Source organism: Nyctereutes procyonoides, unplaced genomic scaffold, assembly GCF_905146905.1.
Source record: "Nyctereutes procyonoides isolate TBG_1078 unplaced genomic scaffold, NYPRO_anot_genome, whole genome shotgun sequence".
Classification (NCBI taxonomy): Eukaryota; Metazoa; Chordata; class Mammalia; order Carnivora; family Canidae; genus Nyctereutes; species Nyctereutes procyonoides.
The window spans coordinates 20,682,844-20,812,828 of record NW_026575082.1 but is presented as its reverse complement, the minus strand read 5'-3'; the positions used below and the strand labels follow the sequence as shown (position 1 = coordinate 20,812,828).

Below are 129,985 nucleotides of genomic sequence, written 5' to 3'. Positions count from 1 at the left end.
AAATGTCTAGGGACCCCACTCTGAAGCAAAATCCTTTTGAGGATTGTATTATATGTCCTGTGATTTGTAAGGTTTTCTGCTTGGACTGGTCATAACATAAAATATCTCTGGTCCTGTGTGGATTCAGGAGATAGCTCCCCCTGCTTTTTTCAGGTGGTTCCTTCCCCTATGTTGGGTAATTCCTTCACATGCATGTACTAATCAGTACTCAGCTGAAGATTCAAAAGGTATTCTCTCTCTAGTACTCTGCTCTCTGAACTCTAGTCATCTTGGTGCCTCTAGATTCCTGGCTTTCTCTCCTTAGTTCACAGAAGACTGCTAGGTTTTCTCTGGCTTCTCCCTTCCAGAACTCCACCTTGGAAATTCCTTCAGAGAAGTAAGCTAGGGAAATTGTCAGGCCTCATTTGCAGACTTTTCATTTTTTCTGTATATATATATATATATATTATTTAATAAACATATATAAAATATTTATATTAAAAATATATATATTTTAAGATTTTATTTATTCATGAGATACACAGAGACCTAGGCAAAGAGGAAGCAGGCTCCATGCAGGGAGCCCAATGTCGGACTTGATCCTGGGACTCCAGGATCACACCCTGGGCTGAAAGTGGAGCTTCACTGCTGAGCCATCCAGGTGTCCCTATATATGTGTGTGTGTGTGTGTGTGTGTGTGTGTGTGTATTTAGAGATCACTGGGACAAGAATTTCTTGTTCTCTAAATGTTTCTATAGTATCCTTTCTTGTTTCTTGGATACAGTATTTTATTATCTAAAATTGTTACTAATAGAAATGCCCAAGATTTCATCATACTACAAAATCTCTCTTGAAGTTTATTTTATTTGTTTCTTTAAAAGTACAGGACTAGGGACACCTGGGTGGCTCAGTTGAGCAGTTGAGTGTCTGCCTTCGACTCGGGGCATGGCAGTTAGAAAAAACACCACAATTTTTGAAAGGTGAAAAATGCAATGTCTTTAAAAAAATTTACATTATGAAAGTGACATGGAGGCCTTCTGTTTTGACTATTTTCTTCTGACAAGGCTGTGCAAACACGAGTCATTTTTGTAATGATATCGCTCAGTCTTTTCTCCAGTTTTCTGGAGAGAGAATTGTTATGGAGTTGGTGACTGGACTGTTTGTTCCAGTGCCCAGTCACTAATTCATAGATGTCAAGAAGTATTTGTGGGAGTCAAAGTAGGGATTTCCTGGTGTTTGAATTACAGCTGTAATATGTGTTCTTGCATGTAGTAGTGCCAATGTAGACTTAGAGGTAGTAGTCCTTCTGGCAGGATGCCTCCATGGTGTTCTGGGAGACACTCCTTGGCCGAGAACCTACCCATCTAACTTTTCCAACAGTGTTCTGAGTTCCAAGTTAGCTGTATTAAATCCATCCCTTTTTACTTAAAATACCTAGATTGTTTCTTTTCTCTCCTGCTCCTAGAGTGATACAAAGTTTTATTTCACTTTCTTAAAAACTACTTGAGCCTTTTCTTACACTCTGTATTAAACCAGTTTATTAGTCCTGTCTTTATTTTACTTATTTTAAACATAGTCCTATTGATTCTGGATTAGGTAATACAAATATTTGAATTCTTGGGTGGAGGACTCGGATTCTTATTTATTCTTTCTTCTTACGACTTATTCATGCTGGTCTTTTTTCTCAGGTATTCTATAATTTTGGATTGTGGATGCATACTTGTTGGGCTTTATTTGTGGGACTCCTATAAAGTCTGGGTACAGGAGTGTCCCTCCCAAAAATATTCACACTTGCTTCTGCCAGCCTTTGGGAAACCATAACCTTGGACCACCTTAATTTCTCATCTGTAGAATAAAACCCTAGATTTGGAAAGACTGTGGGGATGGTTTTGCAAAAGATACTTTTACCTTCTCCCCTCAGCCAATCCATTTGTCTTTTGTTTTATGGTCAGATTATTTTTTTCTAATTCACCATTTTACTGAAAGGATCATCCTGTGAGATTCCTGGGCCATCTTATCCCAGTTACCTTCCTTGGATGAGTCCGAGGTTTTGTCCTTTGTCTATAAACTTAGATTGATTTATTTTGTTTTCTTATTTGTCACATTTCTCCCTTTGGCATACTCTTTCCACTTGTAAATGATTGAGTTGTGTGGAATTCATTCTCTTATCTCATAGTATCATAGTATTACCTGTTCTTTCTTTTTTTTTTTTTTTGGAACAAAGAGCTATAATCTTCATATATAACCTTGTTCTCCTATAAGGTTGATTGACATTAACAATATTGCCTTTCAAAGAGTTCTGCTTTTGATATGTACAGGTAAGGCTTTCATAATTTGGTGATATTTGGATATCTTTTCTTTCCTGAATTATATTTATTATATATTAGATATATTGAAATTTAAAGTATTGAAAAAATATTTCTAAAACATGCTAAAATACTTTGAGAAAACTCTTAACTTCTTTCAAATGTTGTTTTGGTCTGGAAGATGGAACTTCTGTAGAGAGTTTAGGCAAGAATTTTTAATATAGTAAATTAGATGCTTACAAAATTTATTGCATTGCTGACAGAGTGGGTTCTGGGCTTGGCCTCCAGAAACACATCTGAGGACTAGATAGAACCAATCCACCAGGTAAGCTTTCTGATTTGAAGCCATTGGTGATACTATGAATTCAAGGAGCTGAAATTAACATGCTGTCACCACTGCCGCTGCTTGACATCTGGAAAGCTATAGAACAGTTATCTACAGTTGTGTTTCAGTGATCAGGAACAAGAAACCAAGAAGATGCTGCTGCCTCGGTCATTGATGCACCCACCTTTTGGCACAGAAGAATCTGGCAGGTGGACACTGGAACACAGAAGAAAAGGATCACTTTTCCTTGTTCTTGCTGGCCCGCAGAAACAACAAAAAAAATAGGAAAAATGGCCTCTGCCTCACTCAGCTCTCATAAGACTTCATTCAATGGGTGTAACCTCATTTGCAACCAAAGACTAGGTGTAATCAATTCCTGGGATGCATTTTTTTTTTTTAGCTTTCCATCCCCTTTACTTAGAAGCAAGATGGAATGGAGGTGAGCAAGCCAGTTCACAGAATCTGTCCATTACAGATGTGTGTGTATGTCTATGTGTTCATGTGACTATGTATGTATATAATATATATAATATAATGCATATACATAGTTACATAACTACATATAAGTACAGATATTTACATATAATTATATATGTACTATATACATATATAATGTATATATGAATTTATAAATGAATTATATAATTACTATTGAATACATAATTATATATAATATATATCATATAAATATATATTATATAACTATTATACAAATTACTATTAAATTTTTAAAAGTTATTACAATATGTTATAGTGGCAATTTTTTAATGTCATATTACAAACTTGTACTGTGATGAAATTCATCCTGGAGTTGATTTATCTAAACCAAGCTTACATGGATGCAGATATTGTAGGTAGAGAAACTTGAGAAATTGATAGAATATTTAATCTTTAGATTTAGCCAGATTGTAGTATTCTAAGTGTCATCAACTTTTTTTGATATAACACCCTAGCAGTAAAAAGAATGGAGAGCCATACACTCCCAGTATTTGTATTATTTAACTAGGGATACAATAATTTAGCTTTAGTTTTGGTATTTGGCCAAATTCAGTTATTTTGTTTTGGGACAATTGAATAATCAGCTACTTTAGCTGATTTCGGAAATAGATTACAACTACCCAAGTTGGTACTGAAGGTGGGGAGCTGGACAACAAAAACCTAAAGGATATGCAGTAGTAAGGTGAGAAACTGTTTGCTGAAGCTGGAATAATGGTGAGGAAATTGCTTTATTAAGAAGCTGTTATGAAACATTTGATAAAACAGCTGTTTGTTCCATCTTAGAAAACAAACCTAATGAACTGGCTTTGGGCAAGGATGTCTCCAGGCAAAGTGAAGAAAGTGCCACCTGGTGGTGTTTAGTTGCATAGGTTAAAGTGTACTAATGAGAAAGAGCTGAGCTAAGAAGGAAGGGAGGAAGGAAAGAAGGAAGAAAGGAAGAGGGAGGAAGGGAAGGGGAAAGGGCTGGTTAGATTGTAAGCAGAAGTTAAAGGTTATATTATAGAGAGAGCCAGAGTTACTAAATTGGAAAGGTAAAGTGTTCTTATTTCCAGCCAGCTCAACTAGCAAAGTCTCAAATTAAGACATGGACACATATCAAACCTTCAAATCAAGATTATGACTATCAGATATTTTGATAAGATGTCTGAGTTAAGGTGGTACTGAGTAGATTCTCAAGTGGACAAAAGCCTAAGGGTGTGGCCCCACAGAAGCCTGATCCAAGTAGGAATAAGAAAATATAAAGAAGCATATGTTGATACCAATTATAGGTATGGCTTTTGAGTGTGTAATGGACCATAACCAGACAAGAAAGCTAAAAAATTTTAAAGAAAGTGGTAACTAACAAAAAACAAAAACTTCTTGGGCTAAAAGATGATCATACTGTAAAAATGTCTCTTGGCCCTTGACTTCCTTCGGCAGGAAGCCGCTTGAGAAAGTAACTGAGCGGCAATCAGGGATCATTTCTTCAGAAAAAATAAAGGAGGGTGGTAGGAAAAGAAGGACACCTTAGATGGGACAACGAAAAGCTATAGGGAATGGTGAGTCAGGGAGAGACTCCCAGAGAGCAAGTAGGAGATTGGGCTCCAATCAGAAAACATTTCCCCCCTGCCAGAGAGGTAGGCGCTGTAGGGTAGCAGCTCTGTTAGGAAGTAGCGAGTATATGCTTCCCTTTCTCCCCTCTTTCCAGTGAAACTATTTATTGTGGTCATTCTGTTCTCTTTTAATTATTATATATTGTGTGTGTGTGGAGGCAGAGGGACAGGTGACTTGTCTTTGTATTTCATAGATCTCTGGATCAAGAGGAGCTGCATATGGGCCTGTAGTATTTCACAAAATCCTAGACTTGAGGGCTCATGCAGTGATTGTAGGAGAACTGTGGGGGTCCTACAATGAGTGAATGTGTTTTGCATGTGGAAAGAATGTGATTGTGGCCAGAGAGTGAACCATCCTAGAACAGTTGCATTAATTGTCTCACTTCTCCACCTCTCGTATTCATACTCCTTTACCATATGATTCTACAGTTTCACTAAAAGGACAGATTTGATTTCTTTGCTTATTGATGACGAGTTTGGCCATGTGACTTGCTTTGCCCAGTGGGATGTTAGACTTGAAAAAAGCACAGTGTTTCCACTTCCTCCCTTTGCCTTCATCATAAGAACATGCCTGGGCTAGGCTGCTGGAAGATGAGACAAAGCACAGCCCAGATTTTCCAGGTGTCCTCCTTTCCCAGATGACCCAAAGCCAATAGCTGGGCATGTGAGAGAGCCCAGCTAGCTGATGCCAGGCTAATTTCCGCACGGACCTAGCAGATAAATAAAGGCACCCGTTATGTGCCCCTGTGGTTTCGTGATCGTCTATTATACATTTACTGCGGTAATTGGTAATCATATAATAATTCATTATAGTGTATTTGATGAATCATCTTCCTCACAAAGTATATAACAAAGAAAGTGTTAGTGAAAAATGTGGTAGTTAAAACTTACTTTCTTCTGACCCATTAAATCTCAAAACAACCTTTAAATGGAGGATAAAAAAAAAACTTAAAACAACTTATTAAGATGATTATATGTAGACTGCCACTTGAACCTGTGTGTTTTATAGTATCAAATATGTATAGCGTCTGCAGGTATAGTCTAGTAGCTGACAATACTGAGAAATTATTTTTCCCTGCACTCTGTCCCACTTTAAAGTGTTGATGTCTAAATTTTTTAAACAAAGTTGTAATAAATATTTTTGGATGAAACCTCAGATTTATCCTTATATCCCAATTCATTTTATGATGGTGATAATAGAAACTGGCCCAAAACTTATTTATTATTGAAGAATAACTGACATATAATAGTTTCAGACTCATAACTGATTTGATATTTCTATACATTATGAAATAGTCACGATAAGTCTAGTTACCATCTGTCACCATATAAAGTTGTTACAATATTATTGACTATATTCCCTATGCTGTCCATTGCATCTCTATGTCTTGTTTATACTATAATGGAGAGATTATACCTCTTAATCCCTGTCACCTGTTTTGTCCATTCCTCCACCCCCTCTGGCAACCATCAATTTGTTCTCTGTATCTTTGCATCTCTTTGTTTTCTTTGTTCATTCGTTTTTTAGGTCCCACCACACATAAGCGAAATCATATGGCATTTGTCTTTGTCTGACTTATTTCACTTAGCATAATACCCTCCGGGTCCATCCATGTTGGTACAAAAGGCAGGATTTCATGCCCCTTTTTTGACTAATATTCCATTGTGTAAATATATATACATCTTTATGCCTTTGTCTTGGCTAGATTTTGGCTATTGTACATGATGCTGTGATTGAACATTGGGGTACATGTCTTTTCAAATTAGTGTTGTCATTTTCTTTGGAAAAAATACCTAGAAGTGGAGTTGCTGGATTCTATGAGAGTTTTTTTTTTTTTTAATTTTTTGAGGATGCTCCATACTGTTTTCCATAGTGGCTGCAGCAGTGGGCATGAGGTTCTTCTCACCAACACTTGTTAGTGCAGAATTGCTAAACTATTTTTGTTTTTCATATTATTTGGATGATAAAACCAAAGTTTTATATGGGATTTTTGTTATTATAGGTGGCACCTTCTACAATTCCTAGCTATTAAGAGGTAATTGAGATGGTAAAACATAATATATAGGGATAATGACAGGACAAGGAGAAGGAATCCAAGATACAGTACTTAGTTTTATTTTTTTTTGGTATTATGCTTTACCTTAAATAGGATACAAATTCATTAAATATATTATCTTCCTGTTTGTATAATGGAGAAAACAGTTTCAAAAATTGTCTTTCTTGGAATATATGTGCTGTATTAAAATGTGTAATTTTGTGATTTGTGTGTTTATGGCTAAAAGGCTCACATTCTTCTGAAAGTACAGTCTAAAGTGGAAAACGGTAAAAGTGGCATATTCCCAAAATAAGGCACATCCTAAATCACAGTATAATTGCATCTTTCATTATGTCTTCTGATAATTTTATTAGAGAAGGTAAAATACTCAGAGTCTGCAGAGTTTTAGGGAGACCAGCCTTCAAGGAGTTGGGGACAGAAGTCTGACTTCCCTTAGTTAAGCTGCTCTTCAAAACTGCAGTGGTTTTCTACATATTTCTCAGCATCTTTCCCACTATGCCCTCCCATCTCCCACCCCACCAGGTTTCCATGCATCCTTTCTCACACAAAGGAGGCTAGAAGAACTTCTGAAGCTAGAAGGTGATTATTAAAGAGGTTAGTTACTTTGCTATGAAAAATCGAATCATTCTTCATGAGAAAGGAACTTCTGCATCATCTTACACTTGAATTTTGGCATAATTTTCTGTAAAACATCAGAAGCTGTTCAAGCCACAGCTCCAAAAAGGTGTGTACCTCTCTGTATTTGAGATTTGGCATATAATATTTATAAACAGAAGCAGAGTTTTTCATGGGACTGAATTTATCCTTAACAGTCTTTCCATACAACCAGATTAGAAACTTGACTAGAAGATTGCTTATAAAGAGTGTTAAACAGGTTCTCATAATGTAAATGTACCAACTATATATTGGTAAATAATGAGCTCTATGATAGGCCATTAAAAATCAATTTTTTTGATATTGACCAAAAGATAGCCTTATAATATTGATTTTTATGATACTACAAGATAGCCTTATAGCTTATAACTTTATGACTCATTCAATTGGGGGGGGCTTGGATACGATTTTACATTTTTTTTCCATTTTGAGATAATTGTATATTTGCATGTAGTTATAAAAAAAATAATGCAGAGAGATGTGATATTCCCTTCACCCAGTTTCCCCCATCGGTAGTATCTTGTGTAACTGTAGTATGTCACAATCAGGAAATCTACATTGGCACAATCCACTGATTTTAACCAGATACGTCCAGTTTTACATGCACTCATTTATGTGTGTGTGTGTGTGTGTGTGTGTGTGTGTTCTCAACTCTGTGCAGTTTTATCACATGTAGAATCATATGACCATCATCACAGTCAACACACAGAACAGGCTTACCACAAGGATCCCTCCAACCCTTTCAAAGCCACAGCCACATGCTTGCCCCCACCTCCTTGATCCCAACAAGTCTCTATTTCTGTTTTCCATATCATTTTGTCAGTTCAAGAATGTCCTATAAATGGGATAATATACTATTTAACCTTTTGAGGTTGGCTTTTTTCACTCAGCAGTACTTCCTTGAGACCCCCTAAGTTGTATCAATAGATCGTTCCTTTGTACTGCCCAGTAGTTTTCCATGTATGGATTACTAGAGTTTGTTCACTTGTTAAAGGATATGTGAGTTGTTGCCTACTTGGGGCTATTTAAAATAAAAGTGCTGTGAATATTTGTTGGCAGGTACAGGTTTTTTGTTTTGTTTTGTTTTGTTTTTTTAGAGCGAGAGCTGAGTTGGGAAGGGGCAGGGAAACTTAATCAGGCTCCACGCCCATCTCACAGCCCTGAGACCATGACCTGAGCTGAAGTCAAGAGTCAGACACTTAATGACTGAGCCACCCAGGTGCCCCTGTGTACAGGCTTTTATATGCACATTTGCATTTGTATACACATGCAGTTGCTGGGTTGCATACTAAATGCATAGTAAATTTTGTAAGACACTGCCATAGTCTTTTTCAGAGTAGCTGTACCATTTTACATTTCCACCTGCCCTGTATTAGTGTTCCAGTTTCTCCACATCCTCACTAATTACATGTTGATGTAATCTCGATTTTTAAAAATTTTAGTCATTCTGACAAGTGGGTACCGATAACTCAGTGTGGTTATTATTTGCATTTACCTAATGGCCAGTGATCTCTTTTTGTGAATTTCTTTGCCATCTACATACCATCTTCATCTTAACTGAAATGTCTTTGGTCCATTTTCTAATAGGATTTTTAAAAAGATCTATTTATTTTAGAGGGGAGGGACAGAGGTGGAGGGAGAGACTCCCCATTGAGCACGGAGCCCAGTGCTGGCTCAATCTCATGACCCTGAAATCATAACCTAAGCTGAAATCAAGAGTCAGGTGCTTGACTGAGCCACCCAGGCAACTCTCTCATAGGATTTTTTTTTTATACTGTTGAGTTTGAGTTTTGAAAGCTGTTTACATATTCTAGATTCAGGTCTTTGACAGAAATACCTTGCAAATATTTTGTCCCAGGCTGAGGCCTGTCTTTTCATTTTCTCCACGGGATCCTTCCTAGAGTATACATTTTTAAATTTTGACTAACGTCATTGGCTACTGAAACAAATCACCACAAATTTGGTGGCTTAAGAAAAACAGAAATTTATTTTCTCATAGTCTGGAGACCAGAAGTCTAAGATCAAAGTGTCAGCAGCCTACTCCGAAGGCTCAGGGGACAATCTTCCTTGCCTCTTCCTCCTCTCAGTGGCTCTAAGTGTCCGTTGGCTTGTGGCTGCAAAGCTCCAATCCCTGACTCTCTTCTCCTCCTCCACTGTGTCTCTCTTCTGCACATCCCTTGTAGGGATACTTGATTAGATTTAGGGCCCACTCAGATAATCCAGAATGATTTCATTCTGAGGGCCTTAATTACACCTGCAAAAATCCTTTCTCCAAATAAGGTCACATTCAAGGTTCCGGGGATTTGACAAGGACATATTTTTGGAAGCCACCATCCAACACACTTACAGAGGAGAAACCATGGAATACTGGAATACATTGGGTGGGCATGGAGGTGCAGCACCCTATCCTGCTGGGCCCTGGTGACCCCGGGGATCAGGAAAGGGCAGTGAACAGTGACCCACCCTTCTTTGCACTAGCTGGCTAAGTCTTGTTGCCTCCCAGGTGGGGTTAGATGCTTACTCTGCCACCGGGCCCAAATGATGCGTGGTCACACTAAGGGAGGCGTACGGGGTCTCTATCAGACCCTGGAGGGACATCAAAGGACCACTACCTACTTTTGCTGAGTAGAAGATGGAAAATCATCTGGTTGGTCAGCCTACACCACCTGGAAGGGTAGTCATAGTGCTACTTCTGCTCAACTTCATCAGAGCAGCACCACCTGCTTCTGTGGGATGGAAACAAGGTGGAGTGTAAGATCATCTCTGCCCACTGAAACCAGAGAGTGAGTGGGTGCAGTTTTAGGTTGATGTTTGGCTGCTATAGAATTTTGTTCCATTAGGTCACCCTTTTGTTCATAGCTACTCCTATAGCTAGGAAGAACAGGCTTTTTCTGGAAGCTTTTTGTTATTGTTCCTGCCCGTTGGTGGTTCCAGGTTGGAGGCTTCTGCAGTGACTTGTCTGGAATATATGGAAGGCAATAAGGAGACTCAGACAATGACTGCTGTGTCATTCCTCAAGTCCGAAGGTCCCTGGGCAGTTTGCCTTCTTTTCACCTCTGCTTGAATCTTCGTATTCTTATATGCAGAATCTTTTAGTTTTAAGAGGAAGGATTTGGGAGGAATGGGTTACTACATCTTGGCCAGAACCAAAAGTTGATTTATGACGCAATTTTTTTTTAAAGATTTTATTTATTCATGAGAGACACACAGAGAGAGGCAGAGACAGGCAGAGGGAGAAGCAGGCTCCATGGTTCCATGCAGGGAGCCCCATGCGGGACTCCATCCTAGGACCCAGGGATCATGACCTAAGCCAAAGGCAGACGCTCAACCACTGAGCCACCCAAGTGCCCCTGGTGATTTATTTCTAATTCATCATGCAGATCTAAAAAGATCTCAAACACAGGCTAAAAACTTATAAATTTCTATTAATCCCTGATTCACTCAATTTTAAATTTTAGATATCATTCTTCATACATTCTATTGGAATTCTTTTCAGTTTTTATGTTCCTATCTCCTACAATGATCAATTTAAGCAGTAAATGAAGAAAAAACAATTTAAAATATATTTTAGTTTTTAATTAATGCTGACTTCTGACTGCGTATTTTTTCTTACTGATTCTTTTACAGAGCATTTTCCAGGGGAAAAAAGCAACAGATAAAAGTGCATTAAGAACATTTGTTATTAACATCATTCTTATAAGAGATTAAAAGCTATATTTAATGCTATTCTCTTGTACAACTATGAGTTCTTATTTTCACAAAGTGCCTTCAGTAATTTGTACAAGGATATTGTCTAGAATAGTGTAACGGTATTTATGCATACTGACTTGGAAGTAAACTGCAGTCATTGCCACACATGTTTTCTACGGCCTTAATTCTTTAGGAACGATGAGTGACCACCCTGATGGTGTCCGCATCCCGATGGACTTCTCAGTGCCTTTATTCCGTCCTTTGCATTGAGGATGAAGCTTACCAAGTTGGAAGGCATGGTTGCTTCAATTATGGATGGGGACAATTTTCCTCTCATTTCTGTCTGAATAAACATCACTAGTTTGGAATGTGCTGGGTTCCTGTAAACAAAGGAAGAGTTAAAAAAATATAAAGATTTTTAAAATTTGTCCATTGAACTTCTAAGTTTATAGATACCAGGATTCTTGTCTCGTTCACCATGGATTCCCTCCATAGTGTTTATGACAGAACAGTTACTGAGAAGGGAGGAAGGAAGGACACAAAAAAGGGGCCGAGTGGTTTGCACTCATAAACATCGTACACAAAAAAATTAAGTAGCCAGACAACCTGTTAAGTCATCAGTCAGCTTTTCCTTTTTGTCATCTTAACTTTTAAATCACAAAATTAATGTATGCTTATAAAAATTTAAACAATTTTCATAATTATTCTCCTTATTATGTTCTCCAGAGATCATCACTGTACCTTTTGCTGCATCTTCTTAGACTACTGTGTGTGTATACAGGAAGACAGCATGCATATGTGCGGATGTGGATACCTACCCCACATATATACACAATGTACAGACTTTTGTCTTTACAAAAATGACCTACTTTTCTGTAACTAGTTTTATTTTCCCTCTTAGTAGGTATCAAGCACTTTTTTCTGTTGATACATACTATCTGCTTGTTTTTCATGACTGCATATAGTATTCGTCTATGTAACCAATCCTTTATTGACTATCATTTTATTTCTCTTTTTACCACTACAAAGCTGCACTAAAACGTCTTTGTAATGTATACATATGCACTTCTACAAGTACATGAAATTTCTAGGTCAAAGGTTTTGTGCATTTAACATTTTGAAATGTTCTTTCCAAATGACATTAGGAAGACTAGTATTTTATATTCTAACTCAGTAATCTTCAAACTGGAGTATGTGAAGACTTTCCAAAGGGTATGCGACGATGAATAACACTTAAGGGAATGAATTTTCAAATCTCTAATTTCCTTTTCCCTACATTGATCTGAGACTGTCTCTGATGGAGATGAAGGCTCCTCCTTTCCCACCAGCCTGTTCATATCATCCTTCTGTTGCTTTACAGAACAAAGGTATACCTGTCATCTTCCCTGAATAGCACCAAATGATACTACGGTGCTTTACTCTGGCATATAAAAATCTCTGAGATGCCAAAGGGAAAATCTGATCTATCGGAAGTGAATTGAGAAAGTGAATGACTAATGACTGGATAATAAATTCTTACCAAGTCATGTTGTGAATTCTTTGCTTTCAATAATATTTAAGGGTCTAACTTAGTTGTCAGCTGATAAGTCATTAAAAATAGTATTTGACTCTAGATTGTTATGTAATTTATGGTACACAACACAAAAGAATTTCAAGACATTTAATGACAGTCCTGGAATTATACTCTTTTCATTTTACCACACTTATATAAACAAACCTTTTGAGTGCTTACATTCATAAAAATGCAGAAGAGTAAACAATAGTAAGTACAATCTCATTTTATCAGTATTACCAATTGCAGTTAAATTAGTTGTAATTGTTAGAAGAATGGACTCTGGAATGGTTTGAAGCTGAGCTTTGCTATTACCTATGTTTAACCTTGAAAAAATTACTTAGTCTTTCTGGACTTCCATTTTCGTTTCTGCAAAAAGACAGTAGTACTACCTACACTTCATGGGGCTGTTGGGACGACCAAATGAATCAATATATGTAAACTGTTTATATAGTGCCTAGAACCAAGTTAAGTGCTACCTAAGTTTTGCTAATAATAAAAGGTGTGTTTTCAGTAAGTTTGTTTTTATATTTAATAGTTATGTAACATCTGGTAATATATTTTTTTATTTTGATCATGTAATAATAATTTAGTACACATATATTTTGTGACATTTAGATACTTAAGATCATAAAGAAAATGGATTTTTAAAATTAAACACTTATTTTTGCAAAGAAGAATGACAGGGTGATTTTAGAATAAAATAATCCAAATATAAAATATATTCTATTAGGATTAAATTATGTGAGGGAGAAAAAGTAAGAGTGTGGGAGCAATGAGAAAATCGATGATGTAAATTTCTGACTGTTAAAGGTTGTATGCATTTTGAAGCTGATAGTTATAATAGGTTTCCAATTATGGTATTTAGAATTTATTGGATATGTTTATAAGAGTTATGTAACACTTTTTTTAGAGTGTCAATATTTAGAGTGCTAAAAATTGCACCCTATTTAATCCTATGAAAATTTTAATAACTTAAAAATGTGCAAGGTGGAGTACAGTTTTACAAAATTCTTTTGGAGGGGTATGAAGACCACTGCTTCAACAAACCACTGAGTGTCCATTTTCTTCTACTCTTGTCTATGGAGAGTTTAGACTATTTTCATAGTGTCCCAGTGGCTAGATTGAGAATATTCACTAGCTGCTGGAAAGGTCTTAAATCTCTATTTGAGTTTGCTAGGGCTTTACATGCTTAAGGAAACCTTTCCAGTATTTACTAGAGAGCACCTTTACCACTTATAAGTTTTAGAAGCTTACTACATGACATTTACAAATGTGGGCTGCCCAAAATGTTGTGCTGCATGAAAAGAGAAGGTACAAAGGAATCACTTTTTTGTCGGTACCTTTCCCTGAGACTATGAATGAGGCTATATCTTTTCCTCTGACAGGATGCTAGGCAGAGCTCGCACCCTAGATGGGATATCTAGATCAGAGCTTTTGTCCCACGTTTCTCGTAGTGGAAAGGGAAAGTTGACAAGATGCAAGAAGGGGACTCAGCCTGTGAAGCGCAGATCAGAGTGTTTAGCTTCTCAACTACAGTCCTTCCCAGCTGCTGATTTATGCAACTGATCTGAAGCAGGAATTCTTCCCTTGTTTTGTTTTCTTCTGCTGTGGAGAATAAAGTCTTGACCATAGTTTCAAAGTTAACACGTGGGAGGAAAGACCATGTATCACCATCATCACCATCTGCACCGATGATCCTATTAATGTACGTAATTGTGAATTTCTTTCAGTTCTCTAATTCAGTAGAGAAAATATTAAGAATACAGTCTATAATGTAATTTTATTTTGACTTTCTTCTCATGTTTTTTTTTTCCTTCTATTGAGAGGTTTATATCTGGCCAATATAAAATTTTACATGTTTTTATGCGCCAGTATCTTTTACTTGTATGAAATCATTTAACAAAAACTCAAACTTAAGGAATTTGTGAAATGATATACATTGAATTAATGTACATCCATTCACAAAATGTGTATATTTTATGTTACCATTCATCCCTAGGCTGCTCACCTATAGGCAGTGACTCCTTTGATTTCTCTAGCTCTTTTCAAATTTACCTACTGTAGGTCTCATTCTGCAGGTATTTGTAGGTAGTTCACTGGAAAGAATTCATTTAAGGTAAAGCATTCATTACTGATAAAGTGAGTGTATTATAATTCTATTTATTTTTAATTTACAAAAATTCCTTAAAATTAACAGAAGTAACTCTAATGGGGAAATATAAAGCATCAAGTTAAGGTTAACTGGGAGTGAGGGGACAGAAGGGAATGTATATGTGTGACTAGTCCCAGAGACCTCAAATTATACTTTATAGGGAATTATCTATTCTGATTATTAAAATACTTATAAAATTTATTTTTTAATTGCGCTTAGGGGCAATTTTTTTCCTAACAGAATATGCTGGCACACACTTCTACCAATGAATTAGGAATCCTTTAATTAAGAAATCACAAACTGAACTGAAAAACTTGTTAAAATAAAATAAATAAATGCAAGTAACACTTACTCTTGCAGAGGAGAACATATATAGCCACAAGCATGGTTATAACCACGGACATAATTTGAAGATGGAGGATATGCTGGAAAATCCACACTGTTAGCTAAGTGATTAAAAAAAAAAAGTTTTAATGAAGCCTGTTCCACAAAGATGAAAAGTTTTATTTCAAGTAGCATATTTTTAAAATTGTATGCGATAGCATTTAATTTAGTTATTTTCAGCACTGATATTAATTTTATATGTGTGTATGTTTGTACACATTCATATGTACACAGATCAAAATTGTGAATATGCCAGTATGAGCACTATTGTCCTCTCAAATTTTCTCCTGTTAGTATCTCTAAAGATGCTATTACCCTTTACATAAAACAAAAAGTATCATTTAATTACTTTCTGAGATTTGAAGCAAAAGAAGAAATCACAAAGGAAAAGACTATTCTGTTAGGATAGTGGGTTTGTAGTTCTTTTTTAGTTAATAGTTACCTATTTATTTATTATTTAGGGTTAGATCCTTTTAAATCTACTTATTTTTTAAGTTTTTATTTGAATTCCAGTTGCTTAACATACAGTGGAATATTAGTTTCAGGTGTAGAATAAGTGATTCAACATTTATATACAACATGTTAATCATTTTTTAAATAAAATATTTGATATGGTTATTTGGTCTATTAACAAAGATAGTTTAAATGCTCTTTTCTGCTGGGGCACCTGGGTGGTTCAGTCGGATAAGTATCAGACTGTTGGTTTCGGCTCAGGTCCTGATCTCAAGGTGCTGGGATCCAGCCTGGGTCAGGCTCCATGCCCAGTGTGGAGCTGGCTTGGGATTATCTCTGCAGGCTTCCCCCTGCACTCACTCACTCTTCTTCTAAAGTAAATAAATATATCTTTTAAAAAATGCTCTTTCTGCCAATTCCCTGTAGCTAATTCAAAGTATAATTAAAAGTCAGTAGAGTATGTTTTAGCAATTATGTAGCATAATTATATTGTATGTAAATGTAAAAGGGAGCTGATTTGATTATGATTAAGTTTGTGATAATTATATAGACACTTTCTAAAAATATTTTTAAAAATATATTTGTGGGACAGCCCAGGTGGCTCAGCAGTTTAGCACCACCTACAGCCCAGGGCCTGACCCCGGGGGTCCTGAGATCGAGTCCCGCATCAGGCTCCCTGCATGGAGCCTGCTTCTCCCTCTGCCTGTGTCTCTGCCTCTTTCTCTCTCTGTGTCTCTCATGAATAAATAAATAAAATCTTTAAAAAAATAAATATATATATATATATATATATATATATTTGTTTTTTCTGTGCAACTGATTCCTGCTCTTGTCAGAAAAGATCGATTTTCCTGTATGATTTTAACATAAGCAGTCAATTCTATGGGAAATGCAATGTCCAACACTGGCTTAGGAACAGCTTAAGAGACAAATGTGGCTGAATGCATTTTCCATATTCATGACCTGTTCATCACCTTATCAGAGCCTGTTGTGTTGGCATAAAGGTACGGCCAGAGGTGATATTAGTATTTTGTCTCTGTTTATAATATGGAGATTATCCTTGTCTTTCTTTAAAACTTTTTTTGTTATATCACAAACTAGTATGGGTCTTTTGTGAGGCATGTGGGATGACAGCACAGATTCTGAAAGTCAGAAGACTTGAGTTTTAATTCTGGTTCAGGTGCTTATTAGCCATATTAACTGTATCACTTAGTTTCCTCACTGGTGAAATAATGCACACAAAATATTTAGCTTAAAACAAGCTGCACAATAAGTTAAATAACAAATGGAACATTAAGAAAACCTAGTATTCATCAAAAATTCATTTAAGAAAACTGCTTAAAGCAGATTTAGTATCGATCACCAGATGATTGAGTACTACTACTATTTGTTGATTGTAACTTCCATAATTCTTTTTTACCTTCCCTCTGATCGCTAAAAAGATTAAAATGGTCTGCTTCAAAATATAGAAAACAACAGATCTAGAATGCAGACACTCAGTATTTTGTGCTGGAGGCAGTGAATAAAATTTATGTGCTCTCATTTAAGAAGGAGACAGCTCAGTGACAACTGTATGAACCTACAAGAGACAGCTACAGGGAAGGGACGAATCTCAGGCCTTAGCGGCACGCTGCAATACACTATGTTTGAGTGAGGGCTGTTAGCGGGACGATGACGCGTCTGGACTCTGAGCCTTAGAGTCCTACAGACGTAGCAGAGCAACGGAAACCGTGCTGGAAAATAATTAACAGCACTTAACTGTCCTATCCCCAAGAAGTTTACAATAGGGAAAGCTATTCAGATAGGAATGGTGAGATTAAATTGAAATCTGGAGAAAAACGGCTCTAGGCCACTGTCCTACCAAAGTCCCTTCACCAGAAGTGCCTTCATCTATGTGAGTCCAAAGATCTTTGTGGTATGAACTGGTATGTTTCAAGTGAATGAAGCAAGTTAGGAAATGATCACCTGTTTGCATTTTATAGAGTGACACATTTTTGGGAGGGCTAAGGATATAACAAAACCTCCAATTTCTGAAAGAAATATAAGGGAGAGCCCGGGTGACTCAGCGGTTTAGCGCCACCTTCAGCCCAGGTTGTGATCCTGGGAGACCAGGGATTGAGTCCCACATCGGGCTCCCTGCATGGAGCCTGCTTCTCCCTCTGCCTGTGTCTCTGCCTCTCTCTATCTCTCCCTCTCTCTCATTAATAAAATCTTTAAAAAAATAAATATAAACACATTTATGTAAAGACTTGTCTAAAGAAAATTTCTTCAGGAATTTTATCTTACTGGATATGCCCATTCTACACAATTCAAGTATAATATTATGTATCCAAAGATTAACTTTGTGTCTACATTAACTATATATCATATACATATAAGATGTATATGCTGTGAAGTTTTAGTTTATAAGCACCCATCTATACCTAGTCCTGCATGCTATAAGTTGCAAGAAGGCCAAGAGATACCATAATTATTTACTGATGTTAATGGCACCTCCGGAGTTGGGTAAAATGTCAGGCTTCCTTGTCTATACTATACATATATTTACTGGTCTCACTAAGTAAAAAAAAAAAAAATTAAAAATTAAAAATTAATTGAACACACACAGTACCTTCCAAACTGAGTTAAAGGAAAACACATTTATTAATGACTCATAAGAATTCCAAAATGTGGGCAAACTTCCAACTTACAACTGATAATATCCATATTCCCTTCACAGCGCTTGAAGTACACTAAGTCGACAAAGTCCCGGGGGGAGATTGAGCCCATGGCAAAGCTTTGTGTGATGGTATGACATATGCATGTGTCCTGCAACAAATCAAACCATAAAGATTGCAGCAGTTACTTAATATCTATTCTTTGTATCACTTCACAAAGCATTTCACTGAGTACGGTTAGCTACTTTTTGGAAAAAGCAGGGCTTTGAAATCATAAGAGCTTATCAAATCAGCTTGCATTTTCACTGTTAGAGGAACACTGTATCTATAAGTGCAAGGTAACAAAAGCAAAAGTGAACAAGTGGGACTACATCAAACTAAAAAGCTCTGTGCAGCAAAGGAAACTATAAATAAAAAGGCCATGCTACAAGGGGAGAAAGTCATTTGCAAATCATGTACCTGGTAAAGCATTAATGTAAGTGCAGAAAATTCAGAATGGAATCTTGTTATCATCTACTCTTTAAATTTTTATTTATTTTTTTAAAGATTTTTTTTTTTAAATTTTTTCATGAAAGAGAGAGAGAGAGAGAGAGAGAGAGAGAGAGAGAGAGAGAGAGGGAGGGAGAGGCAGAGACACAGGCAGAGGGAGAAGCAGGCTCCACACAGGGAGCCCAACGTGGAACTCGATCCCGAGTCTCCAGGACCACACCCTGGACCTAAGGTGGCGCTAAATCGCTGAGCCACCCGGGCTGCCCTACCCTTTAAATTTTTAGATGAAGAAATTGAAGCCTAACAGATTAAGTCACATGCAAAACTGGAGATAAGGACAGAACTAAATCCTATGTTCCTGATTCCCAGGACAGAACTATTCTGCCCAGTCCACACCGGCCAGGTAATATATTCTAAAGAATATATTGGTTTAGCACCCATGGGGTAAGGCCTAAAATTAAAGACTGGTGTTCTGTGCTGCCTGGACATCTGCTGAAATCAGGAGAGTCTTGACTGGCCCAGCTGCAAGTTACTCTCCCCATCTGTCCTCCAGGTGAGGGCCCTAAGCCAAACTGCACTCCTGAGCAGCAGGATCAGGCCACTTCCCCTGTGCCCCGCTGGGCTGCAAAACTATTCCAACAACCAAGCACAGCCTCCTGTAGGAGTCAGGTCAGGCCAACCTCTGGGTACTACAAAGTCGGTCTTGCCCAACCCATGACTATCCACTCCGGGCCTGGGTGCAACTCCCAGGCCACACCGCGTGACCTGGAACGCTGAGCCTGCATGCTACCCCTCGGCACTGCTGCCCCAGCATCCGCTTTGGGGCCACTCATGGGGAGCTAAGCATGTGCCTTAGAAGTCGCCACCGAGTCATAAGCGAGGGTCAGCTCCCGAGGGAACCTCCCCGCCTCTGGCCTTCCCCTCAGGGCTCCCTGACGGTGGCGCCTGCACTTTACAGAATGACCCGCCCTCCTAGTTGGGATCCGGCCTGACCCAGGATTCCCAGAGCGCTGCACCTGCAGGCATGGACCACGGCCCGGACTCCGGCTCCCGTGCCCCCCCGGGGCTCCTGGAAGCAGGCTGTGACGCCTTCCGGGACTGGTGACCAATGCACTTCTCTGTTTCAATTTCTCCCGTGGTCTTTGGTTGAAACGTGGCTCACCATCCGGCACCGCGTGCTCCGCTTCACAAAGGCCGATGTAAGTCGAAGGGCTGTCTCCTGGGCTATGACGATGATTACCGAACTGCTGACCTCTCTTGCCTAGTGTCAGACGTCCTATGTTTGATCACCCCCATAACCCCAGAGCAGGAATCCCTCCCGCCCTCATTTTTTTTTTTTTTAGATTTTATTTATTTATTCATGAGAGAGAGAGAGACAGAGACACAGGCAGAGGGAGAAGCAGGCTCCACGCAGGGAGCCCGACGCGGGACTCGATCCCGGGTACCCAGGATCAGGCCCTAGGCTGAAAGCAGCGCTAAACCGCTGAGCCACCCGGGCTGCCCCCTTCCCTCCCTCATTAGTGGGGATAAATGAGTCAGTAATAAACATGCCCAGAGATGCATATTATGAAATTCATAGGAAGGTAAAAGAATTCTTAGGCTGCAATGCTACTCAGAGGTAATGTAGTATATTGGGAAAGGCACAGAATTTGGAATCAGGAGATCAAGCATGAAGTCATGGCTCTACCACATATTGGCTGTAGTGACCTTGGGCAAATCACATAATTTCTCTGAATCTGTTAAGGTTTTTTGATGCCAAATCTAGTATTCTTTCCATTATTAAAGTTGACTTGCAGCAAAGCAGACATGTATGAAGTATGAATGGAACTGTGTAATTAGTATCACAGAGTCATGAGGGGAACAGTCCAGTGTTTGAATTTCATTCATGATGGACTATGTTTCTCAAACTGGAAGTTTAAATCCCAGGAGGGTAATGGACAGGTGTTTCTTGTGCATAGGAACTTCAGGACCGCTCTACAAAATGGAATATTTACCTTCCTGGGCTTTTCCACAACCTCTCCTCACTCCCAAGCTTTAAAATCAATTTAGGGGCAGCCTGGGGTGGCCCAGGAGTTTAGCGCCTCCTTCAGCCCAGGGCGCGATCCTGGAGTCCCGGGATGGAGTCCCACATCGGGCTCCCTGCATGGAGCCTGCTTTTCCCTCTGCCTGTGTCTCTGCCTCTCTCTCTCTCTCTGTATCCTCATGAATAAATAAAATCTTTAAAATAAATAAATAAAATAAATTTAATAAAAGGAGGTAAAGATAACCTACAGAGTTCTAACTAAATGATAATGTGATGGCAGATATGTGGGACATTGTTTTCACGTGTGGAATGTGGCTTGGAGACACAAAGAACCAAAGACCCAGTGACCTGAAATTTTACAAATGCAACTGTTTGTGAAAATCATAAAGGTTTGCTATATGACTCAATTTTTAAAAACAGTTTATTGAGGGATCTTTGAGTTGCTCAGCGGTTAAGCATCTGCCTTTGGCTCAGGACATGAACCTGGAGTCCCGGGATCAAGTCCCACATTGGGCTCCCTGCTTCTCCCTCCGCCTGTGTCTCTGCCTCTCTCTGTGTGTCTCTCATGAATAAATAAAATCTTTAAAAAAAAATTACATGCTGTTTGCTCTTGAGTCTTTACAGTATGTGTCTGTGTTGTTCTTGTTATCTAATGTATTATAACCAAGATAAATCTACTGACTTCCCATCAAAGAAGGCATGCTTAATCTTTTTCTTCCACCTAATGGGGGAGGTGAATACAATAACTCCCTTCAAGACTAAAGACACATCTGCAAGAGCTGGCTAGATTCAGAATGTGCTAAGCCTTTACAACAGAATCAGGCTAATTGGCATTAAACTTTTTATTAATAATGAGGGAAGTTTTAAGACTTTTATAAAGATTTCAATTTGAGTCTATAAAATATGAAGTGTCTACATCATATAAGTTAATATACTCAAATCACTAATAAAACTAAAATACATTGATACAGCAAGAGTCCAATATCAAACAATAAATTACCGAATCAATCCTGTGTACCATATTGTACACTTTTAATGCTTTATCCCATGTAATTCTGTTTTCAGGTTTGTAGAGGAAATCAGATAGGTTAGTTGTCGATTCTGGAATCACTCCTTCAACACGATATCTATAGTTAAAATAGAGAAAAATTCAAAATTTAACATGTTTAGCCTAAGCTCAAAATACAATGCTATCATAGTATAAAGTAGGCTAATTTAGCAAATAACAGGAAAAACACTTGTAGGTAGTATCAGCAATTCAAAACACTAATATTCAATTGCAATTAGCCAGGTTTATTTAAATAAGCATTAAATAATATAAGTTATTTCAAAATGTATTTTTCTACAAATCTATAGTGTTTTATAGTTGTCTTTTTAGAAGGGCTACTACCTTCTTCTAGAGATTTTCTAAAATCTTTTTCATAAATATTTATTTACCTGTGGTATTTATCATAAGCCAAATGCAACTGATGAGACGTTTGTATGGTTACACATACAGCATCTTGTAGCCCCAAATCTTTCATTTTTTAAAAGATTTTATTTATTTACTCATAAGAGACACACACACACACAGAGAAAGGCAGAGACACAGGCAGAGGGAGAAGCAGGCTTCTTGCAGGGAGCCCGATGTGGGACCCCAGGATCACACCCTGAGCTGAAGGCAGATGCTCAACTGCTGAGCCACTCAGGTAACCCTTGTAGCCCCAATTCTTAATTTAAGGATGTGATGTGGTCTAAAGCAGTAGTCAGCAATTTTTTCACACCAGATAGTATATAATTTAGGCTTTGCAGGTGACTATCATCTATGTTGCAACTATTAACTTTGCAGTAAAGCAGCCATAGACAATATACGAGGAATGGGCATGTCTGTATTACAACTTAACCTTATTCATAAACCATGACTTTTGAATTTCATTTATTTTTCACATGTCAGGATTTGGGCAACTAACTGACCTTTGTGTTTGTCCATTACTGATATTAGGTGTGAGAAAACTGGATTTAGGGGCACCTGGATGGCTCAGCAGTTGAGCATATGCCTTTGGGTCTGGCGTGATCCCGGAGTCCCAGGATCAAGTCCCACATCGGGCTCCCCTCAGGAAGCCTGCTTCTTCCTCTGCCTGTGTCTCTGCGTCTCTGCCTCTCTGTGTCTCTCATGAATAAATAAAATTTAAAAAAAAAATCCAAAACTGATTTGGTCAGTAATCTATTATCCAGGCCAGTATTTCAGAAGCATATTCCTGGTCAAAAACATTTGGAAAAGTTTGACTTAACATTAGGTTTTTTTTTACTCTAGGATTTCTCAGACCTTAGAGGGAATTTCTGCAAGAGAATACAGTCTGGAGTATTTTGAAAAACTTATCTGAGGGGCACCTGTTTGGCTCAGTCGGGTAAGCAACTATTGATTTCAGCTCAGGTCATGATCTCAGGGTGCTGGGATGGAGCCCTGTATCAGCTCCCTACTCAGCGGGGAGTCTACTTCTCCCTTTCTCTCTCCCTCTGCCTCTCCCCCTGCTTATACTCATGCACGTTCTCTTTCTCTCTTTCAAATAAGTAAAATCTTAAAAAGAAAAGAAAAACTTATTTGATAATGCAACCCATTTCCCACCTCAAGGCATTTTGAGGGATTACATTTCTCCCAGATACTACTTTGCCAATTAGCACTGGACCATGCTATATATTCCCAAAGCCTGTAATGCTTACACTCTGTTGCACATTCTAATTCATATGCAGATATTTCTCATATTTACAATTTAAATAAAATGTGAAGCTTTCTTTGATGTACTGGAAAAGTTTTAAGCTTCCCTAGATTTTCCCCATGATTTGATTGCAACCTCACTTTCCTCTCACTCCAGGCCAGGGGAAGTAAACTTTTGACTGATGCAGACCAACCTGACCAACATGTTCAGACTAACTTCCTTTGTAGGAACCTCAATATCTGCCACAGGGAATACAGAATAATAGAGGTATTTTGAAAGATATAAAGTGCTCCAGTCATACTCTCCTTGCATTAGCAAACATGGCAAATTTAGAAGCATCAGAGTTGTGCTTGAGAAAACAAGCATGCAAAATTGAATTTTATTACCTTTTACCAACCTTAATTTTAAACCTGTGTTTGATATTTACTGGACTACAGCACAACTATAAAAAAGAACTAGGGCAGCCCGGGTGGCTTGGTGGTTTAGCGCCGCCTTCAGCCCAGGGCCTGATCCTGGACTCCAGGGATCGAGTCCCACATTGGGCTCCCTGCATGGAGCCTGCTTCTCCCTCTGCCTGTGTCTCTGCCTCTCTTTCTGTGTGTGTCTCTCATGAATAAATAAAATCTTAAAAAAAACAAAAACAAACTAAAAGACAGTTTTCCAAAACCAGTGTGTGACAGGTAGTCTCTACCATGGGTCCCAGTGATCCCCACTTCCTGGTACTCACACTTGTGGATTCCCCTTCCCGTGAGTCAGGGCTGGATCTACTGATTCACTTCTAATAAACTGAATATTCCAAAAGTTATGGGAGGTCACTTCCAGGATTAGGTTGCAGAAAGGTTTTGGCTTCTGACTGGTTTGCTCCTTCTCTTGTTCTCTCCCAGAACCTCACTGTGAGGTATGCAAACTGTCATGTTGTGAGTAGCCCTATGGAGCAGTCCATATGTCAAGGAGCTGAGGAAGGCTTCCAGCCAACAACCATGTATGTGAGCCTGGAAGCAGAGCTGCCTTTAGCTGAGACCAAAGCCTCAGTTGACACCTTGATCGCAGCCTGGTAAGAATCTTTGAGACAGAGGCACCAGGCTAAGCAACATCTGGGTTCCTGACCCACAGATTCCATAGGATAATAAATGTTAAGTCCCTAAGCCATGGGGTAAGATATTTTTGTACATTAATAAATAACTACTATATAGTAAATATAAATTTCCCACTTAAAATGTGAGTGCAGAAAGTTCTAATTTTTGTTTAGTTTTGCATGCAGGAGTATAATGCCTCTGATAAAAAAAAATCTCAATAAAGCTTTAAAACAGCCCAATTGGGGCTATTCCCTGAATGGCTCTAGGCATGGCATAGCACCTTGCATACAAATATCCAAGTATTACTGAATGAATAAATAACTTCCAAAGTTTCCTTGATGCATAGGTTGCTGTCTATACTTGTCTGATCTGTAAGCACCAAAAAGCTTATCCAAGAGCTTATTCCTCTAGTATGACTGGGCTTGACTTTATCCACTCCCCTTCTTAGTCAATATTTGAAAGTGCTGCTATTAGAGTCATTAATTATTTATATAATGAAGGCAGGGATCATCTTCCTGATAATTATTAAAATGAATAGGATAAAGCATGCCAGTTTTACCTTATAGTAGAAAACTGGATTGAGACAAAAGGTAAGTAAATTCTAGTTAAATGATAAAAGAGCAAGAAATACAAAATGAAGTAGATGAGAGAGTAGACTCCAAAAAAATTGAATGTGATTTCGATAACATGATAATCTGTTTGCATTAATATGATATCATGGGCAATGAAAGAACAACTCTTAAGAATAAGGTTAAGAACGTCAGCACAATTACCCTCAGTGTAGTTGTATTTGAAAAAACAGGATCCTCAGAAATATCCTTAGAGGCAGCTTTCAGAAAACATTATATATATATCAGCAAGAGAAATAAATTGGGGGAAATAAACTATTTTTTTAGTGGTTCATTTAATGGAAAGGCTAAGTGTTTGAAAGGCCACAAAATATTAGTGTTATCAAGAAATACCCATTTGCTTTTATAGTAATTATCTCTTGAGGTAGTAATTGTTTCTTTCTTGAAAGATTTTTTTCCTAATTGTCTTCAAGTTTGAAAATGATTAATTGCATAATAAATAAAAATAAAATTTTTATTTTTAAAATAATTTAATTAATTATTTAATTAATGATTATTAATTTATTATCACTATATCACTAATTTATTAATATCACATTTCAACCCAGTGACTTTATAAGACTTTATAATTAATTTCTATTTCCTGATTACTATCAAGCAATGTTATAGCTAATGAAGCAGCACTGAATTCTATATACATCAATGCCACTGAATTCAAACAACTATAAAAAGGAACTTGTACTCACAGATTTCCATGGAATTTTTTAGAAGCCTTGCTGGAAACAGTTATCTTTTTCTCAAAGGGGAATAAAAATCCAGAAATAAATTAGCTGTCAGATATGGAGAAAAGTGAAAAGTAAAAACAAACAAACAAAAAGTAAAAATGTATTATTTGGTTCGTAAAAGAAAGTATCTTTAAAAGTCTTAATGAATCACTTCTCATTAAGAAATAAACTCTTGAAACACATTTAACTTTTTTTCTTACTGAAGTCTTAACCACTTTCCAGCCTGTTGTGTCTTGATTGTACCCTAAAATTTCTAGTGCAGTTTCTTGGGCAAGTGCCTTATAGTCCATTTACCTGCAAAGTTGTAAAAACAGACAACTGGTAAGAATATAATCATACAAAACAATTTTAAAATGCTGTATTACATTTTAAGACTATTTCTACAGTCTCTCACAGAGTAACGAACAATAATTTTTTATTAAGTTTTTACTTAATAATTGCTAAGTGTGTACATGCATGAATTCCTTCTTCCTTATCTTTCAAACAAGAAAATGTGGTATAGTATGAAGAGCAGGCTTTGGACTCAAAGAGACCCGGGTTGAATCCTGTCTGCCACTAATTGTGAACCACATTATTTAATATTTCCATTTTCCCATTTTCTGAGATACTAGCTAACTCTGCAAAATTAATGAGATAATGCACTTTAATGTCCTATCCCATTACCTGGCATGTAATAGCCATTCAATAAATCATTAATATTTCTAAGAGCTTAATCATATTTTATTTCTCTTGTAAAACATCATAATCTGTTGATCCAGTGTTCCTGGGACTAAGTCTTTTTTAAGTGACGGCAGTGGCACTAAAGAATCTGACCCTTGGCTTCCTCTCCAAAGGCAACTCTTACCTGTCTTCTCTTCCACTCAGCTCCAATCATATTGACTTGGCTGTTCCTCAAATACAACTAAGCATCTTCCTACCTCAGGATCTTTGTACTTGCTGTTCCCTCTGCTTGTAATATTCTTCCCAAATGAATGACAGACTCCTCTTCATTGGTGACTTTGTTGAAACATTGCCTCTTCAGACAGGATCAAGGTCAAATCAATTCAATATGAACATATTTACTGAACCCCTTACTAGGGATTAGGTACTATGGAGGTGTGGCAAACGCAACTGAGCAAGATACTATTTCTGTTCTGAATGAGTTCAGGAAACTGAAGTCTCATTGGTCCTTTGGCTCATTATCTAGTTTTCCCTTAGAGGAAGCTGGCTTATGGGGGAAGGAATGTGACAAAAGATGGCTGGATTCAAATCCTAACTTTGCTGCTCATCATCAACTAAATTATTTTGAATAAATTGTTTAACCTTTGAATAGATTGGGGACAGTAATATCCATCTCATGGGGTCATTATAAAGATGAATTAATATATGCAAAAGTGACTGAAACCGTGGGACCCCTTCTTGATCAGAAACATTAGTTTCTTTGCTCAAAATGACACACTTAAATCTATCTTTTAAAAAAAATTCTCCAAAGAGGGCAGCCCGGGTGGCTCAGCAGTTTAGCACCTTCAGCCCAGGATGTGATTGATCCTGGATTCCCGGGATTGAGTCCCCGGTTAGGCTCCCTGCATGGAGCCTGCTTCTTGTGTCTCTGCCTCTCCATCTGTGTCTCTCATGAATAAATAAATAAAATCTTTTTAAAAAATTCCCCAAAGAGCTGCCTCAATAAACCTCCTTAAAGTTCAATTATCAGAACTATGTCTTAACTGGCTCTCACTTAAAGCCCTAGGTTGGCTCCTAAACCCGCTTTCTCTTGTTTAGTCCTCCAGCAAGGCATAACGCCTAGTTGACATCTCTATTTGAAAAGCTTTACTAAACCATTACAACTCCTTTTAACCCAGTCGACTTTTGGTTTCTTTACCTTTCCTAATCGATCTAGTCCAGAATTTTAATAATTATTGGGACTCTTCTCCAAATCCTTGTGGAGCTCTCCATCTCTCTTAACCTGTGAAGGAACAGAGTAGAATTATTTTGATCCCGTGAATTAGGTCAGCATATTTGATCATTGCCCTTCCAATTTTCTCAGCGTCCTTTACTTTCACTTCAGGTCCTCATTAGGAAACACTTGCTATACTCGCCCGTGAGGAGAGAAAAAGGCAATAAGAGAAATGTTTATGAAAAGGACCTTTAAGAAATTATCTTATTTTTTTTTAAATTTTTTTTTCAATTTATTTATTTATGATAGTCACAGAGAGAGAGAGAGAGAGAGAGGCAGAGACACAGGCAGAGGGAGAAGCAGGCTCCATGCACCAGGAGCCCGATATGGGATTCGATCCCGGGTCTCCAGGATCGCGCCCTGGGCCAAAGGCAGGCGCCAAACCGCTGCGCCACTCAGGGATCCCAAGAAATTATCTTAAAAGAAATAAAAAAAGAAGGACGGGTTAAGAAGGCATTCAGGTGGAACGGAAATAAAGATGTGTGGGAAGCCTGGGTGGCTCAACCGGTGAGCATCTGCCTTGGCCCAGGGAGTCATCCCAAGGTCCTGGGGTAGAGTCTCGCATCTGGGTCCCTCCAGCCAGCCTGCTTCTCCCTCTGCCTGTGACTCTGTGTCTCTCATTTATAAATATATAAAATGTTCAAAAAACAAACAAACAAATAAATAAATATGCCTAACTTTTTAAGCTCATGCCATTACGAGTCCCTGACCAGTCCCTGGCCTGTGCTCTCCCGGCGTGTTCGACACGGTGCTCTATTTCCCACCAGCGGCCTACCTGAGATTAGCTGTTGTAGAAAAGGCACCAATTACCGGAACCGCTGTTGGCTCTAGAGGGTCGAGTCCTGCGGGCCTGGCACTCACCTCCAAACAACAATAAGCGCGGTGAATTGAACCGGTTCATTGCACCTCGCAGCTTGTGGACTTTCTCGGTCGCTGAGAAGCGAGGAGAGGATGGGTCTGGGGGTCGCGCAAGGGGCCCCGACGGCGGGGTTACCTGGTGGTGGGGCCTCGGAGCAGCGGGTCACACTCGGCGGGAGAGACGGGCAAGGTCGCCTTCGCCCCTAAGGTCGGCGGCACAGAAAGCGAGCCCGGCGCCGCGACGGCATCCTCCCCTGGCACCAGCACCCGGCGAGGCTGCGTTCTTCGCCCCCCGTGTCCCCGTGCACGCGGGCTGCGGCCGGGTCTGCGCGCCTGCTCCTAGAGCGTCCCTTCCTCTGCGCTGCCCGGCGGGGCCCGGCCATCCCGCCCCGGGAACCGAGGCCCCCAGGACTGTTAGCGCCCCGCGCGCCTGCTGCGGGTGGGGCCGGCGGCCAGCCCCGGGGGCCGCGCTCGGGGCCGGGGCCGGAACGGCGACCGCCCGCGCCCAGGGTCCCGGGAGCCCGCGCACCGCGGAGGCCGGCGGGCAGCGCAGCCCCGAGACCAGGGGCCGGAGCCTCGCCCTCGCCCCGCCCTCGCCCCGCCCTCGCCCCGCCCTCGCCCCGCCCTCGCCCCGCCCACCGAGCTCCACGCATGCGCGCCGCGAGCCAGCGGCGTGTTGGCTCCGTTTGAACGCGAGCGCGGGCGTCGCTCCGCTGTGACGGCGGCGCCGGCTGCGAGCGCGGGGCTCCCGGGGTGCCGCGGCGGCGGGGGCGGCGGGGGGTCGTCGCGTGCGCAGTCCGGGGGCAGGCGCGGGCTGCGGTGGGAGTCGCGGGCCGGTGCGCTTTTATGCGCTGTGGAGACGGAAAACGGTGAGCTCGGCGCGGGAGCGGGGGGGCTCAGGTTTGGAGTTTCCGTCAGGACGGCGGGGGCGGGGGGCGAAGCCGGAGGAGGCCGCGAGGGCCATCCCGGGGGGGGCGGGGGTGCCCTCGGTGACGGAGGCCGCGGGGGGGCGGGGGGGCTCTTTCCGGCTTGGTCAGCCGCGGCCTCTTGCTGTGGGAAAGCAGATGTCGGGCCGCGACACGTACCCGCGCAGCTGCCGTTCAGTCCCCGCGGGCTCCGCCCGCTCCTCTGGCGCCGAACGTTCTGTTTTTGGTCAAAGGTAAGTGCAATTTTTTTTTCTTTTTTTCTCTCCGTTTAACATTTTATTCTTCCGGAGTGATGGATTTCCTTCTGGAGACGCGAACGGACGTGTTTGCGGAAGAAACGGTAACGACGTTGGCGTTGCCTCCGCAGGGTCCCGCGGCGGAAGCGGGGGGCGGGGGAAGACCTGGGGCCCGCTGGCGATTGTCCAAGGGGCGATGATGCGCGCAGGGGGTTGGGTTTTTTTTTTTTTTCTTTTACGATTTTATTTATTCATTCATGAGAGATACACAGAGAGGCAGAGGGAGAAGCAGGCTCCACGCAGGGGGCCCGACGACCCGGGGTCACGCCCTGGGCCCCCCAGGCGCCCGCACAGGGTTTCCTTAGACTAGTCATTGTACTTCGGTCTATTTGGAAGCTTTCAACAGCAACAGAAAAATCCAATTGCGGATTTCCGTTTTTTGCCTCCTGTGAACGAAAATACATGTCCTCAGCCTCTTGCTAAGATCCGGAATCCAACAGTTTTATCTTTCAGAGGTTTGTTTCTGTTTTTGGAATGACATTGGTGGCCTGTGCCGTGTTGGAATAAGGGAAAAAAATGTTTGGTCAACCAGTATTTACTCGAGAAAATCTAAACGGCGTTAGGGAGAGGGGTCACGAAAGGGCAGGGCTGACTGTCTCGCCGTCCTTTAGAGGGAGCGCCACCTCAGGGCGTCGGGGGAAGTCAGGCGGGTGAGCGCTACCTTCTGGGCTGCTGCTGCTGCTGTCACCTGTCCTGCAAGGGCAGGTGCGTGCTCTGAGGCTAAGGCAGGACGAGGTTTTACTCCGTTTTCAAGTGGAAAACTTTCAGTATTTTGGCATCAAACTTAATAGTCACTAAGATTACATTAAACGTTGTTATGACTTAAACATTCCCAAAATTTTATAGTCCAAAGGTAAACGTATTACCTTTATAACATTATAGGATGTACTAAGTCCTAGACGTCAGTTTTTATTAGTACAGAAGATCCATTTCCACTGATTTGTTTTTTTTCAAAGTACTGAAGTAGTGCCTGTTCATTCTGTCATTTTTTTAGCTTTTCAAACATAGAGCCTATTACCATATTAAGGTAGACAGGAATTCTCTCAATTTTAGTAATGGAAAATAGTAAGATGAATATGTTGTCAATTTCCAAACTATCTATGTCTCTTTTAAAAGAGAGGTAGGGTGAATCTAACATAAGTGAAAAAATAGTAAGGGCATTGCCATCAATGAAGGTGAGAAAATGATTTAACAGTGTTGTTTTGGGGAAAGAGCATGTTGCTGGCTCAATAAACTTGGTAGTTTGTCTCTTTATAATAAGTACTGTAAATTATCTTGTTGTCAAGTTTTCCCTGGGTGGATGGAGGAAGGGTTGGCTAAAGTTACATATTGGCATTTACAGCATTGAAGGTAGATATTCTTCTGTGTTGTTTCCAACACCTCGTTTGATGGCTTTAAAAATTTATTGAGCACCTGCTATCTGTAATGCATGATGGTAGGCTTATGAATTGAAAAATATTCTGTATAGGAGAATGTTAGGTATTGTGATGTCATAGAATCTGTCCCCATAAGAAAAGACTGTACATCAGTAGATTTTAGGACTTAAAAATGATTACTCTTCCCTTGGTACTATTCTCAGATAATTATGTATATAAAATTCCAGGCACATAACAGGTACTCAATAACTATTTCTATTTCTAAATCAGTGATGAAGGAATTCGTAATAATTAAATAATAGAAAATCTATAATGCACATTTCCTAAAAAGAATAATAGAAATGAATTTTATTCTTTTTTTTGAATTTTATTCTTTAAAGTATATTATAAAAGGTTTGCATATTTAGTAATTTCTCTTTATAAGACTATTACTCCTTTTAATGGAATCTTAACCTTTTGTTTTTCTGTTACAGTTTTTTTTTTCCTGTTACAGTTTTTAAGAGAAATGAATAGAAATGACCCATTTTGAAGAAGCCATGGCAAAATCAATTCCAAAACACAGAGTTTGTTCTCGGGAATCTTCAGTGTCTTCTCTGTTAGCAAGCTGCAGCCTGAGTGGTAGTAATTCCTCTAACTCTGATGGCTCTTTTCAGTATAAGAATAAACTGTATAGTTCTGCGTCTCAGGCTCTGCAGGCCTACATTGATGATTTTGATTCAAGCCACCAAATGTATCCTGGTGCAAGCACGGGAAAGTTTAACGCTGGTAGATGTTCTGCTCATGTGCCAGAATTCTCCACCTGTATTTATAAAGCAAACAATGGTATGCTGTTATTTGTGTGTGTGTGTGTGTGTGTGTGTGTGTGTGTGTTTTCCACTGATTTAAAGCATTTGAGGGATGTATTGTAGCCTTGAAAAACTAGATAACTTTTTTTCTTCCTTTGGGGTAAAAAAAAATAACTTTCATAATATTGAGGTCTGGATACTTTTCTTAAATGATTCTGTAATTCTCTGGTTCTCAGGAATTTTCAGCTAACATCTTCTTGTGACCTTGGAGGGGAAGCTGATGAATGTAACTGATAGTAGCAAGTGGTTGATCCTAAACCCTTAAGCCATTTTATCATAGCATAATGGAAAGAGCATTGACTTGGTGGTTCTAGGTTTCATTAACCAGCTTAGTAACTTTATACAGACCTCAGTCTTTCTGAATTCATGCTTAGTCAATCCCAGTTGACAGAATAAGACCCTGTCAGCCTTCCTGATGTGTATTCTGTGGGACAGTACTATACAGTGTTAAGAGTTTCTCCTTGATAAGGCTTTCACAGAGACCAGTTCGGAGACTATATTTGTTGATGACCTAGTTAACACTTCACTGAGTACTTATAGGATGGTCCTGGTATGGAAAAAATCTGCATTCCACTCTTAGACGTATGTGGACAGTATATTCCAGAGGAGTGTTAGAATGGCTGTTCTCTCAGTGTTAGTGCTGTTGCAGGGTTAGTAGGCAGATTATTTTTCCACCTAGTTTAATAGCATATTTTTCTCCTATGTTGCAGCCAGTGTTGAGTGACCAATATTAATGTGAATGTATTGTGCATCAGGTATGTCTGGATTTAAAAAGTTGAAGAAACAATAAAGAATACAGGAAAATTTGGAGACAAAAGTCTAGGACTTAGTTAAAACAAATTAGATGTGAGAAAAAAAAGCACATTGTATTCCATCAACCTATACCTTTTATACTTTTAATCAAAGCATTAGTGAAGATAAGGGAAAGCAGCAGAAATGATTCTTAAATTCTTCATTCTATCTGCTGTTGAATATTATTAAGTATTGTTATAGGAGTGTGATATAGGAAAATAAGCAGAAGTATGCTTTGTTTTTCAGCTTTTGAAAATCTTGATCCCAAAAAGAGCTCTTCATCCTTATTTTGTAGAAGAAAGACTATTAATGACATAGACTCCATTAGCCTAACAACTGATGATCTATTAAAACTTCCAGCAGATGGATCATTTTCTTTCACTAACATTGGATTAAGTCACCGAATTAGCAAGAAAAACAAGAAGTGCATTGGAAGACTGAGTTCATGGGATACTGAAAAGAAACAAAATTTTCAAGAACCTTCCACTCCTTTGTGCAAGGATAACATAATTACTCCTGTTATATATACAAATATAAATGGAAAGCATCGTGGTAGGCTAAAAAACCCAAAACTTGTGAATAAGACTAATAAATGCATTTCAGAACCATCTTTATCATTTTCCAAGAAATTGTCTTTCAAGGACAGTTCAGAACACAATTGTGAAAAGAATTACCCAAGATGGCTCACTAGCCAGAAATCTGACCTTAATGTTTCAGGAATAACTAGTCTACCTGACTTCACATACCCAGTCTGGCTCCATCATCAAGACTTGCTACCTGATACAAAGAGTCAAAGGATTTCTAAAATATTTAAAGAAGAACAGTGTTCCCCTAGGCATAGTTACCAGGCACAAAGAACTTCTCGACTTATGAATAAATTAGATTGTTTTGAATACTCTTTTGAACCCTCAAACATTTCAGATTCCTTGAGTGATGATAAAGGATTAATTAATGAATGTAAATGTGATTCTGAACATAGCCAATGTCAGTGTGAGAATCCAGTTCTCCCAGGACCAACCAAAAAGCCCTTCAGTGGTAATTGTTTTGTTTTTAAGAACCAAACTGCTGTAAATTTGACTTCATGTCTAGGAGATGCTTTTTTTTTTTTTTTTTAAGATTTGATTTATTTGATAGCACAAACGGGGAGCAGCAGGAAGAGGGAGAGGGAGAAGCAGGCTTCCTGCTGAGCTGAGCAGAGAGCCTAACACTGGGCTCAGTCCCAGGATGCTGGGATCATGACTTGAGCCAAAGGCAGAACTTAACCAACTTAGTCACCCAGGTGCCCCTCATCTAGGAGCTTTTATTTTATATTCTTGATATAGTGATCAGATGATAAATCTTTTGAACACTTACAGTCTTCATTTATGTAGCATTTTGTGCCTAGGAAATGTCTTTTCTCCCCCTTCTTTGAAATGTTCTAAAAAAGTTGTTACAGTTATGTATGTATTCCAAATTATCTTAATTCTTATTTGTTGCCTTGAGATTTTGCTGTGCTTTGCATTTATTTTTTTTTCTTAATTCAATCGTTTACATTAGGTGACAAGATTGAATTGCTTATCCTGAAGGCCAAGAGAAATCTAGAGCATTGTACTGAAGAGTTACCGAAGTCTACAAAAAAGGATGATAGTCCTTGTTCATTAGATAAACTTGAAGCAGAAAGATCATGGGAAAATATTCCTGTTACTTTGTACGTAAGTTACAGTGGAAAAACTCTTAGTTTTCCAAATGAAAAATGTCACGTGAACAGTTGATTTATTTTTTAAGTAACTCAATGATAATTAACAATGATAATGACATGTTAATTGTACAGAACATTGCTTTTTGTTTCTTTAAATTGCATTTTTCAGTTGTTACCACAAGGTGGTGTAGTGTTTCATAACCTTAGGCACATTGTATAACCTTTGTCTTTTTTTTTTTTTTACGTTTCTTGTGTTGAATTGTAAAATATTGATTTATGTTTAATACGAGGAATCATAGCCAAAACCAACTATTTTGCAGATTGAGGAGTGTGTGAAATTCTTGTTATTTTCTTTTTACTGTAAGTTTTTTCTCCCTCTATATTCCCTCCATATATAGAGCTATGCAGTTATCCATTTCTTTACATTTTACTTTCCCTTAGTTGTTATTTTCCTTAAATGGTGTGTTTTTTTGGTGTGGTATAAATTTTTGTAGTTTCTAAGATTGTTTTCGTTTGTGTGTTTAGCCTTTCTGTGATACAGTTTCCAAGAATAATTTAAACACTGTTTACCTAAATACCTTTGAATATGAGTGTGGAGTAAGAATTGAGCTTAGGTAGGAAAGCTTTTTTTCTTAGTGATATTATTACATCTGAACTCATCAGCAGTGCGTTCTTATAGGTGACCCTATATCCTGCCTTAGGCTCAGGTAATTTCTGATCTTCTGTTGGCTAAACTTTGGTTCTCTTGTAGTCTGTTATAGACAGAATCTGTCAATTTCTGGATTCATTTTTTTTAAAATATTTTATTTATTCATGAGAGAGACAGAGAGAGAAAGGCAGAGACACAGACAGAGGGAGAAGCAGGCTATGTAAGAAGCCTGATGTGGGACTCAATCCAGGGACTCCAGGATCACGCCCTGGGCCAAAGGCAGGCACTAACCACTGAGCCAGCCAGGGATCCCCTCTGGATCCATTTTTGATCACTTCTCAGTTGAACATCTTATTTTTCTGAATGTGGACGCTGACTATAGTTCTGGTTTAGAGTCCCAGCTCCATGAGTTCTTTGCTGACACCTTATACAAGTTACACTTCTGCTGTTTTACAAATTACTACTGTTTTGTACAAATTCTACTTTGTACAAGTTACTTCTACCTTGTATAAGACCTTATAATAAGTTACTTTGGGTTACTTTGAGGATTTGTTTGATTAGAAAATATATATAAGGTACTTAGGACAATTTTTGACTTATGATGAGCTCTCGTAATTATTAACAGTGGTGATGATTATCCAGAATATTTTTTTCTATATTTAGCTTCATTTTTCAATTGTTGGTTTGATAGTATCTTTATTCACTTAATTCTTTTTTTTTTTTTTTGTATTCACTTTAATTCTTAAATTCAGTTTAATTCTTAAACTTTTTTTCTAATTTCTTATTTTCTGGTCAGTTGGTCTTTGTAAGGTACCGTAACTGTAATGCTTTGCTTTCACTTGCAACCAAAATGAGTGAGCAAGTAGTATAAGAAGTGTTTAAGAGTAAAATTTTTGAATGCATCTAGTGTGTTATGTAATTAGATATATAATTTACGCTTGTATAATTATTATCACAATCATTGGTTTGGCCCAGGACCTTGTATATAGAAGTTGACGTCTGGAAGATTGAATTCATATTGTGGTGGATATGTTTACATAAAATGAATGATAGATTGTGAGAAAAAGGAATAGATCTGACAAGTTCTGTGTGATGTTGACAACTTATTGATAATCTATCATCAAAACAGAAATTGACTAGGAAGTACTCAAGGTAGTATACTAGAAGGTAGAACACAATCAGATAATTACTTTTTTTTGTTTGACATTTTTATAATGGAAGATTTCAAAGAAATACAAAAGTAGAAGAATAGTATAATGAATCCCCTTGTACCCCACACTCCTCTTCAGTAATCCAGTAAATGCTTTTTGATGGTAGCGGATGGATGTGCAAACTCCTTTGGTAAAGAATGGGCGAAAAGACTACTTGGGAGCAAGAAAAGCTCATAGTAAGTTACAAATCAAATGAGTCAATAATGAACTAGTGTTAATAAGAAAAATTCAGAATTGTGACATTTAAATGTTATAGAAAGATTCTTCGATATCTGAGTAACTTGGGTTAGAAATACATTTTATGTTGATATATAAATAAGAGAATGAATTTGTGTGTTCTCTGTGACTAATAGAATTCGTTCGGGGAAAATTCTGACTTTTGCTGGGTTTGCCCTTTGTTCTGCTATCCCTTGAAACATCAAGAACTAATATTTGTTGAGTATCTATTATATGTTCCAGGTACATAGAGTTAATTTATATAGTACTTCTGCGAGATAAGTGGGACCACAAATGTAAAACCGAAATTTAGATAAATAAGTTACATATAGTCACATAGTGCATGGGATTGGGATTTGAACTCAGGAATTTCAATTTGAAAATCGATCTTTTTCCCCACTGTAATCTATCATCTATGTTAATACCAGTTCTGAAGGGCAAGTCCTATTGCTTTGACATGGAAGAGCACGTAACTGCCATTCCAATAGAAACTCCTATATTTGTGGGGGGTTTTATTATAAATGGGTAACTGTGTTAATTTGGAAAAATGTACTGCTTATTTAAAACAAGCTTTCGGAGTGTACCCTATAGTTGAAGGCTTATTTGTTTCATTTAAGACTGATGTTTTTACTTTATTCACAGTTTTTTCTTAAAGCTTTAAAGGAGAAACAAGGAGATAGGGTTAGATTCTGGTATCAGTTTAGGGAGAAGATGAATTACCAAGCAAAATCAATATGAATCATATCTATAATGATTGTTTCTTGGTGACTGTGTTTAAATGATAAGCATTCAATTATACACTAATTTTTACAAATTGGGAACTTGATTACTATCTTGTATCCTTAAATCCAACTTAGCAAGTCTCCTGTTCCTGTTAACTCTGATGATAGTCCTCAACAAACTTCACAAGCAAAGTGTGCTAACGGGTTCCTTGAAGATTTTTTAAATAATGATAATCAGGTGGGTGAAGTTAAATCTTTTAAACTTATTAAAAGGGAATTTTTTTAACTTCTTAAAAAAGATTTATGACTAATATACAGATTTCAATTTCTCAGATGTTGAAACAAAAAAAATGATTCAAATTCCCTTTTGGGGCAGCCTGGGTGGCTTAGCGATTTAGCATCTGCTTTCAGTCCAGGGCCTGATTCTGGAGACTCGGGATCGAGTCCCACATCGGGCTCTCTGTGTGGAGCCTGCTTCTCCCTCTGCCTATGTCTCTGCCTTTCTTTCTCTCTGTGTCTCTCATGAATAAATAAATAAAATCTTTAAAACAAACAAACACAAATTCCCTTTTGTTCAACACAATTGCATAAAACCATTGCTCCTAGAATTATTGATGATTTTGTTTTAAGTATTCTTAGAGGGACCTGGGATTGAACTCTACAGAGAGCTTAAATTATCATGGTTTTTTTGTTTTGTTTTTTGGGGTAGTCTACAAAGCATATCATTATAGAGTATGTTATATTTTCCCATACAATGGTTGATTATTGAGAGTTGTACTTCTAACTTTAGAAAATTATAAATTTCTATAATTTAAAATTGAAAAATTATTATCCAGTTTTGCAAAATCAGCATATGTGCTTGCAGTAACCCTAAAGTATAAGTGTTTATATGTGCATATAAGAAATTATATATCATTTAATATAGAAATATAGCCATAGCTGTTAAATACTAGATCATTCTTTTGGGGTCTTAAAATGTGGAAGATTTGAGAGGTTGAGCACTCAGAAATTAGCTGCAAAATTTAATAAAATAAATTCCTCCTGTGAAATTTACTAGAGAAAGTAGTGGCTGTCAGAATGTTTGACCTTAAAACTTTGTGTAAGGTACTATTACAGATATTGGGTAAAGCTTAATTATCAAATATTTCTTCGGCAAATATTTGAGTACTAAACACTTTTTATAAGAACTGTATTTCTACTAGTAAATAAGAGGGAGGAAATCCTTGGATTTTTTATTCCAATTAGACAAGGTAAAAAAAATAATATGTGATATATAAGGGAGTACTGCAAGTGTGAAGAAAAATTAGTTGGGATAGAAAAATGAGATATAATTTTAGTTAGGGTAGTCAGGAATGACCTATCTAATGAGGTGATATTTGAGCAAAAACCTAAAATGAGTGAATAAGCCAAATATACATGGGGAAATAACTTTACATTTAGAGGTAATAGTGCAGAAACCCCAAGGCAGAATTACATTTGGCACGTTCAAAGGAATGTAGGGTAGCTCAATCAGAATGAACAAGGGAAAGGATGATAAGAGGTAAGATGGAGAGGTAACCAGGAACCAGATCGATCATGTAGGGTCTTAAAAGTGATAGAATGAAGATTTTATGTTTTATTTAGGTGAGATGAGAAGCCACTGGAGGGTTTTGAGTGGAAGAATGAAACAATCAGATCTACATTTTAAACTATAAAATGACAGCTATATGGAGCATAGACTTAGAACTGGTGAATGAGCAAGGAACCCAGTTAAGAAACTTTTGTCATCTTTCTGGATAGGATTGGCTTAGGGTGGGTACATTGGAGGTAGTCAGAAACGAGTAGACTTGGCATGTATTTTGAAGGTAGACTTAGGATGGAGATAGAATTCAAAGAATGAATCCGAGATGCTTGAGTCAAGGAGCTAAAAGATTGGGTGGTGGCATTTAATTAAAGAAAACTGGTAGAGGAACAAATTTGGGGAAGTTCTTTTAAGTTTGAGATGGATGAGTGTAAAAGATTAACCAACTGGTCCCTTTTCCCCTGCCAAGATATACATAATTTCATTACCAGGGTGTTTTTGTTTTGTTTTGTTTTTAATTATTTTTAAAGATGTGTAGAAAGTTCTTGTCACCTTTTTTCAGATTCCCTAATATTATCATATACCATAGTATAATGACCAGAAACAAGGATTAACATAGGTACAATTCTGCTACCTTACACTAATTTGACTAGTTTTTCTACCAATGTCCTGTTCCAAGATCCAACATTGTGTTTAGTTTCATGTCTCTTTAATCTACTTCAGTCTGTGACAATTCTTCAGTCTTTCCTTATCTGTATAAGAGTACTGGTCAGTTGGTTTTGTATAGTTCCTTAATTTGGGTTTTCTCATGATTAGAATGAGGTTATGCTTTTGACAAGAATGCAACAGAGATCATGCTCTGCCCTTTTCAGTTCCTCATAACCAAAGGTTCACGATATATTGATATCATTTGATTTATTGTATGTGTCTTAGTCGGGCTACTGTATAAAATACACTATATTTATACTGTAATAAATATGCAACAGACCTGGTTGCTTAAACAACAGACATTTATCTCTCACAGTTCTGGAGGCTGAGGAGTCCAAGATCAAGGTGTCTGGTGAGGTCCTGCTTTCTAGTTTGCAGATGGCCATCTTCTCCATATGATCTCTCATGGCAGAGAACAGAGAGGAAGCAAGCTCTCCTGTGTCTCTTATGAGGCATACTCCATATGCCTGTAAGAAACAAATTTACTACCTACATCACATTATTTATATATAGTTCTTTTGATCTTGGCCTCAAAATATCCAAAGTACTGCTTTCAAAAGTTACTTTGGTTAATTATTTTCTTCCCAACTCCTTCAGTTGTGGTTGTGGTCCTGTTGTTCAATTTTAATACTGTCAGGTGGTTCACTTTTATGGTATATATTGGGTTTAAACCACATTCTTTTTGGTTTATATTATTTGCTTTTTTAATATGTGAAACATTACTGTAGTTCTGAGATAGCTATACAAAAAGATATACTCCAAGACATTCACTACCGGGTTTCAGTGACGAGTCTCAGGACAAATTCTATCAGACATTCAGACATACCAACATTTATTAAAAGTTCATTAGTGAATGGCCCAGACAGTTCATATAATCTGTTTTTTTAGTTTTATTTTTTGGAACTCTGATCACTAGTATGCATGAAAAATTCACTCCTGGGTGGCTCAGCGGTTGAGCATCTGCCTTTGATTCAGTGTGATCCTGGGATCCAGGATTGGGCCCCACATCGGGCTTCCTGCATGGATGGAGCCTGCTTCTCCCTCTGTCTATGTCTCTGCCTCTCATCTGTGTTTCTCATGAATAAATAAATAAATCTTTAAAAAAAAAAAAAAGGAAAGAAAAATTCACTCCAGAGGCAGGCTTTTGTAGCCCTTATGGTTGGCATCAGGCGACTAGAAATTCTTCTAAGTCAGTGGCTGGATGGAGGTAATTTAGAGATAATGCTTCAGGTGCTGTCTGCAAGGGTTAGAGTCAGGAGTATAAAGCTAATTGGATCTTTTTTTTTTTTTTAATGTATTTATTTTTATTTGGTTGGGGGAGGATGGGGCGGAGGGAGAGGGAAAGAAGAGAATCCCAAGCAGACTTCCCAACTCGGAGCTTGATCCTACAACCCAGAGGTCATGACCTGAGCCAAAACCAAGAGTCAGAGGGTCAACCAACTGAGCCACCCAGGTGCCTGAGGCTAATTGGATCCTTAAGCCTTGTTATTTTTCTTTATTTTACAAAATTTGGTGAAATATATACAACGTAATACTTATTTTAACCATTTTTAAATATACAGTTCTGTGCAGTAAGTACCTTCACATCCTTCACATTGTTGTACAGCCATCACCACTATCTATTTCTAGAACGTTTTCATGTTCCCCCAACTGAAACTACCTATTCAGTACTAACACGCCATTCCTGTTCTGCCCAGGGTCTGGTTAGCACCATTCTGTTTTCTGTCTCTGAATTTGACTACTCTAGAAATCTTATGTGTTTTAGTCTACTATGTTAAAAAACATACCATAGGCTCGGTGGCTTAAACAATAGAAATTTATTTCTCATGATTCTGAAGGCTGAGGAATATAAGATCAGGTACTGGCTGGTTCTGTTCCTGGTGAAGGCTCTCTTTCTTGCTTATAGATAGCTGCCTTCTCACAGTGTCCTCAAATGGTCTTTTGAGTTCTCCAGAGTCTCTTATCAGAAGGACACTAATCCTGTGGTGTTAGGGCCCCACCCACATGACCTCAGTTAACCTTAGTTACCTCACAGTCCTTTCTCCAAATAGAGCTGCTTTTGAGGTTAGGGCTTCAACATGAATTTTTTATGGTGGTTAGGAGCACAGTTCAATCTATAGTATCATACAGGAAGAATCTTGCAATATTTTTCCTTTTGTGACTGGCTTATTTTGCTTTGCCTGATGTCTTGAAGTTCCATCCATGTCGTATCATATGTCAAAATTTCCTTCCTTTCTTAGACTGAATAAACACTTCATTGTTTGTACCATGTTTTGTTTACCCATTCATCTGTGATGGATACTTGGGCTGGTTCTGCCTTTTGGCTATTGTGAATAATACTATTATAAATATGAGTGTACAATAATCTTTTTGAGTCTCTGTTTTTACTTCTTCTAGGTATATAACCAGAAGGGGATCATGTGGTAATTCTGTTTAAGTTTTTGAGGAATTGCCATACTATTTTCCATAGCTGCTGCACCATTTTACATTTCTACATCCCATTTCTTATACTCTATTCATGTAACTGTGGAGAGTGTGCTTAACTTTGAATCTCTTCACCATGAGAGCCTATTTCTAATATTTTTTTGTGCTTGTTAACAGCTTAAAGTTTAAATACTATGTATATTATATTGTCTATGCTGAAATCTGTTGTGTGGCTTGTTTGCCACTATGTGGATAGTTATCAGGATACAGCACTCATTTGGAAGATGTAAAAATAATAGGTTGGTAAGAAGACTTTAGAAAATAAGTTTAAAAATATCCCTTATAGATTCTCTTATGTAATGCTGTTGCCCTTCTTGGACACAGGTAAGATCAGTGATAATTAAGGTATGAGTATTTTTTAGGTAGCAAGGAATGTGTGGCCAATGAATAGGTGAAAAAGTAGCATTCTCTGTGAAAACATACTGCATTTAGAGAATGCTATATTTGAAATTCTAGTCATTGTTCAGCTGATAACCAGCTTTGTTTACATACCCAAAAAGAAAATGTCAGCTTACCTGAGCTCTGAGGACTTTTTAGCTCTAAAAATCTATGATTTTAAATGTCTAAGTGAATGCATCGCAAATGTGAAGATGTACTGTACTGTTCATTGAAAAGAGCGGAGACCAGGGCAGCCCGGGTGACTCCGTGGTTTAGCGCCGCCTTCAGCCCGGGGCCTGATCCTGGGGTTCCGGGATCAAGTCCCGCGTCAGGCTCCCTGCATGAAACCTGCTTCTCTCTCTGCCCCCCCCCCTTCTCTCTCTGTGTCTCTCATTAATAAATAAAATTTAAAAATACTGTAAGGTTATTACCCTTTAATATATATATGTGTGTGTGTGTGTGTGTAACTTTTTCCTCCGTGAATTGCTTGGTTAATGATTCATCTGTTTTAACCTCAGAGTTGTACCCTTTCTGGAGGGAAACATCATGGTCCTGTTGAAGCCCTAAAACAAATGTTATTTAATCTTCAAGCAGTACAAGAAAGTTTTAATCAGAATAAAACAGCAGAACTGAGAGAAGAGATTAAGCAAGTAAGTACAAACTTGATTTATGAATTGAAGTCTGTGAATGTGACTTGAGATCTATGTAGATATAAGGTTTCTTCCTAGATCTTTTTCGGCTTGACTTTTAGTTTTATGTTAATAAGCATGCCACATAACATATTGTAGACTTGTGCTATTATTTCTGCAGTTGTGTGTATCCCTGAATGGATTGTTCTATTTGGTTTATGGTTGTAAATACAACATCTTATGTAGATACAATAGTGTTACAACTGTAATATGAAAGAATTGTAGGTGTTGTTTTTTAATGCCCTACAAAATTATCTGTATAAATCGGACTTTTTGCATTTTTGTTTGGAGATGCCTAGAAAACCTTTTCAACCTTAGACTTCTCCACATAACCTTTGTCTTCTTGAAATTTCGTTTTGCTACTTAGTTTGGTACTTAGAGTTGATGGAAAATTTTATTTTAAAACCACTGGGGGAACACCCGGGTGGCTCAGTGGTTGAGCATCTGCCTCTGGCTCAGGGCATGTCCCTGGAGCCCCAGGATCGAGCCCTGCATCGGGCTCCCTGGAGGGAGCCTGCTTCTCCCTCTGCCTGTGTCTCTGCCTCTCTCTCTCTGTGTCTGTCAGGAATAAATAAATAAAATCTTTTTAAATAAATAAAAATTTTAAAAAATTTAAAAACATTGGTTTTTTTTTGTGTATTTCCTAGGAAGTTAGAAATCGCATTGTGCATCGGGCTGCTGTTCTGTAGGGATTGAATTTTCTTCATAATAGTATAGTGTTTACAGAGAATTTATATTCTCCCAAATCTGATTGTGAATTTTAATTCTGCTACTTAATTAGCAAGTACAGTATTTGTACAAATCACTTAACCTCTTGAGTTTCAGATTCCTCTTCTGTAAAATGAGGTTGAGAAGATAAATATAGATAAACTATATGAAGTACTATCATAGTACTTGGCACCATATAAAAACTTAATAGCTGGTAAATAATAAATATTTTTATTGTCATTATTTGGTTACTCTTATTCAGTAGAGCTTTATGAAATTCAGTTTTAATTACCAATAAATGGATCAGCTCTTGGGAACTGTCACACTCTGAATTTTATTTCTCTCTTTTTTTTTTTTTTTTAGATTTTATTTATTTATTCATAGACACAGAGAGAGAGAGGCAGAGACACAGAGAGAGGGAGAAGCAGGCTCCATGCAGGGAGCCTGATGGTGGGACTTGATCCCGGGTCTCCAGGATCATACCCCAGGCTACAGGCGGCGCCAAACCGCTGTGCCACAGGGGCTACCCCTGAATTTTATTTCTTAATTTTTGTCTATACATTTTAATTATTATATTAACATACAGAGTGTATCCCATCCTTTTTTAGACCTTGTTGAGACATAATCATCTTCTTACAGTTATAATTTCAAGTCAAGGTTTTATTTATATTGGACATATATTTAGAAGCATATGTGAAAGATGAATCTAGGGACGCCTGAGTAGCCTAGCAGTTGAGCATCTGCCTTTGGCTCAGGGCGTGATCCCCGGTCCAGGGATCAAGTACTGCATCGACTTCCCTGCAGGGAGTCTGCTTCTCCCTTTGGCTATGTCTCTGCCTGTCTTTGTGTGTCTCTCATAAATAAATAAATAAAATTAAAAAAAAAAAAAGATGAACTTAAGCAGTAGTTAGATTTTTAGAATAAAGAGAAATATATTTTTTTAAAAGACTTTATTTATTTGAGAGAGTTAACAGAGCATAAGCCAAGGAGGTGAGCCAGGAGCCTGATGTATGGGTTAGTCCCAGGACCGTGGGATTATGACCTGAGCCAAAAGCAAATGTTTAACCAACTGAGCCACCCAGGCACCCCTAGAATAAAAAAATATTTAATACTTTACTGAAAATTATTTGCTAGACTTACTTCCTTGGAAATGCAATGTTTTTTATTCTTATTCACATATTAAATAGGATTTTAATTTTATAGTTATTTAATACTTTCAATATCTTGTTATATTTGGTGCTTTGAATAATAGGTTTCAGAAGACAATTTCTCTAAATTGCAGTTGAAGGAAAATATGGTTCCTATTACTAGGTCACTTCAAAAGTAAGTATTCTCTACTAATTTCTGAATATGTATGGATACAAATCCATTTTAGCCATTCTTTTGAAATCAGAAGATTATAGGAGGAATTAAGTAGTTCTAAGAATAGATATACTTGGTATATTTAAGCTTCATGGAACATATTGTTTAATCCTGAAGTTTTCTGTTGTACTATTTCCTATTAAAATGTTCTTAGGACCTAATGAGATAACCTTAGACACCTAAGTATAATGGATGTGAGTGGCTTAAAAGAGTTCTCTTCTCATTTCTGACTAAATTTGAGATAGTATTGGTATAGATATCATGGAAGAACAACTTGTTCATGAAATACATTTTTATGTATTTCCTAGAATAAATATAGTAATCATAAATGTGTCATTATTTGACATATCTCCACAGAAACCTCAGGTGGACATAATGTTCTGGATATAAAGATAGGTCTAAATACTGTAAGGGTATTGATCAACCTTTTTCCTTAGTTGCATTATCTTAAGTAAAAATATGGAGACTAATATTTATGTTTCCTATGGTCATGGTGTTGGCAGAGGAAATGGTCTTTATTTATGGGTTTGGTTGTATGAATATGCATGTACCTTCGGAAGATGGAATACTGAACTTTAAGACATGCTAAGATTGAAATTTTTTACTTTAGTAACATGAATGTGTTACTAAATATGCAGTACCCTCGGAAGATGGAATACTGAACTTTAAGACATGCTAAGATTGAAATTTTTTACTTTAGTAACATCATTTCACTTGGCTATAAGTGGGGCTACACAAATATTGTCTACCTTTTGTCCTTTCAGAATTTGCTGAGGATTTTGGTTTTCTCAGGAAGTGGTGGAAAAGTGAAACACTAGACATGTAAACTTAGGACTCTAATTGCCATGATATGTATGCGTATGTGTGTGTATACACACATGCACACACATATTTTTTTGTTTCCATAGCTTAAAAATATATGTATGTATGATTTTTCCCCCTCTACTTATAATTTTCTGGCTAGAAGTAATACCTCTTTCTTTATAGCTTGCCATAGTACTTGGATATAGTGTTCCTATCTAGGAGTCAGTGAATAATGATAATAACTAACATTTATTGAACACTTACCAGATGTCAGTGTTCTTAGTGCTTTTGAATGTAATTCATGTGATCTTTACAACTCTATGAAGTTAAGTACTATTATTATTTTTTAATTAGGTAATAAAGATGAAGTATCAAAGTACCTTGTCCATGGTCACATAGCTGGTAAGAGTAGAGGTAGGATTCAGATCAGATAGATAGTCTGATTTTAAAGCCTGTGTTCCTAACACTCTTCACATTAATGGTAGTGGTGCATTATCTATTTAGACTGATGCAAGGGCCTCAATTGATTATCTAGGATAAAGACTTCATTCTGCTTTGAAATTTAAAGTAGATGACCTCAAGCTTTTCATGTATCTTAAAAGCATTTTTTATTAAAAAAAAAATTTTTTTTAAAGATTTTATCTACTTATTTGAGAGAGATTACAAGAGAGCACAAGCAGTGGGGGAGGAGGGTTAGAGGGGGGAAAGAGAAGCAGATTCCCTGCTGAATAGGGAGCCCAGTGCCAGGCTTGATCCTGGGACCCTGGGATCATGACCTAAGCTGAAGGCAGGTGGTTAACCAACTGAGCCACCCAGGTGCCCCTCTTAAGAACATTTATATTGAATGTGGGTCACAGACTTAAATGTAGTTTTCTATGTTAAAGTATGTAGCCTGAAGATGTTTTTCTTGGTGAAGATGAATACTGCATCATAAGTAATTAAATGAGCACAAAAATTGATACTAATTGTAGGTGCTTTTACTAATACCTAGAAATTTTTTTTAGTAGTACCAGCTTTTTTCTAGCTTAGATAATAATCTTGCTTACATATAGAATGCAATTTTCAGAGAGAGTAAGATTTATGTTTTGTTAGATGGCTTTTAGCTGTTGATTCTGTTGGATTAGCTGGGACAATCTTAATTTGGCTTTTACTTACATTTCAGAAGTATTATCAGTAAGACATTTGTACTGTTAGGAAGTAAGTTTAAACTTTTAGAAGTATGTAAGTATATGTTTTCATTGTTTATAACAGATATTTTTTATTTTTTTATTTTTATATTTTTAAGATTTTATTTATTTATTCATGAGAGATACAGAGAGAGAGAGAGGAACAGACACAGGCAGAGGGAGAAGCAGGCTCCATGCAGGGAGCCCGACCTGGGAGTGGGACTTGATCCCAGGTCTCCAGGACCACACCCCGGGCTGAAGGTGGCGCTAAACCACTGAGCCACCTGGGCTGCCCATAATCTGTAGATTTTAAGGACAATTTGAAATTCAAATTGTTCTGGTTAGGTTTATGGTCTTTTCATAATTCAAAATAAACATTTTCTTCAAAGGTTGCAGATTGGGCAGCCCGGGTGGCTCAGCAGTTTAGCACCACCTTCAGCCCAGGGCCTAATCCTGGAGACCTGGGATCAAGTCCCATGTTGGGCTCCCCACATGGAGCCTGCTTGTCTCTCTGCCTGTGTGTCTGCCTCTCTGTGTCTCTCATGAATAAGTAAATCTTAAAAAAAAAAAAAAAAAGTTGCAGATTGTATTTTGGGTGGTTTAATGACTTTTCCTAGGATGAAAGTCCTATTATATCTTCCCCACCTCTCAAATAACAATTTTTGTTTTTAACAGTTTGATTGCTAACCAGTTTTAAAATATCTTTCATTAGCCTTAGTAAATGCCAAGCTCTTACAGTATGGGTTCTATTTACTCTGTTTGCCACTCAGTTTTCTTGTGTTCTTCCATTAGAATTACCACTTTCACTGGACCTGAACCTGAAGTGTAAATGATTGAGTAGCTTAAAATGTGGGGTTTTTTTTCCAGAGGGATTTTGCTTTTAGTAGGAATCTAAGTTGTAATTGTTTTGTATCCCTAGAATTCTTAGCTTTTCTTATGCATTTACATATTAGTAACTCAATAAAAACTTACTAACTGAAACCTCCATAAGAATAATTTGCCGGGCAGCCCTGGTGGCGCAGCGGTTTGGCGCTACCTGCAGCCTGGGGTGTGATCCTGGTAGACTTGGGATCGGGTCCCGCATCGGGCTCCCTGCATGGAGCCTGCTTCTCCCTCTGCCTCTCTCTCTCTCTGTCTCTATGAATAAATAAATAAAATCTTTAAAAAAAAAAAAAAAGAATAATTTGCCATCTTAGCAAATGAAAAAATTGTAGTTTTTGAGCAGGGGCTTTTTTAGAATCTTATCTGTCATGTAAGCCACCAGCCACTCTACCCAGGCTTTGAAGAATGAGCAATAGTATATTGCTCATATACTATAAAGGTGAGCAGCAGGAGATGATTGCAAAATCATCAATCATCCAAAAATAATTTGTATTGGCTTTGGAACATATTGGAATTATAATTTGGAAATGAATGTGTAAGATTTTATAGTTCTTAGTATTAAAGGCCATGCTGTGCAGACTTAATGATAGCTGGAAAGTTGTCCTGTTTCTCAGTTCTCTTGCTAAATTTTCTGGTCTTTGTTCTATACTAGGGGTAGAATTACCTCTCAGATTTGCAAAACATCCTAGAGCAAAGATTTTTCTTTTATTCTGATGTTCTTTACTAAAACCAAGGGAATGGTCGCAGTTTGCTGAGTTGTTGCTGGATACGAGGCTGAATATAGGCCAGTAAACAGTATTTAACAACAGCCAGTATAGCCGTACTAATAGGAGCTTTGGCACAGAATATCAGTAAGATAAAATATAGTTAAGTTGCCTTCATTTATTCAATCCTTATTGAATTTCTGTGAGTGGATTTCTATTTATTCTAATGTTCATTGATAGATACATTCTTACAATAAGATGAAGTTTTTTTTATTTTAGTTGTTAAGGTGACTTGTTCAGCGTTGTATGTAACATAACTCTTAAATTGATATTTTCCCCATTAGCTTGCTTTTTTGCTTTATAGAAAAGAAACTCAAGAATGATTTCCTTCTATAATTTTATCCTGTGCTTGTCCCTACACATAATAGCAAATCACTTTTGATAGTGTCTTCTCTAAGGAGATTGTCTTATTCTTAGCAAGCCAGATAAAGGTTAAATGAAAGGAACTGCTAGCTGATTGTGTAGCCGAGGTACAGAGACTGAAGAGTTCACATTTCTACTTAGCTTTTTTATTCATTCCCATCATACTGCACCCCTCTTTTTCCTTCCCATCGTTCTTATTTTTCCCTAATGTTGGTTTTTAAAGACATAAAATAGGACTAAAAAGGAAACCAGTTATATTGAGTTATAGTTATGAAAATATCAGAATGAATTTCTAATTAGTAATATGTGCTTCTTTGCTAATCCATTTAAATAAGACATTTGAGAGGCTCCTGGGTGACTCTGTCGGTGCGTATCTGCTTTCAGCTCAGGTCATGATCTTGGGATCCTGGGATCAAGCCCCAGAGTGAGGCTCCCTGCTCAGTGGGGAGTCTGCCTCCCTTTACCCCTCCCTCTGTTTGTGTTCTCTCTCTGAACAAATTAATAAATAAAATCTTCAAATAAATAAAAATAAGACATTTAAAAGGTAAGTTAAAATTTATTTTGTAAAAACATATTAGAATGAAGACCTCTTAGGTAACTTGAATTAAAGTGTTAAACCATCCTGTGGTCTTTTATTTACCTTTCACATACTGATCAGCAAACAGAGAAGGGGGCGAGGTATTGGAAAGCTTCAGTATCTCAGTCACGAGTGACTGCTGTTCGGTGGATGAGCAGCAAGGCTCAAAGTTGTCTAATATTGTCATATGAGTGTCATGTCATATGAACTTTTGGACTGTAGGCATTTATGTCATATGTCAGAACTTTTGGACTGTTGGCAGAAAGACTACATATGTTCTAGCATTGGGGTTAATAATTTAGTTTTCTAACTATTATATGTAACTATTGTAATTTTGAAGTGATAAATATAAAAGATATTTTGAGATCTATGCAATGACCACAATATGATTGAAAATATCTCGGATTTCTATGTCATATGAGGTCACAGATTTTGGTCTATTGCTTGCATTCATAATGGAAAGAAATGCTAATTACAGATAGCATTTAGTGAAAATAGAGATGAGGAATTTCCCCCCATCCAATTTCATAATCCCTCTAAATCCATGGATCTCTGGCCCTCAGAGTTGTAAACATTGAGATAAGACTCTAGCTGTTTGCCCCTTGCTGTTTCCTTCCTCTCTTCCCCTTGCCTCTCCTCTCCCCTCTCCCTTCTTCCCCCCCTTTTTAAGATTCACCCAGTGTGGGGCTTGAACTCACAACCCTGAAATCAAGGGTCTCATGTTCCACCGACCAAGCCAGCCATGTGCCCCTTTGTTTTGAATTCATAGGTTGCTAAATAATAAGCCTAAAAAGAAAAATATAGATCTAAGTCCAAAGTATATTCACAAATTATATTCTTTCTCATAAATGTGTCTTGAGAAAGAAAATAATTTTTTAGATAAAAAGATAGTACTATAGGATATAGAAATGATAATTTCTGATTGCATAGTAACTTTGGGTAAGTTATTGTAATCTAGTTAATGAAGATGACCATCTCAAAAATTAACTAGAGTTGCCAAAAAGGGTGGCAAAATCCAGTTTCTTAATACATTTGAGTAAAAGTGTCCAAGAAGTAGAGTACAGGGAAACAGATATAATGCAATAAATAACAGTACTAGTTTCTTGCATCTGTATATCCTGGGTAAAGTGGAAGATACATCTTATTTAAAATACATTTACCAAACCTCTCTTAGAGACTGTAGAAGAGGGTATTGTAGTTACCACCTTTTTTATTTTAATTTTTAAAGATTTTATTTATTCATGAGAGACAGAGAGGCAGAGACCTAGGCAGAGGGAGAAGCAGGCTCCATGCAGGGAGCCTGACGTGGGACTCGATCCCAGGACTCCAGGATCATGCCCTGGGCCAAAGGCAGGCGCTAAACCGCTGAGCCACCCAGGGATCCCAGCCACCTTTCAACTCAACTTAAAAATTACTAACAGATGACTGTACATCATAATTGTTAATATTATTTGTTTTTGTTGGTCTCTCATTTATCAGACATCTGAAAAATGGTTAACAGATTTTCTGATAAATCAGGTCCTTAAGGATCTGAATGAATGGTAGGAGAGAGGAAAAAGGAAGAATATTTTTAGAGGAGGACTGGAAAGCTAAGGGCCTTCACTTTTCTTGTTCTGTTTGGGGGATAATTAAGTTTTCTTCATTGAGACCTGACCTATAATCTTAGTTTTATTTTAGAGAAAAAAACCAGGTTGTTGGTATAGTACCACATAATTGTCGTTTGTTTCCCCTCATGCTCAATAAAAATGAGTTTTCCTCAATTGTAACTGATTCTTCAGTGCTTTTTTTAAATTTTAGCTATCCTGAATATACATCTTAATGAAAATACTTTGTTAAATGATATAAACAGTATTCCAAAAGAAAAAGGTATAATTTCACAGAGCTGTTGTGAAATGACATGAAAAAAATGTTAAGTGTTATACAAATAAAACCTATCATTAAACTTCTTGGCAAACTTTCAAAGAAAAACCTCTTACCTGTCAAAAGTATATTTTTTAAAGTAAATGTTTAATTAAATGAATTATTTTAGCCCTCAGTTATTCAAATCTCAAAGTTTTATAAAGAAAAATTATAAATGCTTGATACTAATTCTATAAATTCATTTCTATACTAATTTTAAACAATATAATCACCATTTGTTGCTGTCTGCATTGTCTGTTCAGTCCTTAATATTGCTTTATAACGTGTTTTATACTTTTTAATGAAGGGCTTTGCACCATTTATCTCGCCTGCGAGACCTGGTTGATGATACCAGTGGGAAACAGTCACCGAAAATGTGAAGAGGAAAATAAAACAGTCCAACCAATAAATAGTCACCACAGAACAAAGATGTATTTTTTTCCTAGTGCTTAAACTGATAAATTATAAGCCATATATTATTCTGTGATTGGTTCAAGTAGTATATATTTTTTAAAAAAACAAACTTGAAAACGTACATAGATTTTGTGACCTATCTTCATTTTATGCCAAAATACCAGAATGTGAACTGGAAGGACCCACACTGTGTCCTGCAGTCGGACTTTGGTTTTCAGGCCAGCACATATCGAATATTCAGTGATGGATGATGTCTGTTATTGAAGCGTATGTGGACTTAATCTTGAGCATCTTCATCATTTTATCATCTGGTTCTGGATTATTAAGCAACTCTTCCTGGTTTCTGTCCAAAATCTCTTAAGTAGACCTTTTTATACAATTAGCATCTACTTTTAAGTAGGTTAAAGGAGTATCAAAATTGTTATGGTGTATCTTATGCATGTGGAAGTATGTTACTCTTAATTTTTATAAATATTTAATATAGTTTTTGCAAATAAGAATGGGGTGATGCAGTGGTAAAAGATATGTTTTATGTTGTGAAATCCAAGAGAAAACCTTAATTAATGCTTTGATTTTGAATCTATGTAAGATAATTTTGATACTACTGGACAGTTTATAAAACATTTTTGGGGAGTATATTTGAGAATTTAATATTTTGATACTATATTATTTCCCACATTTTAGTTTTGGGGTTAGCTCCAAAAGTTATGAGTAAAAGTAAAAGTTATGAGATCAGTGCCTAATCTCTTTATGCAATTTTTAAAGTAAACTTAAAATGAATGTAAAATCCAAAAGCAACTGTATTACAAAGCTGTTTTGTAAGAGCTGAACTTTCTTTAAAGCAATCTGTAGTTTGTCTCTAGCTGGAACTGAGCAGAGTTCTGTAATTTTACATTTTCTACCAAGTAAACATCTAATACGAAAGCATCTTTGCCAACAAAACTAGGAATTAAATCATAACGCATGTTTAAAAAGCCCGATGAAATGAAAAAATTTGTATGTATGCATACAAACAGTACAAATTAACACTGCCCAAATTGTAGCATCTTTGCTAGGTAGCTTTACTGTCAAATAGAAATTTCTAAGTACATTGTGTTGAAGAATTTTTTTCCTCCAAATTGGAAGCATTATTTAAGACTTTTGCTATAAACTTAGATGTCAAAACTGTATAGAGTGAACTCTGTTATTTTTTTCTTGGCCAGTGAGTCAGAATTCCCACTATACAGTTGTTTTTACCCAGTTTGAGAGTGACTTGCCATTAAGTTTTGTTTACTCTGTGGAGGTATTTCTGCCACTAACATTTTATTTTCTGATTATTGCCTTCTACTTCAAAACACAGTTTGCATGTAATCGAACATGGTTACTTGGATGATGAAAGTATGGCTGGCTGTTAAAAATGCAGATTTTAAGTGGGTGAACATGAGGTGGATCTGAGTTGATCATGTTCCTTCCAGGCCTTGCTAGATCCACCGTTAGACAAATTCTGTAGAAGACAGGGAAGGTGACTACATCAGATAATTATTCTATTTGCATAGATGTTGATCAGACCTACTATTTAGTATGCCTGAAAAGCATTTCCAAAGGATTATGCTATACTGACTGTCAGGCTGTTCATGGATTTGGTTAGTGCTGTCATTTCCAAGAAAATGTCTCCAATGCTAAATAAGATAAGCCGCCTAAATTTTTATATTTATAACTAATATTCTAAGAAACTTGATTATACTTAAAGGAGTATTTTTCCTATTGTGTTAAATATGGAAGCCTAGTCATTTACCTTAAAAGGGAATTAACTTTATTAAAATGATTAATTCCATCTTTTTTAAAAAAGAAATGTATAGGAGAGTCAACTAAGAACAATCTAAATGATAAATGATCATGAAATTCTCTAAAGAATTAGTTACATGTTAAATATTTAAGTATTTTTTAGTGTGAGTTATCCAGAGGTAAAAGGGTGACAACTGTATGAGACTGCTGAGTTGTAAATTAAAAGCAGAACAATTACAAGTTTTAAAAATTGGAGTGGGAATATAAATTTTTATTAATCCATTACTTTTAGGTATATTTAAAAGTGTTAGAAAAAGAATTTTAATAAGATTTCAGATTTTTAGCTGAGTATGAAAAAAATTTAACAATCCTAATTCCAAAATTTTTTTGGGATAAAAGTGTAATAAGTCTATGAAGACTTAAAACTCAACTGTATATTATTGTCCTAGGAACTTTACTTTCAGTATTTCTGTGTTGGCACATTTCAGCTTCATATGGAGACTTCTGACCAAATAGAGGAACACTATCTTGGGTTTGTTTGGGTTATATGTCTCTCTAGTTTTGTTATTTCTTATTTAAAGTTATAAATGTGGATTTTTTTGGTATTCTGTTTAATGTTTAGAGTAACATTATATACAATTCTACAAAAATATTTTTTAAAGAAACATCATGAAAGATATTCCCCCTTAAGTTTCAAACACATGGAATCACTCATAGATTTGAATTTTTGTTTCATCCTTCCTGTTCCAAAGTTCACTGTGTCTCAAAAACTGTTTGGTGGAAGTGCTATCAAGAAGTGAACGTGCCAAAAGGCAAGTATTATGAAAAGAGATAGGCAAAAAGCCAATAAAATTGATAATTTCTGAGCAACAAGTTTCTTCAGGTGTGAAAGACTTTGTATCTTTCTATCCCATTTATTGATTGGATGTTTTATCATGATTATATGTCCTGTTGGGTTGTGATACTTAATCTTAAAATGACTGATGCAAACCTGGGCTTAAACCTGAACCATATATTGAGGTTTATATTGTTCCATCTTTCCCCCTTGATATTTGAAATTATTCCCTTCCTATTTCTCTGTATTTTTTCTTCTTATTTTCATCTGTGGCTAAGATCATCTTCCTTTTTTGAACAAAAGTTTCTTTGCTTTTTACCCTCCCAGTTTGTTCTACATTGTTTTACGCTAGACCCGACGTATGTAACAGCTTCTCTCCCAGGGTAGCAGCCTTTCTACCTGTGTAACCACTTCGTCGTCCTTCATAACCTTGACTAGAAGGAGCCTGTTGGCCTCCTCACACCTCTTTCCACCTGGAACATTCCTTCCCCTCACTCCGCCCTTGCAGTGAGGACAGGCTGGCCGGTTCGTAAGACACCGTTGCAGCACCACCGCCCTGACGTCACTAATGCATTTCAGAAATTTGCTGTGGTTCAGCTGCTTTACCCCTATCCTCCCAGACTTTCTATGTATGTTCTCACCTCTGGGCGTATTATTTCCTATACTTGAAATAGTTTTCTTTCATTCTGGTTTTGTAAAGCTTACTCCACCATTTCTTTTAAAGCTCTGACCAAATGTGCATTTTTCCCAAAATATTCTAACCTTTTTTCAGGCTTGGTACTTTGGCTTCCTTTTTCCATACCCATCACTCATTTAGCTATTATATTTGTTTTTGTATTGAAAAGTGTCTCTATCACATTGTATCCCTAGGGGAGAAAATGTCTCAAAAGTTAAAGGACTAGGGCAGCCGGGTGGCTCAGTGGTTTAGCGCAGCCTTCAGCCCAGGGCCTGACCCTGGGATCCGGGACCGAGTCCCGCATCCAGCTCCCTGCGAGGAGCCTGCTTCTCCCTCTGCCTGTGTCTCTGCCTCTCCCTCTGTGTTTTCTCATGAATAAATAAAAATCTTTAAAAAAAAAAAAAAAGATTGCTTTTTATCTCCTTTGTGATAACTTTTCTTACATTGTATAACCTGGAACGTGGAAACTTAAAATGGTGACTGATGATTTTAAGCCTAGTTCTCTCTCAGATTGTAAGCGCAAGAAAAGAAAGACCATGTTTTTTATTTATCTGATGTTCTGCAAATGCTTAAAATGGAGTAAATTAAACCTATTTTTTATGTTAATGCCACTGTTTATCAAATAGGATCAACATATGTGTAAGTGTTTTGGAAGACATAAGCCTTCTAACTACTCTTGAGCCAGCTAAGATTTGATATGTCTTGCATTTCATCAGGTATACAAGTTATTTTACAGATCTTGTACTACATCCAGGGAAACTCAGTGGCTGATTTTCACTGTGTTGCTTCTTTGAGTGTGGCTTGGTGGCTGTCAGTCTGGGTCTAGTCTAGAAACAGGACCAAATAGTGACTATAACGAAGTTTAATATAAAAAGATTTTAAGCTGATGAAATATGATCTGAGCGTGCTCTATGGTACTCCAGAGTTGGGGGAGCGTACGCAAGGGAGAGGTACTTGGGTACTTCTTGGGAGTAGGAGAGCCGAAGATTCGGGCTTCGGCCTCCCTGAAGATAGGGTAGCTGCAGCCCACTGGCTGGCCAAGTTTACTGGTTTGCATAGACCAGGGTTGGTCGTCGTCACTAGGCAAGTGGGAAGCCACCCTCCAAGGTTCAGGAAAGCCGTAGCCAGTTACTGGGTGTGTGAGCACACGGACAGGAAGGGATCTCGGTGTGGCCAAGACTCAGAACATGAGGTGTTGGGGACGCCTGGTGGCTCAGCGGTTGAGCATCTGCCTTTGGCCCAAGGCGTGACCCTGGAGACTCAGGATCGAGTCCTGCGTCTGATCGGCCTCCCCCCGCAGGGAGCCTGCTTCTCCCTCTGCCTGTGTCTCTGCCTCTGTGTGTCTCATGAGTAAAATCTCCAACGGAAACCTGAGGTGCTGGTGCTGGCAGGGTTGAAGGGTGATCACCAGCCTGGTCCAGGTCCCTGAGTGCCAAGGAGAACCCGATATGTTCTGAGCTAGTCTGAGATTGTGACTGTGGAAGAGCACCACATGTCCTCATACCCAGCTTGTCTACTGATGGCGCAGCTGCCAGCAAACAGCGGGAGAGCCCCTTAGGGATGAATTTGGAGTGGAGAGGTGGTAAATTGATAAGATTCTAGAAAGGTTCTGGTGGGAGAGGACATATGGAAAAATCTAAGATGCCCCATCTGTCCACCTCTGCTGTCCGTTTTGCGTCTTCTGTAGCCTTCGAATCAGGAACTGGGCATAAAGGTGTAAGGTGGCAGAGAGGCCAGGTCATCCAGAACACAGGCTAGATGAGAACTTGGGCCTCGGAGAGAGTCTGTTATGCCAGAGCCAGTGCAGGGGGTGGGGCGGAGCCTCAAGCAGGATCCGCGCTGAGCTTGAAGCTGACGGCCGGGTCTCCCGACCCTGAGGTCGCCACCTGAGCCCAAACCTCAGTGGGTGCTTCACCGACTGCGCTGCCTGCCCGCGAGCCCCTAAACGTCTAATGAGTTTGAGAACTTGCTAAGCTGGGTCCGAACTGGAGCTCCGGGACACCTGCAAGGATCCTGGGATTATAGGAATTCTGCTCCATCAGGTCAGAGAGGAATCCCGTATGTTCCCTCCGTTATTTTTCATCAAGGTAGCCACGTCGCTTTTGTAGGAATATCTCTGGAAACAAGTTTCCTGCAACTGGAATGCATTGTTTTATAGTATATTCTTGCTTCAATTAAAGCACTTTTTGCTGTTCTGTGTTTCTTCATATTGCTCTTAATTTTGCCCCCCAAGACAATCTCGCATGCACATTTCAGCCTTCCAAGTATTGAAATCAAGGGTAATGCTCTTTCTATCTTTCAGATTGTTTCTAATTTCTAAAATATTTCTTTGGACAAAGCTTTGTTTCTTATTGTCTCACTTTTTGGATGTTCTCTAACTTTAAATATTTTGATTAAAAGGCTACATTTACAAATGATCCAGAGCCCTACTTCATGGCGAAGCCTAGAGTAATATGCTTTACTATTTTATTTTTTAAAAACTGAGTTATAACCTCTTCATATATACATAATGATTTGATATTTGTGTATGTTTTGAAATGGTCACAATAAGTCCTAACACCCATCCACTTTTTCTTTTTCTTTTTTTATGAGTTTTAAGTTCAGTATGGTTAACGTACAGTGTTACAGTAGTTTCTGGTGTACAATATAGTGATTGAACAATTCCATCACTTGGTGCTTATCAGGACAAGTGCACCCTGTCATCCCCATCACCTATTTCACGCACCCCCCCCCCACTTCCCCTCTGAGAACCATCAGTTCTCTACAGTGAAGAGTAGAGTCTGTTTCTTGGCTTGTCTTTTTCTCACTTTGTTTTTTCTTCTTGCCTCTTTTGTCTAAAATTTTTTAAAGCTTTGTTGAAGTATAATTGACAAAATTGTAAGATATTTAAAGTGTACACTGTGATGACTTGCTATACATGCACATTGTGAGGACTGCCCTCCCCCCATCTAGTTAATTCATCCACCATCTCATATTTATTTTTTCCTTTGGGGGGTTTCTATTGTGGCACCAACATGTAAGATGCAAAGAGTAGAGTGGGGGCTCTACATTTGATTCTTTCGTTTTATTTTTTATTTTATTTTTATTTTATTTTTTAAGATTTATTTATTTATTCAGTCATGATAGACATAGAGAGGCAGAGACACAGGCAGAGGGAGAAGCAGGCTCCCTGAGGGTAGAGCCTGATGCAGGACTCGATCCCGGGACCCAGGGATCACGACCTGGACCAAAGGCAGATGCTCAACCACTGAGCCCCCCAGGCGCCCTTCTGCATTCGATTCCTTAATAATTTACTGCTCCACCCAGCTAGCATTTATTTGGCTCCTGGATATGCTGGGTGTGTGTGTGGACGGAGGAGGGCGGAATAATGGGGTGAGAGAGGTGACGAAGAGTAAGAAGGCGTTCTTCCATGAGGACTCAAGAGTGGAGGGAGACAAGTGGACACGCGCTGTAACCAGCAAGTATTGTTTCACAGAAAGATGGAGAAAGTGCTGTAACGGCACAGAAGATGGAGCAGCTAAGTGGCCTGGAGAAGGCCAAGAATGACTTCACTCAGGAGAGAAATGGAGTTGATCTAGAAAAAGGAACAGGTTTGCCATCAAAGCAATTGGGTGCGAGGGTGTTGTAGGCAGAGGGTGACGCACAGACCCCAGAGTGGAGAATGGTGCGACTTGGGGTTCCTGGGCCAGGGCGGTTGTGTGTGTGTCACATTGTAGCAGGGGGAACCGCACTGCGAAACTGGGCCTTGCCTGAGTTGTCTTGGTTTTCCCGCCCATTTGTTGTTACAGCTACTGTGTGGTTTGAGGATGAAGAGGTAACATGCGCGGCCGCGAGATTCGGTGGCTCCTGGCCGTGTGTGGGGCATCTGGGGGGATGTGCCAGCGGGGGACGCACATGTGCTGCTCCCCTGGACTGCCCTATTCTATCCTGCAGACTCCTGCAAGACACGTCTGCGATGGGCCTGTCCTCAGAATTTCCGGGCTTCCCACCTCAGGGTCAGTGTGAGGCCTCGGCCGCAGCCCAGGGATCCTAGGTGGGTGTGACGCTTGTCCCTTCACCCCCAAACCAGAATCCAGGCCATGCCCTCGCTGTTCTCCAACAACCACAGATCCACCTCCGGCCCCAGGCTTTGACCTGTGTCCCTCATTGGCAACCCTTTCCTCAGGTAACCGGTGAGGAAACCGTTTCCTCCGGTATCTGCACAAACGTCCCTTTATCAGAAAGGCCTAACCCCCCACCAGTCCCCACCTGGCGTTACTCCTACTTTATTTTTCTTCAAGTTGAGAGCAGAGACTTTTTTTTTTTAATTCACTCTTTTCTTCCCAACAACTAGAATTGTGCCTAGCATTAATTTGGAGTGAAACATAAATATGTGTTCTCTGAATGAATGAGGGAGAGAAAGCGGCCTGGGGGCCCATCTAAGACCCTTGAAAATCCAGCTAAGAATTCTGGATTTCATCCTGTAGGCAAAAGGAAGAGAACCGATGTTTCCGGTGCAGTCTACAGTGAATGTTAATCTTTTGTGTTAGTCCCTACATTAGTTGGTGGTTGCGGTCAAATTGAACTTTTTTCCAAATACTAAAACCAACCTTTTGCCTTCTTTCCAGTAGTTACTAGTCCTTAAAACCTGGTACCATGGCAAAAATGCATTGTGTTAGCAATGTCGTTAGGTAGTAAAATTAGAATGCAGGCTTTATTTAGTTTTTGTTCAGAGACACAGATACTTTTACTGAGGCTCCTGTGGTGTTTTAGTGTAAAGTTCTCAGAATGTTTTATTTTTTATAATATTTGGAGGGCTGTTGACTTGTGTTAGCTTGCAGTAGTAGATGCTGTGTGATTTATTGAATAATTTACTTGGGTTTCTGGACAAGCGTATAAGATGGAAAGAGAAATGAGCATAAAGTATTCTGGAAGGGAATTCAGAAGCTCTGGTGATAGAGGAGAGTATTGTGCAGAACTTGGCTCACCCAGGGGTTAGAAGGAACGTGATGATGCCCCTGACAAACTAATGATTCAGCACCCCTCGTATCATTTAAATCTTTAATATTTTGAGAGAGACTTAGGAGAAATATGAAGAATTTTATTCATTAACAGATTTGCTTATTTCATTATTGCAAGTTAGAACAGAATCAGTATGTATTAAAAATAAGCAAATTGTAGCAAAGTTTTCCAAATTTCTGTATTCTTGGCCTTTAGTGTGTGAGCATTTCTTAGGACAGTTTCAAATTTAAAGATCATGGGCAGCCCTGGTGGCTCAGCGGTTTAGTGCCGCCTTCAGCCCAGGGTGTGATCCTGGGGTCCCGGGATCAAGTCCTGCATCGGGCTCCCTGCATGGGGCCTGCTCCTCCCTCTGCCTGTGCCTCTGCCTCTCTCTGTGTGTCTGTATCTCTCATGAATAAATAAAATCTTTAAAAAAAATTTTTTTGAAGAGCATTTCCTTCCCCCTGCCCCCACTGCAGCCCTTACTAGCTGGGGGACTTGGGCAAATTGCAGCTCTAAGATCAATTTATAAAGCAGAGTTAATGGTACCTGCCTCACACAGTGTTAAACGAGATAGTACTCGTGAAAAGCTTGCTAAGCACAGTGCCTCGCACGTATTGAGTATCCGGCGTCAGATATTGCTGGTAAATACAATTATTTCAGAATTTCAGCTGATCATAATTGCTCTGTAGCCGCCTGTTTTGTAGAAATAGGGCTGTTGGTAAGGACTGCTTAAAACCTTTTTCTCACTAGAGGGCACTATCTTCTTTGAAAATAACAAAATTAAGACCCTGCTTTGATTGGTTTATTGCCCCTAATCTGGCTCCCCCCTCCCCCCCCAAGTCTGGTTTTGAGCTCAACCCCTGCCATTCATTCTCCAGTTACAACTCTTCAAGACTGTGCAGGAGTAGATTAAGACAGGGTCTTTCTCCCTCTTCCTTCCCACTATAAGGTATAATTTTTTTTTTTTTTTTTTTTTTTTTTTTTTTTAGGAGTGAGAAGCATCCTTCTCTATTCTGTAAACTGGATCTATCTTTAGATGTAAGACTTTATGATTAAGACCCTGACTCTCTTCAAGCAGACTTGAGCCCCAGGATTCCTGTTGGAGCACCGTCGACGTGCGTCGTTCCAGGTCTCTGGCTCACCAGCCACCCTAGAATTGCGTAACGGGGAAGTGTGTGAGCCTAGGCACATGCTTTGGCCTTTGGCCGTTGTAAAGGGTCGTCATAAGACATAGGCTTGCTGTCGTGCACTGGGAGGGGAGGTCCAAGGGAAGTGCCCTTGTTACTGATCATCCTTGCAGCCTCTTCCCCACTCAGAGGGTTAAAGCATGTTCATCTGGTTCCCTGAGCCAGTGACCACAGCTTCCCCAATGTCTCTTCATTTTAAGTCAGGGAGAAACGAGGCGGGAAGGGACGACAAAGTGTAATACAAAGTTTGGTAACATCACTATTTGGAACTAACAGATGCTGCTTAGGGTAGGCTTTTCAAGGATTAGTAGAAATTTCGGATTGCTACCTGGAGCCTGTGCACACGAAGTGACTTTGCTGGGGGCGATATGACATCCACATCCTAGCCTGCATGTGACTTAGTTCCTGCCTCGTTTTCATCTGTATACAGTGGGATGTCAATGTGAAGGGGCTCCACCTGGCGATGGCAACGAAAAGGAGCCCCCAAACATGAAGGGGTGAGTTAGGTATAGAGATAAGGGACAAGAAGGAGAGGGGAGGATCTTTCAGGATGACTGGAATGCTAGGGATTTCTCTAATGCCCACTGGGAATAGTGCTGGGGAAGCTCCCCGTTGAGCCATCTTTGTACAGTTCTGACATATAAAACTAGGAGCTGGAGTCCTTATAGCCCAGTTTTAGGTACTAGAAATGCTTAGATTTTGTAGCATATATTTTTCATAGCATTCTCTGTGACCCATAGTGTCAGATTCAAATAAAAAAGTCCAAATTTAGCATTACCTGCATAACGGGGGCTTCTCAGGCTTTTGGAAGGCCTCACTGGTCAAGAATGACCCAAACCTGAGCTTTGGTTCAATAATTCTAACAGTATCTCACCCAAGGGCCACACATTCTGTCCTCAACTGAAAAGGGCAAGTTGAAATAAGGGGTAAAATCAGACACAGCGATGGAGTTTCCTGAAAGCTACGGACTCACTTAAAACTGAGCAACCAGTAGTTCTGCAGGATCTAGATTATAAACAATCTAGTAGAAATAATTATCCTTTTAATGAACCAGGATCCACCCTTCTTGGAGAAGAAACCAATAAATGGTGACTTTTTTTTTTTTAAGGGAGAGATTGTTTTTTAGTTTTTAGGGGTTTTCTTTCTTTTTTTATTTTTTTTAAATTTTTTTGAGAGAGAGATTAGGGGGAGGGGGAGAGAGAGGAGAATCTTAAGCAGGCTCCATGCCCAGCACACCTGTGGTAGCCTCAATCTCACAACCCTGAGATCATGACCTGAGCTGAAATCAAGAGTCAGATGCTTAACTGACTGAGCCACCCCAGTGCCCCCAATAAATGGTGGTTAATGGATTCTTATCACATACCTTTCTAGACCATGGGGAGAAATAATTGTGTTCTAGAGCAGAAGTAGGCAAACCTTGACTCAGGTCAAACTTTAGCCTGCTGCTGGCCTTTGTACAGTCCACAAGCTAAGAATGTTTTGGGTTTTTTTTTTTTTTACATTTTTAAATGATTGAATAAAATCTAAAAGAATATTTTATGACACAGAAGTAAGATAATACAATCTACATATCAACATTACTAGACTAAGTACTCTTCGCAGTATTTCTAATTCACAGAAAAGCAACAAATTAGAAAAAAATTGTGATAATCACAGCAGTATTTCTTCACAAAAGTAAATATAAAAATGAGGTTGAAGCTGCACTGTTTTGAGTGGCTTTGTTAGCCAAATAAAGAAAACTTATTTATTGATGGTGGGTTAATTAAATTGTAATTGATTACAACAACTGAAGGGATGTGTCCAGAGATAATAAGCTTTTTTTTTTTTTTAAGATTTTATTTATTTATTCATGAGAGACACAGAGAGAGAGGCAGAGACACAGGCAGAGGGGGAAGCGGGCTCCATGCAGGGAGCCTGATGTAGGAACTCGATCTTGGGTTTCCAGGGTCACATCCTGGACCAAAGGCAGATGCTCAACCGCTGAGCCACCCAGGGATCCCAATAAACTTGTTTAAGACGATTAGCTTTTTGGGGAGAATAGTTGACCAAAGAGTTGATGACTTTAGAAGCAATATCAATAGTAAATTAAAAATCAGGGCAAATGAGGGGCACCTGGGCAGCTCAGTCGGTTAAGCGTCTGATTCTTGGTTTCTGCTCAGGTCATGAGCTCAGGGTCATGAAATGGAGCCCGTGTTGGCTCCAGTGTGGGCGTGGAGCCTGCTGAAGATTCTCTCTCTCCCTTGTGCCCCCACCCTGTGCCCCCCTTCTTGGTTCTTGATGAGTACAAAAGACGTAACATACTAACTTGCTTTTTATTCCAGAAGTCAGTGCTGTGTTTGAAGTGACAAAAGAATTAGCCTCTATGCATAGTCTTCATGTGTTACATAAAGGAGGACTATTTCAGAGAATTAGAATAATCAGTCATGAAAGTTAAACATGAAGTGGAATCTGCTAAGATGTATTACAACTTCCAGTAATTGAAAGATGCATGAAGCAGGAAGAAAAAGCTTAATAGTACAAGTCTTGTGAAAATGTAAGATACCTGAAGCTTATTTTTGGTTATTATTCATTAGCAGGTGCTTTGCAGAAAGTATTTGGGTTTATGCGTGTTGCTGGACTAGTAATGTTAATGGTGTCCTTCACTTGCTCTTGTGGACTTAACCTTCAGCAGTTCTGTGAATTTTTGTAAATCGAAGGTAGGGCAGCCCAGGTGGCTCAGCGGTTTAGTGCTGCCTTCAGCCAGGGTGGTGATCCTGGGGTCCCAGGATCTAGTCCTACATTGGGCTCCCCGCACGGAACCTGCTTCTCCCTCTGCCTGTGTGTCTCTGTCCCTCTCTGTGTTCTCATGAATAAATAAATAAAATCTTAAAAAAAAAAGAGAGAGAGAAATCTAAATCTCTCTTGCTCCATCACACATGAGTTTGATGGCTCTGCAGTAGTAAAGTTTTCTTGCGATTTTTTTTTGCCTTAGGGCCAAAATTGTAATTTTTCTTAATGAGAAGAACCAGCCTCAAACATAATGGAGCACCAAATGGCTTTGGAAGTTAGCTTTTAAAGCAGATTTCATAGTGTTTCTTAATGAATTCCACCTAAAACTGCACGGTGAAATATCAGTTATGTGCACATCTTATACCATGGTGAAGGCATTTTGATTAACTCATGTTTGAATCTTGTAATGTCAAACACTTCCTGTACTTTCAAATGTTAAAATAAGAAGCAAGATCTCAACTCCTACACACATTTTCAGGGGATGTATTTTGGAGCTCAAACTAAACTAGTTTCAGCAACTTTCTTTCTTTCTTTCTTTCTTTCTTTCTTCTTCTTTCTTTCTTTCTCTTTCTTTCTTTCTCTTTCTCTTTCTTTTCTTCTTTTCTTTTTTTTTACGTCCTAGCAAATGCTAAAGAGATTTCCATATTTTAAAAAATCTATTCACCTTACTTTCAGTTGGAGGTAATAAATGTAATGACAAGCTAAAAAGGGCAAAATATCAAGTGAAGACTATTCACCTTACTTTCAGTTGGAGGTAATAAATGTAATGACAAGCTAAAAAGGGCAAAATATCAAGTGAAGACTCTAATGGAACTCCATAAATGCTTCCCAAATGATATATGCTCAACTAAAATAATATCCTTGTGGATTGGTATCAGTGTTTGTCAGTAACTATCTGTGTGAAAAGATGTTTTCAAAGATGAAATATGTAAAATTTCATATGGGTCAGCATTAATAGATGAACATGTATAATTTTTTTTCGATGATGAGGGGCATTAATTTTGAATCCCAATAAACAAAATGTTATCTCCCTCCAAAGAATCCAGTTTTCTTCATTGATTGATTTGGTCATAAAAAATTGTACTCATTATATTTTGAATTTCAACAAAAAATTGTTTGAAATTTATTTTCTTTCTTGGCGTACAGGCACTTACATAATATCTTTGATTTTGCTTCTTGGACCACAAGGACTAAAATATTTACTATCTGGCCCCTTACAGAAGAGTTAGGAATGTTTCTGGAATATAGGTTGAGGAATAACCCTCTAAGTGTGTATGGAATACCTATAGCCCTGTGGGACTCAGTTGCAGCCTAATGCCTGGAGTGCCTGAGCCATTGTCCTGTTATTATACTTGATTGACCTAGTGTGTTGGCATTTTTCAAAATGTACCCATTCTGTGGTGTCTAAATGGGGTGTCTGCTCAGAGGGGGGCCCCCAAGTGCGGAGCAACAGTCGGGTGGAGGCCTATGGTGCTGCAGTGAAAGGATTCACCTGAGGCAGAGCAAAGGGGATAGAAGTTTCCTGAATAAGGGAGCAGTGGGCAGGATGGCAGAGGAGAGGCTGTTTTCAAGGCAGTGGATGGGGGCTATTCTTAAAGGAGGAAGATGAGGAGGTATGGTGACATATGGAATCCCCCCTTTTCTGGTAACACTTCCGGATTGTAAGAGGCCCATTGGTCAGTTAGGGCCTATGGATATTTTGGGATGGGTTGCCTGACGGGCCTGAGTGTGTTCCAGCCGGCTGGTCTCTGGGGGACCTTTCTACATTCGCTCAAGCCTGTTTGCCTAAAAGCAGCCTCTACAGATTCTGTAAAGAATCTTATTATAATTAGTAGGACCATCTAGAAGGTTTTTTTCCTCCTGGGAGATGAGGATTGGCTCTATAATTATGGCTTCTTCTTAGAAATGTATCCTTTTAGAAGACACAGGTAAACCCTTCTTTTACTGGGTAATTGTGTGTAAGCACAGGGGCTGAGTAGCTATTGAGACGCTCTTCCTTCCAGTTTTACATGTGACCCCTGGTGCCCTCAGTCCTTCCTGGTTTGAGTATAGTATCTGCTTTCCCTACGATCCCTCAGGTCACTCAATGTTCCCTTCCCTGTGTTTGCTGTGGTGTCTACATAGAAATACACATATGTCTGTAGTTTATGAATAGAAATATTATTAATAGAAGAACCAGTTCCCTGTATATTAATACTTTTCTACTTACTAAAATATAGAATATATTCTATTAATCCTTTCATATTATAACTACTTTATCCACCCTTTATATTACCTTTAATCCTTTGAGTATCATTGTGGACTTAGAGTATCACTGAACATTTTACAGGTATGATATGTCCCAATTGGCCATAATAGAACTTACTCGACACTCAAATTATCACAATCTGGCTTGTGAAAGTCTCCTTTGTGTTGATATTATTGAAAACATCATTGCTCTCTGGAAACAAAGGGATATTTCAGATCCCCCCCCCTTTTTTTTTCCTGCCATGAGACATAGTTATAGCCTCCTTTCAAGGAATGAGGGGTTCTTGTTCCTTGTAGCAGAGAATTGTATTATAGACTAAGGTCTGGACTGATGAAGTTCTGGAATATAGGTGAGGTCTGGAGCCAACGATCAAGAAAGAATTTTTGAGATGTCTTCGGTGCAAAATGCTGGTTTTATTAAAGCCCAGGGACAGGACCCGTGGGCAGGAAGAGCTGCTGCCCTGGGCCTGTGAGGGGCGGCTGATTATACACCTGGGAGTTGGGAGGGGTTTGGGGATAGCGAACCCTCTGAGGAATTTTGGGAGCAAGGTTTCCAGGACCTTGAGGGGGCTGGTTATTATTGGGAAAAGGTCACTTATTACCGTCTAATAAAACCTGAGACCCTTCAGATGTGTATCAGTGGGCCGTGTGCTTGGGGGGTGATCGCCAACATGTATCTTGGGGGGTTAGAGATAAAGGGAAATTTCTAGAGGAATTTTTATATGTTAAAGTAGACTCACAGGCTGCTGGGGGTCGGACTAGGATTGCCTCCTGCCCTTAGCAAAGTGTGAACATCGAGGCAGTTGAGTCCGCAGAGGAAGTTCCCTCTGCCTATTTCAAGGACTTGTCACTGTGCTACCCAGGCTCATGCCTTGTCCTCAGCTGGCCCTCTGTTCCCCATCATGGACTCTAGGAAAGAAAAGAGTGGGATGGAGGGCAAAACTCCAGCTGCTGCAGATGCTATGGGCTGTTTTCAGTAGTGACAGAACTTGGACTGTATGAACCAATTTACACGAATGTTTCTTACTAAACTCATCATATTGCTAAGCCATACCTGTTTTGTTATGTTGTGTTTTTTAAAACTGTTCTGTGTACAATTTCTTGACTACTTCGATTGTCTTCTATTTAACAGCATTCTAGAAGGGTAGGACAGGGAGACTGATGACGGCTGGGCACATTGGTTACTAGTAGGTAATGGTTTTGGGGAAGAAGTATGATCGCATGGAATGTGAAGAGCATGTAAGAATGAATCATTTATTCACGCCTGCCTACTAAATGTCCCAGGTCTTACGCGAGGCTTGGGTGATGATGTCCCTGCTCTATGTGGTCTATAATCTGGCAGTGGAGGCATGGATGTAACAAACAATTTTACAATTAACTGAAATGGGAACTTCAAATGAGACCCACAGAGTGTTCTGAGAATGCATTATAGGAGCACTTACCTAGTTCTGGGGGGGGTTAGATTGGACAGAAGGGAGCAAGTAAATGGCACTTGGCAGGTGAGGGGTCAAGAACAGGGAACCATGCACGTTCAGATGGAGCTTGCTGTATTTAGGGGCATTATGGGCCCACACAGACGGGAGATGAAACTGTAGCTATTAAAAGCTTGTTGTTTTTAAAGAAATAATTTATACTTTTGCTTCCAAAGCCTTGTGAATTAAAAAAAAAAAAAAGAAAGAAAGAAAATATCATAGGATCAAAGTTTACGGGCTGTGTTACAAAGGAAAACACAGGCCCAAAATGGTATTGCTTCCGTTAAGGCCCTAACTCAGTAAACCAAGACCTAGTACCTAACTTAACTGTAGTTTCAACCCCCCCCCCAACCCCACCCCAGGAATATAACCTGTAACCAATCAATCACCATGGAATTACCTGGTCACTACTAGGAAATGTACTGATAGGCCCTTCAGCTCCCCGTAGGAGGGCAGCCCGGCCTAAACAATGTATTCCATGCTAATTCCTTCTTTTCTTATGCCCTCTCTCTGCCTTTAAAAACCTTTCTTTTGTTTACCTCAGTGGAGCTCTCCTCTCCCATTTGCCCGATGGGGTGCCGCCCATTCATAAATTATTTAATGAAGCCAATTAGATTTTCAAATGGACTTGGTTGAATGTTTTTTAACATTCATCTAGCCTAAGAGTTAGAAAGACGCAATTTATATTCCTTTCCTATAGGCACATAGCTTGTCACCAATAAAGCTGAGCCTTTCTTTTCTAGGAAATTTTGATCACTTTAAAGTTGCTCCCTTCCACACCACACACTTCTGCTTTGCCCCATAGGATGAAAACTACCACTTTAAAATAATAATAATAATAATCTATTGGTTCTGATTCTTCTACTAGAATGTAACCTGCATATGGGCAGGGAACTTTGGTCTTTTTCATTTACTGATATATCCCAAGCAACTAGAATGACGCTTGGCACATATGGGGCATTAAGTTAATATTTTGGGGGGAGAAAAAATTTTCCTCTGCCCTTCAAGATTATTCTGGCTGTTCTAAGAAGTAATGAGATAGATTAACAAGAGAAAATCAAACAAAAGTTGATAATTACACGCATACCTCCAGCAAAGATGGGAGAGACCCAGGAAAACTGAGTAGCTCCCCATAATGATTGAAACCATTACCTTAAATACCATCTTCCGCTAAAGAAAAAAGAAGGTGTTGGTTGCAGATGGGGAGTCAGCAGTCAGCGATGGGAGGTTACTGGGAAAAACACGGTAAATAGAGTAAGATTGTTATGCAGATTAATTCTGCGTCTTCTTGATAAGAGTTTCTAAAGCCTGAGTCACCTCTGCCCTGCCTGGCCTAGCAAGGAGGAAACACCCTTACAAATGAGATTTGCCCTTACAAAGGCAAATCTCTTACAGAAAGGTAACTTCTTGGTTTTCAGAGTTTCTCTCATTTCTGCTGTTTATGAAAAATAACCAGTTTAAAATAATCAATATGCCAAAGAGGCATATCTTAGGCTGGCAAAATCTGCTCCCCTTAAGCTGTAACAAGAATTCTGGAGTTGGACTCAGCTGACTTTGTTGTTTATATAACCACTCAGTGGCCTTCTGGAGTTCTCTTTCTCTGCTAATATTCTGTTAGATTGACACTATAAATTATATATGAAGCAACTTATTTTGCAGAAAAATAACTGGAATGTTGAATATCTTGAATCATTATGTCAACAGAATCTTGAAAAACTAGGACTGTTGGGAAGCTAGCAATTTAATGCTTTCTTAAAATAACTACATCCTTAACCCAAGGGAGTAGAGCTAGACTGTCATACAGCCATTTAATCCAGCTTTAATTTTATACACACGAGGAAACTGATTTATAGCAAGGTTAGTCCAAGATCAGACTGTCTCGTGGACTTGAACGAATAGAATATTTTCATTTTCTTAACTTCGCGAGTTCGAGCTCATTCATAGTGTTGTCTAACCTAAGCTCCTAACCACATAACACCTGTAATGTTAGAGTTCTTCCTGAGAACATTCTGGAACGGATAATGGTGTAGGAGCAGGGAGGGTCTGTATTGAGCCTTTTTCCACTAAGACCTGGAATTTAAATATATGGCATTGATTTTGAAGATATAAAATACTTAAATTGTTTAGGTTTTATCTGTGGGGCTAGTAAGGTGATTCCCTCATCTTATCAGGGTGCCATAAAACAGCACATTTTCTCTGTTCGATTTTCCTTGTGCATCTGCTGTCTGGAATGAATCATTACGTTGTAGAGTCTTTGAGGCAAGGGTCTGTGGCATCTAGGATTTTGGCCATCTCCGTAGTGTCTGGTCCATCCTCATGTATCTCATATCCAGTGGTCATCTGGAAGTTGCAAAGCTGATAAGAAACATTTGCATAATGAGAGCATTGACCTATCTTGTTACTGGTAGAGATTTCAAAAGAAGTAATCAGAAAGAATTGCCCAACACTGGCTTATCAGCCTTTCCCACTTGAATTATTATAGGAGGCAGATAACTTAGAGTTGGGGGAATCTGGGGAAATGTTCCTATTGGAACATGAAGCACTGCCTTTTCCTCCTCATCGGTATGGCATACAAGATCGTGTAGGCCCCATTTATCCAAGGAAAAGAGTATTTTTTTGTGACTGGATGTGTTCCAGCAAAATAAACTCCAGTCGTTTAATGAAGAGTTCTATCTTAATTACATTCAGTTTGCCCCTTTGTAGATTTTTTGAGAGAAAGAGAGAGAGAGAAAGAGGAGAGGGGTCGAGGGGAGGGAGAGAGAGAGGCTCCCAGGCCGACTCCTACCCAGCATAGAGCCTGACGCAGGGCAAGGTCTCACGGCAGAGAGACCATGACCTGATCTGAAGTCAAGAGTTGAACACCCAACTGACTGAGCCACCCAGGCACCCCTGTTTGATAGATATTGCAATCAGCATCACTTAGCACTTTTGCCAGATTTATTGTTAGTATGCTCCTAGTGCTTGTGATGGAGAGAAACGTCAAAAAAAAAAAAAAAATCTGGCAGCAAACCTTAGGAAAAAATAAGGGCTAGAGAGGGTATAAATGTATTTGTCTTTGTTTGTGGTAAAAAATAAACTGCCCAGATGTATCCTGGTATAACAGAAAAAAACTTGATCTTTTGTTTATGCAGGAGTTTAAAATGGGAGTTCTTGGTTGGCAGCTGGTTGTGTCTACACAGTGAACTGGGGACTTAGACTCCTTTTGTCTGGTGGCTGTGCCATCTCACGGGGCATCTCTGCATCTGGCTGTGAAAGGCAGAGGGGCAAGGTGGGGGCTCACCCTCTTTTTTTTTTAAGTCTTAGCTCGGAAATGGCACAGAGCACTTCTGCTCGTAGGTCATTGACTATAACTCAGTTATGTGGCCGCATCTAGCTGTTAAGGATGTTGGGACATAGAAATTATTCATGTGCCCCAGAAGGGGGTAATGGTTATTGATGAAGTTTTGGAATATAGGTGAGGTCTGGAGCCGACGACCAAGAAGTCCTAGAGATGGCTTTGGTGCAAAATGGTGGTTTTATTAAAGCAGGGGGACAGGACCTGTGGGCAGGAAGAGCTGCTGTCCCAGGGTCCGGGTGGGGGGTGGGGGTGGGATGGCTATATACCCAGGAGTTGAGGGAGGTGAGCAAAAGGAATATTTTTTTTTTAAGATTTATTTATTCATGAGAGATGGGGGGGAGGCAGGAGGCAAAGAGGAAAAGGAAGATTTCAAAAGGATTTTCATATGCTAAGGAGGACCTACAAGATACTGGAGGCCTTGCTGTTGTCAAGGTAAAGATTGCTTTTCCCTCTAGGCCCCAACATTAAGACAATTGGAAACTTCCTGAAGAAAGTCGCACCTATCCCACCCTGGGGGGGACAGGGTCGTCTGTGGGATATCAGCTGTGCTTTTCCCTCAGCTAGCCCTGTTCCCCCATCAGTTATTTTTCAGGATTTTCCTTCTTTCCCTCTCTCTTCCTTCTTCCCTCCTCCTCCTTCTTTCCCCTCTTCTGCTCACCCTCCCTCTTTTCTTCCTTCCTTCCTTTTTGCTCTTCTTTTTTACTTTTTATTTTAAGGTAATCATAGACTTTAGACCTTGGAGTTGCAGATACTCCGGGTGGCTTTCTCCCAGCTTCTTCTTATATTAACGTCTATATAACCATAGAACAATTTTCAAAATCTGGCGCAATACAAGTAACTAAACTACAGATCTTATTCAGATTTCACTTGTTTCTCCCCATAGTGTCATTTTTCTGTTCCAGGATCCAGTCCCTTTAGTTGTCTTATTTCCTTAGTCTCTTGTAATTTGTGACAGTTCTTGTCTTTTCATTGCCTTTTATGACCTTGCCACTTTTGAAAGTGTTACTCAGTCTGGGTTTATTTCATGTTTTGTCATGATTAGACTGAGAGTCCTGCCTTGTTGGAAGGCTCCAGAGACAGACAGGTCATCTGCCCTCCGTACAGCATAGCAGAGGTCGCGTGATGTCAGGATGTGTCACACGTGATGCTGACTCTATTCACTTGGCTAGGATGGCACTTTCCAGGATCCTGCACTTGGAACCCCCCCTTGACCTTTGTGTAATTATCAAATGTTTGAGAGTGACCTTTTAAGAATATACATGCTGTTTTCAGCGTTTTTGACCCATAATTTTAGTACTTTTGAGGGATCTTGCCTGCAGCAATTATTACTGTGGTATTCTAATGATGATTTCTATTTCTTCCATAAAAAAAATAGATTTTGGGGGATCCCTGGGTGGCTCAGCGATTTAGCATCTGCCTTCAGCTCAGGGCGTGATCCTGGGGTCCCAGGGTCGAGTCCCACATCAAGCTCCCTGCATGGAGCCTGCTTCTCCCTCTGCCTGTGTCTCTGCCTCTCTCTCTGTGTGTGTCTCTCATGAATGGATGAATAAAATCTTTAAAAAAAACCAGATTTTTGTCAGATATCTGATGGTTACTGATAGATATTAAAGATTCCCACTCTCTTCCCAGCACTTTGTATTTTGGGGATTAAAGCGACCATGGTTTAAATAATATTAAAAATAATAATAATATCAAATGTGGGAAGGTAGATTAGAAGATGAAGGGATTAAAAGAGAAAGATTAGGGGATTCCTGGGTGGCTCAGTGGTTTAGCACCGCCTTCAGCCCAGGGTGTGATGCTGGGGTCCTGGGATCGAGTCCCATATTGGGCTCCCTGCATGGGGCCTGCTGTTCCCTTGGCCTGTGTCTCTCTGCCTCTCTCTCTCTCTTCTGTGTGACTCTCATGAATAAATAAATAAAATCTTTAAAAAAAAAAGGTAACAGATAAGGATGTAGTACTTTGAATTATTGTGGAAGGTCATAGAGGGTTCATGAACTCAAGGGTCCTTATACTGTATTAAAATAAAGGTATTATGTCTGAAACTAATGATATAATGTATGTTGGCTAATTGAATTTAAATTTTTTTAAAAAGCTAAAAACAATATGTAGATATTATAGCAAGTCTACTTGCATTTATTAAAAAGGAGCCAGAGGGGGAGACTTGATGGGATGAACAGTGGGTGTTGTACTGTATGTTGGCAAATCGAACTCCGATAAAAACATATATATATACACACAAAATAAATAAATAAATAAATAAATAAATTAATTAATTAATTAATTAAATAAATAACAGTAACAATAATAAACAAGTAAAAAGGAGCCAGGCAAACATTAATTGGGCATTTACTGTGTACAGGCACTATGCTAAATGCCTTATTTATTTATTTGATTTTTTTATGTATTTATTCATGAGAGACCCAGAGAGAGAGAGAGAGACACACAGGCAGAGGGAGAAGCAGGCTCCCTGCAGGGAAGCCCGATGTGGGACTCGAACCCGGAACCCCAGGATCACGCCCGGGGTGGAAGTTGGCGGTAAACTGCTGGGCTACCTGGTCTGCACAGCTACATGCTTTATATATGTTAACTAGTTCAATCCTGTCAGGCTTCTATGAAGGCAACTGCGTTAGTCCCATCGTATAATTAAAGAACTTGAAGCCCAGGGAGGGTGGATAGCTTGCCCCCAGTCACACAGCTAATAAGTGCAGAGTTAGGGTTCAAACCTCTGTGGTCTGGCTCCAGAATTTGCACCTTAACCACTTGACTCTAAAATGGTGCCCTGGTTGTACTCTGGGCAGGACTGATGTTCATCTAGTTCGCGTTCATCTAGCGGCCACGCCAACTAGCTACTTCTGTTCTGACTACTCAGTGCTGTGCCCTGTGGTGGTTGAATATTTTGGGGCCACTGGTGAATAACAAATGTTCGTATCTCCTAATTATGTTTCAATTGCGCAGTTATTCCATTTGACAGTGTAAGTGAACTTTAGGGAATATTTTCAGGTGTTTCTGTTTGGAGGTGCAGTAGCTTGAACATTCTGACATCCAAACCAAAGTGTTTGGCATGCATTTGTTAATTGTTCTTCCCAATTTTGTGGCATTAACCCAGGTTTGTCTCTGGCCGCAAAGTAGAAGTAGTATGGCTCTTGTTTAAAAGAGATAATTAGGGGCCCCTGGGTGGCTCAGGGGTTGAGCGTCTGCCTTCAGCCCAGGGTGTGACCCTGGAGACCCAGGATCGAGTCCCATGTCGGGCTCCCTGCTTCTCCCTCTGCCTGTGTCTCTACCTCGCTCTCTCACAAATAAATAAATAAACTCTTAAAAAAGGTGGTTACATGTGTGATTAGGTGTGTTACGAAAATGGGGTGTTTGAAAAATGGGGTTACCAGTGTTCTACTCTCTATATGTGCCTGGCACTGACTTGGTGATTTGGCTACTGCTTGTAGACTCTGGTTCAGTGAGCAGCCCCACCTACTTCCTTCCCAGCCTGCCAAGCATTTCTGGTCTAGTAGAAACTACTGGACTCCTGAGGGTGATGGGAATGGCTAGCTACCCCCTACTGAGCAGCCTTTGGGCTGCACCTCAGTTACATTCATATGTCTTAAAATTATTTTGATAATATTCCTTTTAGCTGTTTTTGCTTCAATTCACCTTGAACTATTTACACGTACATCAGAGACATGAGGTTTTCTGGCAGCAAATGGAAATGGGAAAATCTCTGGCAGAAAGTGAAAGAGCTGGACATTTGTTTGGCTCTGCCAGTGACTTACTGTGTTACTTTGGGAAAAATACTTAGCCTCTTTGGGCCTTTTCTTTCTTTCTTTCTTTCTTTTTTCTTTTCTTCTTTTCTCTTTCTTTCTCCTTCCTTCCTTCCTTCCTTCCTTCCTTCCTTCCTTCCTTCCTTCCTTCCTTCTTTTCTTTCTTTTCTTTCTTTCTTTCCTTTCTTCTTTCTTGATGTATTTATTTATTTTAGAGAGAGTGCAAGCATGAGCAGGAAGGGCATAGGGAGAGGGGGAGAGAATCCCAAGCCGACTCCATGTGGAGCCTGACGCAAGGCTTGATCCCATGACCCTGAGATTATAACTCTGAGATCACAACCTGAGTCAAAACCCAGAGTCTGCACCACCCAGGGCCCGCCCTCTGTTTTCTTATCCACAAAGATCGAAAGGACCTCATCTGGCTGCAGCATGCTTTGATTTAGTGCTGAAGTGAGTTTTTATATAGGCTGGATGATGATTTGCTTGTCTTGCCATTTAAATAAATGCTAAATGTAGCTCCCAGATAATGCTGGTGACAGAGGATTATATTTTCGTACTTCTGAGAAAGAAAAATGGCAAAATACAAAATTGTGTAAAACTTGCGTTGGAGATTCATATAGTACCATTAGCTGATAAGACCAAGGAAAAATAGCATGCTTTCATTCGGTCTTAGAGACCCTTCATTATAAAACATGTCCCATTTTCAGAAATGTTAAGGTGTGGAATTCATTCCAGTTAACAAATGCACAGGGAAAATCAAACAGGAAAAACATCGTATTTTATGGTACCCTGATAACAAGATGATGTCACTTTACTGGCCCCACAGATAAACAATTCAAATATTTTATGACCTCAAAATCAGTAACATTCATTGAAATTCCAGGTCTTTGTGAGAAAGGCTACACTGGTGTGACGCACTGCTGCATCTTAGACTTGATGAAATATGATAGGAAGGCCACAGTGTCAGCATAGTGATAACCTGCATCTTTGTTGGCACCTGAGCTGCCCAACCCAGATAGGGTGTACATCTCTATCATTATGTTCCGGAACTGCTTATAGACAAGCCAGAGATGGGAAATAGAACGCAACTGACTAACCGTGCCTACCTCCTGAAGCCGTGTTGGGACTCAAAGACTCAGCTCAAAAAAATGATTCCAGAGAAGTCTCATCTCCGACGCAATCCCTGTCTTCTCTGTCCTCACAGGGCATCATGCAAGCTTGTGTCATTACACGGCACAGTCTTTGATAGTGGTTTCCTTCCATTTCTCCTACTAGAAGCTATTCAGAGGCCTCATGAGATTGCACAGGAGTAGCAGACAGTCTGGAGTATAGTTTGCATTCACCTATGTTCACTGAAGGAAGACAGATAAGAAGATAGAAAGCAGAGAAGGATGGATGACTGCTTTATGGATTATAGGAATGGTTTTTAGATGACTCAGGCCACCATTTGTCACCAAGAAATATGATGCAAGGGAATTTTGAATGAAGATTTAAATTTCAGGGAACATAATTGTTCAAGAAAGCACACGGAAAATCAGTCCATTGTTTAGCGGCAGGACCGATTTGGGTGAAAATAGATTTGGGTGAAAATAGACTAAGCACCCACCATGAAACTCTGCAGAGAACCAGTGTCATGAAAAATCTTCTGATAGGCAGCACTTTGCTCTGATGCTAATATCAGCTGGGCAGCTACTGTACCTCCGTCTCGGTTTCCTTATCCACAAAATGGCAAGACTCAGAGTACGTGATAGGATTGCTGTAAGCAATCAGTCACATATATATGTGATTAGTACCCTGCCTGGCATACAGTGGAGAAGGAAATCAGTATCAGTTGTTATTATCTGTGTATTCGTCATCAGTTGGCAAAGAGTTGAGGACCAACGGAAGTGTTTTATTGGTCTCTAATTTGGCAATTCTTTCTAGGGGTTTTTTTGTTTGTTTGGTTTTTTTTTTTTTTTTTTTTAAACCAAGGTTGTAGCTTCCTTATTTTGTTTCCTTAACTTTCAGCTCTATATAAGTACTCCGTTACTTAGGGGTTATCATTCTTCACTTCTCAGGGATCTCCTCATCAGCTAAAGCTACGCTTTCCCCCTTTTTCATTTTCAGTGAATTGATTGCTTCTTTTTGCAAATGGACAACTCAGCATTTGAAATGCAAGAAGATTCTGCCCAGAATGCTTCATCTATGGGGAAGATGAACACCACCTACAGAATGGTAAGGTGGAGGTTTACTCCTTGAGATGAGCTCCCCCTAACCCTTTATGCAGAGCTCAGGGAAGGAGCCCTTTTAGACCAGCTTTCCATAGGTGATTCTCTTTAGAAAGGTAGCATCTCCTGCTCTGAGCATTTCTTTTTATTTTTTTATTTTTTTTATTTACTTATGATAGTCATACAGAGAGAGAGAGAGAGAGAGGCAGAGACACAGGCAGAGGGAGAAGCAGGCTCCATGCACTGGGAGCCCGACGTGGGATTCGATCCCGGGTCTCCGGGATCGCGCCCTGGGCCAAAGGCAGGCGCCAAACTGCTGCGCCACCCAGGGATCCCCGCTCTGAGCATTTCTTGATTTGCTTTCTGTCTCATAAACTCTTAGCTCATGTATTTGTAATGTGAAACCAAGAAATAGTAACAAAAAAATACGTGGACCTGTCACGCTAGTTACGTTACTTTCCCCGTGCTTATTACTTATACATGTAAGTGCTTATGTACATTCTGGAACTAAGAAGTTTTTAGAATATAGTCTTTATAACTTCTTTAATTTTCAGGCGAAGAAGTTGGTAAATAGGGACTAATTAGCTGCACTGGAATGCATTTTATAATCAACCTGAACTGGCTACATCATTTTCTAGTAATTTATTCTGTGCTTCAGCGTTTCATAGGTTCATTTTTTTCCTTATTTATTTGGGTGTCAGCGAAGTGTATGGGATATGTTTGTGTGTATGTTTGTATTTATTTATACTCATATTTACACATGTATTATCTTACTGAGTATATTTATTCGACAAATGCATTTTTTAAGTAAAAGAAAATATAAGCCAAATTGAGAAAGGAGGCCATATTTTTAACGCATCAAGAATAGAAAATAATGGCTTCATAATTTCTCTTAGGAGAAGAAGAGGCAGTGGTCACTGATGCGCATTTTCCTGGTGTGTCTCTTGGCGTGCACCGTCACCACAGCAGTAGGAGTGCTGATACTTTCCTTGGTTTATCTTCAGAACTCTCAGCCACATTCACAAGTCCATCTAGAACTCCAAGCTGGGCCTCTGCAAACAACGGTTCCCCTAGTGCAAAAGGCTGTTGATCCAAAATTCCAGTTTCTTAATCATTTGCCTAAATCCAAGGTATGAATCACACATTTAGGAAAAAGAATCATCTATTGTAACAGTGATTTCAAAACAAAGTTTCCATTGCGTGTGTACTAAGCTTTGTTCTCTCCTCATGACAAGGAGCCAACTGTTGGCCATCTAGAGGAAGGGAGGTGAGCCATCGGGAGAAGGAAGGGCTGGATTCCTGTTGGCCCCAGGCAGAGATTGTCTCTCATAGCCAGCTCTGTGTCCAGTTAAAGGGGAGGACTGTGGATAGACAAATGCAAAGCTCTCTATTCTCTTGTCAGGACAGGTGTTTCTTTCACGTCTGTCATGGGCTGGACTGAAAGCCCAGGGGCTACTACTACTGTCATTCCTGGAGTCTCGCAGACCCATCCTTCCTCTTCTGGGATGCTAGTCTTCACTCCTCACCACAGCCTTTTCTGTCTTGCCTCCCACTTACTCTGCAGGCCCCAGTGGCCTCATGTCCTTCAGGTGGCTTGCATATGTTGACGGTCGCTTGCCTGTGACTTTTCAGGTGTTTGAATTCCCCGGTGGTGCAATCCAGTGGGCCCGGTACAGGAATGACGTCAAAGAGTATCTCAGCGTTGAAGAAGAGGCCTTTGGCAGCAGCTTGAACAGTCAGAGATCACAGATGACTCTGGGGACCCTGAGAATAAAAAGCAATGGCCTCCGGGCCCCTCACTGGCACTTCAATGCTAATGAGCATGGCTACCTTGTACAGGTATAACCAGTTGGCCTGTGTTCTGCGCCTCAGTGTTTATGCTGTGTGTCCTCCAGCTATTATTTTAGTTGTTGCAAAACCTACTCAAATAAGTGACAGGCAACACCCAGGTTTTGGCGGTGTGTTCAATTAGATTAGTTAGCAGTGCCCTGAAGCAGTAACCTGTTTGTTGTAATTAATCTTGGCATCACTTTGAACTTCTTTCTTCAGTATGAAATCATTTTTCACTCGCTATTGTTAAAATAAGATTAATGTTCCATCCTTTGAGCCAAAGCTGAAACTCGTAGCTCTGATCCAGTGATCAAAGAAATGGCAGCTTTCTTCTAAGGAAAAAAAGCAATTTGTTGGTGTTCAGCCTGTGGAGTCCCTAAGATCAGGGCAATTGGATGCCATTTTATGGTTCAGACTTTTTAGAATTTCTGGGAGTCACGTGAAAGAGAGCTGGGGTGATATGAGCATTTTCCACTTGAATTTCAAATAATTCATTAATTCTAAAAAGTATTTGTTGTTACCTTCTGTATTCCACATACTGGGGGAGGAGCAGTGACTAAGCGCTCATGGCACTTCCAGAGTTTGGTCTTGCCCCCGTGACCTTGTTAAGAGATCAGCCAGTGTCATGTGACATATTTCTGTTGTGTTACTAAAACTCCTTTTTTTTAAGCAATTCATTCAGTTTTAGAATTTTCGATAGGAAGAGAGATTAGAGTTTCATCTATCTGAGACCAAACACTTCTTATTCTTAGGAGAGAATGGAGGCTCAGAAAGATTCACTTTTCTAAAGGTAAACTGTAGTTGTTGGCTGGACTGGGACAAAGTCGATGTTTTCTGACATTTTGTCTTTTACCACATATATAAAATATGTAAAAGAGGATAGTCTCAGGGCATCTGGGTGGCACAGTCATTTAAGTCTCTGACTCTTGGTTTCAGATGACATCATGATGTCGGGGTTGTGAGATTGAGGCCTGTGTCAGACTCCACGCTCAGTGTCTGCTTGAGATTCTCTGTCCCTCTTCCTGGGCCCCTCCCCATCTCCTAAAATAAATAAATAAATAAATCTTTTTTGGGGAAAAAAAAAGACAGTCTCTAAAAGGTTAGTTCCCATGGCTCTGGCTGAGTAGTGGCAGGGTAGTAGGAGGAAAGAAAGGCAGGTAAGTAGAAGGGGACCCTTAAAAACAGACCCCAAGGTTGGGAAATTAGTCTGGAGTGTGTTCCAGTAGATAAAAGGCCAGGAATCCAGCTCAGTCTGGGGAGCTGTTCTGGATGTCCAGTTTATAATCTGAACTTCTAAGTGTGGGCTAGAAGTTGGTCAAAAGTTACAACTTCCAGTTCCAAACTCATATTCCAAAATGAATATATCATGCAATGTAATATACAGCATGGTGACTTTAGTTAATAATACTGTATTATAAATTTGAAAATTGCTAAGAGAGTAGATCTTAAAAGTTCCCGTCATAAGACAAAATTCTAATGAGGCAAGTGGATGTTAAAACTAGACTGGTGGTGATCATTTCATGATATGTACAAGGATCAAATCTCTATGTTGTACACCTGAAACTAATATAATGTGAGTCAATTATATCTTAATTATAAAAATATAAAAAATTCAACTGTAAAGGAAATACATGTGGGCTAGAATATTGTTTAGATCCCAGGAAAATTGTAGGATCTCTCACTCACATGGTAAGGAACCAGCCAATAGAATGTGAAGGAAGCCCCTTTCCTGCATATTCACCCATGGAGGGCACTTTGTTTCTGAGTGTCTTCAGGAAAGCCTTGGAAGGAGTGGCCTCAAGAGGAGTGGGCATCTGGGGTGGCCAGTGTGCATGGCCCTGCAGTGCCTACCCCGCTGGCTACTGTGCTGTCTCTGCTGGGCATTTGGAGTAGTTGGTCCCTTGAGATGAATAGATACACACTTTATTGCTGTTCTCTGCCTGTGGACTTGGAGAGAGCTCTTTAGAAGTTTACCTTTCCCCTGGATCTTTTTATCTTTTTTTTTTTTTTTTTTAGATTTTATTTATTTATTCATGAGAGACACACACAGAAAGAGAGAGAGAGGCGCAGCAGAGGGAGAAGCAGGCTCCACTCAGGGAGCCCAATGTGAGACTCGATCCTGGGACTCCAGGATCAGGCCCTGGGCTGAAGGTGGGCGCTAAACCACTAAGCCACCAGGGCTGCCCTTCCCTGGATCTTTAATACCCATCTGGAACTGAGTTGTACATGCCTGTGTAGACACAACAAAGACTTATTTTTTAAAAAATGTTTAATTTATTTATTCATGAGAGAGAGAGAGAGAGAGGCAGAGACACAAGCAGAGGGAGAAGCAGGCTCCATGCAGGGAGCCCGATGGGGGACTCAATCCCAGGACTCCGGGATCACGCCCCAGGGGGAAAGCAGACACTTAAACTGCTGAGCCATCCAAGATCCCCACATCTGTAGTGTTAAAATTTCATAGGGTGGTGACTAGTGAAAAAAAAAAAAGACTAAAATGGTACCTTATAAGAGAGGTAGTGAAAAAAGTTTGAGAAACATTACTCTAAAGTGGTGTAAAATATGTTTTCTGTTTATGTTTCAGGGCACAGCATGGATTGGGGTGGTGGCTAATGGTGGTGAAGTTACCACGTACAATGTAACAGCCGGCCAAGTGATCTTCTTCCCTAAAAATACTCTACACTGGATAAAGAATGTGGGAAATGAAGACTGCTTTTTCTTGCTCTTCTTTTCCACACATGATGAACTTCAGACCCTGGACGTTGATGATGTATTTTTTTCTGTACCTGAAGACATTGCTTCCAGGTCACTTAAGGTCTGTACCACTGCTGAAAACAAATCCCTCCTTGAGGGTGTGCATTACATAGGCACAAAGAAAGCATGAGTATTTGTTTCTAGGGTAGCAATTAGTAGGGTAAGAGTTGGGTAATGAACTCAAGAACATAACCTGTATTCCTGCTAAAGATATAAAACTTGTTGAAATTGACTTAGCTTTTACTTTCCTTTATGAAGGATTTCCACAGGAAACTATAGTGAATTGGTCAAAAAGTTTTGATAGAGTTAATAACAATTACTATAATTTATGTCTCTGAAAAGCCTTAAGCTCATTCAGGGAGAAGGTTGCTACAGATGATGTAATTCTGTTTTCCTAATCTAATGTAGAGAAGCTCATTGTTTTCCTGAAGGAAAGCTACTCTTGTTCTCTAAATACTTCTGTTATCATGGAGGGACTGACTGCTCATAGGGCCGGGCGCGACGGAGAGGGCCAGATACGGATGCTGACAATACAAATGGGGGATCAGAAGAATTGGTGATGGCCCGTGTGTGGCAACTGGAAGGGGTTCTGTGATAAATTTAGAAATTTATTTGGGGGGGGGGAGGGTGAGATTTATGTTGCAGCAGATCCTGGTCTAATTAATGTTAAAGGGAGAAGAGGAAAAAAATGAGTCATTAGGAGAATATTGGTAAATATGAGAACCAGTGTATCCTTTTGTAGGAGTTATGATGATTATAAAATATCAACACATTTAAAGCCAAAATGCACTGAGAACTTGGAGGATTGTCATAAATATCACAAGGCTTAGGCTGATTGAGGTCAGTCAGCCCTTTGACTAGGCCACTGAAAAGCACACTGGTTCAACGCTATCCTGTCCTCAGCCACCTACCCTTCTATTATGAAAATTTGCAGAATGTCTCACAAATACTTTATACAATGTTTTTAAAAATATTTTATTTATTTATTCATGAGAATACACAGAGAGGAGAGAGAGAGCCAGAGGCACAGGTAGAGGGAGAAGCAGGCCCCATGCAGGGAGCCCAACATGGGACTCAATCCAGGGTCTCCAGGATCATGCCCTGGGCTGTAGGTGGCGCTAAACCACTGAGCCACCGGGGCTGCTCCTACATTATACAATTTCTTCTGTGTTTCAGCCTGAAGGTGGAATTAATTTCATTAGAACGTTCCAGAAGCAACAAGAGGATCAGGGGGTCAACCTTCCTCCCAACTTGGCAGAACTGGTTATAAATCCCAGTTATGTACAGTCGCCAGACAGTCTTGTGTGGAGATATTTTTATGACCTTAAAGGTATAGTATGTTATTCTATGAAACCTTTTTAGTTAAGTGTTTATATATATGATTATATAGGTGTATTGGATTGGGATGTAAGCTTTTTTTTTAATTTTTGATTTTTAAAAATTTTATTTATTTATTCATGAGAGACACAGAGAGAGGCAGAGATGCAGGCAGAGGGAGAAGCAGGCTCCATGCAGGGAGCCCGATGTGGGACTTGATCCCAGGTTCCCAGGATCACACCCTGGGCTGAAGGCAGGCACTAAACTGCTGAGCCACCGGGGCTGCCCTCTTTTTTTTTTTTTTTTTTTTTTAATAGCGGGTCACAATCAGGAGGAGTTTGAAAAAATACATTTCTCTACATAGTAGGAAATGAGAGGAAAGGAAGAGAAGCAAAAGAGAATGTTGCAGAGGATTTCAAAGGGTGACGGGTGTGCGTTGGGGCTAGAGGTGCCTTGGGAAAGAAGGCTGATGAGAGAGAAGTGTCTAGGAATGCAGGTATTGGAAGCTGTGCTAATGAATTTATACTTTACTTTGATGGGAAGAGCAATTAAGGGATTTTAAATCGATTTTAAATTAAGTTTGAAAAACTTTTTTAAAGATTTTATTTATTTATTCATGAGAAACACACACACACAGAGGGAGAGGGAGAGACACAGCAGAAGTAGAAGCAGGCTCCATGCAGGGAGCCCAATGTGGACTCAATCCCGGGTCTCCAGGATCAGGGCCTGGGCTGAAGGTGGCGCTAAACCGCTGAGCTGCCCAAGTTTGAAATTTTAAATTAGGTTTTGTATTTATTTTTAAAAATTATTTTATTTTGAAGTTAATTGACAAGAAAACATTAATTTTAGGCGTTCAACATAATGATCCATTATTATTGTGAAATGATCCACTACAGTCTAGTTAATGTCTATCGCCACACATAGTTACATAATTTTTTTTCTTGTAATGAGAACTTTTAAGATCTTAGCAACTTTCAACTATGCAATACAGTATTATTAACTATAACGGCCATATGAAGTACATCCCCATGACTTACCTATCTTATAACTAGAAGTTTGTACCTTTTGACTCCTTTCACCCACCCTGCAGCTACCTTACTCTCTCTCTGGCAGTCACCAATCTGTTGTCTGTATCTATGAGCTTGTTTTTTGTTCATAGATTCCACAAATAAGTGAGATCATATGGTATTTGACTTTCTCTGACTTATTTCCATTAGCATAATGCCTTAAGGTTCATCCGTGTTGTCCCAAATGGCAAGACCTCATTCTTTCTTCTGGCTAGATAATATTCCACTCTATGTATATGCCACGTTCTCTTTATCCATTCATCCACTGATGGACGCTCAGGTTGTTTCCATATCTTGGCCGTTGTAAATAATGTTGTGGTGAATATGGGGGTGCAGGTATCTTTTCGTGTTAGTGTTAGTTTTTTGAAGTGATGGCTAATCTAGCTGAATTGTGGATTGGAAGAGGACAGATGAGAGGCAAGGAGATGAGTTAGGGGCTCCTGAAGTGTCCCTCAAGTGAGGGATGGTGGTGGTGGCCTGCAACGTGGCAGTTTTGAGAGGGAGAGAATTATTATGAAGCAGGAGAATTTAAGAGGTAGGACTGATGGGACTTAGTGGACTGGCTTGAGGGTGAGGTACAGATTGGCCTGTAGGAGGACTCTCAGGTCTGTCTGAAAGAGTCACTCTATGTTAGAAATTGCAGGAGAGCTTGGAAGGTAGGACACTGATCTGACCATCTCAGGTCAGTGTCTTAGGGGCACATAGGATGTGGTGGCAGTGGTTCCTACACACGTTTCCTGTAACTACAGAAGAGCTTATGTACCTTAGTGGGACTACATTTGGTTCTCCTTTTGTACTACCATTTTGAAGTATTTTATCTTGTTTTTTTTTAAACTTTCTCTCAGGTTCAAAAGAATATCAATTTCCAGGAGGAGTAATACAACTGGCACAATATTGGAAAAATGCAAGTGAACTAAGCAACCTTGAAAAAATTTTTAGTGAATTCCTGAATCAGGTAATTGAGAAAAAAAATTTGTAAATATTTATATTGAGACAGAGTGCTCAAGAGAGAGCATGAGAGGAGGTGGGGGGGGCAGGGAGGGGCAGAGGGAGAGGGGGAAGCAGACTCCCCACTCAGCAGGGGGCCCACCTCGGGGCTCCATCCCAGGACCCCAGGATCATGACCTGACCCAAATATGGATGCTTAGCTGAGCCACCAGGAGCCCTGAGGAAAAAAATTAACAATCATTAAGATGGATGAAATATGAGATTTAGATCGGATTCAGCCTTCTTTTGGAAAAAAGGAAAAGGAAAAATCTAGTCAAATGTTACTTGATTAATGGAAACTATTGACTGAGGCCTCTGTGGATGTGGGAGCTTTACTTCTTGGCATGGGTAGTTACATTAATGAGAAGACTGGATGCTTGTGAGACTTCTCTTTCATTTGTTTTTAAATGTTCAACTGGCTGCATTGCAAGAGTACAACGGTGGCATCAAATTCCCTGAGTCAAGTCCTAGGGCTACTACCACTGTGCGACCCTAAGTAAACTACTCAGCCAGTCTACATTTCAATTTCATCCCCTGCAAAAAAGAGGGGGAATAATAGTACCAACCCTACAAGATTGTTGTAAGGAAAAAGAGACATCATAAAAATAAGGGATATAAAAAATTACATGTTCTCAGTGAGGGCTGCAGAAAAGTTATAATTAGGATTATATAAATGGTTAAGTTGCTGAGTCGAGTGTTTGCTGAATAACTGGATTTACTTTTTCCCCCCTTTTTCAAGCATCAAAATGCCCTCACTTTGAGTACACTCAGAATTTATAACAATGGATTACGACAGCCACATTTTCATTTTAATGCAAATGAAATGGGATACGTGATAAGTGGATGCGCAAAGGTAATTTCTCCAGGAACAGCTTTTTGAACTTTCCTTTTTATTGTTTTAAGGATTTATTTATTTATGAGACACAGAGAGAGGCAGAGACACAGGCAGAGGGAGACGCAGGCTCCCTGTGGTGAGCCCAATGTGGGACTAGACCCCAGGACCCCGGGATCATGCCCTGAGCCAAAGGCAGATGCTCAACCAGAGAGCCACCCAGGTGTCCCTTGAATGTTCTTTTTTAATGTAGAAAGAAGGAAACAGGAGGTTTTTGTTTTGGTTCAGATGTTGGTAACATTTAAAGATTTGGTGCTAATGGCTTTGGGGGTACAGGATCCAAAGAAGACAGGCCATGCTAGATAGCTTCTCACTTTGATGTTAGCATGAGAAGAGGCTAAGAACGCATCAGAAATGATAAAGAAGTGATCACTTACAGTGAAGGGTTTGAAACATTTTACAGTTTCAGAGTTTCACATGTTTAGGTATTGCAAGGTTTACTGTGCTGCCCTTTGGGGAATATGAAGTAGCCCTTTGCCTCTCAGAGTAATGTGAGTGGGATGGCTGGGTAAGTGTGGAGCGGCAGCGGTAGGAAGGCCACGTATCCCCGTTTCTGCAGGATCCTTCTGATGTACGCTGGTCTTGATGAAACTGGTGATTCTTCAGAGAGTCTTGGTTTGGATGATCAGTTATATGGTTACCATAAAAAAAGCCAAACTGAAGAAAAGCCATATTATGGTAGTGACTTGACCATAGTTCTTCTGGACTTTCCCGGGACTCCCTGGGGAACTCTCCAATGGCCTACACAGGTCAAATGGATGTCTAGCTTGTATTTGTCTGTACCTTTCCAACAGGAAGAGCCAAACCAGACTGAATTGTGCTGGTTATGTCATACATAGCAAAAGTCTTGTTTTATGTTTTGAGAGGTGAAGGCTTTAATACAATGGAAAAGGGCATTATGATCTCTCACAAATTATATTTCAAGGATCAGATTTTATTTTTGGTTTGCTTGTGTGTTCATGAGCGTGCATTTGTGCACGTTTCATCTCTGAGCCTTTTAAGGAAGACTGTTAGGATGCTGCAGTCCTGGAAGGCTGAATTTTCCTAAGTAGAAAGGAGGGCATGAGGACAGTAAAACACCAAAATGTAGGCTTTCTGCCTAATTGTAGAATTTATAACCCTTAATTAGAACATAGTGATTGATGTTTTTTTTTGCAAGATATTTCACAGTATTGAACTCACTAATGCATTTTGAGGAATGTTTATTACTTAGAGTATCTTTTGACTTCTGTGGGGCTATCTCACAGAAGGAGATTTTATATGAAAGATGGCCTCTTATTTCTGCTATTTACCCCCTCACTAAAAAAGTCCTTTTATAACTGTATGTTTTTATTCATCTGTTCTTCATTAATACTTCTCCTTAATAAATATTTGGTTTTATTTGCTTAACTTCACCATTGTTCCCCTCCCCCCCCTTTAGGTGGGCATTATCAATACTCAGGGTACCATGGAGTTTAACGTTTACATTGGAGATGTGGTATTTTTCCCCGTCGGAACCCAACATTACATTAGGAGCGCATGTGATGAGGATTTGCTTTTCCTTCTTGCCTTCAGCACTGGAGACCAGGTGAATGAATATAAGCCAGTTGTAGAGGTTGCTGAGTGCCCATGATGTATAGAATATCCTGCGAAGCAAACGTGCCTGGACCACAGGAGGCCCTAGTAAACATGAGCTGAATGAATGCATGAATGAACTAGCAGAACCTATGTGTGAAGAGAAGAATCAAATAATAATCTCATTTGGTTATAAAGGGATCTAATAGGTCACATTTTCTCCCGACTCCTGAGTTGCCAACCAGTTGGGAAACACACACACGTAGACACAGAGACAGACAGAAATACACAGTGAGACGGATCCAGAGGGACCAATTGAGAGAGGCTGACTGAGAAAGAGAGAAAGGAGAGTGAGAGAGACAGGGAACAAGGACAGAGTCAGCCCCAGCCGCCTGGACGGCCAGTCAGACAAGCAGAGAGCGGCCTGTGTCTGGCTGTGGAGTAGGACGACGAGTTACCTGGCAGGCAACGAGGTTTGCTCTGCTGGGTATGGAGCTAGGAGAAGCCCTTTTGTTACTAGTCCCCACTCACAGGAAGATGGAGGGTCTTCCCTCATCAAAGAGAACTACCCTTCAGTAGGATAGATGCCCTTCCAAAGAGTTTCAGGTGCCTCAGCACCTCTAGTGGTCAATTGCATGAGAAGGTGAGCTCGAGGGAAGGCAGGCATAGGAGGTGACCATTCACAGGAATTCATAAGGCTGTCAAGTCACACAGCCAAGTACCCTGCTGTCTGGCAAGTGCCTTGACGGCTGTAGGATCTTTGTAGGGATCTGAGGACTTTGGTGCTGATACATCTTGTTTGCGTTTCCCCTGCCAGTTGCAAACCCTTGACATGGATGATTATCTCCAGGCCACAGCCGACCATATCCTGGCCCAACTTTTCTTCAAGAAGCAAAGCGAGTTTAAGAAGATCCCCAAATTCAAGGAGGACCAGGCAATCAACCTGCCTTAGATTTGCCTGATGAGTTCACATTTACTCTTCCTTCCTCATCTGTTATTATTTTTAAAGAAGGATCACTTTGCTAATGAACCTGGAGCTCTTTACAGAGTAGAGGTGGGAAAGCAGGTACAAAAGAGCCTGCTCATTAGCTGATGATGATTACAGGCAGTGCATGCTAAGGGAGCATTTCAATATATTCTGTGTCGATTAGTAAATCTATGGAGGAGACCCGATAAATCAATATGTTTTTGTATGGATTTTAGTGTATTTGTATATATTTATTTTCCTTTTGTTACCTCAGATTTTATTACTTTCAGTGAAAAATCATTCCTTTTATGCAGATCAGTAAATCTTATTACTATGCATATATTTTTGTCGTTCTTCACCGTGAAAGAAAGTCAGCCTATGTACGTACTTACTAAGGCGCCGGAACCCACGTACCTCAAATCTCGTCTGGAGAGTTCAGTATAGAACCCTTTGGCTGCTGATTCCTGACGCTTTTGTTGGAATGGAGATACTTTATACAATGGCAGAATTTTCAAGGACTCCTCATTTGACTGGTTTTATATTTACTGTGTATTAGCTGAGAAAATACTCAGTGATAAACTAATTACGAATTCAGTACCTTCTTTGAATGTATTGGATTTCGTTAATCACATCGGCAACTATTTACATTTGAGGAGTAGTCATCCCTGTATTTGAGAAGCATGTGGTTTACTTAGTCCATCGGCAATGCTGGCTCTTTATGTGGATGCACACACACCACTTGTCATCACTTGAAAACTGGTAGGGGCTGGTGGTCTCCAAGGGGCTGGGGGCATTATCTTAGTGGAAAAGTTTGTTCAGATCTACTCTGTGCTGGGTTTTGTTTACAATTCATTTTAACAAGCGTCTGGTACCCCTTCATTGTGCCTGGTTACTGCTGTTAGTTCTGGTTTTTATAGGACCATTTATATAGGCTGTTAATCCTATATAAAATTCTCAAGTTGGATCCCTTCTAACATGAGGAAGTAGCCATCTCCCTTATATACCTAATCAGATAACAGAAGGCCTGTTATCACTTGGAACTACTGTGTATTACCTTATTACCTTTTCTGGAAGAGCCGGTCAAGATGAGACTTGATAGCAATGGGAGTTTTATGATGGCAATGTTGTTTTGAAGAGACTTTATAGGGAATAGGTCACCATTCAGGAAGAGGAACATCGTTGAGAAGATGTAGGGAACAGCACAAGGCAATAGGTATATGGAAAGAGGACGTCCAGATAGAGGGGAAAATAGTCATCAAAGGTAAAGGGCAATGTGTGTAGACAGAGTTTATAATTTTTGTTTTACTTTAGGAACTTTTTTATGTACTATAAACTAGTTCATAATCCATTTTCTTATATTAGGAAGTACTGTATCAGGTTTTATTTAGTAAAGATTTTATGTATCTTTGTATATTATTTTGCCATTGTAATTTTCAATGAAATCTGTTCTTGTGGTTTTATGTATTTGAAGCATTATTGGTTTCCCTAAGTGCATCCTTGAAATATGACTTAGGAATCCAATCTACTATGTATTTAAAAAAGAAAAATCTTAAAAATAAAAATCTAATGAAGACAATTCAATTGGAATACTGTTGGTATGTTATTCTATGGCGGGATGTGTTCTACTTTGTTACTCTAATTTTAGTCCTTTATCCCTTTTTGGGATGCTGATTTCTAGTTTTCATACCATTTTATTCTCAAGGGTCACTTAGTCCACTTATACTCAAGTGCTTTAAGCTTTTTGGTATATCAACTTTATTAATTACCAAATCCACAGATTAAAGAGTGAATTGCTCAATCAGACTGATTATTTGGCATCATTCAAGCAAAACCCAGACATTTGAAAACCTCCTTTAAAACTGCACCCACAGGAACCATTTTATACACACAGTTTATAATACAGACACAGTTGATTCTTTTGAAATGGTGCGAATTGTTCTTAACTGTTTTAAGAAATCTTATAAAAGAACTCTTTAAACAGTGCTTTGAATAACTGAATGGAATGAATTAATTTGAAGAGAGGAACTACAGGTTAGGTAAACAATCCTGAATGTTCCTTATTGCTTCTAAATAGCGGAGGTTGGTTATAAAATGTGTCTTGGTTCATAGCCTCATCCTTCCCTGTTGAGAAGTAATCAGGCTGCTTTTTATCACCCAACTGATTACGGAAAAGGAGAATAGTTAAATGTTACTATATAACTTGATTTCCAATGAGTGTATTTTTTCAACATTCAAAAATGACTCAGCAGTATAATTGCCTTAAAAAACTAAAAAAGATCTTTATATATTTTGGATACTCACCCTTTATCAATTGTGTCATTTGCAAATACCCTCTCCCATTCAGTTGCTTGACTTTTAGTTTTGTTGACTGTTTACTTCACTGTGCAGCAGCTTTTTATTTTGAGGTAGTCCTGATATTTTTGCTTTTATTTCCTTTGCCTCAGGAAACCTGTCTAGAAATACTGTATGTTGCTACAGATGATGTCAGAGACAGGACTACCTGTGCTCTCCACTAAGATTTTTATCGTCTTTTCAGGTCTTATATTTAGGTCTTTAATCCATTTTGAATTTATTTTTTTGGTATGGTGTTAAAAAGGAAGTAAGTGATGGGGACTAAGGAGTGTACTTGTGATGAGCAGTGGGGTTCTTATGGAATTCTTGAATCACTACACTGTACACCTGAAACTAATATAACACTGTATGTTAACTGTACTGAAATTAAAACACTAAAAAAGAAAGCCCTTTCAAAAAAAAGTCATAGTGATTCTGTGCTATAATTAGAAGTTGTAAGTGGTGTCTCCTCCATAGTCTACACTCACATTAGCTTTATGAAACGGGCATGTTCATCTTTGGATCGCTGTTCCTTTGAAAAGAAGACGACACTTAAATGTTCAGAACAGAACAGTGTTAGCTAACCAGTGTTTTCTTCATTGTACTTATGTTGGAACTGTTTGAGAAAAAGTTAAAGGATAACTTAGAACTATGAAATCATATAGCTGGTAGAGGCCATGTGTCACTTAGTCTCATTACTTTGCAGAAATGGACACTAAGTCCTGAGAAGGGTACTTTACCCAGATTGCAACATTACTCCACATGAAACAAGTCTATACTAGAAAATGCACCGTCTTCAAGTGGGAGAGGCGGCTGCTACCATCTACAGAGAGGCAGCCCCCCCCCACCATGCCAGCACTTCTCCTTTGTGGGCCTCCCACACACCAGAGGCCCAGGATCCAGCTGCTTTTATAAAGAGGTGGCCACAGCCGCCTGAGATCATAGCTCACAATCCTTATCTAGCAAATTCTCACTGCTTGTATTTTATTTTAAAATTTTTATTCATTTAAAAATGAATAAAACAGTACACTGTTCCCGTTAAACCCTAACTCCCCATTCCTGTCTTCCTCCAGGTCCTGGTACTTTGTCTCCATGAATTTGTCTGGTCTCAGGCACCTCACATAGGTAGCATCATAAAATAGTGCTCATTTTTGCGACATTCTTACTCATTTTAAGAAACTGTGCCTTGGGATCCCTGGGTGGCGCAGCGGTTTGGCGCCTGCCTTTGGCCCAGGGCGCGATCCTGGAGACCCAGGATCAAATCCCACATCAGGCTCCCGGTGCTTGGAGCCTGCTTCTCCCTCTGCCTGTGTCTCTGCCTCTCTCTCTCTTGCTCTCTCTCTGTGACTATCATAAATAAATAAATAAATAAAATTAAAAAAAAAAAAAGAAAAAAAAAAGAAACTGTGCCTTTACTACGTGGTTAGCATTGTGGTAAGATAAGCAAGAGACCCAAGATGGGTAATTTAAGTGTTTCTTACTCAATTATGTGCTTCTCTTCCCTTCCCAACCACTTCCCTGAATGAACTCAGTCCTTATCATGAGTAACCAAAGAATGTTTATTTGTTCACTTATGTTAAGAAATCCACGGTAATAGATATGAAACAAGTTAGAGAGGTGAGTCTATCTTAGCTCTCATGTTTCCAGAGAAGGCAACATACAGCTCCTTTGGTGATTTTCACGACTCTTATAAAGTTTCTTTTCCCCTACTTTTTTTTTTTGGGGGGGGGGAGGAAGGAGGGTTGGAGGCTTCATTCTAGTCTTTGAAGTTTAAACATCCAGATAAGACTGTTTTGATTTTTTAAAATTAAATTTTAACAAGAAACCTTACGCGGCCTCAACAGGTGTCTTTCATATCTCTTATCTTGGCTCAGTAATGCTCAATTTCATCCTGCTGGCAATAAATCTATCACTATTATTTTAGCCTAATGCATTCAGACTTTTCCTTGGTTCAGAGGGTAGAGTAGCTCACCATGAAAAGAAGCAAGCTGTGACGTGCAGGCTAACTGGGATGTTGTGCCACACTGGTAGTAGTGAGGGGCCCTGGACTCACTCAATGTCTGACAATGCCCTTAGCACACATCCAAAGCCCACTTTGGATATCAGGGCGATAAAAAGATTCAAAACATTTAAATTATCACCTGAAAAAATCTGGAAAGGATTAGTAATCATCGTTGTTTTGTCTCTCTTTTCAAGAAATTGAGCAGCCAGGAGGCAAGGTTTCCTTCCTTCTTTCCTTCTTCCTCTTTTCTTTCTTTCTTTCTTTCTTTCTTTCTTTCTTTCTTTTCTTTCTTTCTCTTCTTTTCTTTCTTTCTTTCTTTCTTTCTTTCTTTCTTTCTTTTCTGTCTATTTATTTTTTAAAAGGGATTCTATTTATTTATTTGAGAGAGAGTGTGTTTGCGTGTGCAGGAGCAGTGGGGAGGGGGAGAGGGAGGAGCAGACTCCTTGCTCAGCAGGGAGACCAATGTGGGGCTTGATCCCAGGACCCTGAGATCCAGAGAGTTATCTGAGTTGGAAGCAGAGGCGCAACCAACTGAGCCACCGAGGAGCCCCAAGAGGCAGGGTTTTAAATTGTTTTTGTTTTGGTATTAAGAATGCAGTGTGCTATAGGTGTTAGTACACTAAGGAATAAATTAAGTGAAAATAGACAATTATTAGTATCATTGAGTATTAGCACTGTTCAGATGATATTGTCCTTAGAGATGATTTCTCTCTGTTCATAAGGAGTTATAGATGGTAAAAGCTGAGAAGAAAAAATCCCTGTTAGCCAAGAAGAACTGTCCTTTCAAATATACCTTCTATCTTTAAAGTGAGCCATGGAGTTGGGTTTATAGGTTTAGAGTACAGAGCTCCCACCTGGCCTAGGTGAGGGAAAAAATTCTTAACATACAGACAGCTATAGGACAGACAGAAGCAGGAATACACAAAAGGGAAAAGTTAGAGTTAAGTGTTTTTTAGAAAAATGTCCTGATTTGATCAAGGGCTGGAGCAAAAAGAAAGTCTTGAGCTTCCAATGAGCATAAGTCTTGAATGTTCCACATAAAGTATTTGCTTTCGGATGGGATACTTTTCTAATCGGCCGCTTTACTTCAGCTCATATTCTTAGCTGCCACCCGTTTAGGTTTTTAACTTTTAACTTCATAAGTTTACAGCTTGATGGGTTTCTGCAAACTGAGCATGCTCATCCAAACAGCAGCTCAGTCAGGTGCTCTAGTCGTGTCAACTCCTGTCATTGCTCCCAGTATGATAAAATTAGTTGTTGCTGTTTTTGAACTTTATGTAAATGGAATCATACCAAATGTGCCTTTTGGTACCTGACTTCTTTTGTTCAATTTTGTATTTTGTGAAACTCACTCATGTTGTGGCTCCTTGCCTTAGTATTTATGCTTAATTCTTTCTTTCCTTTCTCTTCAGATAAACCCTTGGCTTTTATGTGTCACCTTCTTGATTCAGTGTTGACAGCCATGGCACGTACATAGAGTGATCTAACTCCGATCCTCATGGCGGCTTTTGATGGCTGAGGCTGTCCCTGCTCTTTCAGCTCTACATGGTTATCTGGAAGGTAACTGTGTTCCAAGCAGTGGAAAGTCTGTATACTTCTAATTCATTAATCTGTGCCTGCTGGCTTATAGTTTGATTAATTGTAGCCTCTTGGAAATTTCAAAAGAACACTGGCCCTGGGGAAACAAGGAACCAACTGTTCCCAGAAGATCAAACTTGACTAGCCAGAAAATAGCCAGTCCTGATATCAGCAAGTGTGCTTGAGATTATGTCGAGAATGCTTCCCATGCACACTGACCCTTACCACTTCCTGTGCCTCCCCCTGAAAAAACTCCTACTTGGTCCAGGACCTTGGAGATGACGTTTGGGCTGCAGTATGCTATATTCCCAGGTCACCTGCTTCCTGAATAAAGCAACCTTTCCTTTCCAACCAACACTTGTCTCTTGAGTATTGCCTTTTGAGCCAAGAGCAGAGAAACTTGGGCTTTAGAACTAAGAAGAAAGGAGGTCAAGGTCAGCTTGCCCTGCAGCATCTCTTCCTTTAACATTCTCCTCCTCTCTCCAATCCATTCCAGCCCAGTTCCCAGGTAGCAGGAGTGTGGTGCATTATACCAGCCAGGTTAGATAACACGGCAATGCTTTTCCAAACAGGATTCACTTTCCTCTGTAATTAGGGATGGAGCAGTGGAGGGATGTGGCCTAGGAAGAGATTATCAGCTTTCAAAGGGTTAGTCTGTTTGGCTGGTAATTTGTTCATGATTTCTTTCCCCCTCTTCTGGTCAGCTTGCACACGAGAAATGAAATAATACTTTATAAAATATATAAATAACTTTAACTTCTTTTTGGAGAGAGATTTAAATTGTATAAGCACATAACTTAGATGAAACAATGCAAGGCTTTGATCCATTCAACCTTGGGCAATTAATTTTTTAAAGATTTTTTTCCATGTCCCTTTGCAACATGAAACTTATAATAGTAGCTCTGTAATTTTGTAGGTCATCTTTTACTAAGTACTAGTCAAATTCATTCCTCTTCCTGTACAATACAGAGATAAAGCCAATAGTTGTCTGAATTTGTCAACTTCAAAAGCTTCTGCAGTATCAAGAAAATCAATAGGATGTCTCACCACTCTTGCAACTTATTCTTCTGGCTTCAAAGACAGAGAAATTCTCTGGCATGAAGTCAACTCAAAATTCTAAGTTACAGCTGAAGTGTTTACAAAACAAGGTATTTACAAGATAATTTTGCATTTTTTCTGATACTCTTTATATATTACAGTCACTATCTGCCACAGTGGGAGAAATTTAGGAGGAAGTAGGAGTGCCTGTGATTTTATGTGCTAGGGGAGATACAGACCCTCTTGTAATTCTGCAGTGGCTGCAGGAAGGGCAGGCAGGGTGGTGTAATATGGTGCAAAGAGTAGTGAATCCTTTTGGCAGTTCCCCTCTTAATATTCAGTGACACTTGCTGACTGTTTGGAAAAACCACTCCCGAGGTAACAGCTGATTCAGAAGGTCCCTTCCATTAGTCTCTTCTTGGGGCGTGAGAACCATTTTGACTCGCAATAGGGAAATGTTGAAAATTCTGTGTATGCGGACACTATAAATTCCCCAAGTACAACACATAAAGGTCAAATGGATTAGAAAACTCATCTTTTGAAGCTTTAAGAGGTGGAGGAGTATTGGTGGAAAATTTTAATTATTTTGGGACAGATGCTGGTAAGGACAGCTTAATTTGAATGATGGGGTAGATGAAGGGCTGGGGCTCCAACCATCAGTGATGCATCCACAATAGGAAATCCACATGAACTTGAATTACTATCTGAAGCCTTTCCCTAAAGCGTCTTTGTTTAAAGGAGAGATAAACCTCATTCACTAAATGCCACAGGCCAGATTACTCTGTCACCAGCTATGGCATCTCCATAACCACCTGGAATGCCATATGACTTGTCACCGTGTTTTAGAGAATTCCTGCTTGTGGTGATCCCACATCCTTCACCAAAGGCTGCTGTACTCCTTGCCTTCCAGATCCTCACCAGTGCTCCACCTCCCCTCCCTTGGTATTCAGGAAAGCTGTAGGAGGAAAAAAGACACCCTCAGAGCTGGGAAAGGACCATATCGACCAGTTCCATGAAGTCCAGACGATGCTCTTACAGTACTGTAAGCAGTCCATAAAGTTGGGGCTGGGAGAGGGGCAAGCCAAACTGGGGGTGTTTGGTGCCCCTACTAGCCTTCACACTGCTCCGCTTCAAACAAAAGGGTTTGAAACTCAATGACCTAGTCCAATCATTTTCCTTTCCAGATAAGGAAATTGAGGCCTGAAGAGCTGGTTTTATAGGTACAAAGTCCGTGGAGATAAAATTGCTCTAGAAAAAGATGATTTTGGGGATCTCTGGGTGGCTCAGCGGTTTGGTGCCTGCCTTTGGCCCAGGGTGTGATCCTGGAGTCCCAGGATCAAGTCCTGCATCGGCTCCCTGCATGGAGCCTGCTTCTCCCTCTGCCTGTGTCTCTGCCTCTCTCTGTCTCTCATAAATAAAGAAAATCTTAAAAAAAAAAAAAAAAAAGAAAGAAAAAGCTTTCTGGGAACCAGGAACCCAGCTCTCACTCATGGAGGAGGGTGTTGAAGGGAAACATTACTTTGCAAAGCGTTGGTTGCACCGAGAGGTTTTGAGCTTCCCAACGATGTGTTCAATACGTTCTTTTGATTCTCTATGTTTTTGGAAGACAGCTTTGGGGGGTTTCAACTAGTGCTTCTCCTGGCAACGTGGAGCCAAGTGTGGGGTACGATGGTGAGGACCACTCCTCGACTTCAGGCTCACCTTAGTGCAGAGCTGCTGAAGACCATTCCCCGACTTCAGGTTCACCCTTAGCACATAGCTGCCTTTCCAGCTCAGAGGGGCCACGGTGAGGTGGTAAGCACGCCTGATTCAGGCCCGGTGGTTCCTGGACGTCCGCTGTCGGCGGACCGGCTGTGGCTCATGCACCCCCCGGCCCCAGCTGTGGCTGCTGCGGGCCCCTCTGCCTGGCGGTTCCCATGCACTCGCCTACCCAACGCGGCAGCTCAACAGGACGCAAAGCGAGCTTCGGGTCTCCCCTCCCGACGGGTCACCTGTGTGCCCCGCATCCCGGCTCCGGGCGGCCCTGCCCCTCCGCTTCGCCAAGCCCCGACTCTCGGAGCTGCCCCAGCCCTCTGCCCCGGGTGTCAGCACCGCCCCCGCTGACAGCCCGCTCCGAGCCCCCGCTCGGCTGCTCACCTGCTCCTTCTGCCTCCGCACCCGGTGCCCGGCTCGGTGGTGCGGCCGTACCTCCTCCAGAGCCGCCCGCCCCCCCCCCCCCGCAGGGGCCTCCCCGCGGCTCGGCCTCGCTCTGCGCTGAGCACCTGGCCCGGCGGTGCGCCGCACGCGGCAGCCGGACTGCGGAGCCTTCTGCCTCCCGGACCTTGCGGGTGTCCTCCCGGCACTCACCCCGGCGGACGCGGAACACCGCCGGCCGCTCGCGCTCCCGCCGCCACCGCCGGATGCGCCCGAGCACGTGCAGGTGGGGAAGCCTTGCAAGCCTCTGAGTTCTCGCGAGACCGGCGGCAGAAGGGGCCGAATGGGCCGCCGGGAAGGGCCGTGGCGGCCTGGCTTCCGGCGCGGAGGCCGCGCGCTTCCGGTCGGCGCGGGGACGCGAGGCGCCTCCCTCGGAGAGTCGGGAGCCCGGGGCCCCCGAGCGCGGGGCGCAAAGCGCGGGCTGCGTGACCCGAGGACCGCTAAGGGGTGCGGGCCGCGAGCCCACCCCTGGGGCCCGGCCCCTTGAGCCCCGGCGCAGCGCCCAGGAGACGCCGGAAGTGGGAAGGGACCGAGAGGAGGGCGGCGGACTGAGGCGCGGCGGGCAGGGGGAGCCACACGGCGTGCGGGCCACGTGATAGTGACGTCAGAACCGATGACGCGGGGTGGGCGTGGGGGATGGGCGCGGGGTCGGGGTGGGGGGTGGGGGCATAGCTGGGGTCGAAGTGTTCATACTTCACTTGACGCCTGCTGTTGCCGACCCTGCCATCCAGAAGGCTTCTGTTAATTTAGATTCTCGCCACCGGTGTGTTCCTTTCTCCAAACTCTTGAAAACACTGTATGATCCATAATCATCAGCCCGGCGCAGTCCCACAGGCAGAAAATCATTTATTGTTTTACTTTATGTGTCCTTAGTTCCCCGTGAAGTATGAGCATCTTTTACATCTTTAGGGGCGACTTGCGGTCTTTACTTCTGTGAATTGTCTTTTGTGTTTTTTATTTGCCAGATTATAAAAAGCCTTTTTTGTTCCTTGGTATTTAACTTTGCACCTTATTTGCTTTTTTTTGTTTGTTTTACGTAAGGTTTTATTTATTCATGAGAGAGGCAGAGGGAGAAGCAGGCTCCCTGCAGGGAACACGATGCGGGACTCGAGCCCAGGACCGCGGGGTCACCTGAGCCAAAGGCAGATCTTCAACCGGTGAGCCACCAGGGATCCCATCTTCCTTTTTTTTTTTTTTTTTTTTTTTAAGATTTTATTTATTTGAAAGACGGAGCAAACAGCAGGTGGGGTGAGGGCGGAGGGACAAGCAGCATCCTGCTGAGTGAAGAGCCTTAGGGCTCAGTCCCAGGACCTGATGACCCGAGCCAAAGTCCAAGTCAGGTAACGGACTGACTACCCAGGTGCCCCAAACTTTTATCTTATTTTGGGGTGTTTTGCTGGTCATGAAGTTTTACATGTTCAGATAGTCACCTGTGTTAGCCTTTTCTTTCATGGGATATAGTTTGTTGTCTTGCTTAGGAAAGTGTCTCTTACTTCTTCTCATATGAATAGTCATCCATAGTCTTAAGTTTTCTGTGGTTTAATCATTACCTTGAAATGCTTTTGGGGCCGCCGGGTGGCTCTGTGGTCTTTCCTCCGCCTGGGGCGTGACCCCAGGGTCATAGGATCGAGTCCCCCGCTTCTCCCTCGGCCTACTACTCTGCCCTCTCTCTCTCTCTCTCTCTCTCTCTCTCTCTCTTTCTGTGTCTCAGGAATACATAAATAAAATTTAAAAAAAACAAAACCAAACAAAACACTGCTTTAGTAATCTGGAGTCTATTCAGGCTGGTTGGCGCGGGAGCTTGGGAGCCGGCTAGTCCTCCTGGGTCTCAGAGCGCACCCTCGCTGTGGCGGGTGTGCAGGTCATCACCCTGATGGGTGGCAGGGAGTGGCAGTGAGCCTGTGCCCGGGCTGGGCCAGGAGAGGCCTCCGCCCCGCCTGCTGCGGGCACCCTGGGAGGTTGGGGGGGGGGAGAGTGCGTCCCCTTGCTCTCCATCCAGCTCTCGAGGCACAGCCAGCCCCAGCCATGCGGGTGAGGTGGCCTTAGGCTCGCCGGCTCCCCCCACCACCGCGCCCCGCCGGAGTCGGCCGAGCGGGCAGGCCCGCTGCTCGTGCCGTTGTCCTTGTGGAGCCCCAGGGGTTTGGAGCAAAAAGTAAGCGGCCTGTGAAGCAGGGAATCCCATCTGATTTATCCAGGGGTTAGCCTGTCATCTAACTTCGTCACCGAATAGTTAATCTTTGCGTCGCTGATTCAAAATGTCACTTTTATTACAAATATATTGTGTTGGTTCCGCCTCCTGGTTCTCTCTTCCATGCTGTCCTCTGCGTAGTAGCCTTGCCGGCTGTTTCACTGTCTTCAAGGGTAGGTCTCCCTTGAATCACTCTTTTCCTTTTTTTTTTTTTTTTTATAAATTAATTTTTATTGGTGTTCAACTTACCAACATACAGAATAACACCCAGTGCTCATCCCGTCAAGTGTCCCCCTCCGTGCCCGTCACCCATTCACCCCCACCCCCCGCCCTCCTCCCCTTCCACCACCCCTAGTTCATTTCCCAGAGTTAGAAGTCTTTATGTTCTGTGTCCCTTTCTGATATCTCCCACACATTTCTTCTCCCTTCCCTTATATTCCCCTTCACTATTATTCATATTCCCCAAATGAGTGAGAACATACACTGTTTGTCCTTCTCCGATTGACTTACTTCACTCAGCATAATACCCTCCAGTTCCATCCACGTTGAAGCAAATGGTGGGTATTTGTTGTTTCTAATGGCTGAGGAATATCCCACTGTACACATAGACCACATCTTCTTTATCCATTCATCTTTCGATGGGCACCGAGGCTCCTTCCACAGTTTGGCTATTGTGGACATGGCTGCTAGAAACATCGGGGTGCAGGTGCCCCGGCGTTTCATTGCATCTGAATCTTCGGGGTAAATCCCTAACAGTGCAATTGCTGGGTCGTAGAGGAATCACTCTTTTCCTGATTTCCAGCTCTTGTATTTTTATTCTTCCAGATGAACTTGGTATTATTTTTCCATATTTCAAAAAATTTATATTGGGTTTTTGATTGGAGTAGAATTAAACACATAATTTGAAAGTATTGACAGAAAATGAACTGCTTAATGTAAAAACAATATTTTGAATCATGTAAGTCATACTTTGTATATTTCAGAAGGATTTTATAATTTTTCTCATGTAGCTTTCTTGTTTCTCAGTAAGAGTGGGTCTTTTATATATATATATATTTTTATATATATATATAAAACATTTATCCATGAGACAGAGAGAGATGGGGGGGCAGAGACACAGGCAGAGGGAGAAGCAGGCTCCACGCAGGGAGCCCGACGTGGGACTCCATCCTGGGTCTCCAGGATCACCCCTGGGCTAAAGGCAGGCGCTAAACCGCTGAGCCACCCAGGGATCCCCTGAAGCCTATTTCAAATAGGGCCTGAGATACCCCTTTGGCAGGTAGCTAATGGAGTGTAATGACCAGTGAGAGCAGGGATCTCCCCACTTCATGGAATGCAACACTGAGGATCCCAGAGAATACGGAGCATCTCTGGCTTTTCAAGGCCCCTAGAACATCAGCACAGTGGATGAAGGATTTATCAGCAGCACAGGCTGCAGCGTGTGGCAGTACAGGCTGCAGAATCATTGGTACCAGGCATAACCGTGACAGTAGCAGTGGTTGGAGGATGCAGAGGTACCTGGAAGAAATGACAGGTGCTTTCCAGAGGAGGCAGTTCCTCATGGGGATGACATGAGCGAAGATGGTGGCTGGGGCTCCTCTTGATACCTGAGCTTGTTTGTTGGTATACTTGAGGCAGTCCTTGGGGATTCTCAGGAAATGCGCAAGGTAGCTTTGAGGGTTTTAGGATCCTATCTGGCAGGTAACTGTAGGAGCCAGCAGAACATGGGTAATGAGTTTTCCTATGTTCCTTGGTGTACCTATGAGCTAGAATGTTCTCAAAGCAACACGGGTTGCCAGGTGAAGGAATTATTCTTAAATAGGCGATAGGAGTTCTAGCAGAGCAAGACAGTTTACTGCTGTCTCTGAGATTCTCTGTGTGTTCCGTTTTAGTGACACACACATACTTCTGGGATTAGAGAATCTGGGAAACAGTGGGTTAAACAACATTGAATGGGTGTTTTTTTTTTTTTTTTAAGATTTATTTATTAGAGTGTGTGTGTGTGTGTGTGAGAGAGAGAGAGAGAGAGAGAGAGCAAGTGAATGCACGAGCAGGGGGAGGAGCAGAGAAAGAGAATCTCAAGCCAACTCCCCACTGATTGGGAAGCCCAGTGCAGGGCTCCATCTCATGACCCTGAGCTCATGACCTGAGCTGAAACCAAGAGGCGGGCACTCAACCGACTGAGCCACCCAAGGACCCCTGCATGGATGTTCTTAATCGACTCAGGGTCTCCGGTGTCCTGGTCTCTTCAAGTCCTGTTGAGCACCTACCAGGTGGCTGGGGTGAGTACCACAGCCGTGATCCTGGCAGTGTAGACAGGGAGACGATGTTAACACAGACTGTGAGTCTGTAGGTAGAAAGGTGTTCAGCATTTCCCAAGTTTACCCCATGGATCTCTTCTAAAGGGATGCCAGTGAGCAGCGCTCCTGTTCTGTGGAGTGCAGCTTGGGTGCACCTTGCTGGATCAAAGGAAGAACAGCAGGGAGGAGAGCTGCATTGCCATATGGCTGTCTGGTCTCTAAAGACAAAGAAACAGTATACGCCACAGAAAGTGCTTATATATATTTTGAAAGATTTATTCATGAGAGACACAGAGAGAAAGAGAGGCAGAGACACAGGCAGAGGGAGAAGCAGGCTCCATGCAGGGATCCCGATGTGGGACTCAATCCCAGGACCCTGGGGTCGCGCCCTGAGCTGAAGTCCCATGCTCAACCACTGAGCCCCAGGCGTCTCAGAAAGTGCCTATAAATGTAAAATCTCAAATTGGGATTAAGTGACAGGAAGGAGATTCTGAATTGCCCTCATCCTCCAGAGTCCTAGGAAGGCCCTGTGCACAAGAGCTGGGTTGTTCACATTTGGTTAAAGACTGAGGGCCCTGTTAATGTATGAAAGTCACATAGTGGCTGGTCCAGGTTCCAGGACTGTGAAAAACGACAACCAGTACTTGACTTAGGTAATTTATTTTATTACTTTTTTCATTTTTAAAGATTCCATCCATTCATGAGAAATAGAGAGGCAGAGACCCAGGCAGAGGGAGAAGCAGGCTCCATGCAGGGAGCTTGATGTGGGACTCGATCCCGGGTCCTCAGGATCATGCCCTGGGCTGAAGGCGGCACTAAACTGCTGAGCCACCCGGGCTGCCTGACTTAGGTAATATTTACTTTGGTTTATTAGCACAGTACTTCTTTTTCTCTCTCACTCTTGGTTTTTTGTTTGTTTTTTGCTTACATTATTTCCAAATAATTTGGAAACCTTTATCTCCCCTCTCACATTTATAGTTGATATTTAAAAACTTTTTAAGCTTAGTTTTACAGTTATGATGCAGTTACCAGATTATTGCATGTTATTTATGTGCTTCAAATATATTTTAGAAGTTTATTTAAATTATCTATTCATAAAATATGCCCATCATGTAATTAATTGAAAAAAATCATTTCTTATTGTCAGTCCAAATAACCAAATCACAACTTCCTGACAAAGATTTTCTTAAAGTTTTTCAATTCCATTCAACTACATTCCTATGACAGCCAACCCACTTCTGAATTCTCATCCTAAAGTAGAGGGAGAAAGAGCAAGAGAGAGAAGACAAAAACTTGCCTTCAGTGTGATACTGGATGAATAAGGCCTTACCCCACGGTTTCCTGCAGTACTTGCTTTGCTTTGTCCTCACAGGATTCTGTTTCAGGGGCCGTACTCTCTTAAACTGTGGTTTTCGTGACCTGGCGGTGATTGAAACCCAGGACAGTGCTTCGGGGTAGGTTGGGGAAGGCTGTGTCTTTCCTTTCTGAGGAGGGAAAGGGAGGATTGTTGAAGAGGAGGTAGCAGAAGGCCCCTGCCCCCATCAGTGGCCTGTTAGGGTTGTCACTTTTAGGAAAAGATGTGGACATTTGGGATCTAGGGTCCATGCCCATGTGTTCCCCGAAAGCCTTTCTGTGCTCCAGCTTACTTGTACCAGTTAAAGGACCACTGCTGAACTATGGCCCATGACCAGAAAGCTGTGGAAAGAAGGCATCTCTAAGTTCACGGTCAGTGGAGAGGTAGGGGCCTCTGTTCTTCCTCAGTGAGGCACTCTGACATTCACATCCCAAGTTCACTGTCTGCAGCCCACATGTGGGGATGGATCTGCAGGCTGAGGAACCTAGAGCTGGAGCCCATAGATATTTGCATCATTTCTGGCTTGGGTTTGGAAGGAGGGGGCCCATCACCTGGGTGGGTATCCTGTTACAAAAGGGGGAACTTCTTACTGCGGCTGGGTTGCATTCTTCTGCCTTAGCCTTCTCCTGTGCCTGGGTCTCTCCTGCTTCCCAGGTGCCAGGTTTCAGAGTCGCAGGCCCATCCTTACTATATAATCCTCCCGTTGCTGAGCCCACCAGTCTCGGGGGAGGACTGCTGTCTCCCTACCCTCAGGGCAGTAGTTGCCACCTGTGACCTAGTGCCCACATTCATAAAACCTCCATAGTCCTTGAGCTGTCAGAGTGGGCCTCTTTCTAGATAATCTTCTAGCTTCCTGCAGTCCTCTTATAATACTTGCAATGTTGACCTTTCTCCCCTAAGTTGTCAAGATGTTTTATTTCCACTGCCAGGGTGGGAACTTCTTGGGGGCAGGTTTTTGCTTTTTTTTCCCCCCTCCTTATTCATTTTTGTTTCCTCTGTAGTACAGGAATGGGGTATCACACACAGTAGGTGCTCAACAAATACTGGTTGAATGAATGAAATTGGAGATGACATAATATTAAGTGTATGAGCTATGCCTTGAGAAGACTCAGGTCACAACTATAAAATAAAATTCATATAAAGGAAAATATGGACATCAGATACACATCTGAGGCTGTAATATCCACGTCTTGAGCGTGGATATTATTGGCTTATGTATTATTGACAAGGAAATTCATGGAATCTGAGCAGGTGGCTCTACATTTTTAAATTAAGTTTTTATTTTAATCCCAGTATAGTTAACACATAGTGTTATATTAGTTTCAGGTGTACAATATAATGATTCAACAATATGGTGGCATTTTGTGGTTAGGATGTCAAGCCTGAAACCCCAAGTCTGAAGCTGGACCCACCTTGCCTCTGGGCGCCAGATGGCGCTCACACACCACCAGAGAAGGTATTTGCACATTTACAAGTTCTTGTTTACCAAAGGAGATAGCTGTGCCTCTATGTGAAACTCTGCAACAAATTGAATTCTTACAGACTACTGGGGCATTGCTCTAGTTTCCGAAGAAGGGTTTAATACATACACATGAAAACCTGATTGTAAAGCACCCAGCTCAGGCTGTGGTGAAGGCCAAATCCTATTTCTGTGAATGCGGTGACTTGTCTTCTTATGTGGTCTTCGTGCCTTTTAAACAGCTTCTTACTCCTTATGGGGAAAAGGTAGATGCAAGGGGGAGGGTATTCTCAGGAACCACTGTGACCTGGGAAACCCGGGACCCAAGTACTTGGCAGATCACTTGCCCTGAGCGAGCAAACCTGGGTTTCTTCGTACAGGGAATGAGGACACTGCCTCAGTGCTCAGGCCTGTGGGGAGGTGAGTTTTTACTATGTCTTGTCCCCTCTCCTTAGTTTGCAAAACCATGGGGCCATAATCTCTCTGCTGTTTTTGCTCCTCCATCATTAGTCGGCAGGGATGAAGTGGTAAAAACAACAAAACGGGCTCTGCCGCTTACCACCTGAGCTGGTGGTGTGGTCTTTGAGCCTCAGTTTACTTGTCTGTAACATGAGATTAACAGTACACACTTGAAAAGGTTGTTTTTATAAGAATCGAACAAAATAACAACTATATGGTCAGTCATGTGCTTTCTCATACCTCTGAATAAACAAATGCAGACTAACCCGAACCAAGAATTTGAGTGTAAAATCTCCATTGATTCATTTTCCAATCTTACTACTTCTAAGCATCACGTCTGTTTCTCTTCAGTTGGGCTGGCTCTTTATGACATGATTGTTTCCCATTCATCCTTTTGTGGGACAGATATTTACTGAGTACCCAGTATGCTCCAGGCACTGTACTAAGTACTGCTGAGACGATGACAACAAGAACAAAATCCCTGGCCTCATGGAATGTGTGTTTTGTGGCAGAGAGAAATAATAAACAAATAAACACATGTAATTACAAATAGGTATGTGAAGGAAAAAAACAAGTGCCGTGGTTTTAAAAAAGTAACAGTGAGAGGAGGGATGTGTTAGGATGGTCCGGGAAGGCCTTTTTGGGGAGGCAGAATCAAAATAAGGAGGGAATGGAGACAGGGGGGAATACTTTCCTGTGGAGTAGGCGAGGAAACAATCCATGAATGCCTGCTGAGAGATTTTTTATTTTTATTATCCTTAAATAATAAATGCAGCTATGGTTATGATAATAAATAATACTATCCTGTAACATGTTGCAGTCTTATGTTAATATATTTCTTTGGGAGATTGGATCAGGTGCATTGTTTTACCTGGAGCTTTACTATCAGCCTGGTCTATATAGGTGCCTGCCAAAAGCTTGTTGAATGAATAAATGGTTACACCTGCCACTCAGGGTAGGCAAGGCAGGTATTATTGCTCCATTTCAGGAATGTTAGATGACTTGTCCCTGACTTGTCCCTGTCACAGGGAGTTACAAGAATTAGAATCTTTATCTATCTATCTATCTATCATCTATCTATCTATCTATCTATCTATCTATCTATCATCTTTTTGACTTTTACTCCAGTGTTCTCAGATTTTCACTCTTTGGAATTAAAGTCTCATCTTTATGTTTATGGAAGATTTCCTCAATAGACCAGAGTGCGTAGGCAAGATACAGCTCATATATTTGACTAAAACCAGTATAATCTTGCAGGGAATGAGTTGTTTCTGGTAACACAGGTGTTAATCCAAGTAGAATTAGCCATACTACCTACACTCCACCTATAAAATTCTGGACAGGTTTACACCTGCCAATTGCTGATTCTTGGGTGTGTTTCACAAACCAATGATTAGCTCTAAAATTCTAATGCTTCCGTGAGTTATTATTAAAGAAGGATTTCAAAGCTTCAGGAAAGATGGAGTGACACCATTGTATATATTGTAGAATATCAACCAGTATTTTAGGGATGGGAGATGGATTCCTTCACATTCCTGTCTATAGTCACCTCTCTTTATAGGCAGTAAAGTTCATGTGTATCTCATGTGTTGGTAGATTAAGTAGGTAGCTAAAGAGTTGCCTGAATAGAACGATTTGAAGATCAGATCAGATCGATGGTCCTAAATCTCTCATAGGGATCTGGAGTGCCATCCCAATGGCTTTCTTTGTTTCAGGTAAAATCCTTGCCTTGTAACCTTTCTTTAAATATAAATATGTTCATCCATCACTATGCTAGGTTAGTTCTGGGAGAGATGCAGAAGACACAAATCATTCCTCCCCCGCCCCCAATAAATTCATTCATTCATCACTCTCTAAGTATTTCTTGTGCACACATTATATGCCAGATGCTCTGCTAGGCTCTGAAGGAATCAAATAGTTACCATATTTTGAATGTCACTATAGACAGGCATTGACTGTTCAAAGTACTTTTTATATATTAACTCATGGGTTTTGTTGTTGAATCAGAAAGTCCAGAGAGGTTAGGTGAATTACTTAAGATCATATGGCTAGGGTATGGGAGTGATAGGATTCAATCTTGGGCAGTTTGGCTCCAGAACCTGATCCTTAACAGAGTCCCTGGCCTTGAGGAGCTCACAGACTAGTTGGGGGACAGACATGTAAAGAGATGAACTGCAGTCCAGCCGGGCTGTGATGGGAGGGGTAAGCAAGGAGGACTTCTGAAACTGCCTCCTGGGAGGAGCTGAGAAATCATCACTAGACAGGAAATAGTAACCCTGGAACCATAGTTTAGTCACAGAGAACACAAACATGAAAAAGCACCTCTTTTCTTCTTCATTGACTTTTTCTTTTTAAGATTTTATTTATTTATTTATTCGTGAGAGACAGAGAGAGAGAGACAGAGACACAGGCAGAGGGAGAAGTAGGCTCCATGCAGGGAGCCTAATGCAGGACTCGATCCTGGGATTCTAAGATCACGCCCTGAGCCAATGGCAGGCACTCAACCGCTGAGCCACCCAGGGATCCTCTCACTGACTTCTGTTTAGGTGTATCATGCCTCTGAGCTCACTTTAGTAGTGCAATTTAAAATTGAAATGGGAAATGTAAATGAATAAATTACAGATTGAGGCAATGACCAACATTTGAGTTTGTAAGATATGGCTAGAATGCCATACATAAAGAATTTCAGTTTATGTTCTTGCTTTTCTCTCTTAGCTTCTTTTGTGCTCTGGCTTGGGTGTGGGGCCTGACCCAGAGTGGCAATTGCAAGACCCTGGTGGCTCTCCCAGGACCGCATAGACTCATTACAATACTAGTAACAACTTCAAGGGGAAAGTGGATGAGATTTTATCTCTTAATCCTCTACTTGCATATTGTTTGTCAAAATCTTTGTCTCCTTTCCCTAAAGTTCAGTATCATTGCTTTTCCTGCCTAAAGGACATAGTTCATAGCCTGCCTCTTTAAGGAAGGCTTCCCAGGACCTCACCACTGATTCTTCCTTCATGCCAGACACCATTCATCTTACTATTAAATAGGCAGGGCTTTGAAAAGCTGACATTTTTATATTATGACTTCATATTTCATATCTTTTTCTCACATAGAAGCTACTAGTTAGTTACACATACAGCATTGGGCTTCCTTTTAAAGCCAAGGAAATCTTTAATGTCCACCTTTAAGTTTCTCTCTCTTTAAGCTCATAAGTTAATTTTCTTAATTCTGTTTGGCTTAAAAATTAGTTCATCTTGTGATAGACTGCTAACACTTTTGTACGAACTTTGTTTACACTGAAGTTTTAAAAATTTATAAGCATCATCAGTGGTTGTTGTACCTTTTGAGAATATTTGCATTGTTTTGTGTATCCTTAACAAACTTTTAAAATCATAAAATACTTTTAAATACAGTTTATCATCTTAACCATTTGTATATCCTTTTAAATTCTCCAGACTTTTGAGTTAAATAATCTAAATGCATTTCTTTATTTTTCTATTTCTAATGTTCATAAATGTATAGGGCTCCATATCATTCATTACATGTATCCCATGGAGCATGATTGATACATCAGGAGTATATTTAATAAATTCATTACACTTTAACTTTTGTATTTCTAATTAACTCTGGATTGTGAAAGGCTAACTGAGAATACCCAGTTATGGACAACTGCACCAAACTTACCACATTGTGCTTTTTACCTTCACCCCCTCCCTAGGTTTCAATTGTTATTGAAACTCAGAGCAGGGGGTGGAATTATTTTTGGCATTACATTGAACATTATAACTTAAAATCTAACTAATACTAGTAATATGGGTACTACTACTAGTAGTAGCTAATCTTTGTCAAATACTTAACCTTATCGCAGGGACTGTTCTAAGTGATTTACATAGATTGACATATATGTGCCAAACAGTCATTCCAGTCCGTTCCTGTGGAGCGTAACAGTTAATAACATCCCATGAAGTTACCCACAATGGATGCAGGTGTTTCTTGTCCTTCTGAGTTTGTTCTTGGGATAATAAGGCACAGATATTTAAAACTCACCCAGAAGTAGGTGAGTAGTAAACTACACTAGATTGGAAGTCTCTCGAATTATGTATTTTTGATGCCCCAAGGGTTGCTTAGCACATAAATGTTTGAGAAATTAATGAATATTACTTGGTTAGAGCCCAGCAAAATATAGCACCATGATGGGCTTTGAAATGGCGGGGAAAACAGCTGTGCAGGGAGCTGACTTTGCAGCTAGAACTTACCTGCTGTTGGGGAAGGAACTATTCCTGTCAATGAAAAAATTTAAAGTACATAGCGTTGGCTTCGTTCATGATTGCAAATGTCATGATTCCATTAATTTGATTTTTAAAGTTTAAGGTATTCTTGCCATTTGGTTACTCAGTATATGAATAGAATGACATTTATTCTGCTTGGCTCTCTGTAAGCTACACATGCACATTTGTTTGAAGGGTATCATTTATTCCTTTAATGAGACTTCTGGGAGCACACCGTGTTGGGCTAAACAGGATAAGTGATCTAAAGGAAGAGAACATAGTCTGAGGCTTAGACTCTGAAGGAAGACAGAGCTAATATATACGAAAAGTCTTAAGTTCTGCTGAAAAACTGAGGGATTAGGTGGCAACGAGCGATACAGACAAGACAGAGCGTCTGTAGAGTTGGGAGAAGGGGAAGAATGAGGCACTAACATCTTAATGAGATGGTGAGATTCTGTTCAGACAGCCTGCGCAAAAGGGAAGATGGAGGGTCCTTTAGCAGTGGTGGATTGGGACCTGGAGCAGGAATGAATAAGGACTGATTTTTGAGGAAAGGTAATGATTTTTTTCCTACCTGGAGTAGAGAGTTTTTACATTGTCATTGCTGTTTAATAAAGTTACTTATTGAGCACTTACGGGCCAGGCATTGTGCCAAATGTTAAGGTACATCATTAACTTAATCCTTACTATAGCCCCATAACTAACTTCATTTCCAGATGAGGAAAGTCAGGCTAAGGGAGGCTGAGTCACTTGCTCAGGGTCATACAGCTCGTCAGCAATGGAGTAGACACAAGATCTCAGGTCTCTTCCTCATGAGAGTTTGTGCAGTAACCCATCTTCTCTCAGCCCCATTTGTCCAAACCTATAGGTAGAGCCCATGTTGTCAATTCCTCTCTCCATGTCTCACCTGCTTTTAGTACAGTTAGGGGAAAGGTGGACTTATCTCATGTGCCTTCTGAGTTTTCCTGTAGCACATATTCTTGCTCACTTCTCTCAGGTTGGCCTTGTGGCTCTGCTTGTTGCATAGGCAGTCAGTGGCCTGGACACTACAGCTGTAGTCCTTGTGATATGATGCTGCTACCATAATACTGGCTACGGCTGAATGGTGACGTGGAAAAGGACATGGTGTTTTTTATTGCTCTATTACTTAATTCTTTACCATGTCACCAACACAAAAAATTACTGAAGGAATAACTGGAGTTTGGATGTAGGTTTAGTTGTGGAAACAGAGTCCCAACAATAATGGCTTAACTGTGATGGTTTGTTTTCCTGCCATATAGAAGTCTAAGTTGTTACGTGGCTCTCCTTTATCATAGGGACAGTGGCCCAGACTTACGCCTTACTATGCTGTCATTACAAGACCACTTCATGTGAGGTCTGAGGTGCTGCACCATCATATCTATATCCTAGTAGAGTCTTTTATTTATTTATTTTTATTTTATTTTTTTTCTAGTAGAGTCTTTTAAAAGAAAGCCTGGAAGTTGCACACATCACTTTTACGATCATCCTATTGGCCAAAACATAGTCACATGCTCCTAGCTAGTTGCAAGAGAGACTGAGGAATCTTACCTATGTTCTGAGTGACATGAGATTCTTTTTTTTTTTTAAATATTTTTATTTATTTATTCATGAAAGACACACACACACACACAGAGGCAGAGACACAGGCAGAGGGAGAAGCAGGCTCCATGTAGGGAGCCCGACGTGGGTCCCGATCCTGGGACTCCAGGATCACGCCTTGGGCCAAAGGCAGGTGCTAAACCACTGACCCACCCAGGGACCAAGAGATTCTATTACTGTGAAAAGAGAAGAATGAATTTTGAGTGATAGTTATCAATCTCTGCCTCAGAATTATAAAGAAGGATACAACTATAGAACTTGGATGATAAATATGGCTATTCCCAGAGCACATTAGAAAAAGACTGAATTATTATTATTATTATTATTATTATTATTATTATTATTTTGAGAGAGAGAGCTGGGGCGGGGGGGAAGAGAGAGAGAATCTTAAGCAGGCTCCAGCCCAGCAAGGACACTAACATGGGGCTAGATCTCATGACCCTGAGCCACAATCAAGAGTCAGACACTTGACTGACTGAAGCCACCCAGGCCTCCTGAAAAGACTAAACTATTAAATCTTCTTTGAGAGATGCTGTTGCCTAGTAGACATTGTCCAGTTATAATCTTTGCTTTCCTACTTCAGGTGTGCCTTCTTTTTTCAGAGAGAGGGAGAGAGAGAAAGATCCTAATGTACATCTCCATTCTTTTAAAGGAAACTGTGAACTCCTTTCCACAGAAGTAGTTTCCCTTGTCAGATCTCTCCTCTGCACTGTTGACGGGCACAGTAACCCACAGCCACACCTTTGCCAAATTCTGAGTTGTTCTACGTAGAGTTACAAGCGGCGTGAGCAGAAAACCTCAGCCTTGGCTTTTGTGAATGTGAACTTGTGCTGCCTCATTCTCCCACACACTACTTGGGTAATTAACAGGATATGTGCGTGTACTCAGACACGCAGACACGCACCATATCTCGCTCACAGGGACAAAAATGCTTCTTAGATCCAATGCAATCTAAATCTAAGTTAACAAAGAGAAATGCTGCTGAAGGGTCACAGACAACGCAGCCCACGGCGTTGAGGGAGCCTTGTATTTTAGGTGGAGTAGTGGGAGTTTATCCTCATTCACGGAGAATCATTGCTCTTTTCAAACAGCAGTGCCATCTGTCCCTAATGACTCCTGTTAAGCCATTTTAAGCTTTGAAATTGCACCTTTTCTCCTCTGGGTCCGATGCAAGTTTTATTCGACCTGTACTCCTGACTCACCAAACTAGTCTGAGGTCATAATAAAACAAAATATAAATAAATATACTTGCTTGTCTTCAGAGTAAACCATAGTGTCTATTTGGCTGTGGTAGTTAGATTTGTATTTCTAATTATATTTGGTAAAGTGTTCTCTTATGATTTGAGAATTCTCTGAGTTTGCATATCCTCGGGTGATAGTGGTTCTTTTGGGTTGATGAGGTTTTCTTTCTTTTTTTTTTAATTTTTATTTATTTATGATAGTCACACACACACACACACACACACAGAGAGAGAGAGAGAGAGAGAGAGAGAGAGAGAGAGAGGCAGAGACACAGGCAGAGGGAGAAGGAGGCTCCATGCACCGGGAGCCCAATGTGGGATTCCATCCTGGGTCTCCAGGATCACGCCCCAGGCCAAAGGCAGGCGCTAAACCGCTGCGCCACCCAGGGATCACTGATGAGGTTTTCTTTGCTGAATTCTTGGATTGCTTCTATCTGCTTTGCCACCTTTCACTCCCAGCTCTGCTCCAGCTGAGGATGCATTGTATCCTTCCTGCCAGCTGCTAAGTAGTAACTTTGAATCAAAACCCTCACTTGCCTTTCTTTCCCCAGCAGCTTTGTTCCTCAAAATCAAAGCATGAATATCTAAGACAGAAATATTATATAGAAATATAGAACCTCTAAGTGACAACCATTAAGGTTAATAGCTCTGTTTTCTCATCTTGCCTCTTCTAAGTAAAAGAGGCATTTAATTACAATGGAGTTTTCAGAACTTATGGATAACTTGGGTCTAAAAGATTATGTTATTAAAATTATAAGTTGAACAGAATAGAAGAGTGTTAACAAATGCATTCAGTGTGGTTTTTGCTTCACATTGTTGTTGGCTTTTTCCTTCTCAGAAGCAAAGTGAATGTGGACATTTGCTCTGATTGTCCCCCAGCCCCGGATTCTGAGTCTCCACCCAGTAGCTTTCAGACTCAGCTGTTAGAATCCCTGGGGAGGCATTTAAGGTGCAAGTGCCTGAGTCTCACTCCCAGGGCTTCTGTTTTCATGGGTCTTGAACGTGGCCTTAGTCTGAGAGATTTAAGAGGTGATTTTAGGACACAGCCACCAGTGGGCTCTGCTACTCAGCCTTCTGAGGTAAAATTTTAACTGTGAAGGTTTAGATTTATTATGTGCTTAGGATACCTGCACAGGAAAGGAGGAATCTCAGGCCTAGGAGTTAATTAAACTTCCCTTTTCCCCCAAGCATTCCTTTCAGAGCTCCTTGGCTGGCTCTGGGTGTCCTGAGGGGCTGGGATAAATCAGGCAGGCCCCACCCTGCCTCTCCCCCTGCCCTCTTCTCTCCTAGCTGCTCCACTGGAGGACCATGGACAGTTCCCCCCCTTTCTTTTTTTTAAAAGATTTTATTTATTTATTCATGAGAGACAGAGAGAGAGAGAGAGAGAGAGAGAGAGAGAGAGAGAGAGGCAGAGACACAGGCAGAGGGAGAAGCAGGCTCCATGCACCGGGAGCCCTACGTGGGATTCGATCCCGGGTCTCCAGGATCGTGCCCTGGGCCAAAGGCAGGTGCCAAACCGCTGCGCCACCCAGGGATCCCCATGGACAGTTCCTAAGCAAACCTAGGCACAGTGAGATTTGCCCTGGACTCTTAAGTCTTCCTACATTGCTTTTACAGCTTTGCCCCTTGATTCGATTAATCACTGCAGTCCAGGAGCTTTAAAGGGGGCTTTTAAAAATGGGACAGTTAGATGTGGAGGAAAATGAGAGAAAATTCAAATTTGCACATTTGAAAATTTGGACATATGGGGCCAGCTGGTGATACCTTGGTAAACGGTATTAGTATTGTTAAGTTTACTCCTCAAAGATATTTTTTTGCTCCTAAGAGCATTAATTTTGTGTTTTTTTGCATCTATTTGCTCTTCAGTAATTGGTAAGATCTGACGTATATCTAGATAGAATAATGTTAAATGATTATGTTTGGCTCGTATTATATTTCTGCCTTGTAATAGTCTGTTTTGAAAGACCACTCATTTTTCATTCAAGTGCAATATAAACACTGAGTTTGGCCTTTATCCAGTTTTTTTCTGTCAGCCATTGAAGGCAATGCTATGTAAAATTTATATTTGCTTTGGAGCTGTGTAGTTTGAATAATTACTTAAGATATCTGAGCCCCAGTTTCTCTTTTGTGAAATGGGGATAATCTCTATCTTAAAGGATTGTCTTTTTAAAACTACTGTACTACGGTTATTAATATTTCGTTTTTAAAAAACCCATTTTATGAGACTGGAACAATTTGGGCAATGCAATAAAGTAATACTGAATTATAATCCAAAACCCAATACATTTTTCAATCTCAGGTCAATAAAAGTGTCTAATTGTAAACAAAACAAATTACATAAGAGCCAGGTGGTCCTAAAGAATTTGTAACACCTAATGATAATGAACTCCACATTGGAGAGGTTTGAGATGTCAGAGGGAGATACTCTGTCTTTGAAAAGCTTTAAAACAATGTCAGTAACTTTGTATTTTTGAAAAGAAGAGTCCTTGGGATTTTTCCACCTTTGTTTTAAAATGATTTTTAAGTTTGTAATCCTGTATATAGTGTTTTGGCAGATTCCTTAGAGTCCTCCTATTTTTACTCTCACTTAGAAAAATGAGGCTGGAGTAGTTAGTTCTATTTTGCTGACATCGAGGAGGGTAGGCTTTGATAATGTCATTCCTCCTCCTTCCGTCCTTATTTACCATGCCCCTAAATACTATTTTATAGGTATTCAAAAACTATTCCTTTAGCTAAAGGTCAGATGTTTTTAGAAAAGTGAAAAATGTGTGTTCCTTATTCTCCAAAGCCTGTTCTACTTCCCTTTTGGTGATCCCAGGAAAAGATGGATACATTTAAAGGTGTGAAAGGGATCAGGAGAAGATGGGGAGTGGGTGTGTCCAGGCCTTTTGCTCTTGTTCGGCAAGGCCTCAGCCATCATTACCTCTGTACTGCTTCCCTCCCACAAGAGAGATCTTGTTTATCTGGCAACTTTGCGCTGTATCCGCTGTATCCGCAGGGCCTGTTGAGATTTATATTTGCATAATACCTCTTAATGTGTGGTTTCTATTGTGCTCACCTTCATATTTTGAGGATCCAGTCTTGTTAAATCTTGTTTTATATGAAATCGTTTAGCATCTGTGCTTTACTTATTTCCAAGCCCTGGGAGCAAAGTAGTGTAGCAGGATAAATCAGCTGCTTGTTTTCTTTCTTTCTTTCTTTCTTTCTTTCTTTCTTTCTTTCTTTCTTTCTTTCTTTTCTTTTCTTTTCTTTTCTTTTCTTTTCTTTTCTTTTCTTTTCTTTTCTTTTCTTTCTTTTCTTTCGATTTTATTTATTTATTCATGAGAGACCAGAGAGAGAGAGAGAGAGAGAGGCAGAGACACAGGCAGAGGGAGAAGCAGGCTCCATGGAGGGAGCCCAACGTGGGACTTGATCCCTGGACTCCAGGATCATGACCTGGGATGAAGGCGCTAAACCGCTGAGCCACCCAGGCTGCCCAGCTGCTTGTTTTCTTCTGTTATTTCCCCTCCTTCTCTATTTTTTCTAAAAGATATTATTTATTCATGAGAGACACACAGAGAGAGGCAGAGACACAGGCAGAGGGAGAAGCAGGGAGCCTGATGCGGGACTGGATCCTGGGTCTCCAGGATCAGGCCCCGGGGCTGAAGGTGGCGCTAAACTGCTGAGCCACCCAGGCTGCCCCCTCCTTCTCTATTTGAGGAATAATATCTCCTGCTCTTGTTGTTGTTGTTTTGGCTCAGAGATTTTTGTGGGACGGAAAGGAGAAGCAGTGCTTTCTTGCTTGCTTTCTTCCTTCCCTTCCTCCCTCTCTCCCTTTTTTCCTACCTGCTTTCCTCCCTCCCTCTTTCTCTTTTTTTTTTCTCCCTCTTTTTTCTTTCTCTTAGAAAAGAGTTGATTTAAGAACTAGTGGGAATGTCCCATCAGGAAAAGGGAAGGCCTTTAATTTAAGGTCCTGGAGAAATCAAAGTGGAAGCTTCTCCTCAAACTGATGAGAAAGGTTTGAGTTCTCATGCACGTAGGAGTAAATGCCCTGCTTCAGGGCAATGGCTGAGAAAATGGGAAGACAGAAAAGTGGCACCTAGAGAAAGAGAGACATTTGGCCTGAGGACAGCCAATCCAGGAAAAGATCCCTAATGGCCCATTCATGGCAAGGAGGCCAGTGTCCCTGCTCTTGCAGAACTATTCTGGGTTTGGAGAATGAGGATGTTCACTCAAGGCTCTTCCTGCCATCTCTGCACTTCACCCGACCCCATTGATGCTGGTGCAGCATAGGAAAGGAAGGGGTGCCCATATGACTGGTATGAAAATGCAAGTTTGGTCTCATATTCAGTTGATTAAAAAGCAATAAAACACCAATATTTCTAGAACACCTGAGCTTGTGAACTGAGATTCATATTGGCTACACTATAATTAATTCAGGGCTAATTGATTTGAGGGGAAAATATTGATCTTTCATACCAAAGGGACTCATTGACTTTACTCTCCAGCTGTCCTTTTCCTTCCATATCCAACTCACACACTTTCTCATTTATAGAAAGAGCATGGGGCTGGGAATCAGGACTTGGGATTCAAAACCGTGGCCTTGGATAAGCTACTTAACTCCTGAATATGTAAACCCGTGATGTGCCTGAGAGTCCCTTCATTGTTAGGGGTTGAGGATGGGGAATAGATGGTGGGGAAAGTGTAGTGTGAGGAATACTGGGCTGGCTCTGAAGACTGATACTCAAAGTTTGATTTTTAATACTAATTTTTATGATCTTTGGCAGATTATTTAATTTTTCTCTGCCCCAGTTTCCTAACCTGGAAAATGTTGATAATCTCTTTATGAGGACAAAATGCAATGGTATATATGGAAATGCTTTGTAAATTATAAAATACTACACAAATTTAAGGACTTATTAACAACTAATCAACAAAGATTTTGGGAACCTGAAGTATGGTATTTGGATCTTCAAGAAAAATGGAGAGGAGCTCATCATGACTTCAGGTCTCAGTGAATTTGTAGATGAGTTCAGATGAGAACAAGTTTAATATACATGAAATAATTAGAGGACATTTAGCCAAAAGGAACTTAAAAAAAAGATTCATTAGAGCAGGATAAAGAGCTAGGACTAGATTTTTATTTGTTATTAACAATTATGAAATTAAAGTAAATAAAAACAACTATTTACCAAGTCTTCTAACATCTACCAAAACAAACCCAGATATATCTTCCCAGATATATTTTTTAATTTTTATTTTTTTCCTGGAATTTTGTATAACATAGAAGCAGACAATTCCCTTCCTAATAAAGAGAATTCAGATAAACTTCTCTGGATGATAATCTTCTTATTGGTTGAATCCCAGATCACTAAAGAATCTTCTTTTGATTTCATGGAAGTGGCAAGCAGTGTATGTGTTTTTTAATATTTATTCATAGAAAAGAGGGTAGCAGAGGGAGAAGGAGAATGGACAAGCAGACTCTGCTGAGTGTGGAGCCTCAGACAAGGCTCCATCTCAGGACCTGAGCAGAAATCAAGAGTCAGATGCTTAGTTGACTGAGCCACCCAGGAGCCCCAGCAGTGTGTGTTTTAAAAAGAAATGATAATAAGTGCTAGGCATCATCATGCTTTACATAAATTAAGCTGTTTACAACTCACAACAGTCTTCTGATACCATTATTGTCATTAGTATCCCTGTTTTATAGAGAGGAAACTGAGGCACAGGGAAATCCAGAACAAGCAGTTGGGCCTGAACCTGAACCTGAAGCTGTACAGCCTGACTCTAGGGCCTTGCACTTACCCAACATTCTGTGTTGCTGCCAAAACACGGAGTCATCTCTGATTTCTTTTTTTTTTATTTATTTATTTATGATAGGCACACAGTGAGAGAGAGAGAGAGAGAGGCAGAGACACAGGCAGAGGGAGAAGCAGGCTCCATACACCGGGAGCCCGACATGGGACTCGATCCCGGGTCCCCAGGATCGCGCCCTGGGCCAAAGGCAGGCGCCAAACCGCTGCGCCACCCAGGGATCCCTCATCTCTGATTTCTTAACCTTTGCTCACAATGATATTTATATACTGTACAGTGTAGAATACCCAGAGTTCTTAGGGACAATTCTTTTTGAAAACATTGTTTTATTTCATTTCAAGTGAGAATATCTATGACAGTCTGTTCACTGTAGGAATAATCAGTGAAGATGATATCCCAGGAATACCAGTACTTCCTTTGTGCTAAGGATTCTCCAGAGTGATGAAACTGGAATCTTGAGTCCTAAACTCATATATAAATGACAATTTGAGGAGAGGGGAAAAAAAAAAAAACTAAAAGAAAAAGGAAACAAAGAAGGAAACAACAGAATGAACTCTTGAAAAGACAGAATGGAAAACAACATATGCCAGATTTATTTTAACACATCTCACTTGAATTCAGTGCATATTGTGAACAGTTTTTACTGAGGTATTTGAATTTCCAGAGATTTTTTCTTCCTATTCATACATCCTTTCATTTTAAAAAAAATTATGTCAGATATTTGCATGTCCAGACCCTTTAGGGCAAAAGTAGCTACTTATGTACTTAAAAACAAATTATTTGTATAGTAAAAATGTTGAATAAAAAAATACTAGATATTTTTGGGTAGAGGATTCTATCCATGATTAATTTCTATTTGTTAAACTCACATGGAAATATATAGCATTTTGAAAAAACATGGAGAGCTGTAGTAAAGCTATTATATAAGCAACAATAATAAAATTTTATAGTTGTGATGGTGGTGTTTTATCTCCCCATTATACCCTATATACACACCTTCAAACATTTAGGGAACATTTTGAAGAATGAGGAAGAAATTATACCTAATGGTAATTATATTAAATTGCCAACACCTATTTGTGATACTGAAAAAAAAATCACATTAGTGGCAAGTTTAGATGAAGAAACTGGAGCTTGCTTAAAGAGAACTAGACAGATTTTCAGAAAATTTGAGAAGCCTGGCAGTAAAAATTTCCAGCATGTAATTACTTCCCAAACACACACATGAAAAAGTTTTACTTCCTTTATGTTGTTGTTCTTCCCTCCCTCCTTCCCCTCCCTCCCTCCTCTTCTCTTCCCCTTCCCTCCTCCCTCCCTTCCTCCTCCCTCCTCCTCCCTCCTCCCTCCCTCCTTCCTTTCCTTTCCCTCCCTCCCTCCCTCCCTCCCTCCCTCCCTCCCTCCCTCCCTCCCTTCCTTCCTTCCTTCCTTCCTTCCTTCCTTCCTTCCTTCCTTCCTTCCTTCCTCTGTCTTTCCCTTCCTTTTCCCCATTGTTTCTTTCTTTAGCACATGTTTGTTGTCTATTCTATTCCAGTCATTGTTTCAGGCACTCCAAGTAAAAGACAGGTGTGGTTCCTTTCCTTTTGGGGCTTACATTCTAATCAGTGTCTCTCCAATGCCGTTTCTATTTTCTTCATTTTTATTGCCATCTCTCATGAATAAACATGGCCTATCGAAGGGAGACTCCTGACTGCTTTCCAGGACTTTTACTTTCTGCCTCTATTCTGTTTAGCATATGGCCACCAAATCTTTCTAGCCTGTCACTTAGATGAATTCTCCATACAACGAAGGCTATAATACTACCTATCCCATATGGTTAAAGGGAACTTGCAGGTAAAGACTTAGAACAGTAAATTCCCATTAGATACTGGTCCATATTGTTATTCCAGAGTCTCCACTGGCTTTTCCTTCTCCGCAGGAAAAGATTAGCCTCTCATGCATCACTTGAACTTCCCCAAGACTTTGGGGCTTGATATACACTATGTTGTGCAGTTCCATTTGGGTTAGCATTTATGGTACAGTTAGGTTCAGGTTAGGTTTTATAACATACACACAAAAATAACTCAGTCCTAAAGTGATGATCCTCCATGAACAATAGGAAGACATGGTCTAGAGTACTTTTCAGTATTTCAGATTCTATTCTGTCGACCTATGCTTAGGGGTCCATACATGAGATATTGTTACTTCTACTAAGTTATGCTGATAACTTTTACATGTCTAAAATAGAACTCATGGTGTCCCCTTCTGACTTCTCCGTCTTCCACATTGTGCTATCCACAATGGTAAATGGCACAGCCAAGCACCCACTTGCTGAGTCCAGAGACCCTGGAGTCATCCTAGACTTCTTTTCCGACTGCCTGAGGGAGTTCTTGAATGAAGCCTAGAAGTTCTGATTTCCAAATGTTTTCCTACCCAACCCTGTTTCTCCTACTCTGGTCCAAAGCATCATCTCTTCTGGCCAAGAGCCTTTTACCTGAGGTCCTTGATTCTACTTTTGCCTCCTCCAGCCTATTCCCACATGGCAGACAGAATGAGTCTTCTGAAACATTAAATTACATTAAAAACCCGAGTCTCCTGCTGCCCCAGTGACTTCTTATCACCCTTAAAAGCAGTGCAAATGGTTTCCAGAGGCCCTCTGTGACTTGGCTCCTGGCCATGCCTTTAGTTTTCTACCTTTCAGCCACACTGGCCTTATTACTGTTCTCTGACTCACTGTGCATGCTTGTCTCCTAAGGGACTTAAACTCCTGAAGCTTCAGTTTCCTTTGTAAAGGGGATATTTGTATAGTTGAGAGTTTCTGTCTCATGATGCTTGGAGAGATTACAGTGGATTAGGCTATTGAAGTGTGAGACACTGTGCTAGCACATATTAATTTCTCAATACATTTTTACCATTGTTCCTCTTTTAATAACTAGCCTCAAATTTCCAGGTGTCCTAGATACTCCACTAGCAAATCAAATTCAGTATTTCCAACCTGAACTCATGAGCACTTCCCCACAAACCAGTTCTTTTTCTTGGCATTCCTATCTAGGTTAAGGCCATCACCATTTTTCTAGATCCCTATCCTCACACTTCTGTCCTCGCCAACTCCTCTCTCAACCTTGCTCACTTCCCACCTGTAACCAGTCACCAGGTTCTGTTGATTCTATTTCTGAAAATTTCCATCCATTTCCATCTTTTCTTTCTCAGTGCTTCCCCCCTAAATATGGTAACTTCCTAACTGACCATCCTGCATCTGGTTTCTCCTTTTTACTCTCCTTTTATTTTTTATTTTATTTTATTTCATTTCATTTTATTATTTTATTTTATTTTTAAAGATTTTATTTATTTATTCATGAGAGACACACACACATAGGCAGAGGGAAAAGCAGACTTCATGCAGGAGCCTGATGAGGGACTCAATCCCAGGACTGCAGGATCATGCCTTGAGCCGAAGGCAGATGCTCAACCGCTGAGCCCCCCAAGTGTCCCTTACTCTCCCTTTAGTTGTGGAATTTGTTCTGTCAGTCTTCAGGTTGATCTCTAGGGTATTTAGAATGATTTGGTTGTTATCAAATTGTGTTTGTGGAACAAAATGAGCCCAGGGTCCTCCTACTCCTCCACCATCTTCTCCCTTTGGTCTCTGCTTTCTGTATGATCCTGTACTCCACTCTGAGATTGCTAAGTCTGGGCTTAGCCCTGGCCATGATATTCCTGGGCTTAAAAATCTTCAAAGTCTTCCTGTCACCTAGAAAAGGAAGGTTCTATAATGTGGTCTGTTATTTAAGACCTCTGTATTTGTCAGGGTTCCCCAGAGAAACAGAACCAATAGGGTATGTGTGTGTGTGTGTGTGTGTGTGTGTGTGTGTAGAGATATATGGAATTGGTTCACATAATAATAGAGGCTGGCAAGTCTGAAATTTGCAGAGTGGGCTGGCAGGCTGCTGATGCTGCAGCTCCAGTTGGAAGGCTGGCAGGGTGGAGCCCCAGGAGAGTTGATGTTCCAGTTTAAGTTCAAAGGCATTCTGCTGTAGAACTTGGAAAAACCAATGCTACATTGTAGATGAAGTCTGAAGTTAGTGTACTGGAGAATTTTCTATTGGTCAGGGGAAGCTATTTTATTTTGTTGTTTTATTCAGATCTTCAGTTGATTGGATGAGACCCGCCCACATTATGGAGGGCAGTCTGCTTTACTCACAGTCCACCAATTTAAATGTTAATTTCATTCTCAAACACTCTGACTGAAACACCTAGAATAATGTTTGGTCAAATATCTGGGCGCCCCATGGCCCAGCCAAGTTGACTTAAAAATAAAGCCAGTATCGGGAATCCCTGGGTGGTGCAGTGGTTTGCCGCCTGCCTTAGGCCCTGGGCGCCATCTTGGAGACCCGGGATCGAGTTCTGCGTCAGGTTCCCTGTGTGGAGCCTGCTTCTCCCTCTGCCTGTGTCTGCCCCTCTCTCTCTCTCTCTCTCTCTCTCTCTCTCTCTCTCTCTCGTGAATAAATAAATAAAATCTTAAAAAAAAAAAATAAAGCCAGTATCTTAAGTCCTCTTTGTATAGGCCAGCACACACTCTTTACTTCTGACTCCTACTTAGCTCATTTTGAAGTTTAAATCAGCAGCCCTCTGTTTGTTTTTTTTTTAATAAGTAAAATATTATTAAAACGATCCATTGTTCATAGAAGAATTTACAACACCTGTTGGCCTCTGTCTTTTTCATTTCTTCTGTTCCTAGGCAGCAGAGGCTGCTGATATGAACTCCTCCCCATAGTTCCCAGAGGAACACCAGAAGCCCCAAACCCAGTAGCAATCTAGCAAATGAAAAAAAAAAATCTATCATTTGTCAGGTTGAACATGAACTTTGTACTACACCAAGTAGCCTTGAATGATGGTTTTTATTCTTCTCGTTTTGCAGCTAACAGCATTAAGGCTCAGGGAAACTGAGAGTGTTTAAATAATTTTCCTGAAGATACATTACAAGTGGCTAAACTGGTCTCATCCTGGGAAATTAAAAAACAAAACAAAACAAAAACACAAGAAAATGAAAACAAAAACAAAAACATCTTCTAACACGTTGATCTATTCCTATCCCTGAGAGATTCTAATTTAAGAAGTAGGACCTGGGGGCCTGCATTTCTAATGAACTCCGCAGGAGATTCTGGTATGTAGACTACTCTTTGAGAAACACTGACCAATAGAAAAGAGCTTGTGAACATGAATAAATGAACTCACAGATACAGCACTGCTGTGGGTCATTGTTCAGTTCTCTTGAACCGGCCATTTGATATTTCAGATAAATTGAAAGGAGGATAATAAAATTTAGTCAGTGGAGCTCACTAAAGAACAGTTCAGTGAAACACAAGGAGCATGCTTCTCAGGTGAGGACATATGGGATAGCTCACAATAGGAGGGCTTGACATAATTATAAAGCAATGCCCTGAGCTAAAGACCAGTTGAGGAGTGGACTTAATTGACTTACCTAGACATGTCAGGATTCCATGTTTCTGCAGATAGATAATCCAGTGTCAGTTCAGACCCCACTGGGAAGAGATCTGGGAGAGATCACTTCCTCTATTCACAGATGAAAATCTAGCACATACAACCAGGACTCATTATTTTTCAGTTTAGGAGAAAATAGCCCAGCTTGGTCCTGAATAGGTGGTAGGAGATATTTGAGTGTGATTTCTGGAGGATGGAAGCTATCACAAGCAAAGATGCTGTCTTGGTTACTTCTGACTGGTAACTAAACACTTTGAATCACCTTCATTGTGTGTGTGTGTGTGTGTGTGTGTGTGTGTGTGTGTGTGTATGTGTATGTTGAATATAAATTAACTGCATTACAAATGTACATACACAAATATATAAATGTATACACACATATATGTACATATACACACATACACATATATAAATGTAATGTTTTAGGCTAGTGCGTATGTGTGTGTGTGTGTGTATGATTTATTTATTTGTTTGTTTACCCATGAGAGACAGAGAGAGGCAGAGACATAGGCAGAGGGAGAAGACGTCTCCCTGCGGGAAGCCTGATGTAGGACTCGATGCTCCGATCCCAGGATCATGCCCTGAGCCTAAGGCAAATGCTCAACTGCTGAGCAACCTAGGTGTCCTTAGCGTAGTATATTTTTCAGTTATTTCCATATAATCCATTTGTAGTCATCATAAAACTCTGAGTTCAAGTCATTCCAGTATTGCAACTAGATTGAATGAGTCTCAATGTTAAAAATATTACAGTACAAAAAATATATATAGTGAAAATGCCTTATTAGTAATTGCTTCATTTCATTTAAAACAGTACAAAGAGAAAAAGAATTGCAGAGAGTAGGCATTGTTTATCTTAAATAATGAAAACAAAAACCTACAAGGGGAATATAAAATACAAAAGCAAATCTCAAAGTTTACCTACAGCAGTGATGTAGATTGCCTCCTAAATAATCATAGTTCCCATTTTAAAAACAGTATATATTTGCAAGTTCTAAAGTGAATGTTACCTATTCCAAGTTACAAAATATGTATTCAGCTTACTTAAAACAAAGACAGGATGACAGAGTCTACACATGAGAATTTTTAGCAATACCATAGAATTCTAACACTGCTTTTTGCATATCAGGGATTTTTTGGCAACAGAGAGCACTATGAAACAGGAACATATTAAGGAATTCATCTATAAACTGACTGCAGTTTTGAAAATGCCAAATGCTTACTTAAGGTATTTGACATTTCACAGAGCTGGTAAAAGGATTTTCTTTCTTTCTTTCTCTAGTGTCTTTGATTCTGTTCCTGCACCCGGCCAGCAACGCAGAAATCAAAACTTGCTAGGTCACATCTTTTATTTGTCTTAATTTCTAGAAATGTTCTTTCTAATAGTTAATACTATACAATGTTTTTTTTAAATAGAAGGCAGATAAAAAAATAGTCATCTGAAGAATGCCTCAAAACAATTGCAAAATTATAGTCAGAGATATTTTCTTTTATTCCATGAGTCTATCAAAAGGATTGCAATGATGTTTGTTCTTCTTAAAAGGTGATATATGCGTTCTGCTAAGTCCAGGGCCTAGCATAGAGTGGACACTCACTACATGGCAATGGTTTTTAACAATCCCTTTTAAGATTTATTTTTTAAATATTTTTTTATTATTTATTCATGAGAGACACACAGAGAGAGGCAGAGACACAGGCAGAGGGAGAAGCAGGCTCCATGCAGGGAGCCCGATGTGGGACTCGATCCCGGGTCTTCAGGATTATACCCTGGGCCGAAGGCAGGTGCTCAACTGCTGAGCCACCCAGGCGTCCCGCTGTTTAAGATTTATTGGCAGAAAAAATATTTGTCTCTTCTAAGAAAACTTTATTTTTTATAAAATGAATAATTAGAATTATATACTCTTCCTTATTTACCTCTTTTTTAGAACTAGTAGAGAACTAACTTCAATAATTATTCTAATACTTAACACATCTATTTCTAGTTATTTTACAATTGTAAAAAATTAACTGTCTCCTGTTATTTGGGTTTTAACATTCGGTCAGCTTCAGAATTTTTTATGTTTAAAATATTTCAAATGTGGCTCTTCGCTTTGGCGGCGGTGGTGCAGATTGTTCAGCAAAGGTCTTGTTAAGGCTCAAGACCTTCGCACCAAGGGGAAGCCTCTTAAACTGCTGGAAGACCTGAGGTGGTGATGTCCCAGCTTTGGGGTACCAAACTGACAGGGTGTGTGGCTTCAAACTCTCCAGGATGCAAGCTGTTAGCAAACCCATCTCAGTGATCTCACCTACACCAACCAGACTCAGAAAGAGAACCTCAGGAAATTCTACAGGGGTAGGAAGTACAATCCCCCAGGTCTGCAGTCCCAGAAGACACAAGTCATGTGCTGCCGACTGAACGGGGGAGAAACTGAAGACCAAGAAGCAGCCACGGAAGGAGCAGCTGTACTCGTTGGGGGAGTCTGTGGTCAAGGGCTGAGCATCTGCATCAATAAAATACAAACACGCTGAGAAAAAATTCAAATATCACAGGAAAGATAGTCTGGATAACCCATTTGTGCTCCCACTTAAAAAACAAAACAAAAAGTCAATGTTTTACAAAATTAAGAACTTTAAAAAAAAGAATTCTGAGAGAAGCAAAAATCTTAATTCATGCCATATTTTAACACTTCAAAGCGTCCTGCTGTATACATGGATATGTGAACAGAATCTGATACGTGTGCACCCTGATCCTATTGCTGCTGCTGCTTCCTGCTGGGTGATCTTTGCAGTTAATCAACCCACTCTGTGCTGCTTTCCCTATCGGTAAAATTTCAAAAAACAACTCCTGTTATTCATAGTTGTGTGGATTTATAATAGTTTATGCAGCAAGCCTAAGACAAAGCCTGATTACATTAAATATTCCATAATTGGTGGCTGTTGAATTAATAATGAAACCAGCAATACATGCCTTGGTTAGCCTAGGAAGTGTGCTGAATGTGAGCCCCCAAAGGATCTCCAGCAGATTGAACTGAGCAGAGTAGTACTGATGGCAAAACAAGTGCATTCTTCCTTCCAAGGTAATTCTGGCTTGATGAAACTGGATGTGAAAGTGGAGACTTGACCTTATTTTTTATAGCAAGTTATTACATACATATTTATATCCAATATCAGAAGTAACACTAAGAAAATAACACTGTGTTATTTACATAGCTACATTTTTTTTTGTATGGAAGAGAGAAAAATACTTTAATCACTTAAAATAATCACGACTGACATGTTTTTCAGGCTGTGGGGTTGTTTCCTATAACACCTTGGAATAATTATTTACTTTTATCTGAAATCTGTCCTTGGTTAATTGCATAAAATTTCTGTTAATTACCTAAGAGGTGTGCTAAGATTCCAAAAGGCTGAATTTTGCTCATAACGTAATATATAAATTGAATCTGGAATTGTGCCTATTGGAGAATAGATACTGACTCAGATGGTGGACTACAGCATGACTATATGGAGAGCTGCTTTTTCATCTGTTAAAGTTCCTGGTGTCATAGCTGTAATTGTTTTGTTTTGCTTGGAGGAAGGTGACAGGAAGTCTCAATATGTCAAGGCTGTACATACCTGCTAATATAACAATTAGACTTTGGTCTTCAACATTGTACAACTTCTTGTATGGTAAAAATGAGCTAAGCAAAGAATCATGAGTTCACTGTGTATCAATTTTGACCTCTTTTGCTTTCTGTAGGAAAATATAAAAACAAAAAACTTTACCTGTCAGTTGGTCTTCATCTGTGAAAACAAAAAGAAAGGAACAAAACCCATCATATGTATTGCATAGATTTGTACTAGCCAGAAAAGCAGGCATTTTCCTACAGGGTAGCTATACAGTCTGCACATCATGTTTGGACTCTGTCAAAACATCAGGTAATGACTGCGCTTGACCTGCTAGGGGAGGGGTGCCTTGGGGAGGGTAAGGGACTGGCAGGATGATGTCAGTCAAAACTGCATTGGACTGTGTGACTGTGTGAAGTGGTGTGCATACTTCCCAGATGTGAAGCCATGGTTATTTCTTCCAGTGCAGGCTAAAGGCACAGGTTTATTTAATGGATACCAAAAGTACAAATCATCTGAGACAATGCATTGCAAATATTTGTGTTTGTGTGTATGCAGGGATTGATGGCAGTGCTGCATTAATGCACTTGATTACCAGTTTGTACATTGTGGTGCATTGCTAATGAGGAGAACTTCTTTGAACTTCCATGTATGTCATTGAGCACCTCATGTATTTTGATCCAATATCACCAAATATGTATATTTGCATGTGTTTCCACAAGGTATGATTATCCTATAACTCTCTGATCCCTAAGCAGCACAGTGACCCAGGTGCCCAAACATCCTCATTTGCCTGGGCCTGAGGAATTTCTCAGGATTAGGGCTTATAGTTTTAAAATTAGGAAAGTTCCTGAAAAGCTGGGCCAGTGGTTCACCCTAACAATGACATACCAAGATGTGAAGAAGTTGGTCAATATGTACCACCTTTAATACGAATACAGGAAGTATGAAATCAACCTAATGATAATTTGTACAACAGAGTAGTAGCCATGTTCTTCACCTGTGATTGCCTTGGGTCTTGGGACTGGTTTCATAATTATCTCCTGCATTGTGTTTGTAATATGACAATGAGCAATAACTACCAACCAGGAATTCATGGACCTGCTCAGCTATCTACATCAAGTCCCAGCATGCAGCCAGAGAGGTGTCAGCATGTAGCCAGAGAGGTGTGGTAAATGAATAAAATCAGAATTCATCAATTCTGCAAGGATTTTAAAAAAGCTTTTATTTATTTATTTGAGACAGAACATGAAGGGTGAGGAGGGGCAGAAGCAGAGGGGAGAAGCAGACCCCCCACTGAGCAAGGAGCCTGACACGGGGCTTGATGTGGGGCTTGATCCCAGGCCCTGAGATCATGACCTAAGCTTAAGGCAAACGCTTAACCAACTGAGCCACCCAAGTACCCCTAGTCTGTGAGGATTTGTAAACCTTTTCCTCAGATTTAGGAACCTTTGTAGGAAATATTAAACTGGATGAGCTAGAAGAAAGGTATAATCCACTGCAAAGATTCTTCCTGGCTTTGTGACTACCTCCTATCCCTTTCATGCAGTTGTCTTAGCTCCAGAGAAACATAAGGGAAGGAGCATAGAGCTCTGGAGTTAGGCAGGAAAGGATTTCTTCCTTTATAACTTTTTGGCTATGTGACCTTGATCAGTATGCTGAACTTCTGTGGCCTCATCTCTGGAATGAAGGATCCTTCGTCTAGATCAGCTTCTTTTGTTACGTACTCTCAGAGCAGTATATTCCTTTTTATTAGAGCACACAGTATTCAATATTTGCTCAGTGTCTATCTCCCTGTGAACTTTGAGAATTGGGGCCATCTCTCTTTGCACATTAACTGTATTGCCACAGTGGGCACTCAGATTTGGTTTTTCTGTTGAATGGAGGAATGACAATTTTTGTGTGTGTGAGGATTGCAAGAGATAACTTACATATAAGGTTCCCGGAAGCTTCTTTTCTTTCTGTCTCCCCAGTAAATCCCACCCAAATGTCTAATATTCCAGTCTTCTTCCATATTTGTAGAATAAGTTTTAGTTAATAGATATTTTGTAAATATGTAGAGAAATGGAAAACCCAAAGATCAGATGACATATCTGTGTGTTTATCAAATCTGCATATTTGGCTGAAATGCCAACTTTTATCCAGTTATTTTGAGGTACTATATATGCAAACTTAGGTTTTGGCCAAGGAATTGTGACCATGGAGAACTGGTGGTTTACTTCATTGTGACTAGTGGTCTCTATTTCTGTGATGAGGGTGAACTGACTACCAGCTATTTAGCTGAATTGCATACATTTTCAAATTATTTGTTTGTGCCAGTTTTG

At 40.2% G+C, this 129,985-nt stretch overlaps 2 protein-coding genes across 12 annotated transcripts; one reads left to right on the top strand and one right to left on the bottom strand.

Moving 5' to 3' along the window:
- Positions 1-10,965: 10,965 nt before the first annotated feature.
- On the bottom strand, positions 10,966-29,268 carry LOC129514604 (stAR-related lipid transfer protein 6-like). Of its 6 annotated transcripts, none has more exons than XM_055333341.1 (8): positions 28,649-29,268; positions 26,785-27,882; positions 26,141-26,234; positions 25,902-25,951; positions 21,815-21,941; positions 18,336-18,453; positions 15,161-15,254; positions 10,966-11,481 (listed from the first exon to the last, which is right to left on the bottom strand). In XM_055333341.1, exons 3-8 carry the CDS (start codon positions 26,228-26,230, stop codon positions 11,283-11,285), a joined length of 678 nt encoding a protein of 225 aa, XP_055189316.1. In that variant the 5' UTR covers positions 26,231-26,234; positions 26,785-27,882; positions 28,649-29,268; the 3' UTR covers positions 10,966-11,282. The 6 variants fall into 6 exon arrangements, with proteins under 6 accessions (XP_055189316.1, XP_055189315.1, XP_055189314.1 ...); XM_055333340.1 differs by having other exon boundaries at positions 27,799-27,882; XM_055333339.1 differs by having other exon boundaries at positions 26,141-27,882; positions 28,649-28,734; positions 28,868-29,268.
- Positions 29,269-31,723: 2,455 nt separating this feature from the next.
- Positions 31,724-90,249, top strand: LOC129514540 (lung adenoma susceptibility protein 2 homolog). 6 transcript variants are annotated; one of them, XM_055333201.1, is made up of 10 exons: positions 45,232-45,293; positions 77,330-77,437; positions 78,327-78,560; positions 79,063-79,269; positions 81,842-82,072; positions 83,188-83,341; positions 85,241-85,350; positions 86,122-86,235; positions 87,695-87,841; positions 88,646-90,249. In XM_055333201.1, exons 2-10 carry the CDS (start codon positions 77,354-77,356, stop codon positions 88,778-88,780), a joined length of 1,416 nt encoding a protein of 471 aa, XP_055189176.1. In that variant the 5' UTR covers positions 45,232-45,293; positions 77,330-77,353; the 3' UTR covers positions 88,781-90,249. The 6 variants fall into 6 exon arrangements, 5 of the variants coding, with proteins under 5 accessions (XP_055189174.1, XP_055189173.1, XP_055189175.1 ...); XM_055333202.1 differs by lacking the exons at positions 87,695-87,841; positions 88,646-90,249 and having other exon boundaries at positions 86,122-86,288; XM_055333199.1 differs by lacking the exons at positions 77,330-77,437; positions 78,327-78,560; positions 79,063-79,269; ... (4 more) ...; positions 87,695-87,841; positions 88,646-90,249 and adding exons at positions 31,724-32,151; positions 33,213-34,001; positions 34,503-34,653; ... (1 more) ...; positions 43,092-43,223; positions 61,449-61,566 and having other exon boundaries at positions 45,223-45,293.
- Positions 90,250-129,985: the final 39,736 nt, after the last annotated feature.

Excerpts from the sequence above, each read along its gene's own strand:
- LOC129514604 (XM_055333338.1), bottom strand. The coding sequence starts at position 26,230 with ATGGACTATAAGGCACTTGCCCAAGAAACTGCACTAGAAATTTTAGGG. Across the intron at positions 21,942-25,901 it reads AAAAAATTCCATGGAAATCT|ATATCGTGTTGAAGGAGTGA; the intron begins GTGAGTACAAGT and ends TTTTAACTATAG. Across the intron at positions 15,255-18,335 it reads GAATATGGATATTATCAGTT|CTAACAGTGTGGATTTTCCA; the intron begins GTAAGTTGGAAG and ends TTAATCACTTAG.
- LOC129514540 (XM_055333198.1), top strand. The coding sequence starts at position 31,845 with ATGACCCATTTTGAAGAAGCCATGGCAAAATCAATTCCAAAACACAGA. Across the intron at positions 37,681-43,091 it reads TTTTAAATAATGATAATCAG|AGTTGTACCCTTTCTGGAGG; the intron begins GTGGGTGAAGTT and ends TTTTAACCTCAG. Across the intron at positions 43,224-45,222 it reads TGAGAGAAGAGATTAAGCAA|GTTTCAGAAGACAATTTCTC; the intron begins GTAAGTACAAAC and ends TTTGAATAATAG.